The 143,588-nt window shown below is 46.1% G+C and overlaps 2 protein-coding genes and 1 non-coding gene across 4 annotated transcripts in view; all 3 read right to left on the bottom strand.

Moving 5' to 3' along the window:
• The window catches only part of Grhl1 (grainyhead like transcription factor 1), a 58,743-nt gene extending 3,604 nt beyond the window's left edge, over nt 1–55,139 (bottom strand). The window contains exons 1-14 of one of the 2 annotated variants that reach the window (XM_070015250.1): nt 54,989–55,139; nt 50,994–51,180; nt 46,912–46,982; nt 43,768–44,161; nt 42,080–42,156; nt 39,763–39,919; nt 39,514–39,625; nt 37,775–37,869; nt 18,148–18,306; nt 7,892–7,979; nt 6,124–6,263; nt 4,750–4,787; nt 2,232–2,323; nt 1,942–2,027 (exon numbers count right to left, since the gene is read on the bottom strand). In XM_070015250.1, the coding sequence (XP_069871351.1) occupies nt 1,942–2,027; nt 2,232–2,323; nt 4,750–4,787; nt 6,124–6,263; nt 7,892–7,979; nt 18,148–18,306; nt 37,775–37,869; nt 39,514–39,625; nt 39,763–39,919; nt 42,080–42,156; nt 43,768–44,161; nt 46,912–46,982; nt 50,994–51,180; nt 54,989–55,008 (1,716 nt within the window). In that variant the 5' untranslated portion in view covers nt 55,009–55,139. The remainder of the gene's footprint in view (nt 1–1,941; nt 2,028–2,231; nt 2,324–4,749; nt 4,788–6,123; nt 6,264–7,891; nt 7,980–18,147; nt 18,307–37,774; nt 37,870–39,513; nt 39,626–39,762; nt 39,920–42,079; nt 42,157–43,767; nt 44,162–46,911; nt 46,983–50,993; nt 51,181–54,988) is intronic. The other variant, XM_070015251.1, reaches the window with a different exon arrangement.
• LOC138822484 (U6 spliceosomal RNA) lies at nt 14,659–14,765 on the bottom strand. The gene has a single exon (XR_011370472.1). It is a non-coding gene; the product is annotated as a U6 spliceosomal RNA (small nuclear RNA).
• An 18,157-nt stretch (nt 55,140–73,296) lies between the features above and the next one.
• Taf1b (TATA-box binding protein associated factor, RNA polymerase I subunit B) lies at nt 73,297–137,478 on the bottom strand. The gene is made up of 15 exons (XM_070015249.1): nt 137,414–137,478; nt 135,679–135,777; nt 131,063–131,150; nt 128,550–128,647; nt 128,018–128,113; nt 121,650–121,797; nt 114,419–114,575; nt 106,520–106,619; nt 94,879–95,026; nt 89,154–89,331; nt 88,559–88,605; nt 84,593–84,683; nt 78,849–78,919; nt 76,666–76,879; nt 73,297–73,974 (listed from the first exon to the last, which is right to left on the bottom strand). Exons 1-15 carry the CDS (start codon nt 137,429–137,431, stop codon nt 73,773–73,775), a joined length of 1,755 nt encoding a protein of 584 aa, XP_069871350.1. The 5' UTR covers nt 137,432–137,478; the 3' UTR covers nt 73,297–73,772.
• Nucleotides 137,479–143,588: the final 6,110 nt, after the last annotated feature.

Raw genomic sequence — 143,588 nt, 5'->3', positions numbered from 1 at the left:
CACAACACATAAGCACATATACAATGTCTAGAACTAGGACAAGGTGAGTAGATTACCTGGTAATAATTTTGTTATTTTTTAATTAATAGGCTCTGTCAACGGAGCTGTGGCTCAAGTGGAAGAGTGCTAGCCTTGAGTGAAAAACCTCAGGGATAATGTGCAGGCCCTGAGTTTAATCCCCAGGAGGGACACAGGGACACACACACACACACACACACACACACACACACACACACACACAGCTCTACCTTTCTAGTGAGGTTTTAGGTGTGTGGGAAGATGGGCAGATGAGACTTCTCGCACACCGCCCTCCTCCCGCACACGCCCCCCTCCCTCCAGCATTGCTGCCTCAATGAATGTGTATTGCTGCACTTACTCAAGCCCAGTTCACTCCCTGCGGTCTGACAAATGCATGGTGACGCGTGCCACGCAATCACCAGCACCCGGGCCAAATGCGGAAAGGCCTCGCTCTAGAGGCAGGTGTGTGTACATAAAATCAGCCTACAAAATCAGCAGGGGGCTTTCAGACCCTGCCTGCCCTGATCAGGCAACAGAGCTCGCCTGGCGGGCTCAGGGCTGGCTGAGATGAAGCAGTGTCCACCACAAAGCAGGAGTCATGTATTCTTTTTTTTGAGCCAGTACTGGGGCTTGAACTCAGGGCCTGGGCGCTGGTCCCTTAACTAGTTTGCTGAAGGAGGGTGCTCTGCGACCTGAGCTACAGCTCTGCTTCCAGCATTGTGGTGGTTAGTTAACACGGGGAAGTCATGAACTTTCCTGCCCAGGCTGCCTTTGAACTGCAGTCTTCACACCTCAGCCTCCTGAGCACAGAGGTTTATAGGCCACCAGTGCTAGCTGACGTACGGATTTCCCTGCTTATTTTATTGTGTGTCTCGGCCCCGTGCCGCTCACTGGTGTCCCTCCAGTGCCTGCCATGGCACCTGACACGAGGCAGGCCCTGATCATGACTGTCTGGTAAGCTGGACACACAGCAGCCGTCAGGAGAGCGGGGGACACGCCACCGTGATCCCAAAGATTTCTATGGTCTGCAGGGGCCTGATGCTGGCAGATGTGACAAGGGCTGATGTCAGATTTTGGCAGGGCAAAGCCAGCACAGGAACTGGCGTGGCTCTGTGCGCATCGCCTGACACTGCCCGGGGGCACGAGGCTCCGCTGACTGCAGCCTCTGCCAGCCTCTGTGAGAAACTCGCACCAACACTGATGACACGCTGCTTCTCAAATCTGCCCGGGCAAGGCCTCCACAGTGCCGCGAAGATCCGGCACAAAAGGCAGACTCATGGCCACCGCTGTTTATTTTTTCTTTCTGTGTTTTTAGACAGGGTCTCGCTACGTGCTGCCGGCTGCCTGAACCGGACGCCTTCCTGCCTCAGTCTCCTTGTGACCACCAGCATCACCACCACACCACGGGAGACCCTCCCTTCCCTCCCCTCCCCTTCCCCTTCCTTCCTTCCTTCTCTTTCTTTCTTTCTCTTTGTCGCTTGTGATGCCTGAACTCTGGGCCTGGGCCCTGTCCCTGAGTTCTTTAGCTCAAGGTTAGCGCTCTACCACTTGAGCCATGGTGCCACTTTGGGCTTTTTATGCTTATGTGGTGCTGAGAAATGGAACCCAGGGCCTCATGCATGCGAGGCAAGCGCTCTACCACTGAGCCACCTGCCCAGCCTCCATCTTTATTTTTTTTTTTTTTTGCTGGTTGTGGAGCTTGAACTCTGGGCTTGGGCACTGTTCTGAGCTCTTCAGCTCAAGGCTAGCACTTTACCACTTGAGCCATAGCACCCACTTCCAGCTTTTTCTGTGTATGTGGTGCTGAGGAATTGAACCCAGGGCCTCATGCATGCAAGGCAAGCACTCTACCACTGAGCCACCTTCCCAGCCCCCATCTTTTTTTTTTTTTTGAAAGGGAATGGCTGCATGTATCCTACTTACAGCCTCCATCAAACCCTTCAAGGACGGGGTCTTGAGCATGAGGGCATCAAAGACTTCTTCTGACTCCTTCCGCACGTACAGCAACACTGGTTTCCGTCCAGAGCAAGAGGGTAGCCGGAGAACAAGACTACGTTAATTCACACAAGCACGGAGAAGCAGGCCGCGCCCCCGACCTCCGCCCCTCCGTGCTGGCTCAGGGCAGGATTCAGTGCGAGGTGCCATCTGTGCTGTGGGTGGTTCCCGCTCACTGTGGACTGAGAAGTCCCACTCAGTAATGGGGCCCAACACACCTCTCTTAGGTTCTTCTGCCCGGCCCAGCTTTGCGGGAGGGGGGACCGTGAAGTCATCTTCCGTTCCATACGGCCCCCTTTTCAAGGCAGACCTGCAGGTGACCGGATACAGTGTGTGACTTTCCAACGAAGAGTTGGAAATGTATCAGCGCCGACTTTTAAACTCAAAACGACTCTTGTTCTTTATCTGGCCCAGCTTCCTTATTGTTTTGCACAAACTCTGAGGTCTGGAGTAAGATGCTGACAGCACCAGGGCGCGTGACGCTCCGTGGCAGACCGGGGACCACTGACTGACGACCTGCTCGCTTCCTCCATCCCGGCTTCACTAGACCCAGCTACCTGCTCAGGATGGGGCCTGCTCCCCAAGAGGAGAAGGGACTGGACAAACTCACACGGCCTACCAAAGGAGGGTACAAGCGTTTGTTCTGTTTCATTTATTCAGAGAGGGTCCTGTTACAGGAGCCTCTGTGGGTCTGGGACTTACTACACAGCTGAGGTTGGCCTCAAACTGACAAGCCTCCTGCCACAGCCTCTAAGCAAGCACTACCATGCCCAGCTTGAGACAGTGTGAGTAGGCTAGCAGAACAGAATGAGAAAAGGAGAATTGGCAGTACTGTTTAGCTTTAAGGAATCACAGATTTTTATGCCTCGGGTAAGAAGGCATCTTTTTTTCTTTCCCTTTTTCTGTGCCAGTACTAGGGCTCGATCTCAGAGCCTGGTTCTGAGCCTCTGTTACTCAAGGCTGGTTCTCTACCACTTGTGCCACCGCTCCATTTCTGGCTTTTTTGGGGTAGTTTATTGAAGATGAGCATCTCATGACTTTCCTGTCAGGGCTAGCTTTGAACCATGACCCTCTCAGCCTCCTGAATGGGTGGGATTACAGGCATGAGCCACTGAGGCCCAAGAGGGAATCTGTGCAACTTATGTGAGACGGAACACTATGGTCAAAGCATGTTGGTTGGGGCTGGAAATGTGGCTCAGTGGCAGAGTGTGTGCCTAGTGGTGTGAAGCCCTGGGTTCCATTCTTCAGTATCACATCAACAGAAAAAGCTGGAAGTGGCGCTGTGGCTCAAGTGGTAGAGCGCGAGCCTTGAGCTGAAGAGCTGAGGGACAGCACCCAGGCCCTGAGTTCAAGCCCTAGGACTGGGGAAAAAAAAAAAGTGTTGATTCACAGTTCAGGTTTCTGCAGGCTGGCGGGATGATCGTGAGAGGACTGAGATGAGCATCCGAGCGTAGCTTCAGAGGGTTTAGCATACTTGCGAGTCCATGGAAAGAAAAGGGTGGTGCACACAGAGTGTGAGGAAGGGAGCCCAGATCTGCGTGACTCCATGGGCCTGTGCTCACCGAGGTGTGCAAGAAAAGAGTCAAATAACTGAAAATGGAGAAAGGCATTTGAGACCATCTCAGCAATAGAGTTTAAGGCCTTCAAATACCTGTGCAGCTCAGCTCCTAATATACAACAGGTCTTCTATTCAGTGAAGGTGCCGGAGGCCCCAAAGCTAAACCACTGAGGGTGGAGGAGGTGGTGAAGGACAGTGGGACTAAGCTGAGGAATGAACATGGAATCAACACCTAGGCTCTCTTTCCCATCATGCACTGGCTTTTGTTTTTCTCTCATCACGCGTTGTTCTAGATCAAGAGAAAGGGAGATTTCAGCCCCAAAGCAGAACTTCCCACTTCTTGAAAATTTTAGTCCTAAAGCTGTCAGAAGGGACAAGCAAGGCTGGAGGGTCGCCTGGCAGAGAGGGGTCGAGCAGCCCCTCAGTGTGGCAGGCATCTGCAAAGCGGCTGCCAGGTACGGGGATGGGAAAGTGGGCCCAGGACCAGGGGCACACCAGAGGCCTATCCTGGACCCCAGACTCCACAGAGGGAACCAGGCTATCTTGCACAAAAGGCTGGGTCTGAGCTAGAGAGGGAAACACCAGTGTCTGGCAGGGCACAGGACAGCGGTCCAGGAAGGAGGGCCAGGCCGGAAAGAGCCTGGGACAGCTGCAAAGGCTCCCCCTGGCCAGCTCTGGGGCAATGTGTCCAAGGGGCAGCAGTGGCTCACGCCTTCACAAACCAACCAGTGAACAAATGGAAAGTTTAATGGAGAATGAGACTGAGCTGAGAACCAAGGGAGGAAGGACAGTCCTGCCAGAGTGTGCAGGCCGATGCTGACTGTGAGGCCAAAACGGAAGATGGCCACCATCGGCAAAGGCAGGGAAGGCCAGGACTGCTCCAGACCAAAGGCGAGTAAAGAACCATGACAACAAGTACACTATGTGGTTCTGGGCTGGAACAAAGCTGTGCTCTGCGTGGACACTGCATGGTAGCAATGGCGCCCCCTGGTGGCCTGCTGTGGATGGCCCTGCTGATGGGGGGAGTGGGGTACGCCAGGCATGCTCAGGAAGGATGGCACTGAAATCCCTTAGGAGAAAAGGGACTTTCTTGTACTGTATCTGCAATTTTTTTTGCTACGTTTGAGATTACTTCAAAATAAAAATGTTCATAAAAGACAAACAACATAAAATCTTACCCTTCGCCCTCCAATTCCTCTGAAGCAATAGAAAGAACCTAAGGGAAAAAATAAAACCACAGATTGCTTTTCACATAGGCTCAAAATAAATCAGAATGTAATTAGGAATCATTTTCAATTTGATGCATCTAATATCAACTGCTTTTTAAAAAAAATGCAAATTCCTGTAGTCTTATTTTTTAATGTCTAGAATTTTATACTAGCTTGAACTTCTCTAAAATAGCCAAATCTAGTTGAAGCCTGCTCTGTAAATAAAGCATTTAGAGGAACAGGGCCAGATGCGTTCACTTAGGTATTGTGTGCAGCCGCTTTGGCACCAGAATGGTACAACAGAGATTCCATGGTCCAAAGCCCGACGTGTTTACTACTACTCGGTCCTTTCCCAAAAGTCCACTGAGGCTTGCTTGCCTTCCACAAGCTCTTCCCTGACCACCGTGCCTTGGCTAAGTACTCCTTCCACATCTGTCTGCTGGGTCCCTGGCCCGAGCCCTTCTGTTTATCTGGCTCAGCAAGTCCCACTTGACTGAGCGTCTGTCTCTGGTAAGCTTTTACCACAAAGCAGACTGTGACTTAAAAACAAACCAACAAAATTAGCATTAGTAACTAAGATGCTGATGATAATTCAGCACTGGAACCATGAGAAAAAGCCTTGGGATGTTATTTTTTTAAATTCATATAATTTACTTTTCTTAAAAAAACACATGTTCCAGCTTCCTGGTATTAATTTTGTCAGACCATAAGTTAGTTGTTTACAGGAACACAACACTGGAGATTTTTTTTTTTTTGTCGGTCGTGGGACTTGAACTCTGGGCCTGGGCCGCTGTCCCTCAGCTCTTCAGCTCAAGTCAAGCGCTCTACCACTTGAGCTACAGCGCCACTTCCGGTTTTCTAGTGGTTTATTGGCGATAGGAGTCTCACGGTCTCTCCTGCCCGGGCTGGCTTTGAACCGCGATCCTCAGATCTCAGCCTCCTGAGTAGCTAGGATTACAGGCGTGAGCCACCAGCGCCCGGCTAACACTGGAGATTCTTTATGGGGCTATCCGACACAGGTTATCACTCAAGTTAAACTCCCAAGAGCACAGACTCAAATTCCAAACTGCAGTGCTATTCTAGAAGCCTTTAACTGAGCTAAGACATGATTGAATCAATGAGTGGATGAATGAATGAATGAAAGAAAACTGATAGAATTATGCTGACGGTCTGCATTTTCAAGTCAATGCCTAATATGTATGGCATGGGAATCATGTCACCATAACTGAATGTTCCAGAGATCCAGCCAACTGGTCAACCTCACTGAAGGTGGCTCCTAGGTGCCATGGATAATGCTAGAGAACGTCTGCGCTGGGCCCTGCAGCCCCCATGCCGGCTACCTACATGGGCGCCCCGCTGCAGGCTGGCGAAGTGCACGTCAGGAATGAAGAGCACAGGCTGCGTGTCGAGGTCAAGGAAGGGCTTGAACACCGTGATGTCCATTCGTTTGTGTGAGGGAAGCAGCGGCACTTTGACATCAGAAACTGGAAAAAAATAAAGATGCCAACATCAGCAGATTCTATCTATAAGGCTGGAAACAGGCACAACATTTCCTTCAAAGTTGAAGAAATTGAGGATGGCACTCTAAGGCTCAGGTTATGGGGCTGCACCAAAAGAAAAAGCAGAATTCACGTTGAGGGATTTGCTACGTGCACTCAGAATAAAATCAAATGAACACCTGTCAAGACCAATAGTCAGAGGTATTTAAACACACACACACACACAGATACAGAACATTTAGTTTTCATGTAAAAGGCTAAAACTTGTCATGATATGAATATAATCTGGAAGCAATCCCACCTTATCCTCCATTTGTCTTCAGAATGAATCAAGAGCCTCCACGCTGGGCTTAAGAGTACAAGTCTAAATCCAAACTACTGAAGTTCAAGAAAGCCGGGACAGGAGGCGTTAGGGAGACTCTATCTCAAAAGATAAAGTGGGATGTGACAGAGCGTGCCTGTCATCCCAGCCACGCAGGAGGCGTAGGTAGGAGAACTGTGGAATGGAGACTGGAAAAAAGAGATACTACTGCTGGGTGCTGGTAGCTCATGCCTGTAAGGAAGCCAAGATCTGAGGATCACAGTTTGAAGCCAGCCAGGGCAAGAAAGTCCTTGAGACTCTCATCTCCAATTAACCACAAAAAGGTCAGAAGTGGAAGCGCCCACAGTTCAAGCCCCAAGACTGGCACCTTCTCCCCTCCCCCCAAAATGAGACACTATTAAAATAAAGCAAACAGTGTCTGGAGTGCTACTGTCTTTTCCTAGCAAGTGCAAAGCCCTGAGTTCAAACCTCAGATGACCAAAAATGAGAAGAAAGAGTAAGCATACTAGTGTTTAATTTATTAAATTTGGGGTCCCTCTCCCCATCATCTGGCCCTGATGCACTCAGCAGGGGGTTTAGCAGGCAGCATTCTGATGCCAAGGGGAGAATCTCGACCCATGTGCTATGGACCCAACAGTTCACAGAACGTGCCAGAAGCACCGGACCACAGACGAGACACTACAACACAACACTTTTCTCCCTGGTAGACCTTCAGATACAGAGTTTTGTGAATATGAATACTGGTCACATTTTCTTAAAAAAGACAATACTGGGTGTAGTGGTGGATACCTGTAATACCTGCAAGATACAGGAGTATCACAAGTTCAAGACCAGCCTGGGTTGTGTAGCAAGACAAGATGGGGAGGGGGGAGAGGGAGAGTAAGAGACAGAGACAGAGACAGACAGATACCCTCACATACTCTTGGAGAAATGCCAAAGCAGAAGCCTCAAGGATTCTGGGAACGACCCTCATCTACAATGAAGACATCCTGAATTTTCAGGGCATTGTCATTAGTTCTATAAATTGAGCCAGACCAGACTGGGAAGCTCAGGGAGCGTGCATCTGTTTTTCAGGACTGGAAGCAGCTACCTGAACTGACCATCCACAATGCCTGCACATGGGAAAACCCAAGACCAGTCTGCAGTTCGGCAGGCAACCCTTGAGACTCAGCCCCGCCCCCTTCTGTCACAGCCCCGCCCTCACCCCACCCCACCCCACCCCCAGCCTCTGCTGGGCACAGAGGCACACAGCACCCTGGCTTGGCTGAGGCTGGCTGGACATGCTACTTACAGGCATTCACCCGGGAGCTGGGGTCAGGACACTTGCCTTTTCTTTTACTTTGCTTTCGTTCTTCATCCCTGATTTTCCGTTCGGCTCCCTGCGGGAATAGGAGACAAGACAGGAGTCTAGTGGGTCTGACCTTCTTTCCAACAGTCAACTCTTGTCCACTTCTTCTCTGGAAGTGAACTTCTTACTAAATTAGTTGTCTATCCTAGTGCTTTGCTCTTAAAAGCCTATTATACAGGGGCTGGGAAGGTGGCTCAGTGGTAGAGTGCTTGCCTCACATGCATGAGGCCCTGGGTTCGATTCCTCAGCACCACATAAACAGAAAAAGCCAGAAGTGGTGCTGTGGCTCAAGTGGTAGAGCACTCGCCTTGAGCTGAAGAACTGAGGAACAGCGTCTAGGCCTAGAGTTCAAGCCCTACCACCGACAAAAAAAACGCCTATTATGCAAATATTACTATTATTATTTTGTCCGAGACTGGGACTCAGACAGTATCTGAGGCTTTCACTCATTAGTTGGTGCTTTATCAGCTGAGCCATGCCTCCAATTATTATTATTATTTTTTGCCAGGCCTGGGGCTTGGACTCAGGGCCTGGGCACTGTCCTTAAGCTTCTTTTGCTCAAGGCTAGCACTCTACCACCTGAGCCACAGCACCATGTCTGGCCTTTTCTGTGTATGTGGTACTGTGGAATCAAACCCAGGGCTTCATGCATGCAAGGCAAGTATTCTACCACTGAGCTATGTTTCCAGCCCCACAAATTATTTTTTTTAATTAATTTACTTCGTTGTTATTGTTATTATAGAGATGTTGTACAGAGGAAGTACAATTGTATGAATCAGGTAATGAGTACATTTCCTTCCATACAGTGTCTTTTGTTCCTTCATTTTTTTTTCCTGGTTGTGGCCCTTGAACTCGGCCTGGGTGCTGTCCCTCAGCTCTTCGGCTCAAGGCAAGTGCTCTACCACTTGAGCCACAATGCCACTTCTGGTTTTCCAGTGTTCTACTAGAGATAAGAGTCTCACGGGCTTTCCTGCCCGGGATGGCTTTGAACCTCGATCCTCAGATTTAGCTTCCTGAGTAGCTAGGATTACAGGCGTGAGCCACCGCGCCCAGTTTGTTCTTTTATTCTCACTCCATGAATTATTATTATTATTATTATTATTATTAATTTTTTTTGTTGGCCATGGGGCTTGAACTCTGGGCCTGGCACTGTCCCTGAACTCTTCAGCTCAAGGCTAGCGCTCTACCACTTGAACCACAGTGCCACTTCCAGTTTTCTAGTGGTTAACTGGAGATGAGTGTCATGGACTTTCCTGCCCAGGATGGCTTTGAACTGTAATCCTCAGATCTCAGCCTCCTGAGTAGCTAGGATTACAGGCATGAGTCACTGGTACCCGGCTCACCACAAATTATTTTTAACTGTATGGAATAAATCACAGATACATTTATTTATTTATCTGTCGGTCATGGGGCTTGAACTCAGAGCTTGGACACTGCCCTAAGCTCTTTTGCTCAAGGCTAGTACTTTACCACTTTGAGCTATAACACCACTTCTGATTTTTCTGGTGGTTAATTGGAGATAGAGAGTCTTATGGATTTTTCCTGCCCAGGCTGGCTGTGAACCATGATCTTCAAATCTGAGCCCCCTGAGTAGCTAGGATGACAGGCGTGAGCCTCCAATGCCTGGCTTAAGGATCACTTTTAAAAATTAGAATACCTAGCTGGATACTGGTGGCTCACCCCATAATCCTAGCAACTTAGGAGGCTGAGATCTGAGGATCATGGTTGGAAACCAGCCTAGGCAGGAAAGTCTGTGAGACGCTTATCTCCAATAAACCACCAAATAAAGGCTGGAAGTGGGGCCGTGGCTCCAGTGGTAGAGCACTGGCCTTGAGCAGAAGCAGCTCAGGAATAGTGCTTAAGATCCAGAGTTCAAACCCTAGAACCGGCAAAACAAAACAAACAAAACAAAAAATCCGAATAGCTGCCTGCTCTAGGTGCTAACCCACTAGCTTGTCTGTGAAAACCGCCACGCAGGACTGCCGCACGCTGACCCAGGAAGACCGGGAGGGTCGCCATTCCCCGACTACTGAACACCTTTATCTCTTAGTCCTTTCTCATTGGCTACCAGTTACTTCATTTTGATGACAAACTGTACCCCTCAAATAGGCAGTGTGACAAAATAAGACATTCCTTCCTTATTGAAAAAGCATGCCTGCAGTCCTAGTTACTCAGGAGGCCGAGATCTGAGGATTGTGGTTCAAAGCCAGCCCAGACAGGAAAGTCTGGAGACTCTCATGTCCACTAAATTACCAAAAAAGCTGAAAGTTAGAGCTGTGGCTTAAGTGGAAGAAGCCTTGGGCAAAGGAAGCTTAGGGACAGAGACCGGGCCCTGAGTTCAAGCCCCAGGACCAGCAAACACAAACACAGACAGACAGTCAGACAGACAGACAGACAGACACACACACAAAATAAAAGGAACTTCTGTTTCTACTCAAGATGGAGCTTTTGACTCTATCCTGAAAACAACCCAAACTGGAAAAAAATGCTTAAATGAAGTACTTTTTTTTTTTTTTGGTCAGTCGCGGGGCTTGAACTCTGGGCCTGGGCACTGTCCCTTAGCTCTTCAGCTCAAGGCAAGCACTGGACTACTTGAGCCACAGTACCACTTCCGGTTTTCTGGTGGTTTATTGGAGATAAGAGTTTCATGGACTTTCCTGCCGGGGCTGGCTTTGAACCATGATCCTCAGATCTCAGCCTTCTGAGTAGCTAGGATTACAGGCGTGAGCCACCAGTGCTGGGCTTTAAATATGGTATTCTGAAGGCCTGAAGGGCCCAGCTCTGGGTAAGCTGGTTCAGCTGCACTGCCCACTGCTCCCAGAGCAGTCCAGGCTGTGGTTGGGAGGGGAGCAGGTGCTCACTTCAGGGAGGAGGGAAAGTGGATCCGCCATGGGGCCCGTCTCTAGACATCTTCAAAGGATTCTCGACTGCTCCCCAAGTGGACAATTCACGGGAAATTACCCATGGCTGGGGAAAAACCATTTGCAACGATGAGAGACACAGTGGCTGAGTCTCAGATGGGGAGAAAATGGTGCGATCACACCGGAAGCTCCCAAGGCTCACTGAGGACAGACGTGAGCACCCAGGAAAGTCTCGCTCACAATGCTCGCAATGCTCACAAGTCATGAAACCAGATGCCCAAGGATGCTGCTTGTCCCGACGCTTACTTTGGTCTCAGGACAAGGCTGAAGACAAGAAACACCCAGTCCCAAAGAGGTAAACTGACAAGGTCACATGCCCAGTGAGATGGCCAGGTGGGCCTGAGGGAGAGGGGACAATCAAGCCCCTGTTGCCAACCCAGAACTGACACAGAGATGTCAGGCAAGGACATTAAGCCAGTCAGTGGGGCTGTACCACACATGTTCAAAAACTGCCGGAAACCCCCACCAACCTGGGCTGCGAGGGTGACTCAGTGGTAGAGATTGTCTAGTGTGTACCAGGCCCCGAGTTCACTCCCCAGCACTACAAAAAAGTAAACAGAGACACGAACAATATAAAACAGACCCTGCTTGAACTTCCACAGATGAAAACTACAATGTCTGAGATTAAAGTTACACTGCACAGGAATAGCAGTTTAGATCGGGCAAAGGATCAGTGAAGTATCTAGATGTTGGTGGCTCATGCCTGTAATCCTAACTATACAGGAGGCTCAGATCTGAGAATCACAGTACAAAGCTAGTCCTGGTAGACAAACTCCATAGACTCTTTTTTTTTTGGTTGGTCGTGGGGCTTGAACTCTGGGCTTAGGTGCTGTCCCTGCGCTCTTCAGTTCAAGGCTAGCACTCTACTGCTTGAGCCACAGCACCACTTCCGGTTTTCCAGTGGTTTATTGGAGATAAGTCTCACAGACTTTCCTGCCTGGGCTGGCTTTGAACAGTGATCCTCAGATCTCAGCCTCCTGAGTAGCTAGGATTACAGGCGTGAGCCACCAGCACCCGGCTTCCATAGACTCTTATATCCCATTAACCACTAAAAAGCTGGAAGAGGAGCTGTGGCTCAAGTGGTAGAGTGCTAGCCTTGGGCGAAAAAGCCAAGTAAGAACATTAGGCACTGAGTTCAAGACCTACTACTTTTCTCTCTTACATACACACACTCACACTCACTCAAAGAACTCTAGGATATAGCAGTAGAAACTACCCCTAATTAAACCTAAGTAACATTAAAAAAAAAGAGAGAGAAAAAAAACCAGTGGGCTCTGGATAACTTCAAGTACCTTAGAGATGTATAACTGGAAAGCCAAAAGAAGAAGAAGAAAACATACCAGAAATGAGTGGGTAAAAACATTTCCAAATACAGCAAAACCCAAAAACCCATAGATGCTCAAGCAATTCAACAAGCTCAGCAAACCCCAGGAACAAGAAACACGAGTAGATGTATCAAAGTGCTCAAAACAAGTGTGAAGAGAAAATCTTAAACACAATTATGGAAAGGAGGAACTAACTATGTACAGAATAGAGCCACACGACTTTGTTTGGTAATCACACTCTCAGCAGAAGCGGGGCTCTGAAGTTTGCTGCCAACTATTGTAAAATAATCCCCGTGGAATTTTATACCCAGCAGTAGGATCTTTTAAAACAGAAAAGTGAAATAAGCACCCTTCACACACACACAAAAGTGGAACAAATTTAGCCCCAGTAGGCACAAGAATTGTTAAAGGAGCCAGGCACTGGTGGCTCATGCCTGTAATCCTAGCTACTCAGGAGGCTGAGATCTGAGGACCATGGTTCAAAGCCAGCCTGGGCAAGAAAGTCCATGAGACTCTTATCTCCAATAAACCACCAGAAAACCAGAAGTGGCACTGTGGCTCAAGTGGTAGAGCACTAGCCTTGAGCTGAAGAGCTGAGGGACAGCGCCCAGGCCCAGAGTTCAAGCCCCATGACCAAAAAAAAAAAAAATTGTTAAAGGAAGTCCCAAGACATTACAAAGAGCCATTTAGCTGTTTGGACTCTTAAGTCATCAACTAACGGGACTGACATTGGGCCCTAAAGCAGGCGTTGAACTCAAGAGTTAAGTCAGCTAGAGACATGATCACTTGTTACTGTGTCTGTACCAACACTTGAACTCAGAGCCTGAGTGCTTGCTCAAGGCTGGTGCTCTACTTCTTGAGCCACACCCCTATCACTGTGATGAGGAACAAAAGGACTGCTGCAGGAAGCAAATGTCAGCGTAATTTTCCTCTATTCAACGGGCTGGGAATATATATGAACTTGGAGAAAGAGTTGTTGCCAGGTGGGCGCTGGTGGCTCCTCCTGTATTTCTAGCTACTCAGGAGGCCCCACAACGACAAAAAAATAAAAAGAGTTCCTGTCTCTTGGATAGACCGACTTTTCCTGAAAAGTGCAATATCACTACTGCTTCGGAAATTAGGAAGGAAAAAGAATGCCAAATAATGTCTGAAGTGATGCCAAAAAGATGTCTTGCTTCTTGTTTCTTCTTCAGCTGTGGGGCAGACTCATAAAAAGAGAATTTTAAGAGCTGGCAGCTGACATGAATTGACAGGTGCCAAATAAGAAGAGGTCAGACATCAGAAAAGACAGGCCCAGACAGAGCTGTCCCGGGGCAGCCGGGCAATCCAGAAACCTCCATCACCGGCATAGTGGGGACAGAGAGCTTCCAGCCACACCACCGGGTCACGTGGGGCTTCACGTGGCGGGATGTTCACCTTTGAAAACCAGCACATACATGATGTTTTCTGCTCATATGGAATGTGTTGGCCCAGAGCAGCTCTGAGATTAAAAACCGGGAGAAAAGCACAGGGCATAAGTTCACTGTCTAGAAGTATGTCAACGGCAGCCCACCAGAAGCTCCTGTGCCCCAGGATGCACACACCTGATCCTGGGGGGTTGAGGGCAGGGCAGGTCATATGGCAAAAGGGTGGTGAGCAGAAGAGATGCTAGGTCTTTTGAGGAAGCCCAAGCTAGCCGCAGGGCCCACAAACAAGCAGAAGGTAGAAGAGTGAGAGGCAGTATGTGGATGGACAGGGGCATGAACTAAGAAGCATCAACTACAACTAGCCACTGCAGATGGAAGGGCCCATGAGCCAAGGCATACGGGCAGCCTCCAGCAGGTGGAAAAGGCACAGAAACAGCGTCTCTCATAGACACTTCAAAAGCGATAGGCCCTGCCCACATCTGGATCTTAGCTGTGAAATCGGTGTCTGATTTCAGAACTATTGACTAGGATAAACAAATTTTTATGAAGTTACTAAGTTTGTGTTTATTTTCGTGTGTGCAGGCCCTGAAGCTTAAGCTCAGGGCCTGGGCATGCTCCGTGAGCTTTTTTACTCAAGGCTACCACTTGAGCCACAGTTCCATTTCTGGCCTTTTTTTTTTTTTTTTTTAAGGGTGTGTGTGGTTATTTGGAAATAAAGAATCTCACAGACTTTCCTGTCAAGGATGGCTTTGAACCACAATCCTCAGACCTCATCCTCCTGAGTAGCTAGGATTATAGGTGTGAACCACTGGTGCCTGGCCATTTGTAGTTACTTTTTTTTTTTTAATTTAATTTAATTTGTGAACATACTGTACAGAGGAGTTACAATTACATGGGCAGGATAATGCGTACATTTCTTACCAAGCATTGCAGCCTCCTCCTTTGTTTACCCTTCACATCCCTTCCCAGCCTCCCCCCTCCCCCCCAATCCCAATCCTTCTCCTTCCCCCCCTCCCCCCCACCGACGTTGTAAAGCTCGTTTTGGACATGACAACTTAAAAAATATGGAACACTTCACAAATTTGCGTGTCATCCTTGCGCAGGGGCCATGCTAATCTACTCTGTATCGTTCCAATTTTAGTATATGTGTTGCCGAAGCAAACACTGTAGTTATTCTTTTAACAACAATAAAAACAAAGAACAGTAGGGAGGCTGAGATCTGAGGAATGTGGTTTGAAGCCAGCCTGGGCAGGAAAGTATGTGAGACACTTATCTTGAGTAAACGACTCAGAAAAAGCTGGAAGTGGTGCTGGGGCTCAAGTGGTAGAGCATTAGCCTTAAGGATAAAGTGGTGCAGAGACTATACCCAGGCCCGGAGTTCAAGTCCCAGGACTGGCAAAAAAAAAAAAAAAAAGCAAGAAGCAAGGAGCACATCCTGGCACATTAGCAGGTGCATACACAGGACCTTGACAGAGGCAGATCTGTGAGACGGAGGAAGTGCTCTGAATGTGAAGGTTCCAGGCGCCCTCCTGTGGCCAGAGGCTGTGTTTTCTGCAGCCAGTCAAACATCAGCTAGTGTAATTGCAGTGAACTAGCATCACCTAAAGTTCTTAATACGGGAGTGGCAGAGAGAATGAAATGGATTGGATATACTGCAAACATGTGGAAATGTAACAATGAAATCACCTTCTGTATCACTAATGTAAGCCAATAAAAAGATTAATACAAGAAAAGTTTAACAGGATGAATAAAAGAGGAAATAGAATAAAGCACAATTCGTGTGTGTGTGGGGGGGCGGGGGTCGGTCATGGGGCTTGAACTCCGGGCCTGGGCGCTGTCCCTCAGCTCTTCAGCTCAAGGCTAGCTCTCTACCACTTGAGCCACAGCACCACTTCCGGTTTTCTGGTGACTTATTGGAGATGAGTCTCATGGACTTTCCTGCCCAGGCTGGCTTTGAACTGTGATCCTGTCAGATCTCAGCCTCCTGAGTAGCTAGGATGACAGGTGTGAGCCACCGGCGCCCGGCTTTCACATCTTAATATTTTTAAGCAGGGAAAGTCAAAGCCTTGCTCCATCTGAGATCAAGGGACCACTGTACATTCCTCCGCCTCCTCCTGCACTGCTATCCCCTCCACACTGGCCCGGCCAGTCTGACTTGGAGCAGCTCAGGGGCTGAGCTCTGGCCAGAGAGGCCGGAACAAGGACAAGTGGATGGTTCTGTTTTTCAGGAAAAAGCAGCTGCTCTGGAGAGATGAGAGGGCGCCGCACTCTCTTTGGGCCCTGTCCTTTCTCCCCCTCTGCCCCATCACCCCCTGCCACTGTCAGTGGCTGACGTGTCAAAGGGTCTGGAGGTGGTGGTGAAGGAAATGCAAATAAAGACAACCCTGAGATACCACCTTACCCCAGTCAGAATGTCCCACATCCACAAATCAGCCAACGACAAATGCTGGAGGGGATGTGGAGAACGAGGAACTCTATTACACTGCTGGTGGGAATGTACACTTACACAACCACTTTGGAAAGCAGTCTGGAGGGTCCTTAGAAAGCTAAAGATTGACCTCCCTTACGACCCAGTCATACCACTTCTAGGCATCTACCCTGAACAACAGGAACCAATATACAAGGACATGTGCATCTCCATGTTTATTGCAGCACTGTTCGCAATAGCTAGGATATGGAAACAACCTAGATGCCCCACCACAGATGAATGGATCCAAAAATTGTGGTATCTATACACAATGGAATATTATGCAGCCATTAGAAATGACAAAATAATGGCATTTGCAGGGAAATGGATGGAGCTAGAAGGAATCATGTTGAGCGAGGTAAGCCAAGAACGAAGAGACAAACAGTACATGGTCTCCCTGATAAGTGGATGATGAATCCAAAATGTTAGGTGATATGACAAAACTAACAGGACTTAAGAAACAAAGAACTCCCACTCATCTGGTTGAACCACTACTAAATATCCCCATGCTGCTGATCACATATATGGTATATAACATATGAGCACCGTTATATATTACAGACTGTGATAGACAATTTGCTCCAGGAAAGTTAGAATGAACTTGTGACTTTAAATGAGCATCATTATTCCACAATACTGTGAATTTCCGGAAATTAAGTAATCACTTAATCACGATCAAAAAAAAAAAGAACCTTGGGGAAGGGAGGGAGGGAGGGGATGGTAGGCGGAAAACAATGGAGGGGGTAACAATGTTCAAGAGAAAGTGGAAGTGTACTCATTACCTCACTCATGTAACTGTAACCCTCTGTATAGTATCTCTACAATAAAAAAAAATTAAAAAAAAAAAAAAAAAGCTTTGAAATATTAAAAAAAAAAAAAAAAAAAAAAGGGTCTGGAGGGTGGAGAGCCAGGTCAAGGGCGGCTCATCTGTAGTCACCTGGCTGAGCTGTCACCACCTGCGCTAAGCATGCACACCAAAGTCCGCAGTGGATTTTCCTAAATGTGTGGTTCAAATGAGATCTTTTCCCTTCCCTCTCCCTCTCCGCCCCCCCCCCCCCCCGTCTCTGTCTCTCTCTCCTCTTCTTGTCAGTTGTGGGGCTTGAACTCTGGGCCTGGGCGCTGTCCCTCAGCTCCTCAGCTCAAGGCTAGCACTCTACCACTTGAGCCATAGCGCCACTTCTGGCTTTTTCTGCTTATGTGGTGCTGAGGAATTGAACCCAGGGTCTCATGCATGCAAGGCAAGCACTCTACCACTGAGCCACCTTCCCAGCCCTTTTCCCTTCTCTTTTTAAAGTTTATTTGAATGCAAGGCTAAAACAATAAATGCCCATTTAAGACAGTCTGTGTGTATGTGTGCACATGTGTGTGCACATGCATGTCTCTGTGTGCACGTACATGTGTATGTGCGCATGCACGTGTGTATGCAGCACATGAGTGTGGACATGAGTGTGCGCACATGTATGCACGTGCATATATGAGCATGTATATGTATGCACATATGTGTGCGCACATGAATGGGTGTGCACATTTATGTATGTGTGTGCATATGTGCATGCACATGTGTGTGCACTGTGTGTGCATGCACATGCATGTGTGCGTGTGTGTGTGTGTTCATGCTCCAATACTGGGATTTGACCTCAGGACCTTCAGTTCTTGCTTAGCTTTTACACTCAAGGCTGATGTTCTACCACTTGAGCAACACCACTTCTGGCTTTTTGCTGGTTAACTGGAGATAAGCATCTGTGATTTGTCGGGCTGGCTTTGAATTGAGATCCTCAGATCTCAGCCTCCTGAGGAGCTGGCAGGTGTGAACCACCTAGACCAGCTATGATAAGCTCTTCTCTACGCGCATAGGACTCACCATGTGGTTGAGTATAAAAATCCCCTGGATTCCTCAGTACCACATAAACAAGAGAAGCCTGAAGCGGCGTGAGGGCTCTAGTGGTACTGCTAGACTTGAGCAGAAAAAAAAAAAAAAGGAAGCTCAGGGACAGTCCCAGGCCCTGAGTTCAAGCCCCAGTTCTGGGGTGAGGGGGAAGGAGAGCATCTCGGATGCCCCGCCCTGAGCCCCGGCTCTCACCTTGTCACAGAAGACTTTGATCTGGCAGTACGCCCGGTGCACTGGCTTATTGCTGCGGTTGTTGTAACTGTAGGTGTCAATCTGGATGTTGAGAGGCAAGCCCTTCACACCCTTCTGAGAAGAGAAATCTGTGCTCAAGCAGTTCACAGAGATGAACACCTGCAGAGGGAGAAGAAGGCTTCAGAAGCAGCGGTTGCGCCGTGAGCTGAGCACGCACCATCTGAAAATACCCGCAGTGAATGACAGCGCAGCTGCTTCCGCGCCCTTTGGGGAGGCAGTTGCCTGCTTTTTTTGGTTTTGTTTTTGGTGCTGATACTGGGCCTTGAACTCAGGGCCTGGGCCTGATGGCTATCCTACCACTCTACCACTTGAGCCACAGTGCCATTTCCAGTTTTTTTCTCCCTTTTTTTAGGGGCTGGGTAGGCTAGTTAATTGGAGATAAGAGTTTCATGACCATTCCTGCCCACGCTGGCTTCCAATAGTGATCCTCAGATCTCAGCCTCCTGACTGACTGGGATTATAGATGTGAGCCACAGATGCCTGGCTCTAATTTGGATTCTTATCTTTACACATCTGAGGGGAAAGTAGCAAAGTTTATTCACAGGCTGAGGATGGAAAGATCACATCTTAATGATCATGAAACACTAAACAAAGAATTCCTTTGAGGAGGCTCCACAGAGGTGTGGTGAAGGCCGTGTGAAGAATCACTGAGGAAGACATTCCACTGTGGGTCTGTATTTGGGAGAAAGAAAAGACTCAATTATCCAAGCAAGGAGATGGCTCCTGAGTCACGCTTTCTCTGGAGAAACTGCAAAGGGCCTGCGGTGATGGCGGATGGTGGTGATATGATAACCCAAGTCCACGAGTCCAGACTCTCCCACCAGTCCCCGCCACCACAGACCCGCGTTTCTAAAGACCATGAGTCCAAGTTCAATGGCTTCACAGAGCGGCTGGCCTGCTCCTAGCCCTGAACTACTAACTAGGGAGAACTCTCCGGCAGAGACTTTTTTCAAGACTGAAGTTGGAGAATGGGCAGGAAAGTTCATGAAACTCTAATCTCCAATTAACTAGCTTACCTCTCCCCCCACAAAAAAACCAAAACCAAACCAAAACAAAACAAAACAAAAAACACCAGAAATGGCACTGTGGCTCAATCGAGACACATTATTGTGGTTCTGGAGGCTGCTACTCACTGAAGCCTGGTAGCGTTCTGCAGAACTGGTGAAATCCTCAATTTTCCCATTTTGTGGTTCTGCTCTCTCCTTTCTTCCTTCCTTCCTTCCTTCCTTCCTTCCTTCCTTCCTTCCTTCCTTCCTTCCTTCTGCCAGTCTTGGGGCCTGAACTCAGGGCCTGGACACTGTCTCTGAGCTTTTTTTGCTCAAGACTAGTGCTCTACCACTTGAGCCACAGTACCACTTCTGGCTTTTGCCATTTAGATGCTGAGGAATCAAAACCAGGGCTTCATGCATGCTAGGCAAGCACTCTACCACTGAGCCACCTTCCCAGCCCTGTGGTTCTGCTTTTAACTGTCATGGGTTGCAATGCTTTTGATGGCCCACCTGGCTTTAGAACTTATTTCTGACACAAGAGCACCACATAGTGGATAGTATTGGAATCACAGTTTTCGGTACAGACTTCATTTCAAAGATGCAAGACATTAAGCAGGACAATTAGGATAGAGGGTGCCACAGCTGAACTAAGACAGACAGGGATGCGTTTAAGCCGTGGGAGGGGAGAAGCTATAAGACTAGTAAGTGAAAGAGAAAGGAAACAGAACCATGGGGACAAAGCCCACTTGCTAGACAGTATGTGAAGTAAGAAAGGAGGAGTTTTTACCCTTACTCTATTTACTGCTTCTAAGGAAAAGACGGAAACATCCTAAAAAGGTCGAGAACATGTCAGAGTCAGCAGATCAGCAGGTCAGTGACCGTCCATCACGCCCACCTTCCCCAGACCATTCTCCCTGCGGGCGCCAGGCTTCTGACCTTGACAGCTTTCCTACTGGTGTGCTGGGGGCCAGGTGCCTGGTACCAGCAGGAAGAGGAGGGGGAGGAAAAGAGGGGAGGAGAAGGAGGATGGGGAGGAGGGGGGGAAGGGGGAGGAGGGCGAGGAGGACAACAGCTGCTGGGAAGGCTGTCTCAGCATGGGCAGAGCACACCCTCATCCTCTGACAGATGCAGTCCAGGGAGACGTTAAGGCCGCCTCAAATGGAGAGTAAAGGAACTGGGGTGCATTTTGTGGATACCCCGACCCACATGCCCTGCTACCTCTCTCTAATTGACCTTTCCCCCAGCCAATCCCTGGCTTTGGTTAGAGATCAGGAATGGAAGGCAAACTGCTCTGACATATGTGGTTCACTTCCTGGCTCGTCTTAAATGCTAGTAAGCAGATCCACAGCCTGGGTGCCATCTCCTCGCACTGAGCAGGTGCGGGGCCAGCTCTGCGGTGCCTTGCCTGCTACAGTCCCCCATTTACTGCCAGGAAATACGAAAAACTGCTCAGTTTTTTAAAAGACTAGGTCTAGCCAGATGCTAGTGGGTGTGATCCAGCTACTTAGGAGGCTGATAGCTAAGGACTGTGGGTCAAAGCCGGGAAAGACTTTCGTGCCCAGGCTGGCTTTGAACAGAGACTCTCAGATCTCAGCTTCCTGAGTAGCTAGGATTACAGGCCGTGAGCCACTGGTGCCCAGCCCGTGAAACTCTTATCTTCGATAAACTACTCAGAAAAAACCAAAAGTGGCACCGTGGCTCAAGTGGTAGAACATAAGCCTCGAGTACAAAGAGGCTCAGGGACAGCGCCTCAGGCCCTGAGTTCAAGCCCCAGGGCCAGAAAAAAAAAAAAAAAGATTAGGTCTAGATATATAGCAAAAGAGAGCACAAGGATTACATGACAGAAGACACATGTGCTTTGACTTGGTATGTTCTCACATATTTAAAAAAATGCCTCATATACAATCCATCAGCTCAGAAGTCAGAGGTGGGAGACAATCTATAGAATATACTAGTTGAAAGGAGAGAGGGAGGAAGAGATGGAAGGAAAAAGATGGAGGACAGACAGAAAGAAAGGAATCTATTGACTGGGTATATGAAGTGACCAAATGACCGTCAACTTCACTTTGCAGTCCATCGATGAGTCTGGACTTCTCTGTGGAGGTCAGGGCGGACCTGACTCAGAGCCAGCTGCTTGTGAGTGACACTCAGCCCACAATTCCAGGAAGCCTCGGCCTCACGTGCCATTCCTTGACAAGAGGATCGCATGGGAATCCAACCCAGACCTGCCCTCCCCTTGCTGCCCAGTTTCAGGTTGCAAATCCCAGACCCAGGACAAGCACCAGTGCCTTCAAGAAGGCTTTTCCCTCGTGGGTAGCCATGGATACTTCTAGTCTTATTCAAATACAGTCTATTTATTTAAAAACTTTCTAAACCAACAGATCTCAGCACAGGAAGGAAGGAAGGAAGGAAAGAGGGAAGGAAGGAAGGAAGGAAGGAAGGAAGGAAGGAAGGAAGGAAGGAAAGAAGGAAGGAAGTTGCCATGTCTACGTAAGTATACAAACACACCAGAACAGCGGTCATGCTGGGCAAAAGGGACATGCGTGCCATGCTTAGGCCTCAGTCAAAGGCTAGCAAAGAAGCAAGAAGCCACTATGTTTTTGTTGTTGTTGTTGTTGTTTTTCGGTGTCAGTCCTAGGGCTTGAACTCGGGTCCTGGGCACTGTCTCTGAGCTTCTTTTGCTCATCGTTAGCGCTCTACCACTTGAGCCTACAGCCGCACTGCTGCACTTATGGCATTTTTAGTGGTTAATTGGAAATAAGAATCTCATGCACTTTCCTGCTTTGAACCAAGACACCAGAGCTTAGCCATTATGGTGGTATTTTTGCTTGTTTTTTGGGGGGAGAATTTACTCAAGAGAAACAACTTAGGTCCGAAAATCAAAGCAACCAGGTTTGGCCTTAGACCGTAGCTAGGTGCTGCTGCACTGAGCAAAGTCCTTTCCTGTCAAGTGTCCACCCTGTCTGATGAGGACAGATTCAGACCCCAACTTAGTATCTACGGGAGACGAAGCTGCGGGTAATACACTTAGCAATAACTTTCTATAAACCCTATGCACAGTAAAGCCAGTGACTCACGCCTGCAGTCATCACTACTCAGGAGGCTGAGAGCTCAGGATCACAGTTCAAAGCCAGCTGGGAAAGGAAAGTCTGAGAGACTCTTATATCTAATTTGGTAGCAAAAAGCTGAAAGTGAAGTTGTGGCTCAAGTGGTAGAGCACCAACCTTGAGCAGACAGTACCCAGGCCTTGAAGCCCCAATATGGGCACACATACACAAAGTAATCATAATAAATGCATCAAAGAATCCCATACAACACAGACTTGAAACTTGTCAGAAGTGTTCATTTCCTGCCCACCCAGACTCCATGAACCAGAGCCCTTGGGGAAAAGGCTCTCAACTGCTGCAGCGGACCCAGGGGGAATCTGGGGCTCATGAAAAGCCCAGCAGCTCATCCCTCAAAACTGTGGTTCAGAGGGAAAAACTGGGAGAAAGTGAGGGAAGGGAAGACACTGTCCAGAAAGAAACCTGCTCTTTACCTGACGTACGTAACCGTAACCCATCTGTACCTCACCTTTATAAGAACAGTAAAACAACAACAACAAGACTGGGTCACATTCTGGATGGTGCTGGTCCCTGGTGTCACTGAGATGGAGCATCACAGGTAAGGCGGGTTCTCCCGTGATAACCGGAGCGAGACCACCGGCCACGGACCCACGTCTGCATAACACAAATGTTTTCACCATACTTACCACACACACACACACACACACACACACACACACACACACACACACACACACGAATAACTCTTATTGATATGATCACAGGAAAACAACAACAAAAACATGCTGCAATATCCAAAGAGAACGGGAAAGGGCAAAAAGACTGGGCCAAAACAGCACCCAGCTCCTCCCTTTACCAAACACACGTGAGCACGCGTGTGTGCAAATGCACACAACATGCACATCTGCCTCTGAAGTCCGAGAATAGGCTGAATAATTCGCAATGTTCTTTCGGTAAAATGCTAGGAAGAGCTCTAAAATGGAACTTTCAAAGTGCCCTTTCTCTGTTACACACTTCCTTCCCTGCTATTCATTTTGATGTTAGTCACATAACATTCATCTCAAAAGATGGACAAGTGACGTTCCTGCCCCAAGTCAAATTATGAGAAGAGAAAATAAAAACTAGCCACAAAAAACAAACAAGTGAACAGGCTAAAGATGTCCTGCGAGATTCTTTTTAAGTACCCAGCCCACTTTCTAAGGAAAGTTCCTCATTCTTGGTCAAGAATTCATGTTCTCAGAATATTTCAGAAGCCAGGCACTGGTGGTTCATGCCTGTAATCCTACTCAGAAGGCTGAGGTTTGAGGATTGCGGTTCAAAACCAGCCTGGGCAGGAAAGTCCATGAGACTCTGATCTTCAATTAACCACCAGAAAACTGGAAGTGGTGCTGTGGCTCAAGTGGTAGAGTGCTAGCCTTGAGCTGAAGAGCTGAGGGACAGTGCCCAGGCCCAGAGTTCTAAGCCCCATGACCGACCAAAACACCAAAAACAAAACAGAAGTATTTCAGAAGATTTGATTTTCGTAGATCTGTTTGAAAACGAGAGGAAAGCAAGAGAACACAGGGATGAACACTATCAGAGTCCTAACTTACACAACCTTTTTTTTTTTTTTTTATTCCCAAGCTCAGAAATCAGATCCTGTACTAACAGCTTATGATTTTTGCCCACATGCCTCATCTAGGCTGCTTCTCCTACATGAGTCCTTAAGGAAAAATGGAGGAAGAGGAGGAGGAACGAGGGAACAATGTGCTCAAGTGAGAGACCACTGAAGGTGAGTAGAGCAATGGAGAATCACGTTTACAGACATACAACTCTCCTAGTCTTGGGGCTATATTATCACTGCAAACCAAAGCACAGTGCTAGGGAAACTTGCTGACTGTCTGAAGAGAGCAGTTGGACACATTACCATGTGAATTTCATCTATGGTAGTGAGGTACTGTAGAAATGTACTTTTTACCCATATAATTGGAAGAAAAGAAAGCATTAGCTGGGCTGGGAAGGTGGCTCAGTGGTAGAGCGCTTGCCTTGCATGCATGAGGCCCTGGGTTCGATTCCTCAGCACCACATAAGCAAAAAGAAAAAAAAGCCGGAAGTGGTGTGGCTCAAGTAGTAGAGCGCTAGCCTTGAGCTGAAGAGTTGAGAGACAGCGCCCAGGCCCAGAGTTCAGGCCCCATGACTGGACCCCCCCCCAAAAAAAAAAAAAAAAAAAAGAAAGAAAAAGAAAAGAAAGAAAGCATTAGCAAAACACCTGGAAATCTCCAGGTGTTACAAAAATGTGTAAGTAGCTGAGGTAGGAGCTCAATGAGGACCTTAAAATTCAGTCTCTCAGGATAGTTGCCGTGAATTAGTAAAAAGGCTGTTCTTTAAAAAAAAAAAAAAGTACCACAATGGCAGTAATACTCATTCTATGTTATTATTCATGTACAAGAAAGAACTTGACACCCAAATAATACAGCCCCCTGCTGGTCCAGGGGCTTGAACTCTGGACCCAGGTGCTACCCCTGAGCGTCTTTACCACTTGAGTACTTTACCACTTGAGCTGCAGCGCCACTTCCTGCCTTTTTGAGTGTCTTATTGGTAATAAGAGTCTCATGGACTTTCCTGCTCAGGCTGGCTTTGAACAGCGATCCTCAGACCTCAGCCTCTTGAAGCTGACAGGTGTGGCTGCGGCTTTATTTTTAACAGAGAGATTCCAGGAGAATATTGCAGGCCTGTGTAAATTACTGCTGCAACTGGAATTTCTATACGGCTTTTCTTTTTGCTAGTCCTGGAGTCTATTTCTCCTTCCCTGTGAACTGCAGTGTCCGGGCCCTGGGACATGAAGTCCTCCCTCAGAACAGCTCATTTCCATGGCTTTTTTTTTTTTTTTCTTTTGGTCAGTCATGGGGCTTGAACTCTGGGCCTGGGCGCTGTCCCTCAGCTCTTCAGTTCCAGGCTAGAGTTCTACCACTTGAGCCACAGTGCCACTTCTGGTTTTTCTGCTTATGTAGGGCCTCATGCATGCGAGGCAAGCACTCTACCGCCGAGCCACCTTCCCAGCCCTTCCATGGCTTCTTCCCCAGATGAATTTCCAATAGCCAAGTTGGCAAGAAAAGCAAGAGGTCCAGGCAAACATCCTCTGCAACAGTGTTCAGTCCCAGCGTAGCCATCTTGGACTCCTTCCGTGAAAGCACTTCCTCCTTGGAAATGCTCCCAGTGTTTTTAGCCTCACTGAGGAAGAGGAGCATATCCCGCTGGCGGAGCGCTCGAACCTGAGGGCAGGTTTCACACCAGCCCCTTTTCCTCCTTCCCAGGCTTGCACAGAGGATGGACCACGCACGCATAGTTAGGGAAGGTGGCTCTCAGCGCCAGCCCCAGCCAGTTATTTCCCGCTGAGTATCTGCACACAGTTATGTGGAAAGGGGCTGAGCACAGAGCCCCATGGTACAGCACCAGCCTCGCATGTTTGGGGCCCTGAGCTAAATCCTCAGCACTTAAAAAAAAATAGTTCCTTGGAAGGATGTTAGATATGAGTCCATCTAGCCAGTGAAACTTTAAGGGAAGGTGGTATTGTTCTTGCATTTCAGACTGAATACAGTCTCAGAGCCGAGAGCATGCCTACTGACTTGCCTTGATACCATTTGTGTGTTGTGATGTACACTTAGAAAGCTCGACAGAGCTCTGTCTGGTTAAAAATAATAAACTATGGTGGAGAGAGAGAAAAAGGAAAAAGCAAAGTAGGTGGGCTTAGCTTTGGAAAGTACAAAGAAAAAGAGCTTGACATTTGGAAAATGTACAAATCTTGTGCCTCCGCCCTTTCCTGAGCGGCACAGCCGAGGTGCCTGGCCCTCGCCAGCTGAAGGGAGGCTCAGGCTCCAAACAGAGATGGAAAAAGACACGCAGTGAACAGTTAGCCAACCCCAACCATGATGACTTTCTGGGAAACTGCACAGGCAGGTGGAAAGCAGAGAGCTGGCAAGGCATCTATGGAAAAAATGTTTTTCAAAGAAGGAAAACTAGAGGAAAAGTGACCCCAGCTGTCTGCGTAGCAGGTCGTTTTGATCACGAGGTTTCTGTCTTTCAAACCAAATGGCCAGTCCACGCCAAACTTCCTACTTAGTTTGAATAAGTCATACAACTTAGCTGATTATCACGAGGCTCTGGGAGGGAGACACAGCTGCAGCCATCTTGGAACCTATCCCACCGGCCTCTGAGAGTCTTTATCACTTTAACTCATTCTTGTATTAAAATACAGATAGACCATTCATAAGGTCTTTCTAGAATGTAATCCATCTACTAAGTCCAAAGGAAGAAACCCTAGAATGTTTTCATTTAGTTCTCCAAATCAGTCAAAAAGATTTCTACAACAGTTCTAAATAGCCGTTACCTAAAATCTGACAATTCAATTGTGAGGTTGATGAGTAGCTTAAAAAAAAAAATTCATCCCCAAGTGTCCCAGCGCCAGTTTAAACAGAATAAAATCACCACTTTTCCCAGTAGATGTATATGCAGTTAAGAATGTGAGCTGAAACTCGGGGAGTGGGAAACAGTTTGAATTTAAAAAATCAAGATCTGATTCTTGACTAAAGTCTAATTAACCAAGAGCATTTCTGGGCATCAGCCAGTGGACACCTAATCATAATTCACAGCCCTCCTCCCACCGCCCAGCCAAAACAAATAAACAAACCCCAGCTCAGCTCCACGCAGCCTGCCCACCCCACAAGCGCCTGCTTAATTAATGCCTGGAGCCCAGGCAGGCCTCCGAGAGACTGAGTCACGCACTGCTCCTGATTGGTCAGATAATCCTCCCACGTCACCCTGCCTCTCGCTGCCCTGATACCAGGAGGTGGCCAAGAGATCCTGCTAGTGACTGCGATCACCAGAAGGCTTCGAGTGTGCAAGCTAGCATTTCTGTGATTTCTCAGCGGATCAAATGACCTGACCGTAAGGAACCGACAGGAAGGGGTGGGGACGACAGGGACGTGGGAGGGGAAACGCACTCTTCCCACGGCCCAGGTCGGCTTGGTGGGGCGTCTCCCCAGAAGGAAAAAAAAACAAGCAGTCAGCAAGCAGCCTGGCTGTGGCCCCAGCGCCGCTTCCCACACCGCCCACACGGCGTCTCGGTTTCTGCAGAGCACAGAGCCAGGGAAAAAGTCACCGAGATAAAGACAGTCTTGGGGAAGACAACCTTCAGAGGAAACTGCGTGTTCCTCTGCCCGCCTCATCTGCTACACACCAGCCCACAGAACTTAAGGACACTTGGCAGTTGCAGTGATTTGGCACCTGTTGTCCCGAATAAATAGAATGTGTGCTCTGAAATATGCAGCCCTGGATGCAGGTGTGACACCAGGCAAACACAGACCACATTCCAGCATCGCTGGGTACATAACAGGACAGAGAAGTAAGTGGGTCACCAAGGAGCAGCACTGGGCGGGCAAGCTGCCAATCAAAAGCTGTGGTTACGAGTCAGGGTTTCTCCACTAAAATCTAAAGCCGGCATCTGTGAATACATGCGCAGAGCTCACTGCACGCAGGGCATGCTGGGAAGTCCTGCATGGGGGGGGAGAGCTACCTGTGCCCCAAGGCTCCACATTGCCTTGATATTTCTAATCTGGGTAGCTTCGGTCACCACAGTAATGTCAGGCCAGGTGGCTTCTGCTCATTTATACCTCCACTTCTGTTTTTTTTTTTTTTTTTTTGCTGGTTTACTGAAAATAAGTCTGTTGGACTTTTCTGCCTGGGCTGGCTTCAAATGGTGATCCTCAGATCTCAGCCTCTTGAGTAGTTAGGGAGTTACAGGAGTAAACCCACAGCACCTGACTAGCTTCTAAGTAGTTAAACTGATTGGAAATGGCAGTTAGCAAGTCACTACAGATGGAATTTCCAGGAAGGACCTAGGAGAAAGAGGGTTAAGATGACAAGCTGTCACACAAGAACATTTCACAGAGCAGCTCATTGTTTCCTGAGGATGGCAGGGTGGAGGAAGGGAGTAAAAAACCACCCCTACCCCCCAAAAAAGAATGCAAACATAATTGAAGTGTCAGGATAAATGGTAGCTAAGCAGACACAAGTGCTGGAAACCTGTTTCACATGGTGCAAGTTTCACTACCAAACCAAGGCTTTCTTGAGCTGCCAAGAATCCTCCCTACCAAATCAGAAGCACCTTCTGCCAGGCCCACGGGCTCTGCTATAATAAATGCATGCTACGGGTACCGGTGGATTTCTCAAGCTCTGCGTGAGTCATTGTGCTTTATTTTACCTCTGAATGGACCTACTGCCCACTCTCCACAGGCGCACATTGTGAAATGCTATTTAGAAAAGAAGACATTTCACAGAGAAATTATCCCCATGATTGTACCCACCACAGCAGCTGCAAAACAACATTTCCAACCACCAGCTATTGATTTTCTATCCGCTAATTAAAGGTATTACCCACAAACTTCCAACCAAGACAGTTTTCTTGTTATTTCCAATACTGATCACGATACAACTTCTCAAAGCCTCCTCATTCTCTATAAAGGAATATAGTTAGTTATCTCTTTGGAATATGTATGTTGTATATATATGTGTGTAACTTTAATAACCATAGTTTTTCATCAAACTGCATAGAAGAACACCCCTGAAGTTGAATGACTCACAGGCAGATGTGCAGTTGTCTTGAGTTTTGCTGTGGGATCTAAGGTTAGGAATATCTAGTTCACTGCGGCCAGCCCTGGGATCTGCCAGGCCTGAGTCTCTTACCCTGATTTAAGGTAAGAGTGCTTCCTGACTTCATTCTCTATTTAGGCCAGGCAGTATTGCCTTGGGCTTTAATCTCCAGCCTTCATTTCATTGCAATTCCAAGCACCTGGGTACCACATTTTAACTCTCTTCTCTCCTGCCTCCGCCCTTCCATTCACACTGGAAACCTGGTAGTTGTGAAACAAACCAAACCTGTCTCTGCTTAATGCAACCGGCCGACCCAACGTGGCAACACCTTATTTTAATGGCACCCTGGGCCGATGCTTCACGAGAATGGAATTCCTATAAATGCAAGCAATATGTTCAGCCCAAACAAATTAAAAAATTACTCTCCCAATGAATTCCAAATATTATGCTTAGACAAAACAACAAACTGTTATTAAACTCATAAACCTGCATCCCACAAGCACACACAAGATGTCTCAGGTTCAAGTTACCAGCGTGGTTACACCCCTCTTTCTAAAATGCTCAGCAAGTATCAGTAATCCCTGAGAACCAAATTCATATACTTCTTTCTACTTTGACAAGACAGAGGAAAAGATGGGGTGTTTCATGTCTTCGCAAACCTTGTACACACTCAAGCAGGGTTCCAAACTCTGCATTGACCCTCTTTCCTGTGTAACACGGACTCTTTCCGGACATAAAACCTTTGGCTCTCAGGACAACCGTTCAGAATGCCTCAGAGTGCCTTAGCAGGGCAGAAGATTCTAGCTAACAGTGTATGCTTCAAGAGTATTTGATGGGGAACAGAATGCTGTGATGTCTGTCCTGCCCCTGACTAACCCTTTCCTTCTGGCCAAAGCCCTGCAAGGAGAGGAGAGCATGGAAGGAATGGGCCAGGAAGATTTCAGAGTGCACTGCAACTGCTTCTCTCACCCTGAGACAGAATCATGCCACCAAAGACGCAGTTCCATCGCTCCGTGACAATCTGACCCATGCTGAGATCCAGAGCCTCCTTCTGAAGCTCTGCCGGAGACTCACGCCCAGGTCCATGACCACACTGTGGGAGAAAGGCCCAGACCTTGGAGTATCACGAGCTAGGCTATGTACAACGCAGCAGAACAAAACCCAGCACTCAGCTAATACTTCTCTGACATCCTTATTCCAGGAGCCCAGCACACATCTGACTGTAACTGTTGGTACTACGGGTACTGTGTGGTACGTGTGTGCATGCCAGTACTGGGGCTTGAACTCAGGGCCTAGGTGCTGTCCTTTGGCTTTTTTGTTCAAGGCTGGTATTGTACCACTTGATCCACAGCTCCACTTCTGGCTTCTTGCTGGTTAATAGGAGATAAGAGTCTCACAGACTTTTCTGCCAGTGCTGGTTTCAAACCACAATCCTTAGATCTCAGTCTCCTTGAGTAGTTAGGATTATAGGTGCAGGCCATTGTGAACTGGCTACTGTTGGTATTTTTCAAATAAAACCTATAAATGGTAGCCACAACATAATCTTCCTTCTAAGGTAAAGACTTCAATGTCTCTACTAGAAAAAAAATACATTGGTTAGGTATTTTGTATCCCTGGGGTTCGTAATATTCTTTAAAAGGTGGTTGAATATTCATGACGATCGTATCTATGCAGAGACAACGAAGAAATCGTGAGCTGTGCTGTGAACCACTTCTATCTTGCTCTGCCACAGCACCTCTCTGCCTGTGACCAGAGCTGCTCCCGCCGGAGGACGGCACTGGCACTGCCCAGCACCACAGACTCAGCTGGCTGGAGACGGTGCCCAGGTGCAGTGGGCTCCAATGAGGCTGCGTTTTGATTTGTAGCTCCTGCTCCTCTGTAGCTAGCATCGCTCATCCAGTGCAAACTGGTTTCCAGGCAGCCAGAGCACTCTTCTGCTGTGGGGGATTCTCCTAGCGAGTCCACAAAGATTCTCTGTTCGTCAGAACTCTTATGCTTTCATCAAGAACAGTTCCTCTCCATATCCTAGAGTCTGGCCTCCTCAAAGGCCTCCTCTCACCAGCAAGCTGCAAACGTATCATCATGAGAGGGCCAGGGGCTGTTGTACAGGCTCTGAGCAGACTGAGAACACAGGCGAGGCACTGAGTCCAGCCCAGCCTCTGGGAACTCGGCTCTCTCCCGTACTGCTCTTTCTATTTACTTTAGATCTTCAGGCTCCAAGACTTCCTACCACCAACAAATCTCATGCTGTTGTAAACTCAAGGTTTACAAAACCCAAGCAAGAAACCAGCTTCTAGGCCAAGCCCTGCAGCCCATCGACAATGACTCACTGGGGCTAGGAAATACTGAAGCAACTGCACAGCAGAGCCCTGACCTATCAATTATTTATGTCTCCAAAGTTCATCTGTAAAGTGGTATACACATTTTTTTTGGGGGGGGGCTTAGGAATGTTCCACTTAGGTAGGGTCTCAGGTTACCCCACAAAAGCCCGCATAACCCACAGTCTACCTGATCAACTACAACAGCAGTGTTAGCGAGAACCACAGGCCTGGGGTGAGGAGTCTGCCACTAGCACAGGCTGCTCCCTGCTGTAGTAACAGCAGCAGCAAGCCTGGCTGGCTGCGGGCCTGCTTCCTACAGTGGGGAAGGCAGCCATTGGCTCCTTCCTTACCTCCTGTCCTCTCCTCAAGTCTTGCCCTACAAGCTCTCTGCCCAGCACCATGCCAGAGCTCCATTCCCCCCCACCCCCCGCCACGGGTACTGGGGCTTTAACTAGGGGCTGGGCACTGTCCCTTAATTTTTCCACTTAGGGCGGGCACTCTAGCACTTGAGCCACAGTTTCACTTCTGGCTTTTTTGCTGGTTAGTTGGAGATATGAGTCTCTCAAGACTTTCCTGCCAGGCTAGCTTCTAACCACGATCCTTGGATCTCAGCCTCCTGCATAGCTAAGACTATAACTTGAGCCACCAGCGCCCAGCCAGAGCTCTATCTTCTACTGTTTCCAAGACAGCGGCGGCCTTCGCCCTGTGCCTCTTACCTTCAGCAGCCGATCTCAGCTGAGCATCAGGAGGAAAGAAACCTGAGTTATTTCCCGGAGATATGGCAATGTCTGAACCATAACCTGTCCAGGACTTGTCAGTCTTTAGAAGGTGATGAGGAGAGAGGATAATTAAAATGAAGACAATCAGATCAAAATGCCCGCCCTCCCCCACAACTGGTCCTAAGACATGCTGCTTTTCAAGGCAGCTCCTTCCTCCCTCACTACTTTGACAGCGAGTCCGTGTGCATCTCCATGGCGGCGGCAGGCACATGCTTGCACAGATGAGCGGAGCGTGCACAGGCACGGTATGAGGTGAGCCCTGGCTGGGACAGTAGTTCCCCAAGTGAACACGAGCCAAACACTCATGATTCACCCTCATTCATCCTCCAAGCACAGCACCTCAAAGACAGAGGCAGAAACCGTAAGTAAGACTCAGAGGTTGACCCTGGGTCAGAATTCTGGTTTTACTCATTCTGGCAGGGTTAATAGTGTATATGAGATATCATTAAAAAAGGGAAGGAAGCTGGGTGCTGGCGGCCCATGCCTGACATCCTAGCTACGAAGGAGGCTGTGACTGGGAGGATCCTCTGTTGAAGGACAGCCTGTGCAGATTAGTCTTCAGGATTCCAGCTCAACAGGAGAAGTCAGGCATAATGGTGTGCACCTGCTATCCCCGCCATGGCAGAGTTAAAAAAACAGGAGGCCTGCAGTCCAGGTGGGACCTTATTTCAAGATAACCAGTATTAAAAAAAAAAAAAAAAGCTGGAGGCTAGTTTCATGATAAAGTATATGCCTAGTAAGACCTTGAGTTCAAAATACCAATACTATTCCAAAAAATGGGGATGGGAGAAAGGGATATCACATAACTTCCCAAAACCTTATGTCTGTAGAAAGAACTGAATCAAGAATCAATACTCCCTGGCTAGAGTATAACTTAGAGGGAGGCAGAGCACCTGCCTGGCATGGAGACCTGTTTGTTTTACCCAGAACCATCCCTCCACACACACCCAACCAACAAATCCTAAATGAGAACAAGAGCGAGTATCTCATGCCTGTCATCCTAGCAACTCAGAAGGCTGAGACCCAGAGGATGCAGGTTCAAAGCCAGTCTGGCAGAAAAGTCCCTAAGACTTCATCTGCAAAAGAATTTGCAAAAAAACTGGGCTAACAGTAGACCAGTAGGTCCAAAAATGTGGTACATATACACAATGGAATTTTGCTCATCCATTAGAAAGAATAAGATCATGTCAATTACAGGGAACTGGATGGACCTAGAACAAATCATGTTAGGTGAGGTAAGCCAAGCTCAGAGACACACGACACATGTATTCTGTTATATGCAGAAGCTAGATCTAAAATATAATTGGACAGGAGGCCTCTAGGCATTCACACACAAATAGACCAAAGGAACATTCCAGCAGCCGAGGAGCCCAAAGCTGTAACTCCCCTGAACTTGTAAAATATTATTTATTGAAACAAATTCCAGGAAATGGAAACATGGGTTATTTATGTTGTTGGTGGCAGTGGTGTTTTTTCTTTTTCTGCTTTTTTGGGGGGTTGGAGGGGAAGGGAGTGAAGAAAGGGAGGAGGATAAACAAATCCGGGCGTGGTCCTCAGTAGACACTATGAGGAAAATGAACTACACAACTTGTGGGCAGGAATGGGAGGGGAAACAGAGAAAATGAAGGAAGGGTGACACTTCCCAAGAAGAAAGGCACTCAGGGCTGGGTGCTTGCCCAGCATGAATGAGGCCTGGGTTCGAGTTCCTTGATATCACAGAAACTAAAAATAAATAATTAAAAAAAAAGATATGCACTCATTATTTGAATTGTGAAATGGTAACCCCTTTGTATTACACCTTAATAATAACAATAATTTTTTTTTTTTTGGTCAGTCATGGGGCTTGAACTCTGGGCCTGGGCGCTGTCCCTGTGCTCTTCAGCTCAAGGTGAGCGCTCTACTACTTGAGCCACAGCGCCACTTCCGGTTTTCTAGTGGTTTATTGGAGATAAGAGTCTCACAGACTTTCCTGCCCGGGCTGGCTTTGAACCTCAATCCTCAGATCTCAGCCTCCTGAGTAGCTAGGATTACAGGCGTGAGCCACCAGCGCCCAGCTTAACAATAAAATTATATTAAAAAAAAAAACTGGGCTAGAGGCATGGCCCAAGTAGTAGAGCATTAGATGAGCCAACAAATAAAACCCAGGTAGCAGCAAAAAAAAAAAAAAAAAAAAAAAAAAAAAGAAAGAAAAAGAAAAGAACAAGAACAAGAACAAGATGGGCATTTAACGACACAGACATTCGTTCCCCCAACTATATAAAGATTCTGCACACACATCCACTTATCATGGCTACACCTTGAGGCATTAATTAAGTATAAAAAGAAAAACATCAACTAAGCCAGGGAAAGCAAAAATGGTGGATAGTAAACTCCAATACTCAGTGACGCTAATGCCTGATTATCAGCTTCAGAAGGGAGCTCCCTCAGCAAGGACCAGCACACCACCCTGCTGGGCCGGCAAGAGCTAAAAACTGGCAAGAGTGAAGGGACTGGAGCAAAGGAGCCCACGCTGCCATTGGTTAGCAGGACTCACAGGCCGGGAGACCCGCCTCCGGGGGCGGCACTTCTTGGTAGGAGTAAGCCAAGTAAACAAGCCACTGTCCCTACCTGTCACCTCAGCTTTCATTCCTCCCACCCCACAGAGTGACACATCAAGCAAACAAAGCGCCCTGCCCGGTGACAGCCCTCCCAGCCTCCCAGCACGGAGCTCCAGCGCTCACAAGTGCTTATTAATCGTGGCCACACCCAACAGAGAGAAAAGCTGGCCGCCTCAGCCTGTTCATTTTCTTATTTTCTTTCTTTCCTTCTTTCTTTCTTTCTTTCTTTCTTTCTTTCTTTCTTTCTTTCTTTCTTTCTTTCTTTCTTTCCTCCCTTCCTTCCTTCCTTTTTTTTGTGCTGGCCCTGGGGCTTGAACTCAGGACCTGGCTGCTATCCCTGAGCTTTACTTAAGGCTAGCAGCACTCTACCACTCTGAGCCACAGCTCCACTTGTGGCTTTTCGGTGGTTTAAGGGGATAAAGAATTTCACGGACTTACCTGCCCTAGCTGGCTTCAAACCTCCATCCTCAGATCTCAGCCTTGTGAATAGACAGGATTACAGGCATGAGCTACCAATGTCTGGCAGCCTTTTGATTTTCTGGGGCTGCAAGGGGTCAAAAACGGAGCCAGGGAATCAAGGGGCTGACCAAAGTCACAAATAGGGACAGAAAAGTGAACTCAGAACCTAATACGTTCTTCTTCCAGCTACACAATTTCCTATGAGGCATTGGTGGTTGGTAAGTACCCAGAGTGCGCAGCCCCTCTTCATAGTCATGCTCTGAGTCTTGTCACAACATAATTTCAAAATAACTGACAGCAACTTTAAGAATTGGCAAGCTGCCGGGCACCGGCGGCTCATACCTGTAATCCTAGCTACTCAGGAGGCTGAGATCTGAGGATCATGGTTCAAAGCCAGCCGGGGCAGGAAAGTCCATGAGACTGTTATCCCCAATAAACCACTTGAAAACTGGAAGTGGCGCTGTAGCTCAAGTGGTAGAGTGCTTGCCTTGAGCTGAAGAGCTGAGGGACAGCGCCTGGGCCCAGAGTTCAAGCCCCACGACTGACAAAAAAAAAGGGGGGGAGGAGAAATGGCAAGCTTACTTGTCTCCCTCATAGCCCCGCCTGCAGTGAACTGAGTATTGAATCAAGCTCAATCTCTAGGAGCAGCAGCGGTCTGCCAGTTGTTCACAAGTGGGTGAGTAGGAAAAACTCCATGTATTGAATGCCCTAAGCTCCTTGCAACTAGTTGTTGCTCCTACAGCTAGACACCCTCTTCCTCAGAGACAACTACCACAGCAAGACAGGAAAGCAATTAGGATACAAAATTAATTAATATGTCTCTCAAGACCCCTGGCTTTTGACATTTAAAAGCAATCTTGGGGCGGAGGCACTGGTGGCTCAAGCCTCTAATCCTAGCTTCAGGAGGCTGAGAACTGAAGATCTAGGTTTGAAGCCAGCCTGGGCCAGAAAGTCTATGAGACTCTTACCTCCAATTACCCACCAAAAAGTCAGAAGTGGACATGTGGCTCAAGTGAATAGCACAGTAGTCTTGAACACAAAAGCTCAGGGACAGCACCCAAGCGCTGAGTTAAAGCCCCAGGACTGGCACACAAAGAGCAATCTTAGGCCAACATACATTAAAACCTTTATGGAACAGCTTATCCCATAAATTACTGAAATTCTTGAATAAATAAATAGAAGAAAGAATTGAAAGGCTGAAAAAGAGCAGAAAGATGATCAGAATTTCTAGCAGGTGCTTGAGAGAAAGGTATTTAACCAAAACCAGGGATTAATCTTATTTTAACTAGTGTCTAAAAATAACATGTTTAGGCTAGATGCAGTTACCCAGGAGGCAGAGATAAGAGGATTGCAGTTTGAGGCTAGCCTGGGCAGAAAGATAGCAAGATCTCATCTTAACAAACAAGTCAGACATGGTAGTGCAAACCTGTGTTCCCAGTTATACAGGAGATGAAGATAAGAGTGCTGCAGTCTGAGACTGGTCCTAGAAAAAAGCTTAAAGACACTATCTGAAAAATAGCTGAAGCAAAACAGGCCAGGGGGGAAGGGCATAGCTCAAGTGGTAAAACACCTGTATAGCAAATACAAGGCCATGAGTTAAAACTCCAGTACCATCAAATAAACTAACATGCTTCTACCCTATTTCTTGAGCTCCCAATTTTAAAGCAATCTACACAGAGAAATACTAGAACTCTAATAATTTAGCAGAGGATTGTTCTAAAAGAGGAAGAACGCAGTGGGAAGGGTAGAAATGACTTAAGAAGTCCTCATTTCTCTTCAAGGATACCAAAAATTCCCATTAGGGTGACCCAAACAAGGGCTGGAAACATGGAGGAAAGCATCTGTCTAGCAAGCATGAAAACCTGAGTTCAAATCCCAGCCCAGTACTCTAAAAGGAAAAGAATTATCCTAATAAGCTATAATCCCAGCACATATGTTAACCCTAGCAACGGAGGCTGAGGCGAGAGGATTGTGAGCTCAAGGCCAGCCCAGGCAAGCCCTTTTCTCACAAGCTGGGCAGCAGTGGCTCACATCTGTAATCCTTAAAAGAATCAGACCCGTCATTTCAGGAAGCTGGGATCTGAGAATGGAAGTCTGAAGCCAGCTCAGGAAGACAAACCCAAGAGACTAAACCAGCAAAAAGATAAGGTAGAGGTATGACTCAAGTGATAGTGCATTACTGGCTGTGAGCAAAACAAACAAAAATGACAAACAAAAAATAAATAAGAACTTAAAACCCAGAGGTCAAGCCCCAGTACCAGCACAACAACCAAAAAGGAAGGAAGGAATGGATTATCCCACAGATATGTGAATCAGAGGCAATTTTCAATTATAAAAGCCCAAGACAGAAGAATCTTAACAGTGGGTCACATTTACATGGCAACCCTATGAGAGAGAACTGTATCACTCATCGCTTGTATTTCCAAGCCCTTCTCCATGGAACTCTGTCAGCTTGAGGAGCACTGACCCTCATGTCCCCCAGAGCAGGGTCCGGGCACAGGAAGTGAGGGAACAGACTGAGGGCTGGACTTGGGCCAGAAAGGAGCAGCGGCTGCACATGTGCACACTGCTTGGAGGAGGTCAAATAAACGCCTTTTTTTTTTTTTTTTTGAGGAAAGATCAAAAGGAAGATCGTTTCATAATATCTACGAATAAAGCTGCAACAGATCAGCCGAAAGACCATTGAACCCCTCTCATTTCTCAAACGAACCCCCAGACCTTATGACATACCTTTGCTTCATCGTTAATATCCCAGGTGAAGGAAATGGCATTGTAAGCAATCTCCTCGATATTACTGATGGTATTGAAGCTTTCTTTATAGTCAGCTGTGTGAAGTAATGGGCAAGAGAAATAGTCATCATTCTTCAACATGAGATCACAGCAGCTCAAGCATCAAGCTTTCTACATTATCACCTCTAGATAATCTAAATTAATATTTCATTGGGTTGAGAGAGGAAAAAAACGAAGAACGTTGGGTGTGACGGAGCATGTGTGGAAGGCTAAGGCTGGAGAACACGAGCTGGAGGCCAGTCTGTAGGCCACCTTGGGCTACAGAGTGAGCCCTTGTCAAAAAGAAAAGAAAAAAGATGAACGAAAGACCCACAATAGAGACAATCTTAGATATATGCGATCCAGTTTTATTATGTAAAAATTAGGAAATGTAGATCCATAACCTTTGAGTAATGATCTCAAGGTCACAAAATTAGGCAAGGATTAGAATCCAGTTCTTCAAGTCTTCTGAAAAGACATGAAGGAAAAGGGAAAGCAATGCTAGGATCAATGGCCACTAGTGATGGAGACAACAGCTTTGTGTGGACATGGTACCCAGGCAAGACCAGCTTTAGGAAGCGTGGATGTGCTTTGTGCAGCTGCCCACTGGTTATTTACACAAGATGAGCAGGCAGCACGGCTGGACGTGGAATGAGGAAGACAGGCACTGCAGGGCAGCAGAATTTCCTTTTACTTATTTGGGTTTTTCTCCTCCTTATCACTATCTCCAAATGATGATCAGCCATCTCCTAATGAAGACATTGCCCCCCAAAATGCACACGCCAGGCTGAGAGTAGGCTCAGAGGCAGAGTGTTCGCCTGCAGGTGCGAAGTGCTAGGTTCCACCATTAACACCCCAAAGAGGGAAAAACAAAGCAAGCAAAAAACAAATGCACAGAAACGGAGGGACAAGGGGTGAGCAAATGCAGCAGTGGCACTCACTAGACAGTATGTGGAAAATGAACTAGACAACTTGTGGGGGAGACGGGAGGGAAAAATTGGGAGAGAGTGAGGGAAGGGAAAACATTGTCCAAAAAGAAATGTACTCTTTACCTGATTTATAAACTGTAACCCCTGTGTATATCACCTTAATGATAACAATGATTTAAAAAAAAAATGCTGATTGAAAGCAGGTGCTTCTTTGCTGAGTTCTGGGGGACTCACGCCTGTAATTCTGGCTTTCCAGGAGGCTGAAATCTGAGGATCTCAGTTCAAAGCCAGCCTGGGCAGGAAAGTTGGTGAGACTCTTTACCTCAAGTAACCACTAAAAGGCCGAAGTGGCTCAAAAGGTAGAGCACCAACCCTGAGCAAAAAACAGCGCTCAGGCCCTGATTTCAAGCCATCATGCAGGGGCACACTTGTGCACGTGCATGCGCGCACGCGCGCACACACACACGCACGCACGCACACACACACACCCCAAAAAAACAACCAAACGAGGTGCTTCTATGCTGGCTGGCTAAGGCTCCAGCCCTGGTGCCACATGGAAAGCTAGTGCTGGGGCAAGGCCTCGGGGAGGAAGCAAGGGCACAGCACGGATTCCAGGAGGCCCAGGGCAGTTTCTGGAAGAGATCAGTGGCTGGCATAAAAATTCAACTGCTTTCGGCAGGAAGCTGACCGCTGCCAAAAATAACTGGACTGCAAAGGCTGGGGCACGGGCTCCTCTGAGAATGAGAGTGGGTGCGGGCATGGGCACCTTACCTATGTCAATGCACCTTTGTTTAGCAGTGTGCTGGCGAGAGTGCCAGTACTTCCAGTGCCGTAGCTGATCCTCTCTGCTCTTGTCTTCCGCAAAAACCACCATGATCACGCTCTGCGAACAAGAAGCACCGCTGCGTTCAGATCTTACACTTGAAGGTTTTCCATTGGAGCTGCTTCAGGCCTGGAGAGATTAGGACCTGGAGACAGCAGAAGCGGGACCTGGAGAACAGGAGATGGGGCAGAACTTACTCGAACTTTGCTGATGGGGTGGTGGATCCCTTCGTTGCTGCTCACCTCCTTCAAGGTGACGGGGTAGAACTGGCCTTTGTTGAGGTACGTCATCGTGCTGTCTCCCGGCTTCTGCCGCAGCGACTTGGATGCTTCTAAGGTATACTCAAAATTGTTCCTGCAGGACAAAATGCCACACAGCTCCAATCCAGTCTTTTGGAAGCTTCTGGTATTTTAGTACAGTGGTGAAATGCTTCAGTGTGGGATGTACTGAGAGAACAGACCAGCAGCAAGCACAGAACTGACCATACCATAGAATGAGAACCCGCTACCTTTTTATAGGTTAAATAGAATCTTAGAACACCAGCACCAGCAATTCTCCAATCCTTCAGATGGGGTATAATGGAACGCTGACAAGAAATCTTAGGATGTGACATTACAATGAGATGTTGGGAGACTCGGGCTGTCTGGAAATGAAGAGGGCAGGGTCTCCTAAGACACACTGCCAATCTGCTCCTTATTGACAAAGGTTGCAGGAAGAGGCAGGAAGCCACGCACTAAATCCAATTTGGCATGCCCATTACTCTTTTGCCCTTTCTGCTTGAGATTTCAACACCTCTAACGTTCCTATTACCTGACATCCTCACTCACACATGTCCCTGAAGAACCTCCCAGGCAAGAAGTCAGCAAATGACACTGATCTTTTTTTTTTTTTTTTTCCCTCCAGTCCTGAGGCTTAAATTCAAGGCTCGGGCACTGTCCCTGGGCTTCTTCTACCACTTGAGCCATAGGGCCACTTCCAGACTTTTCTGTTTATATGGTACTGAGGAATCAAACCCTAGGCTTCATGCATGCTAGGCAAGCACTCTACCACTAAGCTACATTCCAAACCCAACATTGATCTTTATAAATAAAGTTTTATTAGAATACAGCCATACCATCTACTTATGCATTACTCGTGGCTTCTACTACATTATGACAGCAGAGACGGGTAATCACAGAGTTGATGAAAGGCCATAAAGACCACAAAACCTAAACTATGTACTAGAGAACCTGTCATGTGAAAAGGTTGCCAACCCCACCCCAGACTCTACAAGTATCTGAGGTTGTGACCTATGCAGCCTGGGGCAGATATGTAGAGGAAATCCTAAACCTCACAATCCTTTTTTTTTGGTTGGTCATGGGGTTTGAACTCTGAGCTTGGGCACTGTCCCTCAGCTCTTTAGCTCAAGGTGAGCACTCTACCACTTGAGCCACAGCACCTCTTCCAGTCTTCAGTGGTTAATTGGAGATAAGAGTCTCACAGTCTCTCCTGCCTGGGCTGGCTTTGAACCTCGATCCTCAGATCTCAGCCTCTTGAGTAGCTAGGATTACAGGTGCAAGGCTCACAACACTTTTTAAAAATTATAATATAGAACATGTTTAAAAAAACACATCTAAAATGAGATTCTCGATTAAAAACAGACACACAAAAAAAAACTCCGAAGGTCTTTGTAAGTATTCCTAAAGAATTTGGAAAATACACTCCCTCCCAGAATGGGCTACAGTTTTATGAAGCTAATGAGCTGTCAGGGCTATTTATTTTAACACTAACAGGGCCAATTTTTAAAAGCCACTTAAGGCCGGCACTAGTGACTCACGCCTGTAATCTTAGTTGCTCAGGAGTCTGAGATCTGAGGATCATAGTCAAAGTCAGCCCGGGCAGACAAAGCTGAGACTCACATCTCCATATAACCAGCAGAAAACTAGAAGTGAAGATGAGTTCAAGTAGTAGAGATGTCAGCTGTGAGTAACAAAACTGAATGAGCGTATAAGGCCCCGAGTTCAAGCCAAAGTTCAGCACCAAATATAAAAATGCCACTTTCACCCTAGCAGTGAGCCACTGTTGGGACTGACAGTGTATTCTTTCCCTAATGAACCTTCCCATTGCTCTCACTACATCTGGATCTCGCTTCAGCTGTACTGCAGGACCCAAGTGGGCAGGGTTGGCTCACTTGGTGTTTCTCCTGCATTCTCACCTAATGCTATGCTTTGAAAGCAGAGGGGGCCCCTTTGATCTAGTGGAGTCTGCAGCTCTCCTTATGTGTTCTGTCCCACTGTATCCCAGAAAGAAGCCAAGGAAGGGAAAGCACCAACACCAGGAGCTGAGGAAGCTGGGAAAAATCAGGGTCCAAAATCAAGTGCGCTGAAGCAAGTGTCCTCTCCCCAAGACCAGGCCAAAGTCAGAGACAGAGGAAGGAGAAGCCCGCCAAAGCCACCTCGGATTCGATAGTGTCGGGTGCAAAAGGGGAAGAGCTCATAAGTGCTGAAAACTGAAAAGTCAAAAGACAACGATTACCCAGAAACACTGTCAAACACATAGTCCTCTGAATTCATGCCCGGCATCCGCAGACTGAGGTCCGAGGGGAAGAAAACCTGAAATATTAATGTAATAAGCCACAACCATTTAACCATCATCAGTTACCAGCAGCTGAGGTCCTCAAAGCACATGATATGTGGCTTCCGGCACACGTTATCATTCCGATGTTTGTTTCAAAATAAAAATTCTAATGGAGCTGGGCACCGGTGGCTCACGCCTGAAATCCTAGCTACTCAGGAGGCTGAGATCTGAGGATCACCGTTCAAAGCCAACCCGGGCAGGAAAGTCTGTGAGACTCTTATCTCCAATAAACCACTAGAAAACCAGAAGTAGTGCTGTGGCTCAAGGGGTAGAGTGCTCGCCTTGAGCTGAAGAGCACAGGGACAGCGCCCAGGCCCAGAGTTCAAGCCCCACGACCAACCAAAAAAAAAACAAAAAACAAAAAAAAAACAAACTTCTAATGGCTGGGCACTGGTGGCTCCCAGCAGTTATCCTAGCTACGTAGGAGACAGATCTGAGGATCATGGTTCAAAGTTAGCGCAGGCAGGAAAGTCCTACTCTTATCGCCCATTAACCACCAGAAAACCGGAAATGGAGCTGTGGCTCAAAGTGGTAGTGCTAGCTTTGAACAAAAAAGCTCAGAGACAGCGCCCAGGCCTAGAGTTCAAGCCCCATGATCAACCAAAAAAATTTTTTTAAATTAAAAAATGAAAATTCTAAATCAGAAGTTTACATTTTAAAAATTATCTCTATATATCACTTTGGTAAATTAAACTCTCCCTGTGGCCAGGCATGGTGGCACATGCCTGAATCCCCAACTCTCAGGAGACTGAAACAGGAATAGATCAAGTTTAAGGCCAGCCTGGGCTAGATAGATTCTGTTTCTAAACAAACAAACAAACAAGATGATCCATGTATACACCCACAAAATGCCTGTGATCCACTGTCTCCTTTCCTACTCCCACACAGCCCAAGTGTTCAGACTCTAGAATCCGCAACCCCAACAGCATGAGGTCTGGTAGCTGAGTTCGCACCGAGTCTCAATGGGTCTGGCACCAGAGGAGCTGCCTCCACCTCAGAGGCCATTTCCCCCACCAGGGCTCTAAGATTGGTTTCCAATGCCCTAAATCCCGAACTTTCCCTGAGTGTGCTGTGCCTACTCATGAGGCCTCAGAACTCCTTGGAACTAATTTGTAAATTTCATGCCATGCGCTATGAAGTACTTCCCTCCCTCCCCAACTGCTCCACCAAGCAAGAAGCACCCAGCCAACACATGAGCCATGCTTCGTGTGAACACGAGCTGCCGGGAGCTTGCCTGGGTCCAAGAATACCAGCTGCAAGCAGACTGTGCGAATCTGTCTGTGGTCAATGCAAGATGAGGCCTGGGGTTCCCTCTGGCTCTCTCGCCAGCAAAGCACCTCAATGAAATCATAATTGTTAACTCAGCTGCCGGGAAGATTAGCCCTGTGGCCTGGATGATAATTTCTGGATTTATAGGTTTAGCTTACAAATTATACCCATGGGCCTTTTCTCTTCAAAACAAATCTTCTATTCCTAATCCACTCGCTGCAGGCTGAGTTTCAAGCTTACATAACAAGGAAAAGGTGGAACCCAATACTTAGACAAACACAGCACAGTCTTAAGGAAGATTTTTTTGTTTCCTGTACCTCCTGAACGCCCTCCTTGAAGGTCTCAGAGAAGGTGGAGTCTGGAGTCCGCCGCTGAGCATTGGGAGGCTGAGCGCCTGAGCTGAACTGGTCTGCGGTCAGATTCCTGTCGAACACCACCACGCGCTCCGTGGGCTCGGGGTGATACCCTGCGGGGGGGATTCCCACAGCAAAGCCATGTGGCTGGATTTCCGTCTTGATGGAGTGTGTAGGCATGGTTGCTATGGAGACCGTGACTGTAGTATCCGGTGCAGTCAGATGGCCCCTCTTCTCGATGCCCAGCTGGTTGCCGCCGTGGGGAAGGACGATGTTAAAGGGCACGTTTTTCAGGACCTGCACTCTGTTTTCTCCGGCAGCAATGAGGGGCTGTTCAGTCGCATTTGGGATGCTGTTTCTTTAAGAAAAAAAAAAAAAAAAGGAAACTGCCTTTTCAAATCCCATGCTAGTGACAGTTTTTTGAGAACTCTTTTGGGGTGCTGGGGATCAGACCCAGGGCTCGGGAATGCCACAGAAGCTTCCACCAGAGCCACCCCTTCCCTGCCCCTGACAATTTGAGTTCCTTACTGAAGCAATGTAGTTGGAGGAGATCAACTTAACAGTCAAAAGCCCAAAAGCACAAAGTGACATCTCCTTGAAATACTGAGGACTCAAACCACACCTTTCCTTTCCATAAACCTAATACAAATGCCCATATTTTACTGTAAGCCTGAAGGCACACACGTAAACTGATGAGTTGGGGCTACAGTGCCGACTCTGGAGTCAGATTGCCTGGGTTCAGGTTCTGTGTCAGCCTGGAGCTGCTCCGTCTCTCAGGGCACACCCTCACCTGTGAAATGGGGTAACTTGTCTGTCCTCTCAGGGAGCTGAGGGAGGAAGGCAGGGCCCATGCCAAGCGCAGGGAGTGACGCCAGCACACAGTGGCTCAACGAGAGGCTGACTTTACCCTTTTCTTTTCCTAACACTCATGCTCTTTGGTTTTCTACAGAAAGCCTAGTATTGCTGGGCGCTAGTGGCTCATGCCTGTAGTCCTAGCTACTCAGGAGGCTGAGATCTGAGGATCAAGGTTCAAAGCCAGCCTGGGCAGGAGCGTCTGAGACTTATCTCCAATTAACCACCAGAACACTGGAAGTGGTGCTGTGGCTTAAGCAGTAGAGCGCTTTCCTTTAGCTGAAGAGCTGAGGGATAGCCCTCAAGCCCAGAATTCAAGCCCCACAACAGACGAAAGAAAGAAAGAAAGAAAGAAAGAAAGAAAGAAAGAAAGAAAGAAAGAAAGAAAGAAAGAAAGAAAGAAAGAAAGAAAGAAAGAAAGCCAGCCAGCCTACTAGCCTACTATCACCAGGTGCTGGTGGTTCTAGCTACTCAGGAGGCTGATATCTGAGAGTTGAGGTTCAAAGCCAGCCTGGGCAGAAAAAACCCTGGAGACTCTTATCTCTAATTAACCAGCAAAAAGGCTGGAAGTGGAGCTATGGTTTAGGAGGTAAAGCACTAGCCTTGAGTGAAAAAGCAAAGGGACAGCATCCAGGCCCTGAGTTTAAGTCCCAGGACTGGCACCAAAAAAATAAAAAAAAAAAGGCTAATTATCATCTTGTACCAGTATAATTTTTCATGAAATTTTAGCTTAACTGTTGTGCAATATTCTATGACTTCTAATGGGTAATATGAATGTGTTTTTAAAGCCCCCTAAATCTTACAGGCTGAAAAAGCAAGGAAAGAAGCAGCTGTGAAGTTTGTATATTTCAAGAACAATAACCTGTTCATAACATATGGTATAACCTGACAAGTGTCTTCAAAAAAAGTTTTCTGCCAGGTGTGGGGGCACACACCTGTAATCCCAGCACTCAGGAGGCTGAGGTAGGAGGCACACATCTATAATCTGAAATAGGAAGGCCAGACTAGGGTACATAGTGAGACTGTCTCAAAAACATTTTTTAAAAAGTTTTCATGAGGCTGGGAATGTGGCGTAGTGGTAGAGTGCTTGCCTAGCAGGCATGAAGCCCTGGGTTCGATTCCTTAGTACCACATCAACAGAAAAAGCCGGAAGTGGTGCTGTGGCTCAAGTGGTAGAGTGCTAGCCTTGAGCAAAAGCAGCTCAGGGTCAGTGCTCATTTACTGAGTACAAGCCCCCAGGACTGGCAAAAACAGAACAAAACAAAACAAAACAAAAAAAGAGCCGGGCGCTGGTGGCTCACGCCTGTAATCCTAGCTACTCAGGAGGCTGAGATCTGAGGATCGCGGTTCAAAGCCAGCCCGGGCAGGAGAGACCGTGAGACTCCTATCTCCAATAAACCACCAGAAAACCGGAAGTGGCGCTGTAGCTCAAGTGGTAGAGCGCTCGCCTTGAGCTGAAGAGCTGAGGGACAGTGCCCAGGCCCAGAGTTCAAGCCCCACGACCGACAAAAAAAAAAAAAAAAAGTTTTCATGACTTGTAGCCATAAAGTTAAGACAATATCCTGAAAGTTGTTGGGGTTTTTTTTTTTCCGGTTCCAAACTGGAATTTAGACTGGATACCTGACACTTTCACTCACTGGCTAGCGCTTGACCAAGTGAACACTGCCTCCAAACCCTATTTCCTGACCTATTTAAAAAGTACCGAGAGGAGTCTGAACAGCATTTAATTTACCTGCTGAGTTTTACTCAGGCAGCTATTCAAGCATCAGTGGCGTTTACCGTGCGTGCGCTTTCCTCGGGCTTTGCCCACGCTTGGCAAGCAGGGCAGCAGCCCCTGATCTTTCTGAGCCAGAATGACCATGGAACCCAGGCTGACTGCAACCTCCGCTGTCTCCTGCTTCTACTTCCTGAGCGCAGGGATGTTAGGCATGTGATGCCATACCTTTTTATTTTTTCTGTCTGCCACATCCTCCTTATTAAGTGGGTCTTGAAGCAAACAGGTTATCACTAGAACCATCCTTTGGAGGAGCAGAAATTTAATTTGATCACTTTCCAGAAAAGGCAACTTTGCTTAACAAACTGAGCTCTACTCAGAACCAGAGACCAATGAGAAATGAAACCTGAACTTCCGACATTAGGAGTCCATTTACCCATCTCTCCCACTACTGTTTGTTCACTTAGACAAAGTTCCCGCTTTATTTCCAGAACAGCCGCGTTCTTCAGAGGCGCTGTTTCCAGCGGTGTGGTCCACATTACCTTTTGCTGTGCTCTGGCTCTGGGTGTTCAACCTCCGGCTTTGCCGTGGATGACCGTCTCTCCCTCGGGACCTAGAACATTGACACATGATAAGAATTCAGCTCTTCCCAGGTGAAGAGAATTCACCCGAAGATTCCTGTGTTTCTCAGAGAATTTAACTGTTCGATTACCAGGCTCTGGTGATACTCACTGAGGCACAGACTGCTCGCAAGGAGCTCGCGGACTGTCACAGTGGTCGGTAAAAAGCAGCCACATCAACTTAAGACATCACAAATTAACTTTATCTTTGGAGAATAGGTCTCTTCTTTTTTGGGGGGTGCCAGTACTAGAGTTTGAACTCAGGGCCTGGATAAAAAAGTGAGCCGCAGCAGCTCACTTTGGGCTTTTTGGTAGATAATTGGAAGTAAGCATCTCACAGACTTTCCTGCCGGAAGCTGATTCTGAACCACATCCTCACTCAACCCCCTGAGAAGCTAGGATTTCAGGTGTGAGCACTTGGATCTCATCTGTTAAAAGAAAACCCTCGGGAGAGAAGAAGCTATGAAGCCACACCAAGCAATCCAACTTCCTTTCTGCCCCTCCCCTCAGACCTATGCGAAATGACAAGGAAGCGCCACAGGGCACCCCCTTCCTTCCCGAAACTCCCCAGACACTTTGCGTGAGAAGTGTCCTTACATGCTTTGCAGTCATATGTCCATTACCCAAAGGGCAAATCTACGACTCTGATGACTCCTCATCCCTTTGTCAGGGAGGTAAAGAACAGGCAGATGTTAGTGGATTCACTGTGACCCCAATCCAGCCAGATACAGACAATATGCACCAGACAGTCCTGAGATGTGTGACAGTGGTCACCATTACAGACAAAACAAACTTCTGTCTTGTGTAATAACAAGGTGCTTTTAAAGCTTTATTGGTTATCAAGTAGTAGTAACTGATTCTGACAACTAAAGAATGAAAGCAAGTAATTCATCCAAAAAGAACACTTTATCACAAGAATCCTGGCAAGTCCCACTACAAAACTGTTACTGTTAATGGACAGACATGAGGAGAATCTCTATCTCCTGAGATATAAAGTACTTTCATACTTTCAAGACACTTCATTTAGAACACACACATGCATGCGCGCGCACACACACACACACACACACACACACACACACACGAGTGGCTAATGTTTCTGGCAACAAACTTGTTGATCTTCTCTCATTCTCAAAAGTGTCCGTAAAAATCTGTCACCGGGGCTGGGAAGGTGGCTCAGTGGTAGAGTGCTTGCCTTGCATGCATGAGGCCTTCGGTTCAATTCCTCAGCACCACATAAGCAGAAAAAACCAGAAGTGGCGCTGTGGCTCCAGTGGTAGAGCGCTAGCCTTGAGCTGAAGAGCTGAGGGACAGCGCCCAGGCTCAGAGTTCAGGCCCCACAACCGACAAAAAAAAAAAAAAATCTATCACCTCTTAATCCTGAGTTTTTACACTGATTTGAGATCAATGAAACAAGCCAGAAGAACAGATAGACAATCATTTCCATTTCAAAGGAACTCTTCATGGCTACACTTTCCAGGCAAGGGTTTTCTAGCCCATCATTAGGTTTACGCAAATTTTCTGTTCATATTAGAAGAAAAAAAAGGCTACTGAAACCCCTCAAACACCACAAAGTGGACACATGGCCTCATGCCAGGAAATAGCTCAAACTGAATTTTGTTCAGGGTTGGGTTTTTTTGTTTTTTGGTTTTTTTTTTTTGTCGGTCGTGGGCTTGCACTCTGGGCCTGGGCGCTGTCCCTCAGCTCTTCAGCTCAAGGCGAGCACTCTACCACTTGAGCTACAGCGCCACTTCCGGTTTTCTGGTGGTTTATTGGAGATAGGAGTCTCACGGTCTTTCCTGCCCGGGCTGGCTTTGAACCACGATCCTCAGATCTCAGCCTCCTGAGTAGCTAGGATTACAGGCGTGAGCCACCAGCACCCGGCTCCTTTTTTTTAATGTGGTCAAAGGGCTTGATCTCAGGACCTGGGACTTATCCCTGAGTTCTTTTTTGCTCAAGATTAGCACTTTACTACTTTGAGCCATAGGATCAATTCTGGCTTTCTGGTGGTTATTGGAGATAGGAATCTCATAGACTTTCCTTCCTGGGCTGGCTGTGAACCATGATCCTCAAATCTCAGCCTCCTGAGTAGCTAGGATTATAGGTGTGAGCCACCAGCACCTGGCCATTTTCCTTTCTTTCTTCTCTCTTTCTTTCTCCCCCTCCTTCCTTCTTTCTCCCCCTACCTCTCTTCTACCTTCCCTTTCTCCCTTCCTCCCCTCCTTTCCTTCCTTCTTTCAAGACTGGGTCTCACTATATGGCCTAGACTGGTCTCAAACACTCACTATCTTCTTGACTTTGGCTTCCCCTAGCGCTGAGATTACAAGCATGTGGCACCAGGCTCAGTTTCTATTTTTCAGATATTCAGGAAAGAATACAGGGTCAGAATGTAATAAAAGGCAAACAACTGGCAAATGTAGGTAAAAATAGTCATTATTCATTCCATTTTTAAAATTTTCTGTAATGGTAATACATGTACATAAACAGTAATAAATGTACACACACACACACATACACACACACACACACACTGTAATTAAGAAGTCACACACACACACACACACACACACACACACACACACACACTGTAATTAAGAAGTTCCCGTCTCTGAAGGCAGAGGTGATGGCATGGTGATCGGATCTACGTCACGCACAGCAACAGTGAGACAAAGGCCATGTGGCCCAGCTGGGCTTCTCTTCCACTGTGTTAAATTGTATTCTAAACTGAATAGCCTTCCTCAAATATCTGCTGTTGGTCAGAAGAAAGGACAGCGAGGGAAAGCAGAAGCAGGCACGCCCCAGAGCAGAAAGCAGGATGGAGAAAGAGGCCAGCCTCCAGAGCTGGGTGTGGGTGGTTCACGCCTGAAATCCTAATTACTCACGAGGCTGAGATCTAAAGGTACAGGTTAGAAGCCAGCCTAGGCAAGAGAATCTGAGACTCTAATCTCCCATTAACCGCCCCCCCCCAAAAGGCAAAGCAGGGCTGTGGCTCAAGTGGTTGAGCAGTGGCCTTGAGCATAACAACTCAGGGACAGGCTCAGGCCTACCAGCATGAGCCAGGCCAGAGCTGAACCCTGAGAGGTACTTTTGCAAGACCTGAGTGTCCAGCATAGCACAGGTCATGAAGAGAAGATGACTGTGTTCTCAGGACTGCAAAGAGGATGCTGACAAAGACCAGTGCCCCTCCAGGGAATGAAAGCCACGCACAGATCCATGCAGATTATAGATTATATTTAATTAAGCCTAGTTTAAGTGCCTAGATCTTATACCAGAAAGCCCTAGATAAAAATGTGGTATTTTGGATATTTTCCCCCATGATTCCTACAATCAAATAAAATCTAAGACTCTGCAATAACATTCACAGAAAATGTAATCAGCTGCTGGGCTCACACCCAGAATCCTGGCTACTCAGGAGGCTGAGATCTGAAGATCACAGTTCAAAGCCAGCCTGGACAGGAAAGCCCGTGAGACTCTTATCTCCAATTAACTACTCAAAAGCTGGAAGTAGAGCTGTGGCTCAAGTGGTAGAATGTTAGCCTTGAGCAAAGCTCAGAGACAGGTCCTAGGACCTGAGATCAAGCCCCAGGACTGGAACAAGGAAGAAAAAGACAAAGAAAAAGACAAAGACAGAAAAAGAAGATGCAACAAGCTGACTCACAGGAATAAAGGGGGCGCCATGCGTGCACGGCTGCCGGCCCTCAAGGAGTAGGAACTACCTTTGGGCAGACATTGGCACCTGGTAAGACACATCTACCATCTTCTTTTATGGTGCCTTGTCCTTTCCAATATAGCCAGACAGCTCCTACTTCATATGTTCCCAAACAACCCTTTGATTCCATGATGGAAGATTTTCAGCTTTGAAGCACAGTAAGTCAAAGTACTCATTAAACTATTTACAGTCACTACAGAAGCAACTAGCATTACAATCTAGCAGCAAATGACTGTTTTATATGCGCTGAGCCAAGGGCATGAGAGCCGGCTGGGGGGGAGGGGGCGGAGTATACCTTGTAGTAGTCGTAGAGCAGGCCGAGCGCAGCCGCGCTGTCCTCGTCCCCGTTGATGCTCATCATCGCTTTGGTGGCCGCAGTGAGAGGGTTCTCCAGGAAAGACTTCCAAGCTTCATCCTCGCTAGTATAGGAGCGTCTCTGAGGATAAAGTGCTTCATTCTGAAGAACTAACACTGGCCGTTTGCTTCAGAGAGAGAGAGAAAGAAGTCACACTTGCAACTGCAAAGGCATCGTGAGCTAATTTCCAAAGAACCAAACAAGCAATTCTTTGGTATTCCAATAAAAATATTCTATTGTTTCATCAGTGGTCCATTATGTCCAATGAAGAGTAGAAGGTCTGAATAAAAATACAGTCCAAGCCAGGGTGCTGATGGCTCATACTTGTAAACCTAGTTACTCAGGAGGCTGAGATCTGAGGATCACAGTTCAAAGCCAGCCCTGGCAGAAAGTCCATGATCTTCAATTAATCATCAAAAAACTGCAATAGAGCTGTGGCTCAAGTGGTAAAGTGTTAGCTCTGAGCAAAAAAGCTAAGGGACAGCTGGGCGCCGGTGGCTCACGCCTGTAATCCTAGCTACTCTGGAGGCTGAGATCTGAGCATCGCGGTTCAAAGCCAGCCCAGGCAGGAAAGACTGTGAGACTCCTATCTCCAATAAATCACTAGAAAACCGGAAGTGGCGCTGTGGCTCAAGCGGTAGAGTGCTCGCCTTGAGCTGAAGAGCAGAGGGACAGTGCCCAGGCCCAGAGTTCAAGCCCCCCGACCAACAACAACAACAACAACAACAAAAAAGCTAAGGGACAGCACCCAAGCCCTGAATTCAAGCTCCAGGCAGGCAGGTAGGTGCATGCATGTGTGCATATACATGCACGCATGCGCCTGCGCATACACACATGTGCACACATACAGATCAATGGGTCACCCCAAGATGCAGTCGGGTAACCTACAGCTAAGTTACATATGGGACCTACATCCAGGGTATGCTACTTAGCAAAACTCCAAAAACACCACCAAGAAAATGCCAAACTGTTCAAATATTCTGCATAAAGACAAGGGCAGAGAGTAGGTTTCTTCTCTCCAAACACAATCAGGCTCTTCCCCAATATGCACAGGGCCCAGCACGCTCGCTGTTCTTCCCTAATATGCACAGGGCTCAGCACGCTCGCTGCTCCGTCATATTTCCCTCTTTCTCCCACTGATGCCTCACCTTCAAACAACTTCTTCCCGAAAACAGGGGGAGGAGCAGAAAGAGAAAGGTTTCCTTCAGTTACCCTGGGGGTAGACTAGAAAGTGAGGGTATTCTACCTTACCAGCACATTGAGCCTGGAATGTAGCCAAAGGGGGCTGTAAATCAATAAAGAGGCTTAATTTTCTAGCATGGGAGTTAACTGTTTAGCTTACTGATAAAACTCTTAAGAATCTACAATAAATGAAGCCACCAAATGAAAGCAGATTTAAAAAAAGAAAAAATAGGCAAAGAGATCTAGTTTTATTTTATGTATTTATTTTGCCAATCTTGGGGCTTGAACTCAGGGCCTCGACCCTGTCCCTGAACTTGTTTTGCTCAAGGCTATCACCAAAGAGATCTACTTTAAACAATCTTTACTTTCAGGGACCAAACTCAATAGTGTTGGGCCACCTTGCTTGGGGCTCTGGGTTCAAACCCCAGGACATAGCCATCCCCTCCTGAGCCCTCCCCCAATAAAATCTTTACTAGTTTTTCACACTGGGCAAGAACTACTTCACTCTGGCTCTGCGGTTTGCTGGGGAAAATCCAGAAAAATCAATGGTGAACTTAATGAAACTTTCTAGAAGATTTAAAGGATTAAAGCAAACATTGCCAGTTCCAAAATTCTGAAATGTAAACCACCTCAACAACTGTACAGTCATTACTATTTAATAAGTCAATAAAGAGAAAAATAAAACATTGACTCTAGCAAAATGAAGCAGGTTATTGGGGGTTGGGGGGGGGGAGAAGGAAAAACACGGTTCACGTTTTGAACTGCTCTAAATTATCACTATTGTAGCAAGCAAAATTAGGGATCTATTCTCATTGCAACACCCAAATGAAATATGTAAATGGCGCAAAGGTGACCTACCTTTTCCAAAAGTGAATGTAGAAAGACTGATTATCTTTTTAAGTAATCAGCAAAGGTTAGTGTTTGGCAGTCACCCAGGCGCTTGAAAACCAGATATAGATTTAGAAAAAAGGAGAACATCTTTGAAAAGGAGAGGAAAAAAAAAAAAAAAAAAAAAAAGAAGCCCAGCAACTTGGATTACCCTGGGCAGGAAGGTGGAGTGCTCTACTTCAGAGCCTAGGTCTTGACTCAGATGCCTGCGAACAGATCCGGGAGCTGGCACTTGACAAAGGCCGTGTGGAGATGGTTTGCGATTTTAACACAAAACCAACGCTGAAGGATTGTTCTAAGTAGATGGCTTGTTTAGAAATGATGTTATATGTGTAAGATTCAACTTCTAACGAAATAAATATACCAAGTGGCCTTCTCCACGCCATCCCTTTCAGAGCTCAGAGCTACAGAGGTGGTGCGGTACCTGGAACCCAGCCTGCAGAGATTTCCTGGTGCACTGCCCAGCTATTATTAATGCCTAATAACTACTTCAGAACACCACCACAGCTTTGGTGCCCGCACTGCCAGTTTTTTCCAGCTTTCCCGTCTTCCATCCCCCACCTCCAATGTGCATAAGCATCAGAAAATAAACGTTTTCAGATGGCTTTACGTCTGTGATCACCCCGGGGGTGTTTCACCTTTCCAAAGTGTGCCTAAGGCCAACACGTTATAGCTTTGGAACTTCTGCCTTATCTTAACTGCAAGTCCCGAAGCCAACAGCACGGCAGCTGCCTCTCAGGGCTGACGGCTCTCATCCCTTCTGCTTAGAACCCTAACTGGTCCCCAGCTCCCCGCTCCCGTCTGCGGAGCTGCTGGAACCCGGGGCCTTCCAAACGTGCTAGGCCAGCGGTGGCCCAGACCTCCAAACACGGAGCCTGCAAGCAATCTTGTAACTAACTTTGCATGGCTACCTTCCTTCAACCCCAACGCGGGCACCCTTCCACCGATCCTCGACGAAGAGCGGTCCAACGCTCTGCCTCGGATCCATACAGGACCGGCTGGGTGCCATTTCCTTTTACTATTATTATGACTTTAATGACTTTCTTTGGGAACAGGTTTAGATTTTCAGAAGAGTCGCAAACAAAATACGGAACTCGTCCCCCACTCTGGCTCCCCAGTGTCTCCCACGACCACCGGACCCCTGCCTAGGCATGTTAAAAAAAACAATTAAGAAAACCCCACAAACCCCCCAGGCCTGGCCTCCCCGTCCCGGGGGCCTCGCAGGCCCGGCCTCCCCGTCCTGGGGGCCTCGCAGTCCCGGCCTCCCCGTCCCGGGGGCCTCGCAGGCCCGGCCTCCCCGTCCCGGGGGCCTCGCAGGCCCGGCCTCCCCGTCCCGGGGGCCTCGCAGGCCCGGCCTCCCCGTCCGGCCTCCCCGTCCCGGCGCCCTGCAGTTCCGTCCCCCCACCCCCACCCGTCCCAAGTCGAACGCGGCGATCAGTAATTACCCTCGACGGACCCGGGCCAGGGAACACCCACGGCCGCGCGCGCTCTCTCCGGCCGGGGCGCGTCGCCCTTCGCCCGGATTCCTCCGGGAGTCCCGGCAAGTCGGCGGGCGTCGGCGGGTGACAGCGCCGAGGCTACGGACGTCCGCCCGGGAGCGCGTCCCCGCGCGGCCCGCGGGCCCCCGGCCTCCCGGAGGAGGGGGACCCCTCGGCCGCCGGGCCCCCCACCCGTCCCCGTCCCACAAGGGGCGCGGGCAGTCCCGCCGCCCCCAGCGCCGGCCGGCGCCCGCCCCCCGCGCCCCGCAGGCCCCGCGGCGCGGACGCCCCGCTCGCTGGCGGGCGGGCGCAGGCAGGTGCCGGCGGCGGGAGGCCGAGGGCCGGCGGGGCCGCGGCGGCCGGACTCGGCGCCCGCGCCGCACTCACTTGTCGTACTCCTGTGTCATCGCGCTCGCTCGCTCGCTCGCTCGCCGCTGCCGGGCCGCAGAACTGGACTTTCGGGTTGGGACAGTACACCCGATCCGGGGGGGAGGAGGCGGCGGCGGGCGGCGGGCGGCGGGCGGCGCGCGGCGGCGGCTGGCGGGTCCGGAGCAGCGGCCCCGACGGGTTGGGTTCGCTTTTCTCGCTCTGAGCCGGCTCCGCGCGGGCTGCACGCACTGGGCGCCGGGCTCGGCCTCCCATTGGCTGGCGGGGCGCCGACCCGGGGCGGGGCCTCGGGGGCCGGGAGGCCGGACGCGCCTCCTGATTGGTCGGCTCCCGGGACGCCAGGGCGGGGTCCCCAGGCCCAGAACGCGAGGGCGGGAGAAGGGGGAGTCGGCCCGCGGCGCGCTCCGCGTGGCGGCGCTCGGGGTGGTGGGCCCGGCCCGGCCGCCCCGGCCCGTCCGGTCCCGTCTCGCCCCGTCCGCTCGGCCCCGGCCCGGCCCGCTCGCCCAGTCCCGACAGCTGGCGCTGAGGCCCGACAGCCCCGGCGCGCACCTGCCTTTCTTCCACTCACCCAGAGCGCCCTCTGTGCCTGCCTCTTCTCCACCTCGGCCCGACGGCCCCGCCGTCCCCGGGGTCCCGCGTTCTTGCGTCCGCTCACGTCTTGAGCTCCCCGGCTTTGGCCGGTTTCCCTTCGCCTCCAGCAGCGGCCCGGCTCACGTCGACCGCGCACAGCCCCGGGGGCCCGAGCCTCGGATCCCAGCGGCAGCCGGGAAGGGATCCGAGGGGAGGCGAGGCCGCGCCGGCTGCCCCGGCGCCGCCCCCCCCGGGGTCCCCCCCAGGGTCCCCCACCGTGTCCCCAGCTCCTCTGCGCTTCCCCCAGTCCTCTGAGGCCGCCGTCGAGGCTTCGACGCCCCCCCTCCCCGCCGGCGGCCCTGCGCTTAGCACCAGCTCCATTTCCACCCCTCCCAGGGTCGGCCAGCCGCGGGCCGGGCCGGGTCCGGATGCGAACGCAGGACAGGACCGCGGGTCCTGGGCCGCCCCGCGCGGGGCACGCACATCACCAGACCGCCCAGCGCTGGCGGCTCAGCCTGTAATCCCAGCTGCTCAGGGGGTTGCCATCTGAGCACAGCCGTCGGAAGCCAGCCTGGACAGACCAAACGTGACACTCTTGCCTCAAACTAGCCAGCAAAAAGCCTTTTTTAAAGGATCTTATTTGTCAATTTGAAGGGAGGATTGATTATTTTAAATAGCTCTCTTAAGTGAAAATCTATATGAGCTTTGGAAATATCTTGATACTTTTTACTTTAGAAAATAATGCATGCTCATAGTTTAAAAGAGGCAAAAGAATGGATGAAGAAAGGAAGAAGACATTTTAAAACAATACGGAAGGATAAATAGCATACAAACTAGCTCTTCCATCCACGATTCCGTCCCAACCTCTGAGATAACTACTAAGAACTCTTTTTGTGTACGTTTCCAGACTTTTCTATGCATAAGCATCGAAATGGGGTCCTGCTATGCACAAATCCTCCACAGCTTGCTTGTTTTCACTTCCTCTCCTTTCCTGATTTCCATAGCAGCACCTAGAAACCCAAGCTTCATTAGTAACTGTAACCCCTTTGTACATCACTTTATAATAACAATAAAAAGTAAAAAAAATCTGTACTTAAGGCAAATGGCTACATGTGATTGCTTTGTGGTGATTCTATTGGTAAGCACTTATCCCTTCCTCCAGTTTTTGACAATTATTCACAATAAACAGCCTCGGAAGTTGTTTACATCCTTGATCAAGCACAGCCACAGAATCATTTCCTAGACTTGTAGTTGCTGGGGAAGAAAAGTTATGCACTGCTGCAACTTTTCTAGATTCTTTTCTTTTTTTCTCTTTTTCAGGTCCATGATCTGGATTCAAATTCAGTACCTGATGCTTTCGTTTATTGGCTAGCACTCTACCACCGAGCCACACCTCCAGCCCCACTTTCTAGACTGTTTTCTAAAGGACTGCTCTATGTTGACCAGCAGCTTTTACTTGGCTCCTCTATTCGATGAAAAACAGTATCTTATTTTGGTTTGCATTTTTGAAGGGTGAGGTTTGGCATCTTTTGTGTGGCAACCACCTTTTAAAGCTTATGGGTTTCCGCTGCTACAGTCTGTAATCCCTTCTCTCTGGGGCTCAGGAAAAGGAACGAGCTGGAGGGTCCTGGGACCCGCCATTCCCACACCCCATGCTTCTAGTCAGAACCATTAGAGTTTACAGGCTGAACTCTGAGCTCCTTTGTGAGCACCCCAATCCCTCTCCCTTTGGTCAACACCCACGTGATTTTCCATGTGGATGTCTCAGTGAAAGTCCGAGGTACCCTGGGCCGCTGTCCAGTGTTCCCTGAACATGTCCTGGATTCCAGGCCCTTCTTCCTTGGCTGTTTCACTCTTCCTTAAAGTGTAAGGTACCTCCATTTTCCCTTTGCCAAACCACACCTCTCTGCTTTCTTCTTAATTTACTTCTTCATGGTTTTTTTGAGAGAGGAACTTTAAGTCAAACAGTTCTGGATTCAAATTCCAGGCCAGCTTATTTTAACCTTGAACGTTTATTCCACCGCCAGCCCTCGCGGTCCCATCTGGACAACGGCAGGTGTTGTGGACTAACTAGAATGATGTACTTCAAGGACGCCCCCTGGGGCCTGGCGCACACAGACTCACAGCTCACTTCCACTGTCTCTGAAGACTAGAAGCGGGCATCAGGCGGAGCTCAGTACAAGCCAAAGAGCCACACTCGGGAGAGCGGGGTTGGGAGAGATGAGGGAAAGGACAGAAGGGGCGACATTGTCCAGGATGCAATGTGCTCATAAATGACACGTTGGATGGAAAATGAAGAAGTCACTTCTTCATGTGCTTCTGCACTGAGTGGATCACCTCACAGGCCCGACGCCCATGTGGAGGGCTCATCATGCCAGCTGGGATGGCTGGCAGGCTGCAGGATGGAGAGACGCGGCTGAGCCTCCCTGCCCTGGCGGCCGGGAGAGCCGCCCCGCCCGCCGCATCAGCGCCGTGGAGCGTGTCGCCTGCTTTGGCTCAGCGAGATGAAGTCTTTCCACTTCGGAGAATAGGGCGTGAGAAGCAAGGTAGGAACTCCACCCTACTCCAGCCTGGCACTTAACACGTTGTTTAACCCTGTGACTCAGTTTCCTCAACGGCGAACTCTTGGACAATCATTTTTTCCTCCCTCCTTTTCTCTCTTTCTTCTTCCTTTCTTTCTAGGGATGAGGGTTTGAACTCAGAGCTTCCTGTTTGCTATGCAGGTGGTCTACCTCTGAGCCATGTCCCCAGCCCTTTTTGTGCCAATCCTGGGGCTTGAACTCAGGGCCTGGGCATTGTCCCTGAGCTTCTTTTGCTCAAGGCTAGGACTTGAGCTGCAACTCCATTTTTGTGTATGTAGTACTGAGAAATTGAACCCAGGGCTTCATGTGTGCTAGGCAAGTACTCTACCACTAAGCCACATTCCCAGTCCCTTTTTTTTTTTGGTCAGTCTTGGGGCTTGAACTCTGAGCCTGAGCGCTGTCCCTCAGCTCTTCAGCTCAAGGCTAATGCTCTACCACTTGAGCAACAGCACCACTTCCGGATTTGTGGCGGTTTATTGGAGATAAGAGTTTCATAGACTTTCCTGCCTGGTCTGGCTTTGAACCTTGATCCTCAGATCTCAGCCTCCTGAGTAGCTAGGATGACAGGCGTGAGCCACTGGCACCCGGCTTGGGCCTCACTTCTTAAGTAGGTGTGCGCTTGGATCATGATGTGCGTGTTTTAGGCTTTCCCCGGATGCTGGAAGGACAGGCCCTCCGCCGCACCCCGAGACTGTTTGAGAGGGAGTTTCAAGGACATGCTTGGGCTGGCCTCAAACAGCGATCCTCTTCACCTCAGCTTCTCAGACACCTAACAGTACAGGTGTTTTTGAGTCATGGGAGGCATCTGGCCTACCACTGCTAGTTTTTAAGAAAAATGTCTCAAGCTGGAGAGGGTGACACACACTTGTAATTCTAGCACTTAGGAATTGAGGCAAGAGGATGTTGAGTGTGAGGCTGGCCTGGGCTATGTAGCAAGACCCTGGAATAGAAGAAAATAAAGGAGGGAAGAAAAGAAAAGAGAGAGAGAGGGGGGGGAGGGAAGGAAAGGAGGGAGGGAAGGGAGGGAGGGAAGAAAGGAGGAAGGAAGGAGAAAAAGTTAAAAATGCTATAAACAAGACCAGGCACATAGCAGGAACTCAGTAAACAACTTTTCACTTTTCCACTTTTCCTCATGTTATCATTAGTGAATTAAAGGACAAAAACATCATTTCACATTAAAAAAGCATTTCCTCATTTTGTAGCACAGACATAGCTTATTGTAGAGTTCAATAGTTGTCGTTATTCAGTATGGTAATGACTTGAAACTTCTTTTGTCTGTATTCAGTGTTCAATATGATTGTGTATATACTCTGGCTCATTTAATTTCTTTCTTTTTTTTTGGGGGGGGGGGGTCCGGTTGTGGGGCCTGAACTCTGGGCCTGGGCACTGTCCCTCAGCTCTTCAGCTCAAGGCTAGCGCTCTACCACTTGAGCCACAGTGCCACTTCCGGCTTTTTTCTTCTTGCTTATGTGGTGCTGAGGAATTGAACCCAGGGCCTTAGGTATGCAAAGCAAGCGCTCTACCACTGAGCCACCTTCCCAGCCCCAGCTCATTTAATTTCTATTTGTGTGTGTGTGTGTGGGGGGGCTGTCCTGGGGCTTGAACTCAGGGCCCAGGGCACTGTCCCTGAGCTTTTTTTTTTTTCTCAAGACTACCACTTGAGCCACAGCTCCACATTTGGCTTGTTCATGGTTAATTGGAGATAAGAATCTCAGGAACTTGGAAGTGGTGCTGTAGCTCAAGTGGTAGAGCGCTCGCCTTGAGTTGAAGAGCTGAGGGACAATGCCCAGGCCCAGAGTTCAAGCCCCACGACCGACAAAAAAAAAAAAAAAGAATCTCAGGAACTTTCTGCCCAGGCTGGAATCAAACTGAGATACTAAGATCTCAGCCTCCTGACTAGCTAGGATTATAGGCATCAGACCCATTTGATTCTTAAAACACCGTTGGGGGTGGGTGGGTGGATAGCATTCCACCTTTTAGAGAAATAAGTTCCAGAGAGCAAATGACATAATTCAGAGCCTCATAGCCAAAAACTGTGGGATTTGAAACTCAGCATCGTGTTTCCAGATCCCTCTAGTGTGAAGCTGCCAGTGGGGTGTGTCTGACAGGAAATTCTGGGGTTTGCCTGTGGCCCCTAAAATAGAGCACTTGGATGTGTTCAGTGTGGCGGTTTGGAGGTGCCCTGGACTGTCTGGGAGTGATTCTCCACATAGACAACACACCACTCAGGATTATGGCCGTTGCTTGAAACCAGAATGCTCTGTTTTCAAATGTCTTCGCTGCCATTGCTACAAGTAGGCCTGCTGAAGAAAGTTCCTCTCCTCCCCCGTACCCCCCCCCCCCATCTGCACCACTGCCGCCAGGTGAGTGTTGTTAGATACCTGGGACTTGATCCAGTCTCTGTCACCAAGAAGCCAGCAGCCCACCTGTGTGAGTGGACGCCCACACAGCCCAGTAGAGCTGGGTGTCCCCTTTGCTGGTGACTGGAAGATCATGGATATTTCACATTCTTTTCCCCTGGCTTCACTGTCAATCGATCATTCCAGCAAAGACTCCACAGTTGCAACACAGCTACCTGAAAGCTCTAGGCTCAACCTCCACTCAATCCCTGTAGTCAGTGACTCACGGTGACTGGGACGTGGCTGCCAGGCTCAGTCCTACAGCGATTGATTGGGGTGTGGCCACCAGGCTCCCAGTCATTAAGAAACACCCAGTCCTGGGCGTCTGGAGGCCAGGGGAGGGTGGCTGGCTGGCTCACACTGGCTCATCTCACAAGAAGAAAAAGTTGCTGCTGGTCAGACATCTTTGTTCCAAAATAATGGATTGTTGGAGCATTTCCACACATTTTGGTACAAGGAGATGTCTTGTTTTCTAGGTAGGGAACAGAAAGCAGGATTAAATCATTTGCCCAAAGCTCACATTTCATAAACATGTTTTTTGTTTTTTTTTTCCTTCTCTTTTCTGTGCGGGTACTAGGGTTGAAACTCAGGGCCTGTACATTTTCTGGTGGTTTATTGGAGACTAGAGTCTCACAGACTTTGCTGCCCCGGCTGGCTTTGAAACTCGATCCTCAGATCTCAGCCTCCTGAGTAGCTAGGATTATAGGTGTGAGCCACTGGTGCCAGCAAGATCTATAAATTTTTGATAATAAGCATGAAGGGAGGGCTGGGAAGGTGGCTTAGTGGTAGAGCGCTTGCCTTGCATGCATGAGGCCCTGGGTTCGATTCCTCAGCCCCACATAAGCAGGGGAAAAAAAAGCCGGAAGTGGTGCCGTGGCTCAAGTGGTAGAACGCTAGCCTTGAGCTGAAGAGCTGAGGGACAGCGCCCAGGCCCAGAGTTCAGGCCAGAGTTTGGACCCCCCCCCAAAAAAAAGTATCAAGGGAGGAGAAGAGGAGGGAGCGTGTCTTGGGGCTCGGGGGGGGCCTGTGTGGCTGCCAGTCCAGCAGAGGCTGTCACTTGGGAGCTGGGGAGGCATCGCTTTGGCGTCCTTGAATCCCTTCAAAGCATCAGCCAGCTTACTGTGTGCTCTGGGCTGGGGCGAGGTCAGCAAAGGGAGGAGGCACTAAGTCCAAGGCGTGAAATCAGTGGAGGATCAGGTAAAAAGCATTTGCTTCTGCATAAAGCTAAGCCGGTTTATAGGTGGCTCACTGGAAATGTATAGAAGCTGGGTTCCGAGGCTCAAGCCTGAAATCCTGGCAACGTGGGTGGCTCAGAGAGCAGGGGACTGAGGTCTGAGACCAGCTCTGAGCCTCCATCTCCACCAAAGCCTGTCCCAGTGGCACTTGCCTGTTGTCCTAGTGACAGAGGAAGCACAATGGCTGGGTGTCCTGCCTGTCACCATCTCCAGGGGCCGGAGACTAGGGGAAGCATAAGGAGGAATGACAGGCTAGGCTGGCTGGGCACAAGGCAAACTTACCCTAACAATAGCAAAGATGACGCTGGGCGCTGGTGGCTCATGCTTGTAATCTTAGCTTCTCCGGAGATGGAGATCTGAGGAGCCTGATTCAAAGCCAGCCTGGGCAGCAAAGTCCTGGTGATAAGACTCTTATCTCCAATGAACCACCAGAAAACCAGAAGTGATGCTGTGGCTCAAAGTGGTAGAGCTCTAGCCTTGAGGAGCTAGAGCTCAGGGACAGCGCCCAGACCTGGTGTTCAAGCCCCATGACTGACAAAAAAAAAACCAACAAAACAAAACAAAAAGAAAATAGCAAAGATGAAACGGGTTGGAGCCAGGTGCTGGTGGCTCACACCTGTAATCTTGGCCACTCAGGAGGATGAGATCTGAGGATCACAGTTCAAAGCCAGCCCAGGCAGGAAAGTGCACGAGACTCTGATCTCCAGTTAACCACTAGGAAACCGGAAATGGTGCTGTGGCTCAAAGTTGTAGAGTGCTATCTTGAGTGAAAAAGTTCAAGGACAGCGTCCAGACCCTGAGTTCAAGCCACATGACCGAATGAAATAAAACAGGCTGGATGCCCGAGTTCAATCCCCAGTGGTGCAAAAATAAACAAATAGTAATGCCTAGAAGAGCGACCTGCCAGTTTGTTTGTGGTGAATGGAAATGAACCACATCAAACTTGTTTGATCTCATCCAATCACATGAGTGAACTGGCCGGGCTGCACTTACTCAGCCTCTATGACTGTAGCTATGTTTTCTTTACTAGATCTTAAGTTTCTTTTCTTTTTTTTTTTGGGTGAGGTCGTGGGGCCTGAACTCTGGGCCTGGGCGCTGTCCCTCAGCTCTTCAGCTCAAGGCTAGTGCTCTACCACTTGAGCCACAGCGCCACTTCCGGCTTTTTTTTTTCTGCTTATGTGGTGCTGAGGAATCGAACCCAGGGCCTCCAGCATGCAAGGCAAGCGCTCTACCACTGAGCCACCCACCTTCCCAGCCCAGATCTTAAGTTTCTTAACCTCAGACCTCCACGTCCTTGGAGCCGTGTGCACCGCTGCCCCCGGCCAGTGCTGACGTCGCACGGGGCACACATGTTCCACATGCCGTGACTGACACAGGTGTGTGCTCCGGACACAGGTGTGTACTCCGGCTCTGCGCATGAGGAATTCTGCCTGAGGGAGCTGAGGTGGAGGCAGGGCAGCTCCCCTCCCCCACCAAGAGCTGACATCTGAGCAGGGTCCTAAGGGAAGAGTGTTCTTCTAAGAAGAGGGAAGGTCATTCCTGCTAGCGACTCCAGCCCCAGGGTGTGAGGTGCCATGGCTTGCCTGAGCCCCCCGGAGCCCTGTGGGGCCCGGCAGGAAGAGTGGTGCAAGCACCCACGATCTGATGACCTTCCAGTACAGCCATTAGGCATGGAGACAAGCAGGAGCCATCTAGACTTTCCAACCCCAGAGTGTTATTAAATCTATTTTTGGAAAATTACTGGCTGGGAATGATAAATGCCTGGACAGAAGAGAGAGGTTTTGCAATCCCCTCAGAAGAAAGGTGAGAAGGTCTGAGCTGGGCAGCCACTTTGTGGGCGTGAGGCTCCGGCCTAAGTGTCAGAGCCGAGACTGGTGGAGGCTGGGGTGATGGCCAGGGAGGGGTTGGTTTATAGCTGGGGCTATTGGGAGGATGGTGCTGCAATGGACAGACAGGCAGGGAACACAGAGGAAGAACAGGTTTGGGGTGGAGTGGGGTGGTGAGGATTTCCTCGAGTCACGAACCCTACTCAGGACAGCCCTGGGATCCCCACCATCCCTGGCAGGAGAAGGCAGGCCCCAGTGTGAGTGCGCAGGCCCCGGGCTCTGGAGCCTGGGCCTGTCCTTGAACTGCTCAGTGTCTCACCATCTCAGAACTGTGGCGAGGATGAGACCCAGGGATGGGCAGTCTGGTCCTGCGAGCACAAGGCAGCCGCGGGGTGGGTCACACCCCGGGCAGACTTGGGCCCAGTTTTGCTCCTCTGCCTTGGAAATGCCTCAGCTTAATTGGAAGCCCGACGTTGGGAAGGCAGCAGCTGAGCTGTTCAGTGCGTAGTGAAGATGGCCTCGTAGCTGCGTGGAAGCCAGCACGAAGCTGGTGCTGGCCTTCCTTTTTGATGGTCCTGAAATCGAAGACACTCTCCACTGGGTGCCAGGGGCCCTGAGACGAGGCTTCACCCAAAGGCTCACTGTCCAGCTCAGCAACAGGGCAGACACAAAACCAGTCAACGATGCTCCTCAAACCTAGGACGCGCTACAGGGGCCTGGGATCCAGCAGCCCCGGGAACGTGGACTCTGCGCCTGGGCACTGCCTCTGAGCTGCTTTTGCTCAGGAAGTCAGCTTGGAGGTTCCAGGCCGGGAGGAAGCAGCAGCCTCAGGCCCTGCCCTCCCTGCCTCCAGGCGGCCAGGGACCCGCTTGGGCAGGGGGGGGGGGAGGGAGGGCGGTGTGATAAGAGCAGGTGTGGGGACCAGGAATCCATCGCACTAGGCTGTTGAAGGAATTGGGGGAGAGGTACTGGAGCGGTCCCCCCGCCCCCCCCCCCCCGTGGCCATTTGTGACCAGGGCGTCTCTATCGCCTCTGTGAGAAACACTGCTGAGGAATAAGAAACAAGTGAAACTCCATCACTTACGCCAACAAAGCCAGAGGCTGAGGAGGAAGGAGAAAACCCCGGGTCCTCTCTGGGTCCCAAAGCAGGCGGTAAGGTGGCACTGGCGACTCCTTGAGCTTGGCTTTTTCACTCAGGGCAGGTGCTCTACCACCTGAGGCACACCTCCACTTGCAGCTTTTTGCTGGTTAATTGGAGATAAGAGTCTCAAAGACTTTTTCGTCTGGCATGGCTTCCAATTTCCTTCCTCAGAGATCAACTTCCTGAGTAGTTAGGATTGCAGGCCTGAGCCATCTTTGCCCTGCACAAGTGTCGTGTGTGTGTGTGTGTGTGTGTGTGTGTGTGTGTGTGTGTGTGTGTGTGTGTGTGTATGTGTGTGTGTGTGTGTCGGTGCCTGTGCTTGAGGCTTGAACTCAGGGCTTGGAAGCTGGCCCTGAGCTTTGTATGCTCAAGGCTTCTGCTCTACCATTTGAACCACCGCTTCACTTCTGGCTCGTTTTCTTTTGGTGGTTTATTGGAGATAAGAGTCCCACAGACTTTCCTGCCCAGGCTGGCTTCTAACCTCAATCCCACAACTCAACTTTCTGAGTGGCTAGGATTATGGGCATGAGCCACTTGGCTACAACTGTCTTTTGAAGTAGAGAAAAAAAGATAATGAAGCGTGTACCATTCTGGGAGTTTTGAAATTCAGAGGCCACCTTTTAAATTTTAGGTGACATTTTTTTAGGATAATCACTTAATGCAATGTAATGTGAACAACAGTGAAGACTCACGCTAATTATATCTAAGAGGTATTAGACTCAGAAATTCTTCTGAGAGTATCTGTGAGTCACCTGCTTCAATGCAAATATCCATAAAACGTGTGCTCATTGTTCCAGAAGGAATGAATTGTTCCAGAAGGGCAAAAGGCCAAGTGAGCTGAAATACTGGGTTCTTCATTTATAAAGTCAATAAAAGCACTCTTTTGTAAGCTCTTCTCAGGTCCTAGCATATTATCAGCTGAATCTGGCACCAAAAGCACTTTATGCTTTAAATACTTCACAAGGGCACCAAACAAGAGAACATAACTCTAAGAGGTACTCGAGTGCCTTTTGGGAGAGGCAAAATATTGTGTGAATTTACTCAGCTTTTAAGAACACAGAGACATTTAAAGTTTTTAAAAAGCCATCAGCTACATACTTGTGATGAAAAAATACGCACCATTAAAAAACACACACATCTGCAGTATTCACAATCATTCACAAAATTTGTATAGCAGCCACACTTGAGCCGACTGAAGGTGCATTTGAAGATCGGGGGATATTGTTCCTTCTCTCCTTGCAGGCAATAATTGTCTCTGGGTAAATATAAGGTTGAATGAATATCGCTTTCCCCCCCCCCCCTGGGTGGCTTTGTACCAGTGGGGGGAAAGCCCACAAAGAATTATAGGCAACTGTGATGGATGAACTCACTCTCCATCTGCTGCTGCCAGGAGCCTAGCATTGGTGGTCGGGTCTTCCTCCACAAGTTGGGATTTTATTTTTAATTTTTGCCATTCCTGGGTCTTGAACTCAGGGCCTGGGCGCTGTCCCTGAGAGTGCTAGCCTTGAGCCATAGCGCCTCTTCTGGCTTTTTCTGTGTGTGTGGTGCTGAGGAATGGAACCCAGGGCTTCATGCAGGTGAGGCAAGCGCGCTACCACGAAGCCATGCTCCCAGCCCACGATTTGGGCTTTGGGCGTGGCAGTGACTGGAGGCCTGCTGTGAGCTGCAGAATGCTCTCCTTCAGGGACTTGGGCCTCGTTTGATCCCTCCCTCTGTAACCATCACTTCATCTCCATGGTAACGCACACTCCTGCTCAGGGGCAGCCTCCTTCTTTTAGGTCCAGCCCTGTAAATTTTACACGTTTTAAATACCGCCTCCCCCCCACCAAAAGAAAATAAAACCCACCTATTTAAAGCATAGGAAATACTCCTGAATATGATCATCATACTTGAGGCTTCCTATTAGTTGCAGCCTGCAAGCATTTGTTAATTCATACTCCATCTTGTTGATTTCTGGGTCAGTGCCTCTCACACTAGGGTGTATTAGAAGACTCAAACACATTACTGGGTCCCACACTGAGTTTCTGCATTAGAGGTCAGGCATAAGGTCTGAGAATTTGCTAGCTTGCTTGCTTCCTTCTTTCTTCACTCTTTCCTTCTATCTCTCTTCCTGTCTATCTATCTATCTATCTATCTATCTATCTATCTATCTATCATCTATCTATCTATCATCTATCTATCTATCTATCTATCTATCTATCTATCTATCTATCTATCTATCTATCTATCTATCTATCTATCTATCTATCACCAGAACTTAACTTAGGGCCTGGTGCTATTCCTTAGCTTTTTTGCTCAAAGTTGGCACTCTACCACATGAACCACAACTCTACTTCTGACTTTTGTAAGGGGGTTAATTGGAGGTAAGAGTCTTACAGACTTTCCTGTCCAGGCTAACTTCACACTTCGATCCTCAGATCTCAGTCTCCTCAGTGCCCAGCTGGATTTGCATTTCTGACAAGTTCCCAGATGTTATAAAGCTGTTTGGAAGCATACTTGGAGGACCACTGGAATCAAGACATTTTTCTTTTTCTTTTCAAATTTCTCATTATGGAAGACTTTATTTAGTTTTTTTTTTTTTTTTTTTTACAGGTGTGAGCCACCAGCATCCAGCTTTTTTTTTGTTGGGGGGGGGCGTCAATCACGGGGTTTGAACTCCAGGTCCCTGAGCTCTTTTTACTCAAGGCTAGTGCTCAATCAGTTTAAGCCACAGCTCCACTCAGGTTTTCTGGTGGTTAATTGGAGTTAAGAGTCTCACAGATTTCCTGCGAGGCTGTCTTTGAGCTGCTCACTGAGAACTTCAGAGCTCAGCCTCTTGAGTTCCTAGGATTACAGGCGTGAGCCATCAGCGCCTGGCAGAAGATATATATATATATATATATATATATATATATATATATATATATATATATATATATATTACTTAAAGCAATAACCACAAACCTTCCTCTATCCCAAAGATGTGAATGAAAAGTTGATATTCAGACTGCTAAAGCAATGGGAAATGGAAGTTGATGACTGTATACTTTGGAATCTGGAGTCTGAGACCTGGGTTCAAATCACAGCTCAGCTTTGTGTCAGCTGTCCATCTGAGCCTTTAGTTTCTCATTTGCATATAAAGTTGAATACATGGCCTACAAGCAGCTGCTGAGAAGACTGAATTTAGTGTAGTCACAGGCATGTGCACAAGCACAAAAAGTGTAAGTTTTTGTTTTGTTTTGCCCGGTCCTGGGGCTTGAACTCTGAGCCTGGGTGTTGTCTCTTAGCCTCTTTTTGCTCAAGGCTAGAGCTATACCACTTGGCTTTTTCTGAGTAGTTTTTAGAAGATAAAAGTTTCACAGACTTCCTTGCCTGGGCTGGCTTCAAACCACCATCCTGGGATTTCAGTCTCCTGAGTAGCTAGGATTACAGTGAACCACCGTCACCCAGCTAGGTGGGTTTTAGAGGCAGCCTCTATAACTCAGGCTGGCCTCATTATTCCTATTTTTTCACTACACAATGTTCTGTTTCTCCAATGGTGACATACTGTGTTAAGATGCAAAAACACTGACACCCAGAGAGAAACATTTCTTCATTAATCTTACCTGTTACTTCATAGGACTTGAGATGCATACATACAAAGCCTCTTCTTCCACTTCCCTTTTTCCCTTGTTGATCTTTCTCATAGTTATGAGCTGTTCAAATATTATTAAAGCAAACACACCCTGGTAATGACATCAATTTGTCACTCAACTGAAGTGTCACAGCATCTTAATATTAAAATCTTCCAAAAAGCTGGGTGCTGGTGGCTCAAAACTGTAATCCTAGCTACTCAGAAGGCTGAGATCTGAGGATTGTGGTTCAAAGCCAGCCTAGGCAGGAAAATCTGTGAGACTCTTATCTCCAATTAACCACCAAAAAGCCGGAAGTGGTGCTGAGGCTCAAGTGGTAGAGTGCTCACTTTGAGCTGAGTAGCTCAGGGACAGTGCCCAGGCTCGAAGTTCAAGTGCCACAACCAACAACAACAACAAAACAGAAAAGAAAATCTTCCAAAAAAGATTTTTTCAGTTCAAATCTTTAAAAGCCATTTTTCATTTGTAAGAGACATAAATCGAATGTAGTTGTGGAGGTGAGAGGGAAGGGATGGAAGGGGAAAAACAGAGGAGGAGGCAACAATGCTTGATAAGAAATGTACTCATTACCTTGCTCATGTGAACCCCTCTGTACAGTATTTTCACAATAAAAACTTATTAAATCTTATATTCTTCCCCAGATGCTATTCTTGATCAGGGATATTTTTGTCTGAACAGATGCAATCTCATAATCTCATAGATCTAAAAAAAGCAGATGGAAAACAACAAACCTGACAATATTGATTTCTGATATATAAAACTCCCCACTCAGCAAAGTAGAAGAGAATTTCCCCAGTCTTTTTGTAGGAAAGTGGCATTTCATTATAAGATATGCTGCTACAATTTATTACTTTACCTGTGAATGGTCACTTGAGTTATTTTTGCTATTCCAAGTAAAGTTAGGAATATGTCTTTTTTTTGAGGGGGGGGGGTCATTCATGGGCTTGGGCACTGTCCCTAAGCTCCTCAGTTCAAGGTTAGAGCTCTACCACTTGAGACACAGCACCACTTCCGGCTTTCTCTGCTTGTGGGGTGCTGAGGAATCGAACCCAGGGTCTCATGTATGCAAGGCAAGTACTCTACCACTGAGCCACCTTCCCAGCCCCCAGGAATATGTCTTGATATGGAAAAATGCTTAATTTACCTGAGCAAATACCTCATAGTAGGAGTGGCGACATATGATGGTGAGTATAATTTTCACTAAGCAAGTGCCAGGCTGATTTCTGACATGGCTGACTCCATCATGCCAGCACCAGCAGTGGGAGCCCCATTTGTTCCAAATCTTTAGCTTACTATGGTCAGTCTTTGAAAACACTGGTGTGCAGTGGCATCTGTCTGGTTGTGATTCGCGTCTTCCTAACTGGTACATGCTTATTGTATGTCTTCTTTGGTGAAGTATCTGGCCACATCTTACACCTATTTTTCACTGGATTGTTTGCTTTCTTGTTGTGGGACTTTTTTTTTTTTTGGTCGGCCGTGGGGCTTGAACTCTGGGCCTGGGTGCTGTCCCTCAGCTCTTCAGCTCAAGGCGAGTGCTCTACCACTTGAGCTACAGCGCCACTTCCGGTTTTCTGGTGGTTTATTGGAGATAGGAGTCTCACAGTCTCTCCTGCCCGGGCTGGCTTTGAACCGCGATCCTCAGATCTCAGCCTCCTGAGTAGTTAGGATTACAGGCGTGAGCCACCAGCACCCGGCTGTGGGGACTTTTTATATAGATATAAGACCATTGTCAGGTATGTCTTGCAATTTTATTTTTGCAGCCTGTGGCCCAGCTTCCTGTTTCTAACAGAATCTTTTTTTTTTTTTTTAAATGTGTGTTGGTTTTGAGGCTTGAACTCAGGGCCTGGGCACAGTTCCTTAGCTTTTTCTGCTTAGGGCTAGCCCTCTACCACTTGAGTCTCAGCTCCTTTTTCAGCTTTGTAGTAGTTATTGGACATAAAGTGTCTCATAGACTTTCCTGCTTGTGTTGGCTTTTAACCAGTCCTCAGGCTTCCTGAGTAGCTAGGATTATAGGTGTGATTCACCAGTGCCCACCTCTAACAGAATCTTCTGAAGAGAAATATTTTCTCAAGAAGTAATAGAAAACAGTCTTAAAGACATTTCAGCTGGTGCCGGTGGCTCACGCCTGTAATCCTAGCTATTCAAGAGGCTGAGATCTGAGAATTGCAGTTCAAAACCAGCGGGGACAGGAAAGTCCATGAGATTCTTATCTCTAACCACCTACCAGAACACCCTTAGTGGAGCTGTGGCTCAAAGTGGTAGAGCGCTAGCCTTGAGCAGAGGAAAGCTCAGGGACAGGGCCCAGGCTCTGAGTTCAAGCTCCATGACTGACCAAAAAAAAAAACAAAAACATTTCAATCTGTAGTTAAAGAAAGCTTGTGATAAGGAGAGCTTTCCTAATCCAGCATAGACTTCACTACTACAGCCCGTACAAATGCCTCTGGGAAATACAAATGGAAGGGAATGTTTCCCAACTCATTCTGTGATGGCAGTGCTTCCTAGATACCAAAACAGAAACCACACAGAAAGCCACAGAACATGCTCTATGAACACAGACACAACAATTCTTCATAAAATTTCACCGAATCATCTGGGTAAGGTGGCTCACGAATGTAATCCTAGTACTTATGAGGCTGAGGCAGGATTAAGGGTTCCTGAGCTACACAGGAAGACCCTGCCTCAAAAATACACACACACAGCTGGGCGCCAGTGGCTCATGCCTGTAATCCTAGCTACTCAGGAGGCTGAGATCTGAGGATCATGGTTCAAAGCCAGGCTGGCCAGGAAAGGCTGTGAATCTTATCTGCAATAAACCACCAGAAAACCGGAAGTGGCGCTGTGGCTTAAGTGGTAGAGGGTTCGCCTTGAGCTGAAGAGCTGAGGGACAGCGCCCAGGCCCAGAGTTCAAACCCATGACTGTCAAAATAAATAAATAAATAAAATATACACATCCCAGAAAATTCAATCAAAATGAAGAATATATAAAATAGATAACAGATGAGGACAAAGTGATATTTATCTTAGGAATGCAAGGTTGGTTTAACATCTGAAACTCAACGTAATTTACCTTACTGACAAAAAAGAAAACCATATGATTATGTCATAGATAGCAGAAGAGAACTTCCTCAAACTTTTGCTTAAAATTTCCCAACAGCTTCTCATGACACACTTGGGATAAAAGCCCAATTCCTTGCAGTAGCCTTGACTCACAGAGCAACTTCTTTTAGCCATCTGTACCATTCACCCTTTAATACCACACCTGACACTTTCAACAACTCGATACTCTTTCAATCTATCAAGCATGTTCGCTACAGGGCCTTTGCATTTAATCCTTTTGCATAGAATGACCTTCCCTGAGTGGCCACATGACTTTATCTTTGTACTGGACTTCATGCAAGTTGATCCCCTACAAATCCACGCCCCCCTTTTCTTTTTCGTCGGTTATAGGGCTTGAACTCTGGGCCTTGGTGATGTCCCTGAGCTCTTCAGCACAAGGCGAGCCCTCTACTACTTCAGCCACAGTGCCTCTTGCAGTTTTTTGGTGGTTAATTGGAGATAAGAGTTTCAGACTTTCCTGCCTGGGCTGGCTTTGAACCGTGATCCTAAGATCTCAGCCTCCTGAGAGGCCAGATTACAGGTGTGAGCCGCTGGCCCCTGGCTCCAGATTCCCTTTATAGGACACCCTCCTGTCCCTTTTTTCTTCTTTGTATTTTTTTCCAATACTGGAGTTTAAACTCGGGGTCTTGTGCTAGCCTGGCTGGTGCTCCACCACTTGAACCATACCTTTAGCCTGGATTTTTTTCTGGTTACTTTGGATGGAATTTTGTTCTGCCTGGGCTGGCTTCAAACCATGATCCTCCAGATCTCAGCCTCCTGAGCAGATAGGATTACAGATATAATATATATGATCCTTAGAGAAGGGACATTGTTTAATTCTGTCCCTGGTACCCAGGGCATGACCAGAACACAGCAGCTACCCAGAAAAGTATTTGTTGCATAAACATATGAAATCTGAACAGAAAGGCCTAATTTTCCAATATCCTTACCAGGTATTACACAAATCTGCAAAAATCTTTTCCAATCTAAGATGTGGAAAATAGTATCTCTTTGTATTTCTTGGATGAGATTTTTTTTTTTTGGGGGTCCGGTTGTGGGGCCTGAACTCTGGGCCTGGGCGCTGTCCCTCAGCTCTTCAGCTCAAGGCTAGTGCTCTACCACTTGAGCCACAGCGCCACTTCCGGCTTTTTTCTTTTTGCTTATGTGGTGCTGAGGAATCGAACCCAGGGCCTCATGCATGCAAGGCGAGCACTCTACTACTGAGCCACCTTCCCAGCCGAGATTTTTTTTTTTGCAAACCTGGCCTCTCCCTCTGAAAATAACTTCTTATATTCTTTGTTTTGCAAATGACTTCTCATATTCTTTGTTTTGCAAGAACTACTGATAGACTAAAGAAACTCTTTTTTTGCCAGGCGCTGGTGTCTCACGCCTGTAATCCTAGCTACTCAGGAGGCTGAGATATGAGGATCACGTTTCAAAGCCAGCCTGGGCAGACAAGTCTGTGAGACTCTTACCTCCAATAAACCACCAGAAAAGCTGAAGAGTTACTGTGGCTCAAGTGGTACAGTGACAGCTTTGAGCTGAGGGACAGCGCCCAGGCCCCACAACTGACATATATAACTTAAAACTGCACATAGTGGTCCACACCTATAATCCCAGTACTCAGGAGCTAGAATCAGGAGGATCTCAATCAAGATCAGAAACAGCCTGGGTTATAGAGAAAGAGCCTGCCTAAAAAAAAAAATACACACACATGTACATATATGTGTATACACACAGATATGCATAACTATTTATAGACATACTTTATTCACATGTATATATACATGTAAGCAAAACACATTTAACTTTAGAATGAATACAAATTTCTAGATACCATTTGTACAATTTAATTTTTTCAAAAAATACCCACTTAAACTCAAAGATCACTTGTTTTACAATGTATATTTTCTTTTTTAACGTGTATTTTCATAAGTACATCTGACACACTCACATATACGTGTGTGTGCATGTATACGTATAAATATATGTGCAATAATTATATTTTCCACACTTTCCTGGAGTGTTATGTAACAATTGGTCATCATCATCACCATTATTTTTCCAAGAAGGTTCTACTTCATTTTTTCCATTTTTTTTTGTTGTTGTTGTTTGTTTTTGGGTCCGGTCTTGGGGCCTGAACTCTGGGCCTGGGCGCTGTCCCTCAGCTCTTCAGCTCAAGGCTAGCGCTCTACCACTTGAGCCACAGCGCCACTTCCGGCTTTTTTCTTTTTGCGTATGTGGTGCTGAGGAATCGAACCCAGGGCCTCTGGCATGCAAGGCAAGCGCTCTACCACTGAGCCACCTTCCCAGCCCTTTTTCCATTATTTTTTCTCTCTTTTGGATCTTGAAGAGCTCTGTTTTGCTTCACTGTATTTTTTTTTAAAAAGTTTTTTTTCTACTAAGCTTACTTCTTCATGGAGTAAGGAAGTCTTTATTCTCAGCAAGAAGGAGAATGCACTTATTATAAACTGGTAACTCAGTGAAAAATTTGACTCTTCATAGGTTGTCACATGTTTGCAGTAACTGGGAGAGGAAGAGAAAGGAACAAGTTATCTGTAGATGGTAATAGAGAGATACATGCATCTTTGCCTTTGAGCAGCCTCCAAGCAACTTCAAGTATAGAGGGCTAGTCTTAAATAGTACTGTGAGTTAGCGGGGACTTAGAACAATTAAAGTCCTTGATTATCCAAAGGGAAAAGTCTCCACGGCGTCCACACCCCTGCAGGAGACACAGCTGCAGGGGCAGCCAGGTCCTGCGAGTCCCCACGAGGAGAGACTCTCACATGGCCAATGCCCTTTTTCTCACCAGGGCCAACGCAAATAAGGGTGCACAGGGAGAGAACCAAGAATCCCTTGGTTCTTTTGGTGCTAGGGATGGAACCTGGGTTCTTGTTTCTGTGCACGGAGCCAGTCTGGACTTATTTTTAAAATAAACCAAGAAATCAAATAATCTGCAACCTTCCACCCAAAGTAAGACACTAGACTTATAATGCCATGTACACATTTGTATGCAATGTAGAAATAAGAGTTTGCTAAACAGTTTTATTTATTGTAAAACAGTAAACTGAATCTGAACAATTCTCTCAGTTCTCAACTGCTAATTCTCTTAACTAATAATGGTAACCCCAAAGTATGGTAGTCCAGTACTAGGGCTTGAACTCAGAGTCTGAATGCCATCCCGAGGCTGGTGCTCTACCACATGAACCACAGCTCTACTTCTGGCTTGTTAGTGGCTAACTAGAGAGATAAGAGTCTCATAGAATTTCCCGCCTGGGCTGGTCTTGAACCTTGATCCTTCGGATCCCAGTCTCCTGGGTAGCTAGGATTATACACATGAGCCACTGGTACCCAGTAGTAAATCTTTTTTAATTTTTTATTATAAAGATACTATACAGAGGGTTACAGTTACATGAGTGAGGTAATGAGTACACTTCCTGTTGAGCACTGTTACCCCTCCATTGTTTTCCCCCTACTATCCCTTCCCTCCCTACCTTTCCCAAGGTTCTTTTTTTTTTTTTTTAATTGTGATTAAGTGATTACATAATTTCCCAAATTTCACAGTATTGTGGAATAATGATGCTCATTTAAAGTCACAAGCTCATTCTAACTTTCCTGGAGCAAATTGTCTATCACGGTCTATAACATATAACAGTGTACACATATACACCATACATGTGATCAGCAGCATGGGGATATTTAGTAGTGGTTCGACCAGATGAGTGGAAGTTTTTTGTTTCTTAAGTCCTGTTAATTTTGTCGTATCACCTAACATTTAGGATTTAACATCCACTTATCAGGGAGACCATGTACCGTTTGTCTCTTTGCTCTTGGCTTACCTTGCTCAACATGATTTCTTCTAGCTCCATCCATTTCCCTGCAAATGCCATTATTTTGTCATTTCTAATGGCTGCATAATATTCCATTGTGTATAGATACCACAATTTTTGGCTCCATTCATCTGTGGTGGGGCATCTGGGTTGTTTCCATATCCTAGCTATTGTGAACAGTGCTGCAATAAACATGGAGGTGCACGTGTCCTTGTATATTGGTTCCTGTTGTTCAGGGTAGATGCCTAGAAGTGGTATGACTGGGTCGTAAGGGAGGTCAATCTTTAGCTTTCTAAGGATCCTCCAGACTGCTTTCCAAAGTGGTTGTATAAGTGTACATTCCCACCAGCAGCTAGTAGTAAATCTTAATGCAAACAACCTCATTGTACCATATCCTACTGTACTTTCTATATTTCATTTAGAAACTCTTTACACTTGGTGAGCATCAGCTCTGTGCTAGGTCCTCACAAGTAAGGAAAAACTTGAATTAGAACTAGGAGCAGATGAGGGCTGGGAAGGTGGCTCAGTTGTAGAGTGCTTGCCTTGCATGCATGAGGCCCTGGGTTCGATTCCTCAGCACCACATAAGCAGAAAAAGCCAGAAGTAGGGCTACGGCTCAAATGGTAGAGCACTAACCTTGAGCTGAAAAGCTGAGGGACAGCGCCCAGGCCCCAGAGTTCAGGCCCCAGGCCCGGCAAAAAAAAAAAAAAAAAAAAAGAACTAGGAGCAGATGAGAGTGACAGCTGCAATTCGCTCAGAAAAGGAATAGCAGTCTGTGGTAACAGCAGGCTCTCTGGTTGTACTGCTGCAGCTAGGGGAGCAGTTTGTGCTGTGTGAGGTCATCTTCCTTGATTCCCCAGCGGCCGCCCCCCCTCCCCCACAAGTTTTCTTACACAAGACTCAGTATAATTTGGACTCTCTGACTATGAGCTTCACATCTTCCAGGTGTTAGTAGAGGATCACTTAGCATGATCACGTAGCACGTGGCCCTGCTCAATACCCAGCACCAAAACAAAACAGAACATCCTCTTCTAATTCCAACTGATACACTAGTTGGCTCTTTTAAATATGTGGGTTTTCATTACTTACAAAATACATCTTCAGGCCATACTAGAGATTTTTTTTTTTGGGGGGGTCCAGTCCTGGAGCCTGAACTCTGGGCCTGGGTGCTGTCCCTCAGCTCTTCACCTCAAGGCTAGCGCTCTACCACTTGAGCCACAGTGCCACTTCTGGCTTTTTTCTTTTTGCTTATGTGGTGCTGAGGAATCGAACCCAGGGCCTCAGGCATGCAAGGCAAGCTCTCTACCACTGAGCCACCTTCCCAGCCCCCATACTAGAGCTTTTATCATGTTTTTATTTCTCCTCAAGTTCTGAAAGAACCACGTACCTTTTACAGAATTTCTGGGTACTGAGCCAATACAATGAGTTCTTGGTCACTAGGGCCTGGCCTTTCTTTAGCAGGACTCCCTGGAGGCGATGGCTGTGGAAACAGGTGTCCTCCGCAGTCCAGCTGAACTGGAAGCTGGAAGGGGACTTTTTTTCAATAGTTGGTGTTGAATCAGCCAGTGTACTAAACTGTCTTTGTAGATTCTCCACCATTTCTGGAAATGGAGGAAAAGAGGCAAAGAAATAAAACAAAAAGTGGGGTGTAGTTGTGGAGGTGGGAGGGAAGGGATGGTAGGGGAAAAACAAAGGAAGAGGCAACAATGCTCGATAGGAAATGTACTCATGACCTTGCTCATGTAATGGTAACCCCTCTGTACACTATTTTTACAATAAAAAACGTACAAAAAAAAAAAAGAAATAAAAAAAGTTAAACCACAAAGAAAACCTTGGGTTTACTTGATTGGAATGCACCAACCCAAGTTGTCCTCTTGGCTTTTTGTCAGTCGTGTGGCTTGAACTCTGGGCCTGGGCACTGTTCCTCAGCTCTTTAGCCCAATGAAAGCACTCTACCACTTGAACCACAGTGCCACTTCTGATTTTCCGGAGATAAGAGTCTCATGGATTTTCCTGCCCAGGCTGGCTTTGAACCGCAATCCTCAGATCTCAGCCTACTGAGTAGCTGGGATTTTAGGTGTGAGCCACTGGCACCCAGTGACCTCTCAGCCTTTTTGTTGTTGTTGGTTGTGGTGCCTGAACTCTGGGCCTGGGTGCTGTCCCTCAGCTCTTCAGCTCAAGGCTAGCGCTCTACCACTTGAGCCACAGTGCCACTTCTGGCTTTTTCTGCTTATGTGGTGCTGAGGAATCGAACCCGGGGCCTCATGCATGCAAGGCAAGCACTCTACCCCTGAACTACCTTCCCAGCCCCCTTTTTAGTTTCTTGAGATAGGGTCTTGCTGGCTTGGAACTTGAGATGCTCTCACTTCAGCGTTTTGAGTGCTGGGATTATAAGCATGCACAACCACTCTCAGGTGGTTTTTCTGAGTTTTGATAAGAATGTGTGAGGGAAACATGAGGCAAAACTGTCACTGGATGAGGGGCAGACAGAAGCTGCTTAAAATGGCTACAATGGATGGCTGTAGCTGAAGTGGTAGAGTACCTAGCAAGCACAAGGCCCAGAGTTCAAAACCCCACGAATGCCAAAGGTGGGGGGGGGGGGAGGGAGACTACAAAGCTAAATTTTGTATGTACTTATCACAATTTTAGGAAAAAAATGAAGAAGATAATCTAAGGGCAATTCTCCAGACCGTTCTAAAAGAGACACACAGGATTTTAGATTCTGATGGGAATTTTGTATTTTAAGTAAAGACAATTTCCTGAAATAAATCCACAGATTTCTGGCAGAAGATAATGTTCCTTTGGATACATACTGGTACATTTCAAGTTAAAAATTCTATACAACTGTGGGTGAGGACGGGAGGGAAAAACTGGGACACTGTCCAAAAAAGAAACATATTCTTGGGCTGGGAAGATGGCTCAGTGGTAGAGCGCTTGCCTTGCATGCCTGAGGCCCTGGGTTCGATTCCTCAGCACCACATAAGCAAAACAAAAAAAGCCGGAAGTGGAGCTGTGACTCAAGTGGTAGAGCTCTAGCCTTGAGCTGAAGAGCTGAGGGACAGCGCCCAGGCCCAGAGTTCAGGCCCCACAACCGGACCCAAAAAAAAACAAAAACAAAAACAAAAACAAAAAAAAAAACCATATTCTTTACTTGACTTAATGTAACTGTAATCCCTCCGTACATCACCTTTGTAATAAAAATAAACAATTTTTTCAAAAAAGTTAAAAACTGAGGTGGGTACTAGTGGTTCATGCCTGTAATCCTAGCTACTCAGGAGGCTAAGATCTGAGGATTGCAGTTCAAAGCCAGCCTGAGCATGAAAGTCCATGAGACTCTTATCTCCAGTAAACGACTCAAAAAAGCCAGAGGTGGTGCTGTGGCTCAAGTGGTAGAGTGCTACCTTGAGCAAAAGAAGCTCAGAGACAGTGCCCAGGCCCAAAGTTCAAGCCTCAGGATGAGAGAAAAAAAAAACCTAAGAACTTACTGATGTACCACTTTTCAGGTCAAGATCCTTAGCTATTTGCAACTGTTTTGCTACCTGGTATTGGCAAGAAAAGAATCCAACTCACCTCTTCTTTTATAAGCTACTGGTCTGTCAGTGTGTGAGTAGTACAGCGGCTTTTCGCTTTTCCACATGTACCTGTGCAAGACAGAAAAAGAGCTGGTGTGTGGGGGGGAACACAGGTTGGAGGCGTTTCTCCAAAGCGACATGTGAAATTCCCAACGTCTGGTGCAGTAGCTTGGTGTGGAATGGTCTACGGGTCCACAGAGCTGCCATCTGAAGAGGCTCTGGTGAGAGCCGGCCAATGGTGTGCTGTGCTCTTCCCACATCTCCTAGCAGAAGCTACGAATTACACAAAGCAGGAATGGTTTCCCTCACCATTCATTTCCCTTGCTGTTTACTTACTCCTGTAAAGGAAAAATCACTCAACACATAACTCCTGCTTCTGCCTTAATGCACTTGGCCCGGCACTAAGTGCCAGACACTTCTAACTGACACCTCACACAAAGCAGATCGTGACTGACAGTTTCTTGGCACTCAATGACTGGAACTCTCTTAATCCCGGTGGGAATAAGAGAGCACACCTTACAATATCTCTGCACAGACTTAACCCTTTGAAGGGGGAAAGAGCAGTCAGGATGTTCCTTGTACTGGCTGGTGGGTGGATATGGCCCTCAGGGTCTCTGCTTGAGGGCAAAGACTAAGTTCCATCTGGCATCCCCCAGTGTTAGCAGTGACCAATCCTAGAATCAGGCCAAAGGAAGCAATCTGTATTGTTTGTGCTGCCAGTGGCCACCACTGGGCATCACCAGGCAGATGCTGTTCATCCCCTCCGCCCTTTCTTTAGAACTGAATGCAGGGCCTCAGACATACTAGGCCAGTGCTCTTCCACTGAACACCCCTAGCCCAAAAATAGTTTTTGATCTTGTTTCCATTCTCAGGTCCCCAGTTAGAGGTCTTCTAGAACCTATCGTCAAGAATAAGTTAGATCCTAGGCTACTTTTTACTTTAGAGAAACACTGTGGCAATAGAAAACACTGGCATCAGAACTGCTTTGCCATTTCTAGTGACCTCAGATGACAACTTCTAAAAGTCCTTAAGGGCACAGACGCGCTCAGTGTTTTTATGTTTTCAGCGCTGGCAGGCAATAATACAGAGTGGGTGCTCATTTAAATATTTGTTGATAAATGAACAGATGAGTAAGTAAATGAAAAAATGAATTTGGCATCTCTAACCTGTCTTCTGCTTTCATAGGACTGTTGTGAGGAATGATTAAAATAATGTATCTATTTCTGTCTGTCTATATGTTCTTTAAACCTAATACAACTATTAGAAGTAATTATGACTTAGCATTTGGCTAGTAGACACTTAAGAAATACCTCTAGAAAAGGGCTTTCTAGAAAAGATAAAAAGAAATAGGTCAGAAATACAGTATTTTAATTTTATTGTAGAAGGCTACAATTGTTGATTTTTCATTATTATTATATTATTTTTGTCAGTCATGGGGCTTGAACTCTGGGCCTGGGCGCTGTCCCTGAGCTCTTCAGCTGAAAGCAAGTGCTCTACCACTGGAGCCACAGCACCACTTCTGGTTTTCTGGTGGTTAATTGGAGATAAGAGTCTCACAGGCTTTCCTGCCTGTGCTGGCTTTGAACGGCGATCCTCAGATCTCAGCCTCCTGAGTAGCTAGGATGACAGGCGGGAGCCACTGGCTCCCAGTGTCACTATTCTTTCTTAATGCTAGAAGAAAACTACACACACACACACACACACACACACACACACACACACACACACACACACACACACACACACACACAATACGTGTATGTGTACACAAATACACACATATCTTTTTTCACATACAAATGTTAGTAATCATATGATAGCAAACCATCACTTTAACTGATTTAATAATTGAGATTTGCAGGGTGCCAGTGGTTCTTGCTTGTAATCCAAGCTACCCAGGAGGTGGAGAACTGGAGGACTGAGGTTCAAATCCAGCCAAGCAGAAAAAGACTCCAGGACTCCATCTCCAAAATAACTAGAAAAGGCTGGGCTAAAGGACTAGCTCAAGTGGTGGAGTACTTGCGCGTCAAGTTTGAGGTCCAGAGTTCAAATCTTGGAACCACCACCACCACTGACAAAAACCAAACACACACTTGAAATTTTTTTCAAAGACTTAAAAAAATACAAAATCCAATCAGTGTAATCATGGTCATACATAAAAGGGAGATGCTGACATTTTACTTGGAATTGGTTTAAAATGTTAAAGCCAGGTGCTGGCAGCTCACACCGTAACTCTAGCTAGTCAGGAGGCTGCCAGCCCATGAGACTCTTATCTCCAATAAACTACCAAAAACTTGAAAGTGGAGCTGTGGTTCAAGTGGTAGAGCACTAGCCTTGAGCAAAAAGCTAAGCGACAGACCCAGGCCCTGAGTTCAAGCCCCAATACCGGCACAGAAACAAAATGTTAAGACCAGAAATGAGATTTCTCCAGGTGTCAGGAAGCAGTAGAGATAGCATCAGTATTATATAGAATTCAGTCTTCTTGAAAAATACGTGTAAAGTAGATTTTGGGAAGTCATACCACATTTAAAATGTATAAGACAGCTTACCATTTAACCTTATGTTTAATGAGTCTGTGGGTTTTTTTAAATACCTTTTTTGTTATTTATTTTCTTAAATATGAGTTTAACAAACTCTCAAACGAAGAAGACCCCAGGGCAGGCTCATCCAAGCGCTCAGGCCTGCTGCTGTCAGGCATCCCTTATGACAGCCTCACCTAGACTGGATAATAAGGGCAGACCCAGCAGCACCTGCGGAACAGGGGAGGCTCGGGACTGCCTCAGGCCCTGTGCAGAGAGGATGGGAAGGGCTTTAAGATAACGCACAAGTATTTCACACCTCTTCTGAAACTAAAGCTTCAGAACCTTGCTTTACTTTGCCTACCTCTTTCCACTATAGAAAGCTAAAGAAACAGAGGTGTCACGAAGGTCTTAGATTTTCTAGTAGGGGATACCTGACTGATTCCCTAGTCTTTACCATTTATTTCCCTATTGCTTATTTGTTGATTCATTTGGGTGACATTCCTGAGGCTTGAACACAGGGCCTGGCTGCTATCCCTGACCTTTTGCTCAAGGGTAGCACTCTTCTTCTGGCTTTTTTGGGATGGTTTTTAGTGGAGATAATGGTCTCACAGACTTTCCTGCTGTGGCTGGCTTCCAACTGCTATCATCAGATTTCAGACTCCTGAGTAGGTAGGATTACAGGCGTGAGCACCAGTGTTGGCCTCCCTCTTCATCTTTATCTTGGACAACTATGCTCTATTTTTCTGTCCCGGGAAGTTTAGCCATTTCAAAAAAATGGAACCATGCAGTGTCTTTCTCTTAGCAAAATGCTTTAGGGTAAGTGGCATTCATACTTTAGGAGCCTGTTCCTCGCACTGCTCAAGGTAACTGCACTGCCTGGCTGTAACACAGCTCATCAAGCCTCCAGCTGAGGAGCATGGGGGTTGCTGCCAGGTTTTGGTTAAGATTTTTGTGAGAACCCAAGTTTCATTTTACTCGGGTTAATATCTAGAAGTAGGAAGTACTAGGTATTTTTCTAGGTTATGTTTAGAGAATGAGAACTGTCAAACTTCCCAAGATGGTTATACCATTTTCTATTCCCATATCTGGTACATTGTTTTGTTATGAGCCATTCTGATTGGTATCTGATAATATTTAACTGTATTTTTAATTTGCATTTTTCTACTAAAGAGGTTAAATATCTTTTTATGTGCCATTTATCTTATTTGTTCATTTGAAAAACTGAGTCGTATTCTTACATTTGAAAATATTTTACATATCACAGATAAAAATCTTTAACCAGAAATGCAATTTGCGGGGCTGGGAAGGTGGCTCAGTGGTAGAGCACTTGCCTTGCATGCATGAGGCCCTGGGTTCGATTCCTCAGCACCACATAAACAAAAAGAAAAAAGCCGGAAGTGGTGCTGTGGCTCAAGTGGTAGAGTGCTAGCCTTGAGCTGAAGAGCTGAGGGACAGCGCCTAGGCCCAGAGTTCAGGCCCCACAACCAGACCCACCCCCCCATAAAAAAAAGAAAAAAATGCAATTTGCATAAAATTTCTGACTCTTGTTTTTTGTTTTTTTTGCTGGTCCTGGGGTTTGAAATCTGGGCCTGAGTGCTGTCCCTGGGCTTTTATGCTCAACGCTAGTTCTCTACAATTTTTTTTTTTTTTTTTTTTGGGTCCGGTCGTGGGGCCTGAACTCTGGGCCTGGGCGCTTGCTGTCCCTCAGCTCTTCAGTTCAAGGCTAGCGCTCTACCACTTGAGCCACAGCGCCACTTCCGGCTTTTTCCTTTTTGCTTATGTGGTGCTGAGGAATCGAACCCAGGGCCTTGAGCATGCAAGGCAAGCGCTCTACCACTGAGCCACCTTCCCAGCCCAGTTCTCTACAATTTGAGCCACAGCTCCATATTTTTTGTAGTTTACAGGAAACTTTCCTGCCCTTGCTGGCTTTGAACTTCAATCCTCAGATCTCAGCATCCCAAGTAGCTAGGATTACAGGCATGAGCCACTTGTGCCTGGCTCTTTTTCTTTTTTTTTTTTTTTTTGGGTCCGGTCGTGGGGCCTGAACTCTGGACCTGGGCGCTGTCCCTCAGCTCTTCAGCTCAAGGCTAGTGCTCTACCACCTGAGCCACAGCGCCACTTCCGGCTTTTTTCTTTTTGCTTATGTAGTGCTGAGGAATTGAACCCAGGGCCTCAGGCATGCAAGGCAAGCGCTCTACCACTGAGCCACCTTCCCAGCCATGGCTCTTTTTCTTGTAAGTATGCTTTGAAAAGTTCTTACTGATGATGCGGTGTTTTTTTGGTGGTTGTGGGGCCTGAACTCTGGGCCTGGGCACTGTCTTTAGCTAGCACTCTACCACTGAGCCACAGTACCACTTCTGGCTTTTTCTGCTTATGTGGTGCTGAGGAATTGAACCCAGGGCCTCATGCATGCAAGGCAAGCACTCTACCACTGAGCCACCTTCCCAGCCCCCAATTTCTAATTTTTTCTCTCATGGATCATGCTTTTGATGTGAGACCTCAAAAAATTTTGCCTCATCCAAACAGAAATTTTCTCCATGTGTTAGTTTTCTTCAGGTTCTTCTCCAGATCTTTAATTAACTGTCAGGCCTTCTATTTACTAATGTTGATCATCATGCTTAGCTATAGAAAATGCCTTAATAATTTTTATCTGACAACATGGAAAATGATGTTTACAAGAACAGGGAGAAAATGAGAAGCTGGGGATGATGTAGCTCAACTGTAGAGCAAGTGCTTAGCACGCATGGAACCCCTAGGTTGAATACTTACTTGTGTCAAAACAGGGTGGAGTCACACAGCTATCCTTAATGAACCCCAGCAATGGAGCTATCTTAGGATGATGGTTCAAAGAAGGTCAAACAGTGGGACTGACTGAATTAAACACACTTGCTGTCTGCTTAGTTTGGTCTTGGTTTTCACAGAGATTAGTATTCTAGGTGAGCATTCCATCTATACATGGCAGAGGGTAATAGTTGGTATCTTGGTAATGCTGGGCAGCATAGATGGGAGAGGTTAGAATACTAGAAATGCAAGCTGGACTCATACAAACTGTAAAAAGCTAAGTGCAATGTGGTACCCTGTAGAAGTGCGCCTGAATGTACAGTGCTAGAATTATAGAAAGCCCCTGTGTTGCTAAATGCATACGGATGAAGCTTCAGTTTCAAGCATGAAGTGGCTGACAGAGAAACAGTGCAGGTGGACCTGAGCAGAGGATACATACTTGGCCCTTGCTTCTTCCCAGTCTTGTTTCTTCTTGTCAAAACTTTTCTTCATAACTTGGTACCACTTTCTGAAGTTAAACCATGGCTTATCTGAAAAATACATAATCTGTACATAATTTGTGCATATGTGTGTGCATGCAGGTCCTGGGGCTTGGACTCAAGAGCCTGGGTGCTGTCCCTGAGATTTTGTGCTCAAGGCTAGTGCTCTACCACTTGAGGCTACTACACTTCCAGCATGTTGGTGGTTAAATGGAGGTAAGTGTTTCACAGACTTTCCTGCCTGGGCTGGCTTCAAACTGTGATCCTCAGATCTCAGCCTCCTAAGTATCTAGGACTATATGTATGAGCCACTGGTACTTGGTTGTACTTATTATTTTTTTCACCAGTCCTGAGGCTTGAATGCAGGGCCTGAGCACTGTCCCTGAGCTTATTTTTGCTCAAGGCTAGCACTCTACCACTTGAGCCACCATACCACTTTGGCTTTTTCTGTTTATGTGGTATTGAGGTATCAAATCCAGGGCTCCATACATGCTAGGCAAACACTCTATCACTAAGCCACTTTCCTAGCTCTGTACTTAACTTTTAAAAAGATTTTTGTTAGTATGTATTAAGTGTACAAGAGGGGAAGTTACTCTGAAGTTATTGCCACCCATGCATACTATTCATGATCAAACTCATTCCATCTCTCTCTCTCATCCCTTCTTCAAACAATTTCAGCAGGTTTCATTGTTCTATTTCATTTGAAATCCATACATATTAGAAGTCCCATAATAATAATTTTGTTCATATGGGTCTTCATTCATTGACGTATGTAACAGCTCTTGGAAATTGCAGCTGTGTCAGTGTCCCCACATTCTAATCTGAACAATTTGTTGCTCTTCCTTCTACGTTCCTAACCTGTACTGTGGCCCTGTCCAGCTTATCCTGAAACTTATCTCTACACACTCACTTCTAGACTTCATCAGTCATTATACAAATCTCCCTCAAATCTCACACTCAGCCTGGAAGCCGGCAGTGCTGGAAAATACATGAATTGAGACCAAATGACTGGTAAATGTGTAGCAGCACAACTGTGCAGCTCCCACTCTTCCTAGAGCTTGTGCAGACATGATACGGACGAGGAAGGAGGCGCTGCGCTGGGTCAGGATGGGAGGCTAGACAGGCGCAGTGTGCAGGAGAAGCTCTCTAGTGTGGGGTCAGCCTCACCTACGTAGTGAGACTGTCTCACAACCAAACACTGACAGGGGTTAGAGGCACAATGGCATTGAATGCGCCAGCATAAAAGGGACTGTTCTCCACTATTCTCTAAAAAAGTCAGTCTTCTGGGTGTTTAACTAAAATTTCTTTCAACTGGCTATGCCAATCATCACCTGCAACATAGTGTTGTGGGGTGCACAGCCAGAAGACAGGAAGTCACCCAAAGAACAGAACTTTGTGTTGACAATTAGCGCGATGAGTGAGGTGCAGCTTGAGGGGAGGAAGCAGATGGAGAGGAGCAGGATGGCAGAGCACAGAGCAACAGTGCTAGCCCTGTGACAGCACATCTACCTTCAGGTCTCTACGGGAGCGGTGGCACACATTCACAAAGTCTAAGCCACTTTCCCTTACTAGGGACGCTGGACAACCTTTCATTCTATGACCAGTGAATGTAACAATGCTGGAACAGAATTCAAACATTTACCAACTTCACGATGTTGCTCTTAGGCTAATTACTCTATTAGACACCAAAGATTAAAAAAAATAATAAAAGGTGAGACAGGGCTGCCCCTCCAGCAGCTTACAATGCTCCATTCTGCATGAGCTCAGGCTAGAGGGATTAGGATAGAGTGGTCACAGAGCTGTCACTAAGTTCAAAGTGTAGTTTGGTCACTCACTAGGTTTATGGCATAGTCTGGTCAGTGAGTGGCTGCTGGGAAAACAGCAAGTTTGTCTTTAAATACAGTAGGCCAGCAGTCACTGAAGTTGCTTAATGGCCCAAGGATATAAGAAGTCTATGCAAAACCAGCCCTGGTGCCGGGCGCTGGTGGCTCACGCCTGTAATCCTAGCTACTCAGGAGGCTGAGATCTGAGGATCGCGGTTCAAAGCCAGCCCGGGCAGGAGAGACCGTGAGACTCCTATCTCCAATAAACCACCAGAAAACCGGAAGTGGCGCTATAGCTCAAGTGGTAGAGCGCTCGCCTTGAGCTGAAGAGCTGAGGGACAGCGCCCAAGCCCAGAGTTCAAGCCCCACGACCGACAAAAAAAAAAAAAAAAAACCAGCCCTGGTACAAGGTATTACCCCCACGCCCACCCCACGGCTGCCAAATACATACTATTTAAGTTTTTCCACTACCTTTCTTTCTTTCTTTCTTTCTTTCTTTTTCTTTCTTTCTTTCTTTCTTCCTTCCCTTTTCTCTCTCTCTTTCGTTCTTTCCCTCTTTCTTTCTCTCTCTTCCTCCCTCCCTCCCCCCACCTTTCTTTTTTGCCAGTCCTGGGGCTTGACTAAGTGCTGTCCTTGAATTTTTTTTTTTGGTTGGTCGTGGGGCTTGAACTCCGCCTGGGGCTGTTCCTCAGCTCTTCATCTCAAGGCTAGCCCTCTACCACCTGAGCCGCAGCACTACTTTCAGCTTTTTTGGTGCATAATTGGCAATAAGAATCTCATGGAAGCCGGGCGCTGGTGACTCACGCCTGTAATCCTAGTTACTCAGGAGGCTGAGATCTGAGGATCGCAGTTCAAAGCCAGCCCGGGCAGGAGAGACCGTGAGACTCCTATCTCCAATAAACCACCAGAAAACCGGAAGTGGCGCTATAGCTCAAGTGGTAGAGCGCTCGCCTTGAGCTGAAGAGCTGAGGGACAGCGCCCAAGCCCAGAGTTCAAGCCCCACGACCGACAAAAAAAAAAAAAAAAAACCAGCCCTGGTACAAGGTATTACCCCCACGCCCACCCCACGGCTGCCAAATACATACTATTTAAGTTTTTCCACTACCTTTCTTTCTTTCTTTCTTTCTTTCTTTTTCTTTCTTTCTTTCTTTCTTCCTTCCCTTTTCTCTCTCTCTTTCGTTCTTTCCCTCTTTCTTTCTCTCTCTTCCTCCCTCCCTCCCCCCACCTTTCTTTTTTGCCAGTCCTGGGGCTTGACTAAGTGCTGTCCTTGAATTTTTTTTTTTGGTTGGTCGTGGGGCTTGAACTCCGCCTGGGGCTGTTCCTCAGCTCTTCATCTCAAGGCTAGCCCTCTACCACCTGAGCCGCAGCACTACTTTCAGCTTTTTTGGTGCATAATTGGCAATAAGAATCTCATGGAAGCCGGGCGCTGGTGACTCACGCCTGTAATCCTAGTTACTCAGGAGGCTGAGATCTGAGGATCGCAGTTCAAAGCCAGCCCGGGCAGGAGAGACCGTGAGACTCCTATCTCCAATAAACCACCAGAAAACCGGAAGTGGTGCTGTAGCTCAAGTGGTAGAGCGCTCGCCTTGAGCTGAAGAGCTGAGGGACAGCACCCAGGCCCAGAGTTCAAGCCCCACGGCCGACCAAAAAAAAAAAAAAAGAATCTCATGGAGCTGGGCACCAGTGGCTCAGTAATCCTAGCTACTCAGGAGGCTGAGATCTGAGGATTGCAGTTCAAAGCCAGCCCAGGCAGGAAAAGCTTTGAGATTCTTATCTCTGATAAACCACTAGGAAACCAGAAGTGGTGCTGTGGCTCAAGTGGTAAAGCACTCACCCTGAGCTGAAGAGCTGAGGGACAGTGCCTAGGCCCAGAGTTCAAGCCCCGTGACTGACACCCCCACCCCCCAAAAAAAAAAAAAAAGAATCTCATGGATTTTCCTGTACCGGGCTGGCTCTAAACCACCATTCTTAGATCTCAGATCTCAGTGTCCTAAGTAGCTAGGATTGATTACAGGTGTGAACTACTGGCGCCAGGCTGACTTAGTGTATCTTTTGATTCATTATTTATAGCCACTTTGAACTTGGCTAATAAAAATTAAGTACCTTCATCATTCATTCCATTATACTCTTCAGCATGATCAGACAAAGACCTGGAGATAACAATAAATAAATCAATTTATTTAAAAATCATATATTTGGAGAGTTAAGTTTTGAATTCTTCTGAGAGAAAGTATAGAACAGTGCTTGAAACTAATACAAAGTTTTAATGGGGAAGCAATTTCTGAAAGCTGGGAGACTATGAATTCAGTCATTCCTTGCTGAATTTGGGAGGGGCAACACTGTAAGACTCCACTGGACTCTAAAATAAACTGAAGGACAGTGCTAGGAGTCTAAGGCACACAAAGTGGTAAATAATTGTATTTTAAATGAGAAACCTGGAATAAGGAGAAACAGAGCTTTCTAAAGAGCACTAGTAATGAACCATGAGCAGACCATCTACACAAGCTGAGTCAGTGTTAAGTGAGAATCACTGTTCCACTCAGTGCTGTCCATGTTCCATTTTCTACTGAACTAACACATGTATTCCTTTACTCTGGACCACCATGCAAAAGCAGTGTATTTTCCCTATTGTCTTAAAAAAAACTATCAGTGCAATGCAGTATTATCTACCACAAAGTTTTATGTCAGTTATACTTACCACTCTAAATTGTCATCCAATAGAAAGAGTAGCTTTAATACTACAACAATGACAGCTACAGCTTGCACATCGTATTTAACAGCCCTTTTCATTTTAGCTATTGGATCAAATGTCAGAAAATCCACTTCTCCTATTCCAGTCATTTTTACAACTTGGGAGGTTAAACCATGCATTTCATCTGTTGAAGAAAAAAAACAGCTAAATGTAATTAAACTTTTTGGCAAACTAGATCTGTAAGGTAACACACACACACACACACACACACACACACACACACACACACACACACACACACACACACACACACACACACACACACACACACACACACACACACACACACACACACACACACACACTTTTTGAGACAGGGTCTCACTAGGTAGCCCAAGCTGGCTTTGAACTCATGATTTTTCTGCCTATGACCAGAGTGCTAGGATTACAGGCATGCTCAATAACCTTTACATATGTTTTGTAAATAAAATACACCAAAAATGTACAGAAAAAGTAATGGAAGAATCTTGGCAGGTCGTCTTTCCTGTTTTTAGTTCCTCAATGTGTGGGCCCCATTTTGGCATACTGCAGACAGCCACACATCCGTGCTATGCTGTTCCATGTGTGTCTCCTGATTCTCATCTGCGCCTCCGCAGAAAGGCACACTTACCCGAAACACACATTAGACCAAAAGCTTCGTGGCTGTCCAGGACCATGGTAAGCCCCAGAGGCCCCAATATGCATTTAAGTAGATGCTCTGTTTTCAAATATACCGTATGCTTCATATAGACTGTATTAGTCAAGGCTGAATAATGTAGGAATTGGGACCAGAAAACCTAGGGCCTATATTTATGCTTCTCAATCAGCATCCATGGGACTTTGGATTAGTCATTCAACCTCAATTTCCTTACTTGTTAAATGGGTTACCAAGAATTAAAAAGATTAAATAGGACAGGTAAATGCACTTTGAAAATTCTGTAACACAACAACTTTTTTTTTTTGGTCCGGTCGTGGGGCCTGAACTCTGGGCCTGGGCGCTGTCCCTCAGCTCTTCAGCTCAAGGCTAGCGCTCTTCCACTTGAGCCACAGCGTTACTTCCGGATTTTTCTTTTTGCTTATGTGGTGCTGAGGAATCAAACCCAGGGCCTCACGCATGCAAGGCAAGCGCTCTACCACTGAGCCACCTTCCCAGCCCCAACACAACAACTTTTTAACTAACCTAAGTATGCAAGACACACTGCATCCCACTCAAATTGAAGTATAACAAAAGCTTACAAAAACCTAAGGCACTGCATGGAACTGACCCAGGCCTGCGGTGTGCATTCAGTCAGCAGTGCTACTGGCTACTATTGCCTCCATGGACTGGAGTGTGCCACGCCAGCAGAACCGTGCTGCGTCGTCTGGAGGCCTGCTCATCCCTTATTAGCTCTGTGGTCTTGGGCATGATACATCATCTTCCCCCTCCACCGGCATAAAGCAAGAATGACAACAGTATGGATGATATCTATTAGGAAGACTACATGAGTTAACGTCCCTAAGGCACTCCAAGTTCTGCCAACCCTATCTCCTTTTCTCCTCTACTGCTGCTCCTCGGCTCACCCTATAACTAGACTCCTCTTTTCAGGTCTGACTCTGCTGTGGTCCAATCATCTCATTCTCCTTTTCTCATCAACCCATGAAAACTTGTAGCTACAGCCCCGTTACATCAAAGCCACTTACACACTTTCTGTTCTGCACAGACACTTTTGCCTCTTTGTCTAGAAAGTTTCTTTTCCCCATTCCTCATGTCAAGCTCTGCTGGTCTGATCGTTACGTACAGCACAGATCTTGGCTATACCAATTCCTTCTTCTAAGCACACCAGTGTGACACCAGCAGGCTCCTTGGATGAGCCACTTGTGAGCACGAACACACTCTCCCAGGCTCTCAGCACCTCAAGAGCATATTACTTGTCTCTGTCTTAAACCTGAGAATGAGCCAGTCTTGCTGTGTCTTCCCAAATGCATCAACATACACAAAACTGCTGTTCACTGCACATTTATGGTAAAGGACGAGTCAACTACGAAGCAAGTTTCCTCCTTAACATATTTGAGTAAAACTTCACTAATCAGATCTGGGAATGGAGCTCAGTGACAAAAGCACTGACCTAGCACGCTGAGACCTTGGTTTAATTCCCAGGAATGCAAAAACAAGTAAATAAAAATTAAAATCTAGCCAGGTGCCAGGGGCTTACGACTGTAATCCTAGCTACTCAGGAGACTGAGATCTGAGGATCATGGTTCAAAGCCATCCTGGGCAGGAAACTCTGTGAGATACTATCTCCAATAAACCACCAAAAAACCAGAAGTAGTGCTGTGGCTCAAGTGGTAGAGCGCTAGCCTTGAGCTGAAGAGCTGAGGGACAGTACCCAGGCCCAGAGTTCAAGCCCCATGACTGACAAAAATAAATAAATAAAAATGAATAAATAAAAAATTAAAATCTCCAAAGCATCCACTAATAATTAAAATGTGCTTTGCTCACACAGAAATGAAACACATATATAGTACATTTGAAAACATGGCATCAAATTATCTTATATGTCTACTACAGTCTAATAACTTAGCTAAAGTTCTTACCTAAGAGTTCTTCATTCTTCAACAAGTTAGTATGCTCTGGGTACTTGACCTAGAGACAGCCCTTTTCCTCGGGAGCTCGGGGTTTAGTTACACGTAAGTTTCTAGTTTCTTCTAGATCTTATATTTTATACTGCTCCTCTTGTACCAGAAGCACAAGTAGAATAAAGCAGAAGTGGCAGAAGCAGGAGGAACAGAGCTGGGTGTGGGGAGAGCCCACTGTGGGGCAGAAGATGTGGTGTCAGAACCTTCTCTGCTTCTGACCACCTGAGTTTCTGAGTCTCTCAAGTTCTCAAGTATTAATGAAGGCCCCTACCTGCCTTCCCTCCCTACCTTTGCAGAGGAGAGATGTGGGGGGCACTCTGGAAATCCCAAAGGCCTCTAGAAATGACATATATTTGTGAAAGTGCCCAGAAACTCTACTGTGCAGACCTGCTCACGTCCACATGAAGCACCACACCGGCTCATTCCCAGTTGTCAAAGGGCCTGCAAAACTGTGTGTGGCAGGCTTGCTGAGGCTTTCTGGTCACATTTAAAAATCACTGAAGAAGCTGGGTGCTGGTGGCTCACACCTGCAATCCTAGCTACTCAGAAGGTGGAGATCTGAGGATCGCAGTTCAAAACCAGCCCAGGCAGGAAAGTCCATTGGACTCTTTTCTCCAGAAAACTGGAAGTGGCCTGGTGGGTCACTGTGACTGAGCACTAGCCTTCCATGAAAAAGCTCAGAGACAGGGCCCAGGTCCTGAGTTCAAGCCCCAAGAGCAACCAAACAAAAAGCAAACAAAAAAAGCACTGAGGAGCCAGGTATGGTGGCAAATGTCCAAAATTCCAGTGCTTGGTAGACAGGAAGATGATGAGTTCATGGTCTGGGCTACTTAGTGAGAGCCTGTCTCAAATAAAAAATCAAAACAATGAAGGGCACTAAGGAAGGGTATCTGTTGCTCTCACATGCTTAAAACCACTTTTAGCTCTCTTGAAAAAATTCCAAATACACAACTCTCCCTCATTTTCTTTGTGTCAGTCATAGGCACTGTTATTGAGCTTTTTGCTCAAGGTTGGTACTCTATCACTAGAGCCATAGCTCCACTTCTAGCTTTTTGGTGGTTAATTGGAGGTAAGAGTCTCAGATCTCAGCCTTCTGAGCAGCTAGGATTACAAGTGTGAGACACAGGCAGCCGACTCTTCCCCTTTTGAAAATTCTTCTGTCTGCTGCTGGACTGCACCTGACTTCCATGCATCTTAGATAGGCGGAAGCACACACGAGGCACAAAGCTACTTTGGAGATAGAGGCAGGAGGCTCACGTGAGCCCACAAGTTCAAGACCAATCTGGGCAACAGAGAGAGACTCGTCTCAAAAACAAATACATGCACACGTGTGTGTGTGCACACACACCCATACATAATAAAAATACACTCAAGCATATTTTTGGTATTGCTTAGGCAATGATGCAGTCATAGCATGTTTACATTTTAGGAATGAAAGTCCTAGGTTGGGTGTGGTGGTGCACAACTGTAATCTTAGTTCTCAAACTAAGGCTGGATCAGATCCTAGTTCCAGCTGCCTGGACCACACAGTGAGGGGCTCTGTCTCAAAACAGAAACAAACAAACAAAGCTCCTCCCATTTCTGGTCTAGCAGAGCTGGGGTTCAGGGGGGCTTCCCGCAGTGGGCCCTGCCTGCAGCCCTCGTCTTGTTGCTCTGGAAGGAGGCAGTAAGGCTGTCCTTGCCGCTGTCCTGTGGTACGTAGGATCTGACCAGACTTTGCCCTCTGTTTCTTTTAAGAGTTGGAAACAGGGCTGGGAAGGTGGCTCAGTGGTAGAGCGCTTGCCTTGCATGCCTGAGGCCCTGGGTTCGATTCCTCAGAACCACATAAGCAAAAAGAAAAAAGCCGGAAGTGGTGCTGTGGCTCAAGTGGTAGAGCACTAGCCTTGAGCTGAAGAGCTGAAGGACAGCACCCAGGCCCAGAGTTCAGGCCCCACGAGCGGACCCGCCCCCACCCCCCCCCCCCAAAAAAAAAAAAAAAGAGTTGGAAACAGTAAATGTTACTAAACAACAAAACTACCATACATCACCTTCTGGAGTTTTGTTGTTGCTGTGGGGTTTTTTTTTTTGTTGTTGTTTTTTTGCCAGCCTTACTAAGACCTAAACTCTGGGCCTGGGCACTGTTCTTGAGCTTTTTGCTTGAGGTGAGCACTCTACCACTTGAGCCACTGAGCCACTTCTGGTTTTTTCTGTGATAAACTGGAACTGGAGAAAGCAACTCACAGACATTCCTGCCTGGGCTGGTTTTGAACTGTGATGCTCAGATCTCAGCCTCCTGAATAGATAGGATTACAGGCATGGGCTACTGTTGCCTGGTGTTGCTGTTGCTTTTGAGACAGGGTCTCACTCTGTAGCCCAAGCTGGCCCTGAACTGCCCATCTTCTGGTCTCAGTCTCTTAACCTGCTGGGATTACAAACATGGGCCACCATGCTTGACTGGGGTTTTTCTTTCTTTTTTTTTTTTTTAAACCTTCATTATATAGTAATAAAATTTCACGCAAATAAAGTGTTTTATTGAAAAAGAGAATAACTCATATTGAAATATTTGTGACTTTGCTTGCACTCAGCAGACTTTTTATATCTACTTTTTGTGCTAGTACTGAGGCTTGAATTCAAGGCCTGGGCACTGTCCCTTAGCTTTTTCCAATCAAAGCTGGTGCTCTACTACTAGAGCCATAGCTTTACTTCTGGCTTTTTGTAAAATGGTGGTTAACTGGAGAAAAGAGTCTCAGGGACTTTCTTGGACTGGCTTGGAGCCATGACCCTTGTATCTCAGCCTCCTGAGAAGCTAAGATTCCAGGAGCGAGCCCCAGGCACCTGGCTCAGACTTGCTATAAAGGCTACATATATTCTCAACACCAAAACAGAACTTTATTTCGGAACACTGCCCCTTTATGTATTTTAAGTAATTTGAATTAATTTTCAGACAGTATTATGAATTGAAGCTGGTTACTTCTAGACCCTTTCAGGCTATGGTAGACTGTGACTGGAAAGGAAGGTTTCTTATCTGCTTACCATAATCCCAAAGGTGAGGAATCCCCCACTGCCACCCCCTACCCCAAGGTCTACCACTCCTTACCAGGGAGATTGACTTCCATTAAGTATTTCATACACAAGACGTTGGGATGGAGGTAGCAGTCTTCAGTTATGTCTGGAAAACGTGGCAAGTCTAAAAATATGGCAATTTCAATCATGTTTTTATAGATCTCCTCATAGTCAGGCCAAGACTGAAATGAAAAATAGGTAATCAAGAGTGTGTGTGTGTGTGTGTTGGTCTCAGAGCATGAACTCAGGCCTTAAGCTCTTACTAGGCTCCCCGATCTCCCTGGCTCTATCATTTCCCTTTTTGCTGGTTAACTGGAGTCTCAGATTTGTCTTCTAGGGCTGGCTTGGAACCACAGCCCTCAGATCTCGGCCTTCCGAAAAGACAGGATTACAGGTGTGAGCCACCAGTACCTCCAAGGTAACAATTCTTTTTTTTTGGTCTGGTTGTGGGGCCTGAACTCTGGGCCTGGGCACTGTCCCTCAGCTCCTCAGCTCAAGGCTAGCACTCTACCACTTGAGCCACAGTGCCACTTCCGGCTTTTTTCTTTTTGCTTATGTGGTGCTGAGGAATCGAACCCAGGGCCTCAGGCATGCAAGGAAAGCGCTCTACCACTGAGCCACCTTCCCAGCCCCTAATTCTTAAAGAGCTGAAAGTATGGCTTGAGTGGTTGAGCACCTGCCTAGCAAGCACGAGCCTCAAGTTCTAACTCTAATACTATAAAAAACAATGAGAGCAATGCCTATAACATAAATTATTTAAAGAATATTTTCTGATTAAAAATAACATGTATCTATTGAATACATATTTGGAATGCAGAGAAAAATAGGAAGGGGAAAATACCCACAGATTCTTACTATCCTAACAGTAATTCTAAGCAGTAATAGTACTAAATTGAAAAGCCGTTAAAATTCTGTTTGGCTCATGAAACTCTTCCTGGCCTCATGAAGGCCACACTTCTTGCCATAGGAGCATCTGGAGAAGAGATAAGGCTGAGATGACACTCAACTACAGTCACTGCTGCCGTAACTACAACCATGTACAACCCCCCATGCCCATTCATCTTTAACTTCACCATAAGTGCATAGTCCCCTTCCCCCAGCAGTGTCACATGCCTCATGCGGGAGATGACATTAGGTTATTAGGTTCTAAGCAGGTAAAATCTATAACTCCATGTTGCACGCTCCTCCCACCCTTCCTCTGTCATTGGTCTAACCCCCTTCCTTGATTCCTTCCTCGATACCACAAGCTCCAGCTTCTTGGTATTCATTTTGTTAAACTGTACCTTAGTTTTCACACCATTTCTGTCCCAGGGGACCTCACTGAAAGCATCCAAATGTGCAGGAAGTGGTGGTGCACACCTGTAATCCCCTCACTTGGGAGGCTGAGCCAGGAGGACTGTGCATTCAAGGACAGCCTGAACTGCACAGCAAGACCTTATGAGACACACACACACACACACACACACACACACACACGCACGCACGCACGCACGCATGCACGCACCAGAATGCCAGTCAGTTATGCCAATAGAGCTTGGCAGGGGCCCTTGGTCTCTCCTCACATTTGCTCCTAGTATAAATGAGCCAGCCCAGTCTAGTGCAGCAATATATCTAACCTTTGGCAGTGGCTTTGAGCGTTGCTGCTTAGTGTGTTTTTAGAGAGTAACAGGACCGTGCAACATTTTTGTCTCTGTCCCACTGTCCTTAGCCAAAGAGGATAAGATTATAAAACAGGAGCAACTACCACATAACAGCCATGGTACACAGTCAGTGACTTGTTAGACTGATTTGTAGAAGATACACTCACCTCTAGGACACACCTAAGGGAAGGACCTCTTAGAAGCTGTAGGCATTTGTACATATTTTCACTAGGTATTTAGAATTTCTGATGTATCAAATAGAATAAACAGAATTCTGTTTAAAACTGCAAGTTTTAAGCTGAGTGTGGTGATGCATGCTCCTAAACCTAGCTACTCAGGAGATAGAAGCAGGAGGATCATGAATTTGAGGCTAGACCAGGAAAAATCAGCAAGATACTATCTCAAAAACAAGCAAACAAAATATTCCCAAAAGACTGAGGGCAGAGCTCAAGTGTACCTCAGTACCACAAAAAGAAACCAACCAATACCAACACCCTAGCCTGACTAGTTAAGGCTTGTTGTTTATACTGACCCTTGGGTTATTTGCTAGTTCATCAAATACTATCTCAATTTTTGTGGAATGAAGTAGAACAAAGACAGGACAGGAAGAATGATAAGAATTATGTGCACTGCATAGAACAAATCGCTATGGGAATCACATGGAAGATGCTTATTCTGAGTGAAGGGTCTTCTTAGGTCCTACATTAGAACACTGGTCTGAGAAGATGCTGCTTAAATGACTTCTCTAGGAGTTTCCATTGTTTTTTTTTTTTTTTTTTCATTTTTAAAGACAGGGGCTCAGTTATGTGTAGAACTCACAACTCTTCTGCCCCAGCATTGATAGAATTATAGGTATGTGCCATCACACCTGTTTTTGTTGTTGTTGTTGTTGTCTTTTGAGAAAGTCTCCCTAAGTAACTCAGACTGGCTTTGAACACAGGCTCCTTCTGCCTCAGTCTCCCAATCTCTAGAGTATTTCTGTGTATGTATGCTGGACCTGGGGCTTGAACTCAGGACTTGGGTGCTGCCCCTGACCTTTTGTGCAGCAGTCTAGAGCACTTTGAGCCACAGTTCCACTTTTGGCTTTTTGGTAGTTAATTGGAGATGAGTCTCATGGACTGGCTTTGAACTATGACCCTCAGATCGAAGATTCCTGAATAGCTAGGTTTATGGCCACTGGTGCCTGGCTTCTTTTATTTTTATTCTTTTTGATCTGCGTTGCTTCCTTTCTCTCTCATTCCTCCCTCTTTCTCTTTTGTGCTGTTCCTGAGGCTTGAATTCAGAACTTTGGCACTGTCCCTGAGTTCTTGGGCTCAAGGCTAGTACTCTAACCACTTGAATCATCTCCAATTCTAGCCTTTTTTGGGGGGTGGGGAGTGGAGGGTGGGGTGGCAGTTAACTGGAGATAAGTCTCATGGACTTTCTTGCCCAGGCTGGTTCAAACTGTGATCCTCAGATCTCAGCCTCCTGAGTAGCTAGGATTGCCACTGGCCCCCAGCTTCCAGAATATTCTTTCTTATATACACAAAACTTCAGAACCCCTAAGAAGTAATAGAATTGCTGTGAATCCAGAGTTGAGGGGAACAGCAAACAACAAATAAAATGCAGTGCCTTCATTCTCCTTTTTCTTGTATATGGGCAGACACTCAGACCATTTTCTATGCCAGCTTGACAAGAGACATGTGCACACACAGTCCAGTGATGGCTAAAGCGTGGGAGGCCAGAACAAAAGACGCCATCCCCTGCCTCTCGCGGAGCTGTGAGGGGAGTGAGGGGATGTGAGAACACCTGTTGTCATTGCACTTACCTTCATTTCCCTGGGGGAGATCTGAAACTGTCAGATGTTATTCTAACAAAGATTGCACAAACACTCTCGAGGCCTGCCACAGTAAGATGGTGAGCACATCTGGAGTAAAGTTTGAAGACTGAGTGGACTAATATCTGACCCAAGGAGACCTTACTAGAGGTGCACCCGGAGGAGCTGACGGACAGTGCTGAAGAGTGTTTCTTCCTTCAGCCAAGAGACCCAGTTTCACAAGGGTGGAAGACCGCTCCAGGACGCGCGAGTCATCACGGCGAAGTGCCACCCGTGGGTTTGGCTGGACCTGTGCCACGTCTCCTCCTCTCGCTCATTCAAAAAGGAGAATGCTGTTGATCAACATTCAGAACACTGGAGGTGTGCTTCAGAATGAATTTCCAGTTTCATCTTTACCCCTTTCTCCTTGCTGCCTGCAGCAAGGCCTGACAAAATGACTGATTCTTGAGGATTTAGAAACATTGCCAAGGACAGTGGCAGGAGAATATGTACATCATATGTTATCTTTCTAGAACTGGTCTGCAGGTTCCCAATATAAAAGGAAAATCAAGGGCTGTAGGTATATTATGGCTAGCAAACCCCACGTCCCGAGTTCAAATCTCAGAAGAGAAGTGAGTGAGAGAAAGTGTGAGGGAGAAAGAAAGAGAGAGGGGATGTCCAAAAATAAGAAACTGACTTCCTGTCTAGCCCCTGAAAGAAATGGCGAGAATGAAGTGCAGGTGTATCTAGGTCTGACCGCTGGAGCCGCTGCCCTGAAGGAGACTCTCTTTCAGCTTATTCCCCCAGGTGAACAGGAAGATTTCTGGTGGAAGTAAATGATGTTTCAAGTCACCATTGTCCAGAAACTGGAGTCCAAACTGAAGAGGAAAAAGCAGGGGGAGATTATCTTCCAATTAAATAAGGAAATAAACTCCAGGCTGCTCATGCTGGGCTGGAAGTGACAACTCAGCAAAGACGACTGGAAGTACAAAGGCCTTGCATTGCTCAAGTCAGGGTAATGGCGGGCGGGCCCAAGGAAACTGGCGAGGCCTGCGTCGAAAGACATGAATCAATGAACCACAATTCTCTGTATAGTGCTCCATTCCCTCCATTCTCAGTGGGTCTTCTCTCATCTGTTGTTGATGGGGCAGAAGAACTTAATGGAAAGAAATAGCTCACCTAGGATAAAGGTTTTGTTTTTTTAAGCCTTTGGAAGGTCAGGAAGGGTATTTTTAAGGCGTGTTCCACTTTCTGCGTAACAAAAATAAAAATCCAGACACAGAAGAAAAACCGTCCCAGCAGCCCACACACAAGTCCACTGGCAGGCATTATCTTCACCGCCATCTCTGAGCACAATTGCACCTTTTGTCATTTCTGGTGGAGGCTCAGCTGCTCAAGAAGCCAAGACTTAGTGGAGAGAGCTAAAACATGGAAGGGGAAGAAAATGCTTCCTTTGTTAGCGAAAAGCCGTTTCCATTTAAAAGTTTCAACATACTACAGAAGAGTGAATGAACTTTTGTGAGCAAAAGCAAAGCATACAAAGAAGAAAAGCTGCCTGTCAATTAAGTACACAGTCAGGCGAAGGCATCCCAGGCCCTCCCAGTTCTTAAGAAAGGGGGCCGGGTGGAGCATGGCCTGTTTCTCCACTGGGCTGCCACCTGCCTGGAAAGTGTCATAAACAGAGAGGGCTTCTGGAGTGGCACAGACCCACTTAATCACAATAGCAAGAAATCACTACGTCCTTTAAAGATGATAGAACTATAGTAAAGTACGTCTAGATGAAATAAAAAATGGAACTCTGGGAAAGCATTTTAATTGAATTTCACAAATATTCCAGTGAGTTTATTTTCCTTCATGAAGCAATGATTTAAGACAGGCAAGGACAAGCTAGAGTTTCTGTTACACAACAGCAGGCTCCGGTGATAAAGCAGATTACAATACTCTGTCAGAGATGAACTTCCTGCTCAGCTGTTTAAGACAAAAAGACCAGTGCCCCACCCTACGTACTGTTATTGTTGTTCTGAAGCTAAGACTCAGCTGAGAAACTAATGCTACATGCACCTGTTAATCCAAACCTGTCACCAGATTCTCGGTTACAAAGTAAAATTAATAAGGGAAAAAAAGCCAATCAGAAGTAATAGCAAAGCACTGTAATGGACTACTTATGGGAAAATAAAATGAATCCCACATATACAATTCATAAAGTAGTTCACCTTCTATTGTCAGTCTGCCAGAATTCTCTAATTTTTGGGTTAGCAGACATTTTTAGGAGAGGTTTTGCCGTATGTACACACAGTGCTTGGACCAAATCTCCTCTACCATCTTCCCCATCCCTCTTGCCCCCTGCAAACCTCTACCAACAGGATTTGGAGTTTCATGTTGTCTTCTTCTATTTGTATGTATGTTCTTTCAGGTGTCTTACTGGGTGTGAATCTCCCAGGTAGCAACAAACAATGCCCTCTTATATTCCAAGTCTAGTTTTCTGGGAGTCTATAGCACAGACACACTCACACTCAGACACACACAGACACATGACTCTGTATGTCCCAAGAGAACATTGCAGAAACATACTATCAATTTGCATGAACCACTGAAACTTGCGAACAAATACAAGATGATAAACTGATGGCCAATAGGACATGCCAAGTAAACAAGGGACAACAATTTGTTCTGTCCAGAAGATCAGAGGTAGGAAACCTTCTGAAGATCACTTAAAGACTTTTCCAAACACTCTGCTGGTAGTTTTTAAGTTCTACTTTCTCAGCCCTGTCCTATTATCTTTAGCCCAGGATCCAACTAAATAACAAGAGAATCCACATGAAATTGCTGGCTTCCCTTAGCAAACACAAAGTATCATTCTCCTAAAAGAAATATAAATGCAGTCTCATACAGCCACTTTCTAACTTGAATGATGCATTGTGAGTTTCAATATATCAGTGAAGAGTACAGATTAACTGATAGAAGATTACTGGCCTCATACACTGATTTTCATAAGAGTGATACTGACACTCCTGCTTTTAAATGTCCTTGCTCATAAGCAGAAGTTATAATAACCCTTAGGGAATTCCCATTAAAATGTAATGGGATTCTTTTTGTGTGTATACCTGGTCCTGGGGCTTGAACTCAGGGGCCTGGCTGCACAGCACAATAACAAAACAACAGAAATACATGTTAGCAATAATAGAATCTAGGTAGAGGCTCCATGAATCTCTCTGCAGTGTGTATTATTATGGTTATTATCTGCGGTACTGGGACTTGAGCTCAGGGTACTACTTTCAGTATTATGACTTCTCTATATATCTCTAATTATTCCAAAATAAAAAGGTAAAGAAAATTCTTGGGGCTGGCAAGTTGGCTCAGTGGTAGTGTGCTTGCCTTGCATGCATGAGGCCCTGGGTTCGATTCCCCAGCACCACATAAACAGAAAAAAGTAGGAAGTAGCGCTGTGGCTCAAGTGGTAGAGCACTAGCCTTGAGCTGAAGAGCTGAGGTGCAGTGCCCAGGTCCAGAGTTCAGCCCCCATGACTGAAAAAAAAAATCTTGGGCTATAGGGGTGGATCAAGAGATAGAGCACTTACCTAACAAGTTATCAGGCCCTGAGCTGAGAACCTCAGTATGTGAGAAAAACAAACTCTCCAAGAAGTGAAAAAGCAAACTGCAACGGCTGTTACCAAGTCAAAAAATCTCATTACTTTTATTTCCACCAAAATCTTCAAGAAATCTATTTTACCCCATCCCTTAGCTCAAGGTTAATTTTAAAAGATTAAAGATACTAGGTACTGGTAAAGACACAGAACAAAAGGAACTAGTACATTATTGGTGGGAATATAAATTAGAATAGTCATTATCATTTTCAGTATGGAGGGTCCTGAGAACCAACAATGAGGCAAAGATAGTTAGGCCCCCCAAAAGGTAGTTAGGCAAGACCCTATCTCAAACACAAGCAGAGCATGGTGGCTTATTTATGTAATCTCAGCTACTCAGAAGGCAGGAACCTGGGCAAAAGGACAAGACCTGATCTGACAAACTAAAGCAAAAAGAGCAAGGGGGCATGGCTCAGGTAATAGACTGCTTGCGACTTGTGAGTTCAAACTGTAGTACAATGAAAGAAAAGGAGAAGAAACAAAGCTACACTATAATCAGAACAATCATGCCCCTCCTTATTGGGCATCTCTGAGCCACAGGAAAGGAACCAAGGTGTGTAACCAACAACCTGTGTGGACTAAGGCATGACTCAAGTAGTAGAGCACCTGCAGAGCCAGCATGAGGCCCAATTCAAACCCCAGAAAGTCCCATCCCCTCAAAACAATCCCACAAGGAATGGGTAAAGAAAATGTGCCATATATATATATATATATATATATATACACCTACACACATACACATACATATATATGTATACTTATACATATTCATATATACAAATATATACATATACATATATATGTACCATGCAAATGCAATGTTAAATAATTGTTACATTATATTGCTTAGGAAATAATGACAATTTCTGTCTATGGATTTAGGACCTGAAGATACAGAGATCCATAGGAAATCTATTTGAGCTTTAAATAACACTCTAATTCATAGCTTATGAATTATGAATAGTAATACTGAATGTTTAATTATAAAATGATTTGAACATGTGATTTCAAAGAGTTGTCGATGTGCTTGAGGCCCAGGGTCCAGCTACCAGTACCACAATCAATCACTCACTCCAATGGTGACACATGCTTCAATTCTCTACAGAAAAAGACCTGTTATGGAAAATTAGCTCCCATATATCCTACATATTTGGACATTCTATTCCTTCACGCACAAAAATATTACGTATAAACGAATGCTTTATTTACAGCAAACTTCATGAACCATCCAGATCAAATTAATTTAGAATTCGTGAAAAGTAAGAATGACTACTGCTGGGCATGGAGGTACATTCTTATCATCCTAGCCCTTGGCAGGTGAGTCTGGGGACCACATGTTGAAGGCCAGCCCAAGCTGTAGAGTAAGACCACTTAAAAAAAAAAAAAGAAAAACAAATAAACAATTTGTAGGAAACCAGTGACTAACACCAGGCACTGGTGGCTTACGCCTGTAAAACTAGCTACTCAGGAGGCTGAGATCTGAGGATAGAGGTTCAAAGCCAGCCCAAGCAGGAAAGTCTGCAAGACTCTTTTTTTTTTTTTGGATCTGGTCATGGGGCCTGAATTCTGGGCCTGGACGCTGTCCCTCAGCTCTTCAGCTCAAGGCTAGCACTCTACCACTTGAGCCACAGAGCCACTTCCGGCTTTTTTCTTTATGCTTATATGTGGTGCTGAGGAGTTGAACCCAGGGCCTCAGGCCTGCAAGGCAAGCGCTCTACCACTGAACCACCTTCCCAGCCCCACTGCAAGACTCTTATCTCTAATTAACCACCAGAAAACCAGAAGTGGCACTGTGGCTCAAGTGGCAGAGAGCTGCCCTTGAGTTGAAGAGTGGAGGGACAGCACCCAAGCCAAGTCCCACGACTGACAAAAATAAGTTAAAAAAAAAGTTAAAAAAAAAAAGCAAACAAAACAGTGGCTACAATGGAAGAAATGGAAATAATTTAGTAGATGATTTTTATTTAAATGTAGCACTTTTTTTTCCTCTTTTGGATCTGGTTGTGGGGCCTGAACTCTGGGCCTGGGCACTGTCCCTCAGCTCTTCAGCTCAAGGCTAGTACTCTACCACTTGAGCCACAGCGCCACTTCCGGCTTTTTTTCTTTTTGCTTATGTGGTGCTGAGGAATCAAACCTAGGGCCTAAGGCATGCAAGGCAAGCACTCTATCACTGAGCCACCTTCCCAGCCCCATTAATGTAGCATTCTATATTTCTTCCTCCCCTCTCCTTCCCCCTTCCCCTTTTCCTCCTCCTTATTTTGACTGTACTGGTGTAATCAGGCTCTCTGCTTGCTAGGCAGAAACTCTACCACTTGAGAGATGTCCCAGTCCTTGTCTGCCATTACTTTTCACACAGGATCTCACATTTTTTGCTCTAGCCCAACCTTGGATGATGATCTTCCAATGTATGCCTCCTATGCAGCTGGATGACAGATAAATGCCATCATGCCCAGATTATTTTTTATTTTTGTGCCAGTCCTGGGGCTTGAACACAGAGCCTGAGTGCTATACCTGAATTTTTTTAGTCTAAGTTAGCACTCTACCACTTGAGCCACAGCTCCACTTACAGCTTTTTGCTGGTTAATTGGAGCAAGAGTCAGTGGGATGGCAGGATGTCACACCACTCTCAAATGGTGTGTTATTTAAAACTTCAGGTTAATTGGAGACAAGAGTCTCACAGGCTTTCCTCCCGGGCCTGGCTTTGAACTGTGATCCTCAGCCTCCTAAGTATCTAGGATTTCAGGCATGAGCAACAGGTACCTGGCTCCAGATTACTTCTTGAAATGGGGTATCACTGATTTTTTTAAAGTTTTTGTCTAGGCTGGCTTCCAATTACAATCTTTCTGATTTCTATGTAGGAACCCAGACTGTCCTGAACCCCAGTATACATTAAGACACTAACAACTAATAACAAACAAGTAACTGTTTTCAATAAAGGTAATGGTCTGGCAGACGATTTTTTTTGGCAGTAGTGGGGACTGATCTACGATACAGATTCTTGTATATATGTATGCGTTTATATTTTTCAAGGTACTCTGCAGGATGTGTGTGTTGTGGTAGACACGGACCACTTGATCCATATCTCCCTTCTTTTTGTTTTCTTTTTTTTTTCCAGGGCTGAGGACCGAACCCAGGGCCTTGAGCGCGCTGGGCGGACGCTCTTCCGCTGGGCTAAACCTCCAGCCCCTTGTTTTTGTTTTCAACTGGCCTTAAACTCATGATCATCTTGATTTTACTTCCTGAGTAGCTGGGATTACATGTGTACCATCATACCAGGTTAAACTCTTTTCTTTTTGTTTCTTGAAGTACTAGGAACTAAACTCAGTGTGCTTGACACTTGAGCCACACTCTTAGACCACTCAGGATGCATTATACTGGGGCTGGGCAGGTGGCTCAGTGGTAGAGTACTTGCCTTGCATGCATGAGGCCCTGGGTTCGATTCCTCAGCACCACATAAACAGATAAAGCTGGAAGTGGCACTGTAGTGGCTCAAGTAGTAGAGTGCTTGTCTGGAGCTGAAGAGCTAAGGGACAGTGCCCAGGCCCAGAGTTTGAGCCCCATGACTGACCAAAAACAACAACAACAACAAGATAAGCTAACTCTAGAGGAGAACTCAAAACAGTGCCTCCGAAAACCAGGTGTTAACTTCCTCTAAGGCGACACAGTGTGGAAGTAACAATAAAAACACAACTCTTCTGAAGAATTTAAAAGATTAAATTCCATTCTTCATTAAATTATCACTACGGTTCCTTACTTGAATAAAACAAAATTCAGATTTTTTTTTAGAAAACAACAACAACAAATACTAAGGGAGAAAGTGAAGATAAATCAGTCTTATTAATGACTATGAAGTAATTTTTTTAAAAAAGGAGAAAAACAAGGACACGTGCACCTCCATGTTTATTGCAGCACTGTCCGCAATAGTTAGGATATGGAAACAACCTAGATGCCCCACCACAGATGAATGGATCCAAAAATTGTGGTATCTATACACAATGGAATATTATGCAGCCATTAGAAATGACAAAATAATGGCATTTGCAGGGAAATGGATGGAGCTAGAAGGAATCATGTTGAGCGAGGTAAGCCAAGAACGAAGAGACAAACAGTACATGGTCTCCCTGATAAGTGGATGATGAATCCAAAATGTTAGGTGATATGACAAAACTAACAGGACTTAAGAAACAAAGAACTCCCACTCATCTGGTTGAACCACTACTAAATATCCCCATGCTGCTGATCACCGTTATATATTACAGACTGTGATAGACAATTTGCTCCAGGAAAGTTAGAATGAACTTGTAACTTTAAATGAGCATCATTATTCCACAATACTGTGAATTTCCGGAAATTAAGTAATCACTTAATCACAATCAAAAAAAAAAAAAAAAAAAAAGAACCTTGGGGAAGGGAGGGAGGGAGGGGATGGTAGGGGGAAAACAATGGAGGGGGTAACAATGTTCAAGAGGAAGTGGAAGTGTACTCATTACCTCACTCATGTAACTGTAACCCTCTGTATAGTATCTTTACAATAAAAAAAAAAAAAAACAATAAGCAATAAAAAATTTAAAAAAAAAAAAAAAGGAGAAAAAAAACTTACCTCTATAGTAAAGATTCCTTTGTCTCGCCCATATAATTTCATCTCTTCTGGAAAATGCTGGTAAGCATTTATGTAGGGAATATGGTCCTCTTCAACAAATCTGTATTTCAAAAAGAGTCTCAATTAGAGTTATGTACTAACTAAGCAGAGTAAACTCTTCCTAATCTCTTTTCAAAGGGAAATTAAGAAATCAGTTAAGCAGCCAGGCATCGGTGGCTCATGCTTGTAATCCTAGCTACTCAGGAGGCTGAGATGTGAGGATTGTGGTTCAAAGCCAGCCTGCGTAGGACAGTCCAGGAGAATCTTATCTCCAATTGACCACTCCCCTCCAAAACAAACAAGAAACCAGAAGTGGAACTATGACTCAAACTCAGGCACTGAGTTAAAGCCCCAGACTGATGCAAAAAAGAAAAAGAAAAAAAGAAATCAGTTGAGCACATTCTATTTCCCATACATGTCCTCCCCCTTCCTCTCTTCATTCGTCTGCCCTCCCCCTTCACATCCCCTCCCCACACCTTCCAAGTGTCAGTTTCCTGGTATTCATTTTATTAGACTGTTAGTTTTCTTTGTTTTATTTTGGCTGTCGTGGAGCTTGACCTCTGGGCCTGGGCGTTGTCCCTCAGCTCTTCAACTCAAGGTGAGCGCTCTACCACTAGAGCTACAGCGCCACTTCCAGTTTGGTTTTTTTTTAAAGGAATTATAGCATTTGAATTCTCCCCTGTAAATACTACATTTCAGTTAATACATTTTCTAACATTTGCATACAACCCTGTATATGTTTACTTACACATTTATAAATTAACTCTACCTTCTATATTAAAGAAAACATATGTCCTTTGTCCCTCTGGGCCTGACTTATTCCACTTAACACAATGTTTTCCAGATCCAGCAGTTCACCTTTTTCTTCTTTTTTTGTTTCAGTGTGTGTGTGTGTGGGGGGGGGGGGGGGCCTTGAACTCTAGGCCTGAGCACTGTCCCTCAGCTCTTCAGCTCAAGGCTAGTGCTCTACCACTTGAGCCACAGCACTACTTCTGGTTTTCTGGTGGTTAACTGGAGATAAGAGTCTCATGGACTTTCCTGCCTAGGCTGGCTTTAAACCCTGACCTGAGATCTCAGCCTCCTGAGTACCTAGGATTACAGGCATGAGCCACCGATGCCTGGTTTAGCTCCCTCCATTTTTTTTTTTTTTTTTTGGGTCCGGTTATGGGGCCTGAACTCTGGGCCTGGGCGCTGTCCCTCAGCTCTTCAGCTCAAGGCTAGTGCTCTACCACTTGAGCCACAGCGCCACTTCCGGCTTTTTACTTATGTGGTGCTGAGGAATCGAACCCAGGGCCTTGAGCATGCAAGGCAAGTGCTCTACCACTGAGCCACCTTCCCAGCCAAGCTCCCTCCATTTTTAATGGATGAATAGGACCAATCATTATCATGTCTACACTTCTGTATGTGAGACCACTTAGCCAGTAAGTTAAAGCAGATCTAGGAAGTGTGTCTGCTGTTATTTCACCACTAGCCTTCCTAATCCAGCATTCACCCTGCCCCTAGCTCCTTCAGCTGACTGGCTCCCAGTCATCCTGTTCATCCTCTTCCCTTTGCTCTCTGGTTTTCCTTGATAGTATGCCTCCTTGTGCCCTTAGGACCCTGGCAGAGGCTGGAGGAACCATTAGGGAAGGAACCTGGGCTGAGTGCTTACTTTTCCATTCCCATCTCTTATACACAGTAGCTCAAACAGGTTGAGTCAGGTATTCAATCTGGAAAAAAAAAAAAATCACTCATACTTCCAGGTGGGTAAGTAGAGTTATTTACAACTCACACATTCATCCACAGAAATTCTTTAACGACTCTACGTGCAGCACCACTCAAGGTAGCAAGTGAGTAAAGCAGGTAAACAGTCCTGTTGCCATGAGTTAGCAGTCCAGGGAGAAAGAGCTGACCAACACAGCAAACCAGTGCGTCTGTATCATGTTAGGTAGGGAAAATAGGAGAAAAATTAAGCAGGGAAGGTGAGTAGAGGGGTCTTGTATGCTTATATACAATAAAATAAGAAGCAAAAAGGGAAATAAGACAGAACTAGCAGTAAGCACACAGAACAGAAAGCCTGTCTCTGCTGTCACCAGTCTCTGACATCCCGGATGTCAGTTTTCTAGAACTTAAAGAACAAGATCAACCCAAATTTAATTTTTTTTAACAAAGGAAATTGGAATTTTTATTCTGCATAAATCTTGTTACAAGACAAACAAAATAGTTTAAAAGCCAGAATTAGGAGAAAGGACTAGTTTTTAACGAGAATCTCATTGAACAGAACCCTGACTTAGAACTGAATCATAACTGAATGTGTAGTCTGTGAAGAAACAGAAAGCAGTAGATTTTTAAAGTGACATCATCATCAACATGAAAACGCTGTGTTCTATACCTCTCACGATAAGCTGTGACCCTGACACCTCCTCATCCTCGCCCCTGCTGAAGCCTGGTCCAGCAGTGCCTGGTGCTGCTTCTGACCTGTCCTTTCTAAAGCCACGCCAGTTGCATCTGAGGACTCCAAATACCCACCTTTGTTCATGCGAAGCTGTTTGGGCCACTGAGTTTCGTCCTTACATCTTTTAACTTTTTAAATTCTTTGTCATTGCCTTTCCTCCACTTCTCCCACATTTACTGTCATAACTTTGACTACCTTGTGCTTCACACATTTTGCCAAATTAACTGTCTCTTTCTCTCCACTCCTCTCCTCTTGCAATCCACAGAGCCCTCTGGAATCTGTTCTGAAATAAACATTCCTCATCTCTTTGTGAATGTGCTTCTCTGACTTATGATCACGAACAAGAATTCCTCTCTTCACCAGGTCATTACCTCTAGAGCAAGGACTCTCTCCTCCCATCTGTCAATCACTCCAGAGGCTAGCCAGGGAGTTGCCACTGTTCTCTACCTACTTGGAGTCTCTTGTCCGCTGAGTAACCACTTCAGTTCAGTGGGGATTTATTAACTTGATTCATGCTTTTCATCATATTGCTAGACAGAGACCTGGAGGCAGATGACCCATGGCAATATATTTCTGGACCTTCTCAGTGTAGCTTCCTTGAATCTCTTTGCTTCTATCACCACACATTTCCAGGACATGTTTAGTTTGTCCCATCCACATACTATCATCCACCATTTCCCCTCCTGTTAGGCCAAATTTAATTTCAGTTAACGATATGACTTCTTTGACTCTTAGTATACTGAAAGTTGAGAATTAAATATGTTAAATTAAAAAGTGTGAAATATTCCCCCAGCTGGGTTTTCATTAGCTTATATGAACGCAATTATGCACAGAAGTCACTATTTATATTATTTTAGAACTACAATTTTGGTTTAACATTACTGTGTATAGTCATGTTGTAATATATGGATTCCTATGCTAATATACTATTACTTTGTCCTCCATGTGAAAGCATGTGCTAGCATGGGCAGTGTGCTGGGAGTTCTGAGATGAATAGGAGATGGAAGAGTATACCCACCCCACCCCACCCCACCCCACCCACGACGGGTCAGCCAGACAGCCTGCAGATGAGCCAGAAGAGGCGCTAGCTATCACAAGTGCACCCAGTGCTGCAGCAGCAGGGAAAGCACAGGAAACCTGCCTGGGGGGAAGCAGACTGCCCCAGGGCCCCGGGGCAGGTGAAGGCTGGACAGTTATTCACCACTCTTAACTGCTTTTTAAAGCTTTTTTATTTGAAATTCACTTTTAGAAGGTAAAATTCTTTTCTGACATGATGGCTACTGAATCAACGTTCTGAACAATCTATTTCCATTGGTAGGTATTCATTACCAGCTGGTTTTCTGGATCAATCCAGGAAGCTGAGAAATGGGCACTGACCGAAAGCATCCCAAATGTTGCTTTTTCCCAGCAGAGTACTACTTCAGTGATGTCCCCAGAAATAGTCTCTACTTAAATTTTATTACACTGTTTTCAAAGCTGCAGATCATTTAAGCAGCAGCTTTACAGGAGTTATGTAGGTGAGTCACATATATGCAAAACAGGTCCTGACCTATTTTCTTCCCAGTTCCCTCACTACCACTCCATCCAAGCCACCATCTCTTGTCTAGAGGACAGCAAGATTCCATTCTTCCCTTTGAAGAACCCATCTGCTGTCTGGGTGATCTTTTAAAACCACAGATCAGATCATGCCTCCCTTGTTGCAGCCTTCCAATGGCTTACAATCACACTTTGGTACCCTGAGTTCTAATGGGCATAAAGTTTCCTGTTGGCACAAATGTACTGAAAAAAGAGCGAACTTTAGCTCATAAATTATATTTCCACTTGCTAGCCTTGAAGAAAAAAGAGCTCAGGGACAGCACCTAGGCCCCAAGCTCAAGCCCTAGAACCAAAGGGGTTGGGGGGAAATCCCTATCACTGACAGACATTCACCTGCCCTACTTTCATCTCTCTGCCATCTCTCTTCTCCTTCCTCATCTGAATTCTCTTCCTTGGGTCACATTACTCAATTTTCTGTTCCTTGATCATATGAGCCTGTTCTTGCTTTGGGGTCCTCTATTCCGAGTGTGGAATGTGACCTAGGGCCCCGCAGGCTGGCTGTTCTCTCACTCATAGTGCACCTCAATTTCCACCCTCCCTAACAGCCTGTCTAGAGCAGCTATCTAGTCATGCTCTATGCCTCATCCTGGTACAGTCTTACACACTGAACTTCCCTGTCAGATCCACTTCTCATTTATTTATGTGTTTGCTCACCTGTATCTTCCTCTAGTCTTGAAATTCAGGAGAACAGGGACTTGACCTACACACTTAGTTCAAGGTCTGAACTTTAGACCAATATCTGAATATAGTACAGTCAATTAAATAATTGTAAAGTGAAGGGTCCTTTACAGGTACGTGATGAGATATAAATTGATCCAAAGGACTATGGACACTGACTGATAAAAGCCTTAAAGGAGAATGATGTACAAACAATGGGAGATGCATAGGCACTCTGGTGAGGCTAATACTTCACTGTCTTCAGATCCATTTTCTTAAGTTGTTTTTTCAAAGCTTGGCAGTAGTTCTCAACATTTAGCATCCATGATCCTTGGGAAGATTTATTACAACAGAGACTACAGGCCCTACTCCCAGAGTTTCTGTTTGGAAAGGTCAAGGATTTGCATTTCTATCACGTTTTCAGGTAATTCTGAAGTGGCTGGTCAGAAAGCCCTATTTTGAGAACTTGACTTAGAATTCTTTCCGAGAGAAAAGCAGATCAAGAGCCCCTTCTCCTATTGCCCCAAGCAATGTTCAGTTCCCAACTTGTACACAGGGAGCAAAATAAAAGCAAAGCCCTCTGGCTAAGGAGATCCAATCGCCTCAAAGGTATTTTAGAATATCTCCTAAAAGGTATTCTAGGGGGAGGAGGTTAAGAGGAAAGGAGTGGAGAAGCAAGGGCGAGAGTGGATCTTAACACACTACCCCCCCTCCCCCACCCCCACCTTTGTTTGTACTGGTCCTGGGCATTGAACTCAGGAACAGCTCCACACATACTTTCCTGTCCAGGATGGCTATAAACTACTGTCCTCAGATCTCAGCCTCTATTATAGCTAGGATTACAGGTGTCCAGCTCTTAATCCCATTCTTCCTCCCACATAAAATATTCTCCCTTAGAAGAATTTCAGTAACTACTTTCTCCCACTTAAGATTTATAGACTTTGCTGTCCACTTACAGATCATCCCGAGCAGGATAGCTAGCTCCTTGATCTGGCTTGGAAGACATGATTAGATTTATGTTTTTAAAAGATCCTTCTGGTTATCAGGAGAAAATGGACAGGAATGACACAAGACTGTAGACACAAGAGCTCTCTTGGGAAATCATGAAGTAATTCAGGTGAGGACAGAGATGCAGGGCATGGAGAAGAGAATGGCTTTGAGTGTTACTTTGGAAGTATGATTGCTCAGACATAATGGCTGACAGCATGTTGTTCAGAGACTAGGATGATCACTAGGTTTCTGGACAAAAAACAGGCCAGGCTCTATGGCATGTGCTAAGAACAAGAACACTGAAGAAGGAGCTGAACTGCTGACTTCAATACACCACAAAGACATCCACGTAGCTGTGTGCAGCTGGCAGCTGTAACGTGAGCACATGGCTTTGACCCTCAGCAGACAAGTCTGGGCTAGAGATAAAAATACGGGAGTCATCAGCATACAGATGATAATTAAAGCCTTGAGAGAGGATGATATCATCACCCTGTGAGGACATACAAAGCATGATGAGGTTTTCAACTTACAAGTAAAATTCACTGAATCATGAGCTATCTGCATGCAGTTAATCACACTTGAGAAAAGCCTTGTTACTTGCTTGATGTGGGCAAATTCAAAGGCTCTACCATCATTACTAGAAGCACTTTATTTAATAAAAGGGCCTAGTGCCAATAATGATGCTGATGACAACGATGACAGCGATGATGAAAACAAAAACAATCATGACTAGTACTGAGTTCTTCATATGTTCCAGACACAGTGCTAAGTGGCTCTGTGTAGTACTAATTACTGAAAGTAGTTACAACCCTATGAGGTAGTTCTTATTATCAGCCCCATTTACCAGTGAGGAAACAGGCAGGGAGAAACTGAAATACTTCCTCAAGGTCATATAGTGAATATGCAGCAGAGCCTGGAATTTGTTTCCAAATCTGTGTTCTTATAAGCACTCTATACACTGATTAAACCTAACATCATTCAAAATATGTACAAAGGAGACCTTGACAGAGATTACATTTCAGAATTCTGAACCCAGGATAACCAACTTTTCTAGTACCTCCCTTATTCCAGGACTTCTTGCCAGGCACCAAGGGCTCATGCCTATAATCCTAGCTACTTAGGAGACTGAAATCTGAGAATCACAGCCAGTCCAGGCAGGAAAGTCCATGAGACTCTTATCGCCAATGAATCACAAAAAAGCCAGAAGTGTATGATTTATTGAAACAAATTTCAGGAAATGGAAACATTTTTGTTTTGTTTTTGTTTTTGAAGTTACTGTTGGTGGTGGTAGTGGCAGTATTTGTTTTTGCTTTTAGATTTCTTTTCTTTGGGGGGGACAAAGGAACAATTATGCTATTCAGTATATACTATGTGCACAATAAACTATGTAATTTGTGGGTAGGGACAGGAGGGGGAAACTGGGGGAAAAGAAAAGAAGGGGTGACATTGTCCAAAAAGAAATATACTTATTACCTGACTTATGAAATGGTAACACTCACTGTATAGTTCCTCAATAATAACAATAAAATTGTATTTTTAAAAAGTCAGCAGTGGGGCTGGGAAGGTGGCTCAGTGGTAGAGTGCTTGCTTTGCATGCATGAGGCCCTGGGTTCGATTCCTTAGCACCACATAAGCAAAAAGAAGAAAAGCCGGAAGTGGCGCTGTAGCTCAAGTGGTAGAGCGCTAGCCTTGAGCTGAAGAACTAAGGGACAGCGCCCAGGCCCAGAGTTCAGGCCCCACGACCGGACCCAAAAAAAAAAAAGTCAGCAGCATGCTGGTGGCTCACGCCTGTACTCTTAGCCACTCAGGAGGCTGAGAATACTCAGAAGTATTGCCATTCAAAGCCAGCCTGGGCAGGAAAGTCCATGAGGCTCTTATCTCCAATTAACCACCAGAAAACTGGAAGTGGCAGGCACTGTGGCTCAAGTGGTAGAGCATTAGCCTTGAGCTGGAAGAGCTGAAGGACAGTGCCCAGGCCCAGAGTTCAAGCCCCATGACTGACCAAAAAAAATAAAAGTCAGAAGAGGAGCTGTGGCTCAAGTGGTAGCATGCTAGACTTGAGCACAGCACTGAGGCCCTGAGTTCAAACCCTAGTACCAACATTAAAAAAAAAAGATCCAAAGGCCATTCCCTTAGTTCACATAGGTATCCAGCAGAAGCATCATGCAGTAAGTTCAGCTTACCTCAGAAGATCTGAAAGAGCAATCGCCTCTCTCTGCCACAGCAGAGCCAGACCACAGAGAGCCAGCGTCCGCGGCACAGTCATCTTCACGATGCCCTTCTCCTTCCGGTCTGAGTACTCGACTCCATCAAGAGAGCCCGAACAGATGAACACAGACTCTTAGGGGGAAAAGCAAGATTTTTAAAAAATCAATTAACTGTTCTAGATAACAAAAGAACAGGAACTGAAGACATCTCAAAGTAGGTTATAATTGACCACCTTTGCACACACGTTTTGGCACTAATGCACAATGAAGGTTTAGAAGGAAATGAAGCAAATAGGCAGTGGAGCCATCTGTGAGAGCAGGAGAGGATGGGGCTCCAGAGAGACTTGAATGGTTTGAATTTTTAAATGGAAACATGAACAATTTTTCATCAATAAAAGGATGAACAATTACAAAGCAAAGTGAAAAATGAGCAAGTCCTTTAACCCAGGCGTCATTTTATAATAATGACCTCTTCTCAGGGGGACCCTGAAGCTGTCAAGCTAAAGCAGCACCTTCTCCCTTCCCATCTGCCAGGCCCCTTACATGACATTACTGTAGTCACAGCTGCTCTGTCAACAAGTACATATTTATCTCATTCTCTGAGTTTTTTTTTTTTGTTGTTGTTGGTTGTGGGGCTTGAACTCTGGGCCTGGGCACTGTCCCTGAGCTCTTCAGCTCAAGGCAAGCGCTCTACCACTTGAACCACAGCACTACTTCTGGTTTTCTTATGGTTCATTGGAGATAAGAGTCTCACAGACTTTTCTGCCTGGGCTGGTTTTGAATGGCAATCCTCAGATCTCAGCCTCCTGAGTAGCTAGGATTACCGGCACCTGAGTTACTTTTTGAGGTCTGGGGAAATGATAGTGAGCAATATCTTGTCTCACTCAGAACTTTCTAGTAAACATAATGGACAGATGGTGCTGCATAGAAAAACAGCAATGGAAGGGATTCACTGATGGGGAGGGAGGCAAGGAGGAGAGAGGTGTTCTTTACATGGGTGGTCAGAGAGAGACCTCACTGGGAACATGACATCTAGGCAGAGGTCTAAAAGAACTCAGAATCAGTCCTGAGGGATCCAGGAAGGACACTAAGCACACCAGCAGAGATAAGACAGAGTGGGGTGTGGGGAGGAGCAAGAAGGCCAGCGTGGGGGGAGCTCCAAGAGTGAGTGAGGGAAAGTGTCAGAACACTATAGAAACTACAGTAAGAAACTACAATAAGAAACTACAGCAGATCCTTGGCGCCCCCAGCATATGGCTCCCAGCAGACCCCCACTAAGGAAAACTTGTGAATGCTCACAATGAATGACTCCAAAGTTCACTACTCTAAATGATATCCCTGTACTGTACAGGCAGAAGATGACAACCCCTAACTCGACAGTGTGTGGGGTAGGCTTCATCACTGTCACAGAAATTACTGTTGGTACACATTCACACTGCTCTTCATCTTTTGTGCAGATTTTTGGTTCATTTTTTCCTTAGGAAGACACTCGTAGCAGGTCACAAAAGTGACGAAGCCACAGCAGACAGTAATGAAGGAGAGCCTCGACTGAACCGTGTCACGTGTGCATAGGAACCTAACATTTTTGTTTGTGAAATTTGCTTTTTTTATTTCAAAAAACATTTTTACAATATGTTTGGTCAAAACCACACATCATAAACCCACACCTAAGGAAGGCCTTCCGTGTATTATGTAGTTTTGTGGAGCATTTTAGTTTGGATTTTATTCTAAGCATGGAAAGAACTGTCTGGAGAATTTTAATATGAGAACAGTACAATCTCTGTATGGAGAGACAGGAGGAGACAGGGGGCAGGTCGCTCTTCCACAGTGTTTGACAAGGAACGGCCCCAAGCACCTGCACTGTAGGTGGTGAGAAGTAGCTGAATTCTCACACATCTGAAAGCAGACCCTAAAGGATTTGGTGATTGTTTGGATGGAAAGTTTCAGAGAAAAAAAGAGACAAATTTAAGTAGAAGGCTTTCAAACTGAGAAATAACAAGAATGAAGAGACAAGGGAGATGACAAAAGAGCAGTGTGACAAGAGAAGTCACTGGCCAGGCATGTGACATAGCTTATAATACTAACACTTGGGACTCAGAATTGAGAGTTCAAGGCCAAACTGGATCACACAGTAAGACCCTGCTTTAAAAAAAAAGGATCAGGGAAGTGGCGCTGTAGCTCAAGTGGTAGAGCGCTCTACTTGAGCTGAAGAGCTGAGGGACAGCACCCAGGCCCAGAGTTCAAGCCCCATGACAGACCAAAAAAAAAAAAAAAAAAAAGAATCAGACTGCATGTTTTATCGGAGACAAGGTCTTGCTATATAGCCTAGCTAGGCTCAAACTTGTGATCTTTCTGTCTCTATCTCCAGAGAGCTAGAATTACAGTCATGTACTACCAATCTCAGCCAGAACAACAATGTTAAGTGTGAGCTCTTTTTAAATATGACAATGGAAATGGTGAACAGGTAACTGAATCTCAAAATCCTATTATTAGTAAGCCAAAACAAAAAGGATCTACACAATGAGACTCTATCTGAAAGAAAGAAAAAAAAAAGGAAGAGGAAAGAAAGAAAAAAGAAATGGGGCAGGGAATGAGAAAAAAAACAAACAAAAACCGAGCAGCAGGAAAGTATGTGAACAGGTGATTACTGCATTGACTGACAGAACTAGATCCAAGCCAGCAGTGGGAAGGCAAAACAAAAGCAACTTTTCACTAGGGAAACCCTTACAGAAGGTTCAGGCACTGGTCAAACCATAGCCAGGAAACTAGAAGGAAGGAGGACTAACACCAGGAAGAGAGCTTGAAAGTCTGATAGATTCTTACCCCACGTTTATGGTGACTGTGACTAACCTTTCCAACCACAGCAGAACACTAGAAGTGTTGTCTCAGGTTTAGAAAGTAAGACAGAGTCCCTAGAAGAGGGTGTGTCAGTCCATACACAGGGCAGAACTGAAAACTGGAGGATTAAGTTTACATACTGAGTACTTCAACAACTCCCCACTCCCCCTTCTTCCCACCCAGTTCCCAGAACACTGATAGCCAAGATTATGCGCTTGCAAAAGAGACTACTCAGAGAGATTTCTCTGGAGAATCTGATCAGCTCAGGGGGAAAAGATTTTAATATGATAATGATTGAGGATCACCAAAAAAATAACCCAGCTAGCTCATCCCTGGGTATGGAAAAGAGCTGACAAGACTCACCGTGGGTTCAGTTTTCTTCTCCTTTTTTTCCCAGGGCCAAAGTCATGTGTATACAAAACCCACATTCTACCAGAAAGTCCATTTCTAAACAAAAGCCATCTTAGGCTCACTACTTAAAGAAAGGCTCTAATATTAAAAGACCCATAAAAAACAAAGGGACAAATAATATCCTTTGTGAAATTAAAAACTAAAAGGTGTTCCATGCAAATGGGTGAATAAACCAGGAAAGATGATGAAAATAGGGCCCAGGAAAAATGTAATACATAGGGAGGTGACAGGATCTCAGGAGGGCAATAAGAAGAGATCATGAGGCCAGCTGGGTCACTGTGTCTAAAGACACTGCTCTAGAGCAGCGAGAACATTGGGATTCCTAAGAGGCTCCTTTCAAATACTGACAAGGTAGAGAAAGGAGATTCTAAGAACTGGTAGGAAAACCGAAGATATATTAGAAACAAATTACAATTAAGCAATAAATAGAAAGTGAAATAAATAACAAAACAAAAATGATCAGATCCCAGGCTGGATGCTGGTGGTTCACACCTGTAACTCTAGCTACTCAGGAGGTGGAGGTTGGGAGGTTATGTGCAGAGGCCAGCCCAGGTAAAAAGGTTACAAGACTTCATTTCAACTGATAGCTGGGAACAGTGGCACATACTGTCATCCCAGTTGTGTGAGAGACGGAGATCAGGACAATCACAACTTCCAAGTCAGCCTGGGCAAAAAAGTTCACAAGACCCTATCTCAACAATACAAGCTGACGTGGTGGTGTGTACGGCAGGAAGCATAAGTAGCAGGATCGTGGTCCAGGCCAGCCTGGGAAAAAATAAGACTCAATCTCAAAAATAACCAGAACAAAAGAGGACTGAAGTGTGATGCAAGTGGTAGAACACCTGCCTACAAGTGTGAAGCTTTGAGTTCAAACCCCACCAGCACCACAATTTGCTCCGGGAAAACCAAAGGATACACACAAAATAAGGTAACCTTAGTGAACTACATGTTTTAGTTAAGAATAACATTTATACATTTACAATCATTTGACACCAAATAATGTCATAGTAAAATATTGCACCAAGAAGAATGAAACATACAGTCATGCTTTGGTGCCTATGTGGGGAGAAGAGGCAGTGAGGAGTGCACCAAGGAGCTAACGCTTCATCATCCACAGTGGGAAGTCTTCCCCATCTAATGCATGTGATACAATGGTGGGCAAGTTACACAACTGTGGAAAGTAAATGCTTCTAAGAAACAGAACATTTTGGGGGTCAAAAGACTATACTTCTGTTATTAATATTGCTGTAATTTTTCATAACAAGATGGAAGACTATCTGAATTACATATGTAGAAAGTGTTGGTGAAATTATCTAAAGAAGAACGATGCCACACATGGTACCTCATGCCTGTAATCCTAGCATTGAGGAGACTGAGACAGAATGATTTCAAGGCCAGCCCCTGAGTTCAAGGCTAGACTGAGGGATATAGTGAGATGATCACTCAAAACAATACTATCAAGAGTAAAGAATGAAGGGATAGTTCACATTAGGAACAAGATAAAACAATAAAAACTGTTACTTTGCTCCATATGAAGAAGAAACTTTCTGGCTGATCTATTATAGCAGTAGTGGTTATTTTGGGGTGGTACGGTAATGATTTTATTGTCTTTGAAACGATCTTCATTTCATAGGATTATATTGAGTTGTTATACCCATAATTTAGTTATTTCATTCTAAGAACTAAAACAAAGCTTTACAGATTAAGAAAAAAAAAAAAAAGCAACAAGCAAGCAGTACTAGGGGCATGGGTCAAGTGGTTATAGCACCTGCCTAACAAGTACAAGTTTAAAAGCAAAACAAAGTAGGTTAGGAAAGCAATCAGGGTACATCAGAAAGAACTATCTTTTTTCCCCTGAAAGGACTGGATGATTTTAGAGTGGTAGTCTTCTAGTCTCCTGGGACCATGTTCAGGCTTGTCAGAAAACATGAAGGAGAAAACTCCAGAGATTCATTTCTGCTCAATAATTCTTTTCCTTTACTTTCTTTTCTTTTTCTTTTTAGCCATAGGGCTTGAACTCAGGTCCTGGGCACTGTCCCTGAGCTCTTTTGCGCAAGGATAGCACTCTATCACTTTAAGCCACAGCACCACTTCCTGTTTTCTGGTGTTTACTTGGAGATAAGAATGTCATGGTTAACTTTTCAGCCCAGGCTGCCTTTGAAATGCAATCCTCAAACTCAGTGCTAGTGGCTCCAGCAGGTAATCCTAGTTACTCAGGAGACTGAGATCTGAGGATTGCCATTCAAAGCCAGCCCAGGCAGAAAAGTCAGTAAGACCCTTATCTCCAATAAACCACAGAAAACTGGAAGTGATTCTGTAGCTCAAGCAGTAGAGCACTTGCCTTGAGCTGAAGAGTGCAGGGATGGCACCCAGGCCCAGAATTCAAGCCTCACGACCTATGACAACAACAAAAAAAAGTGCAATGCAATCCTCAGCCTCCTGAGTAGCCAGGATTGCAGGCATGAGCCACAGGCACTTGGCTACTCCTCAATTATTCTAAGATTCTAATACTACATTTCTTCAAGACAAAAAGTTACTCATCTGACACGTGTGTCCCTGTACAGTCCAGAAAGAATTGAGGAGGAGGCTTGCAAAACCAAAATAAAACAATGTCTAGATAAGGACTTTATCCTTATGTTTAAAACTCACATAAGCATATTTAACTCAATTTCAATAAAAATTCCCAACATCAAAGGAAGAACACTATCATCACACATCAAGATTCTTGTAACTGGGGTTGCAAGCGTGGCTCAGTTGGAAGAGCACCAGCCAATGAGCAAAAGTGGCAGGCACCAAGCTCAAGTCTTGGTCTTGGACCTACACAACAACAACAAAAAAAAGAAAGAAAGAAAGAAAAAAGAAAAAAAAAAGATTCCTGTAACTTAAAAACCTGGTAAGTCCACTGAGGTGCTTTCCACCATGATTATGTTTTTAAAATGTTGCAAGGGAATAACTAATGTGAATACACGCATTAGAGAAAAGGTCTATATTTATAAACTTAAATGCACATCTTGTCTATTTTAAGTTAGAGGATTAAACCAGAAAGTAGACATATAAAATTGTTTATGTGTAAACTGTACTTAGCTTGTTTTAGTCTATGCTTAGTAATTGAGCATATCATCTTTGGTTCTTGTCTATTTCATCATGTGATAAAGGTGTAACATTTTTCTGGGTCAACTTTATTTGAAAACTCTAAGCTTAGATGTATGTGTTGGTACTGGGACTTGAACTCAGGGCCTGGGCTCTGTCTTCCTATGTGTGCTCTTGTTTGGGCTGGTCTTTCTGAAACCACTTCATGTCCCTGAAAACCACACAAAAACACTTTCCTGGAAGCATGCCTTTTTAAAAATTGTGCTGAGAGTTTACTTAATTCACTTTCTTTTAGCCATAGGATCTGGCAAGTCATTTTTCCTTGCTAAACCAAGTTCTCTTCCTTAATCTTTATCAGAAACTAGGACTCAATTATTCTTTTTTTTTTTTTTTGGGTCCAGTCGTGGGCCTGTGCTCTGTCCCTCAGCTCTTCAGCTCAAGGCTAGCTCTCTACCACTTGAGCCACAGCGCCACTTCCGGCTTTTTTCTTTTTGCTTATGTGGTGCTGAGGAATCGAACCCAGGGCCTCATGCATGCAAGGCAAGTGCTCTACCACTGAGCCACCTTCCCAGCCCAGGACTCAATTCTTCTTTTTTTGGGGGGGGTGGGGGGGTCCGGTCGTGGGGCCTGAACTCTGGGCCTGGGCGCTGACCCTCAGCTCTTCAGCTCAAGGCTAGCGCTCTACCACTTGAGCCACAGCGCCACTTCCGGTTTTTTTCTTTTTGCTTATGTGGTGCTGAGGAATCGAACCCAGGGCCTCAGGCATGCAAGGCAAGTGCTCTACCACTGAGCCACCTTCCCAGCCCTCAATTCTTCTTAAGGTGCAAAATAGCTTTAAAATTCTCAACAGTCTGGTGGTCACGTTTACCTGGTTGTGTTGCTCTGGTGCTGGGGAAATGCTTTGAGGTCTGGGAGTCAGACAGAGACTCGGCTCCGCTTTCAGGAGCCCAGGTAGAGTCGCTGAGCAGCTCAGGCTCGCTAGCCCAGTCTGAATGTGGCAGATTATCTTCTAATACCTGTTCACAAGATAATGTAATTAAGTTCACTGCAAAAGTGTGTAGAACGGTTATTTCTGTGAATTTAAGCAATCCCTGGCCACTACAAATACTATATAAGAAACCACTTCAGAGAACTGCACTGTCAGCTGAGTCCTTGCCTCTGAAAGGCCTTGCTGGTGGAACACAGTCCCTGACAGCGGCCACCACCTGCCTCAGGTCCTCCCGGTCTTCTGGAAGACCCCTCTGCAGCACTAGTGAGAACAGGGTGAGAATGGTGAAGCACTGAGCATCCAGCCTGACTGCATACTGGCTTCTGTCTATTGAACCTAGCTGGGAATTTTTACTTTGTATCTTGCTAATTCCATTTCTCCTGTCCGAACTGTGTCTTCTCCTCCCTCTTTTCAACTCATTACTGCTGTCTTTCTACCTGATTCTTCTTCAATGATTTTCCGATAGCACTGTTAATAGCCTGTAACTGACAAGAACATACTCTCATACCTTTGATTATCAGACATGTACTACTGAAATGGTAGTGTCTCTACAAAAGCTCACGCCAGTGGCTCATGCCTGTAATCCTAGCTACTGAGGCTGCAATCTGAGGATTGTAGCTCAAAGCCAGCTTAGACAGAAAAGTCCAAAAGACTCTTATCTCCAATTAACCAGCAAAAAACAAAACAACAACAACAAAAAAAAAAAAAACCTGGAACTGTGGCTCAAGTGGCATAACACTAGCCTTGACAAAAAAAGAAAACTAAGGGACAGCACCCAGGACCTGAGTTCAAGCCACCCACCCAGCCCCAAACTGACTTGTTTAGAGGCTTTCAAGAGAATGAAGCAAAACCCATCAAAGGATGGGATAATGCAAGCATCCTCTGCCAAGCACGTCCCCTCCCGGTAGGCAGGCCACACGAGGGGAGAAGTATGTCACAAATCGGGCTGAGAATCATGGGCTCACTAAGAAAAGTGAAGCAACCAAAAGAAAATCTCATGGGTTCCTGCAGGAGACCAGCAGCAGCAGCAGCAGCAGCAGCAGCAGCAGCAGCAGCAGTGTCAGCATGTCCTCTGCTCTCTTCCCAATTCAGGATTATCTAATCTCCCATCCAAAGCCAGATTCTCTGTGTGCCCTCTCTGCCTCTTCTATTCACTTCTCTTCTTCTCCACCTTAATGACTGCTTCTCTCCTAAATCACACTAACAGTACATAAATATTACTTATCTTACTTAAAAAAAAAAAAAAAACAAAACCCACAGCTGGGCACTGGTGGCTCATGCCTGTAATCCTAGTTACTCAGGAGGCTGAGATCTGAGGTTCACAGTTCAAAGTCAGCCTGGTCAGGAAAGTCCTGAGACTCTTATCTCCAATAAACCACTAGAAAGCCAGTAGTGGCGCTGTGGCTCGAGCAGTGGAGTCCTCGACTTGAGCTGAAGAGCGCAGGGACAGCGCCCAAGCCCAGTGTAAAAGGGCCATGACCAATAAATAAATAAATAAATAAATAAATATCACAACTTGCCTTTCATCCCAGTACCACACAATTTGCAGAAAATGCCTCAAGAAAGTTCAGATTTGTGCTTACAATCTCTTCCTGACCATCTCACTCTCCATTCCAGCATCCATCCAACACTGCTACCCCAGTTTATGATCAGATTGTAGGGCTCTCTTTTGCTGACCATGTGACACACTTAATCACAACGGACCACAGCCTGTGCCTGAATACCATGTCCCTCTTAGCTGACCTCCGACTGCACAAACTGCTCCTGGCTTCTTTGCTGGTTCCTCTTTTATCCTAAGCCCTAGTGACCTGGAGCTCAGTGCTCAGTCTTCTCTGTTCATGCCTTGGTGAGTTCAAGCAGTCTTAGGGTTTTTCTTTTTTTCTTTTTTCAAGTTTCAGAGATTTATTAATCAGTGTAATAAATCCAACAAATCAACATAATTATGACATGCATTTACAGGAGATATTTCCTGGCGAAGTGGAAAATTGTGCGGATGGCTTCTGAAAGACCTTCATTTTAAGCAGCATTATTGTGACTTTTTTTTAATTTAGAAGTCTGGACCTTCTTTCTTCAGTTTGCTGTAGTCCACATTCACAGAGTAGAACTTGTACTGATCATTGGAACCCAGTTTGTTCCAGGGTTCTGGGTTATTCTTCCTGTCCCAACAAACATCGGATTGAACAGGGCCAGGTGTGCCACATACAGGGCTGCTCCAGTGCCTCCCGCTCCAATAAATACAAAGAGGGGGATCAAGCTCGGATGCTTCTTGGCCTGACTGATGATCTGACGGAGCATGTTTGCAGCAGAGGCTTGACGTTCAAAAAGGATAAACAAACGTTCCAGGCACGAGATTAAGCCGTCTGCAAACCCTACCCGGGGTGGACGTCCAATAGTCTTAGGGTTTTCAATCCCTTTTCAATCCCAGTCACTGTAGTTTAACTCTCAATGTACTCCCTTCCCCTTATTTCCACACCCTTGCATCAAGGTGTATGTTACAGTTTGTCTATACTTAACTATGCTACCTTGTGGCATGTCATAATTTAGTTTATGGCATTCTTTTCTTTCTTTCGGTACTTATATTTTTTTGTCTGCGTTATGAACTACAGCACTTTAGATTTGATGATTATGGTGTAAACTGACAGCTTTGAAACTGCTATCTCAGACTTTCCTGAACTGCAGACTTGTACTCGACATTTCCTCTTGGATGTCTATCTAACAGCTGTCTCAAACTTAACACGTCCGACACCGAACGCCTGATCTTCCTGTTCCACCTGCTGTTTCAGGTGATGACAATTCCTTCCAGCTGCCCAGGCCAAACCCCTGTCATCCCCGACTCCTCTCCCACACCTCACATCTAGTCCGCTGGCTCTATCTCCAGTTTATTTCAATCAATCCTAACACTTGTCACTTCCATTGCTCTCATCCTCTCCCAGGGCCCTCAGCACTCTCACCTGCAGCGGTGCTTTGGTGTAGGTAGGAGGCACCTAGGGACCTGTAAACATGCAGATTTGGGTTCAGCTGGCCCAAGTGAGGCCTGAAAGCCAGCTCCATGGTGACTTGCCAACTCCTCAGGCTCTCTTTCTACACCAATCCTCATTACACAGCACCTCTCTTTGCCCCCCTCTCTACCCTGCTTATCATCACTTCTTTTTTTTTGTTTTTTGGTGTTTTTCTTTTTTTAATTCCTGAAGATTCTAGAAACTCATCTCATCCAAAATCCCATAGCTCAGAACTAGGACCAGGATTCAAATGCAGGCCTCTAGAAGAGCTACATCCAAAGTTCTAAGGAAATAACTAGTAGCCAGGTATGGTGGCACAAAGGTATAATGCCAGCACTCAGAAGGCAGGTGCAGGAGGATTGAGTTTGAGGCCAGCCTGGGCTACAGTAGAGAGGCCCTATCTCTATAAACAAAACAAACAAACCCACCCAAATACACCGAGAAGACTAAGCTTCGATTTTTCTTTCCCTTGTAGTGTTAGGATCAAATCTAGGGCCTCAAGCTAATATGCAAGTATTCTACCTTTCAACTAAATTCACAACCCTTAAACTTTTAATTTAAAAGTAACTGTTTCCCTTTCTTTCAAGAGTGCTGATCCTAGAGCTTGAACTCGGCCTGGGCACTGCTGTCCCTTAGCTTTTTTACTCAAGGCTAGCACTATATCACTTGAGTCATGGCTCCACTTCTAGCTTCTTGCTAGTTAATTGGAGATAGGAGTCTCACAGGACTTTTCTGCCTGGTCCAGCTTTGAACCACAATCCTCAGATCCCACCTCTTGAGCCACCGGCTCAGTCTATACTTGTGCTCTTGCAACAAAATTTATGTAAGTTTATATAAAACTTCTACTTCTTTACTTCTTATCAAGATTTTTAGTGTGATACTAATACTGTTTTCTATTGAGGAAAATATATGCAAATGATTATGAAATTTTTTTCTTATTTCTATTTTACCCATATGTTCATTCATATACCAACAAAACTGTCACACAGAATCCCAGGTTCTGATTTTTCTTTTCTATATATGTTTCTTTTTCAGTTACAGTGCATAAAAAATGTAAATACAAGCTGGGTGCTAGTGGCTCATGCCTGAATCCTAGCTACTCAGAAGGCTGAGATCTGAGGATCATGGTTCAAAGCCAGCCTGGGCAGGAAAGTCCATGAAACTCTTATGTCCAATTAACCACCAGAAAACTAGAAGTGGCACTGTGGCTCAAAGTAGAGTGCTTAGCTTGAGCTGAAGAGCTCAGGGACCATGCCCAGGCCCAGAGTTCAAGCCCCAGACCAAAAACAAACAAACAAACAAAAAACCCTAAATACCTAAGCTACGAGATTTTAAGATCAAGTTATTATTAGCCTGGAAAATATTTTCCTTTTATAAAGTGTCACCTAAAAATCACATACAAGTATTTCTTGACAAATACATGTCAAGAAAATACCAAGAGGATAGTGTCATAACTATTATTATTACACGTTGTAATTTTCTAGTAAACTGAAGTAACTTTCCTTAAGCTTCTTTAAACTAATGGCTTCATATCTTAAAAAGGACATTTCCCGGGCTGGGAAGGTGGCTCAGTGGTAGAGCGCTTGCCTTGCATGCACGAGGCCCTGGGTTCGATTCCTCAGCACCACATAAGCAAAAAGAAAAAAGCCGGAAGTGGCGCTGTGGCTCAAGTGGTAGGGCGCTAGCCTTGAGCTGAAGAGCTGAGGGACAGTGCCCCAGCCCAGAGTTCAGGCCCCACAACCGGACCCAAAAAAAAAAAAAAAAAAGAAAAGAAAGAAAAAGAAAAACAAACAAACAATTTGTAGGACACCAGTGACTTACACCTGTAATATCTAAGAATCAGGATATGCACACAGCCCAGGCATGAGACCTTTACATCCAATTAACCAGCAAAAAGCCAGAAGTAAAGCTGTGGCTCAAGTGGCAGAATGCCAGTCTTGAGAAGGGACAGTGCCCAGACCCTGAGTTCAAGCACAGACCATTATAAAAAAATAAAGTAGCCAGGCACTGGTGGCTTACGCCTGTAAAACTAGCTACTCAGGAGGCTGAGATCTGAGGATAGAGTTTCAAAGCCAGCCCAAGCAAGGAAGTCTGCAAGACTCTTACCTCTAATTAACCACCAGAAAACCAGAAGTGGCACTGTGGCTCAAGTGGTAGAGAGCTAGCCTTGAGTTGAAGAGCTGAGGGACAGTGCTCAGGCCCAGAGTTCAAGCCCATGACTGACAAAAAGAAAAAAAAAATCTCTGGTATGTTTATGAAGTAGTTAAAAACAAACTCCTAAAAATATATATGCTCTGCTGGCAATGGGGGGGGGGGCACCCAGATTTGTTTTCCTTCACATCAAAGATTCTGAAAAGAGATAACTGAGCTCTATCTTAAAATGCCAGGTAAAGTAGATATCATGCGAAGGAGTAACACAGGCAAAAACACTTCTACTAGCACTGTGATGTAATTTTTTTCCGCTTCTAGGCTGGGGGTACAGTGTAGTGGTAGAGTGCTTGCTTAATACAAGGCCCTGGGTTCGAGTCTCAGCAGCTGAGAAAGGGCAAGGTTGAGGAAGGGAGGGAGGAGAAATCCCTTTAGCTCCCATCTGTAAAGTTAATTTAAAATTTTCTGGGGGAGGGGGAAGGAGATGGGAAGGGATAGGAAGGGGAAACAAAGAGGAGGCAACAATGCTTGATAAGAAATGTACTCATTATCTTGCCCATGTAATTGTAACTCCTCTGTACAGTATTTTCACAATTAAAAAACAAATTTCTTCATGTTAGCCGGGCGCCGGTGGCTCACGCCTGTAATCCTAGCTACTCAGGAGGCTGAGATCTGAGGATCACGGTTCAAAGCCAGCCTGGGCAGGAAAAGTCCAAGAAACTCTTATCTCCAATAAACCACCAGAAACTGGAAGTGGCACTGTAGCTCAAGTGGAAGAGTGCTAGCCTTGAGCTGAAGAGCTGAGGGACAGTGCTCAGGCCGAGTTCAAGCCCCACGACCGACAAAAAAAAAAAAAAAAAAAAAAAAATATATATATATATATATATATATATATATATTTACATTTCTTCATGTTTCACATAGTGTACACTGCATTCCAATGTCTCGATCAGGAAAGCTTCTTCTGGTCTATACCAGAAGTCTCTTCTGACAAGAAGTCTTTTGTCAGGTTAGTCCTGACAAGCATTACAATCACAGACACAAACGAAACACAAGCCCAACATCACTTCGTCTCACTCCCGGTTCAGACTCGTGGCCTACCTTCGCTTGCCTTCCACTGGTATATACTGGGTTTTTACAATATGCCTGCTTGCTCTTCTCAAGGTAGCGCTTCCAGAAATTATGTAAAACTTCATTCTAAAGAAAGAAGTGGTGGTTGAGAGTATGGTGACACATACAGGCACATCTGGACCAGAGAATCTCCTGTCCTTCACTACTGCCTTTGCCTGAATGCAGACACGTCTGCTTTTCCCTTAGAAGATCCTCATCACTATCACGTATATGGGAAACACTGGGTCCTTTCTTTTCCTAGTGCTGAGGGTTAAACTCCAGGCTTCAAAAGATCCCTCTTAATCTTAGATTTTAGAGAAGGAACACATTAAGATCACCTGACAGAAGCTCCTCCTTTTATTCATTTAGTAAATTAAGGATCAGAAAAGGAAACAATTTACACATGACTCCTTTCTGGTCAGGGCAAGCCACTGGTGTTAGGACTGGTCCCTCCTTAGTCTACTCTGAACCCTCCTCTTCAAGCAATGAAATGTAAAGCTAACATCTGGACAGACAGACTTACCTTTAACTCTGGGCCTACTCCGAGGGTCTTCAGGGCTTCTGCTTGGTGATAAAGTATGTACTGAAAACCTTCACACACATACCAATCACAGCCTTTCTCTAAATGACAAACAACGTATTTTACACATTTGTACCCTGATTTACTGTTATGTTCATGTACACTTACAATCTGTTAACCAGCTTGAAATTCTTTTCTACCCTTCTTTGAAAAGTGTTTCTATTCTATTCTTCCCTTCTCTTCCAATCTGGTAAATTTGTACAGGCATATTAAAACTAAGCATTTTATAATTTATGAGTTTATTTCCAATTATCTAAAGTTTAAAAAAATATTAACTTCAAAAAACAGAAAAAGTCTTGTGTTTAAAAACAAAACAAATAGGGCTGGGAAGGTGGCTCAGTGGTAGAGTGCTTGCCTTGCATTCATGAGGCCCTAGGTTTGATTCCTCAGCACCACATAAACAGAAAAAGCCAGAAGTGGGGCTGTGGCTCAAGTGGTAGAGCGCTGGTCTACAGCTGAAGAGCTGGAGGACAGCGCCCAGGCCCAGAGTTCAGGCCCCACAATTGGCATTAAAAAAAAAAACACAAACAAATAAAATCTAAGTTACAAAATATGAGCGAGAACTGGTGGCTCACACCTGTGATTGCAGCTACTCAGGAGGCTGCCATCTGAAGATCACGCTCAAAGGTATGCTTGTCAGGCAAGTCCGAGAGACTCTTATCTCCAACTTACCACCACACACACAAAAATGGTGAAGAGCTGTGGCTCAAGTGGTAGATGGTTAGCCTTGAGCAAAAAAGCTCAGGGTCAGCTCCTGGGCCCTGAGTTCAAGCACAAAAGAAAGAAAGGAAGAAAGGAAGAAAGAAAAAAAGAAGGAAAGAAAGAAGGAAGGAAGGAAGGAAGGAGGGAGGGAGGGAAGGAAGGAAGGAAGGAAGGAAGGGGGGGAGAGAAAGTGGGAGAGGAGCTTATTGGGTTTTTCTTTTTTGGTGATGGTGGTACTCAAGTTTGAATTCAGTGCCTTAGGTTTGCTAAGCAGGTACTCTACCACTTGAAGCACGCCTCCAATCCTTTTTGTTTTGGGTTATTTTTCAGATAGGCTTGGAACAATGATACTCCTATGTATGCCTCATGCACAGGTAGGACTATAAGCATGCACCAAACTAGGCTTGTTTGTTGAGTTGAGGACTCTCAACCTTTTACCTAGGCCACTCTCAAACTGAGATCCTTCTGATCTCTACCACTTGAGTAACTGGGATTACAGGTGTGAGTCTTCATGCCTGGCTTAAAAACGTATTTCTAAACAATACCTAGAAGAATTGTATATGAAAGTACTGTCATTGCGTCCAAAGATTTTCTTCCACTTTGGAATATTTGGTGAGTGAATAAGCAAATATCAAGAGCCAAGAGCTGATGGTACAGGACAGAGGAATAAGAACAGAAAATAAAAACAAAAACAAAATAACGGTTCAACGCCATTCTGTTCTTATGGAACTGGTCCTAAGTTACAGGGAAAAACTAAAATCCAGGGAAGGTCTGCCTAGGTGCCAACTGTGTGCTGGGCATTTTAAGCAGGCTATTTTTGTGAACCCTTAAAACAACCCTAAGAGATTATAAAGAAACCTGTCACCAAACAGAACACAGGTACTGTTTACTGTAAAGGCCCGTTAGACAAATGTTAAAATCTTTTATTCCTTATCGTCAAATACTGTAACTCTGAGAAGCGTATCAGCGAGGACTTTAACACACAGCTTGTGCAGTGGTGCTGACTCCCAGGTCCCTTCTCCCTGCACATGGCAGAGGACTACACCCTCTTCATTCCCCGAATGTCACCAGACAAAAAGACAAAAAAAAAAAAAAAAAAAAAAAGCAAAGCAAAAAACCTCCTAAAAGGTTTTGTTACTAGTAGAAGAATCTACTATTAACATTACCCTGGTTCCACACTTGAGAAGCTGGTCCTAGGCAGGCAGCCCAAGGACAGAAACCCTGCGCCTCAGACGCAGGGTTGGCTCATCACAGAGACATGGGACTAATGCAACAAGTGATCTTTCTATGCATACTCACGCTAAGGCTGTTGTAAGGGAAAACAAGCTTCCCTATTTGTTCAAAATTCAGTATGAAAAATGCGAGTTTCTGAAAGTTGAATATCATGTTTAAGTCACCCAACCTGATAATTCCATTGGCAAATCAATTTGGAAAATAAGCATTTTGCTTCAAAAACACAGAAAGTCATATTCAGAGGCAATAATAGAAGAATCTATGCCAGCAGAGAAAAAGAAGAAATGCCCCTTTGCTATTATTGTCTTTTGCATAATAGTTGCTCTACTGGAAATGCAACTCACCGACAGAAGCAGGGTTTTTGTACACACACACTGCTTCCGACTTTACCATAATTCTATACTGTATTATATGCTTTCAGATCTGGAATTTGCTCTGGAATCTACTTAAAATTCCACTCTATGTTAAAGATTCAACATTCATTTGAAATAAAGAACAGTAAGCACATATTAGGGTCTTACCAAGCTTTTTTTTGTTTTTCTGCCCCCTGCTGATGGCTTTTATCCTGGCATTTGGAATAGCCCCTGTGTCTGTAACTTCCTTAGATCTCTGTGGGAAACAAAAACAGGCAGTTTAGAAGAAAGTTTTACATCCCCCTAAGCACAAGTTTTCCAATATGTTTCTGGGAAGTATCAAGGATTCAAATTGTAAGTAATTAGACTACTTACCATAACATAAGGAAAATTATATAAATTGTAACATTCTGGTTAATCCTTAAGTTGCTTTTTAATTAAAAATGTATCCACTTCTAAAATAGGAATCCCAAACTGGAGCTAAAAGTAATTAAATTACTGGAACGATTATATGTGGAATATTTACATAGTCAATGAAAATATCTGCACATTTACAATAACAGGAAAAATTATTAATACAAATCTCCCTTTCCCCTCCTGTACACAGAAAGAGGGAGAGAAGGAGAGGGGAAGAGAGAGGGAGAAGCGAAAGGGGAGAGGGACAGAGACAGCTTAGAATAGGAAGCTGTTACTAAACTGTGTATTGAGATCACTGGTGGTAGGGGTTTTCATCTTCACAATTTCCAAATTTTCTCCAATAAGCCTGTGCATTGCTCTTATAATCATTACAAGAATCTATTAAGCTGGGCGCCAGTGGTTCATATCTGTAATCCTAACAATTTAGGATATCTGAAGGATTGAGTTCAAAGTCAACCCAAGTAGGAAAGTACATGAGACTCTGATCTTCAATGAACCACCAAAAGCCAAAAATGGAGTTGTGGCTCAAATGGTAGAACACTAGTCTAGAGGGGAAAAGCTCAGGAACAAGCCCAGGTGCCAGTGGCTCTCACCTATAATCTTAGCTACTCAGGAGGTTGAAATCTGAGGATCAGGGTTCAAAGCAGCTTGGACAGAAAAGTTCGTAAGACTCTCATCTCCAATTAACCACCAGAAAAATGGAAGTGAAGTAGTGGTACAAAGTGGTAGAGCACTAGCCTTGAGTGAAAAAGCTCAGGGACAGCGCCCCAGACTCTGACTTCAAGCCCCAGGACCAGCACAAAATTAATGAGTAAGTAAAATAAACATTTTATTAAATACCCACAAAATTCTTGAAAAAAGATCTACTTGTCTAAAACATAATTTAAGACCTCATTCTTTTTTTCCTGTGTAAAACACACTGGGATAAGCTGGTACTGGTGGCTCACAGCTGTAGTCCTAGTGACTCAGAAAGCTGAGAGCTGAGGATCATAGTTTGCCACCCCAGACAGGAAGGTCCATGAGACTTTATCTGCAATTAACCACCAAAAATCAAAGTGGAGTTGTGGCTCAAGTAGTAGAGTGCTAACCTTGAGCATGAAAGCTCAGGGAAAGTGTCTAGTCCCTGAGTTCCAGCCCTAGGACTGGCACAAACAAAAAACCCAGAGATAAATTTGTTCTTTTACCAACTCAGAATGCCTTTGCTCAGATTAGACAGAAGGCCTGGACCTGCAAGACATATAGAGTAAACTGGAGGACGATGACAGCAACAGAGCAATAGTTACAGCAAGCTGTACCACAACCTCCATGTTTCATAGTTGTAACCACTGTCTCACTGGCCCCTCCCCACCTGAGGATTTCAACACTACCTCACTCCAAGGAGCACCCTTCACATCACATTCTATGTTATGAGCATGCCTGCATGGCCATAAAGTAACCACTGAATTTGTGCAACAGATTTGCCCACTGTATGGAAGGGAGGCCCCGAGCTAGGATTATCTTCTCCATAAAAGATGGGTTGGGGCTGAGAATGTTCAGTGGTAGAGTGCTCCCCTAATTTGAAGCACTGGGTTCTCTCTATACTTATGTGCACACATACATATGTTCTACATATGCACATACATGTACACACACACATATATGTTTCCTACCTTCAAGAGCTATACACTCTTTGTTTTTGTTTTTGTTTTTTTTTTGTCGGTCATGGGGCTTGAACTCTGGGCCTGGGCGCTGTCCCTCAGCTCTTCAGCTCAAGGCGAGCGCTCTACCACTTGAGCTACAGCGCCACTTCCTAGAGCTATACATTCTTGACAACTTACTCCTTGTAGGCTGACAGTCTTTGATATGCAGAGCTAGGTAATGGTATTAGGATCTTTCAAATAGTTCCTTAAGACACAATCTTCCTTCTCATGTGCATTTTTTTTTTGTTTTTGCTTATGTGGTGCTGAGGAATCGAACCCAGGGCCTCATGCATGCAAGGCAAGCGCTCTACCACTGAGCCACCTTCCCAGCCCCCCATGTGCATTTTTTTTTTTTTTTGTCAGTTGTGGGGCTTGAACTCTGGGCCTGGGCGCTGTCCCTCAGCTCTTCAGCTCAAGGCGAGCGCTCTACCGCTTGAGCTACAGCGCCACTTCCCCATGTGCATTTTTGCAGTACAAAGGTAACAGTAAGTAATACTACTCAGTGTGCATTAACACTAATTAAAGGAGAGGACCACAGTGAGTACATATCAAGTGCACAATCTGAGCATTTGTGTATGTACACACACACACACACACACACACTCATATATATATACACACACACACATATATTTTGAGCTACATGGGTGTATATCCATAAAATCATTGCCATAATCAAGAAAATGCTTACCATCACCGGAACAATTTCTTTGGTAAGTATGTATCTTGTTAATACCCTATCTTAGTAAGGAGACCATGAGCATTCCCTACACTCTGCAGAAAGATTACTATGCTGCGGGAAACCGTCATGGGACAGAGTTGTAAGCTAAATAACCTACTTTTCTCAAGGGAAATTTGTTTCACTTGTTTCATAGACTTTGACCAGGTTTTTTATTTCTTTCTTTCTTTTTAGAGTAAACAGAGGTTTGGGAATGTAGCTCAGTAGTAGAGTGCTTGCCTAGCATGCATGAAGCCCTGAGTTTGATTCCTCAGCACTACACAAACAGAAAAAAGCCTGAAGTGGCACTGTGGCTCAAGTGGTAGAGCACTAGCCTTGAGCCAAAGAAGCTCAGAGACAGTGCCCAGGCCCTGAGTTCAAGCCCCATGACAGGCTAAATAAGTAAATAAGCAGAATAAGTTTATTTTAAGGAAAGAAGCAAAACTCTGGATTTGTAAAAGGCCCCCAAAGAGGAGTCGCCAGGTTTTAATTTCTTAAAGTAGGAAGGGAAGTTAGCCCCTTTCACAACATGCTAAAGCTCAGTCACATTTACTTGTCCCAACCTGACTTCCTTAACTTTATGGTGAAGGTGAATTTGTTCTACCTGGCTCAGTAGATTTTCAGCAAATCCTTCTCTACGGAGAAGCATCCTGACATGGTTAGCCTGTCTAGCAGCAAACTGTCCAAACCCTTGATTATTTTGGTTATACTGGCCTGAAGCTATGGCCACCAGAACAGGATGTAAACTCCCAGGTGAAGGTAGCCCATCTACCAAGGTCACACCAGACAGTATCTATTTGAAGAAACAGGTGTGATGAGGTAAAATGAAGCCTGGAGTTGGAAAACTCAGGTTCAAGTCTTGCCTCAACACTGTGTGACTTTGGCAAACCCAATTTGTGAGCCCCACTTGTTCTATCTATGAATATATATTTATAACACCATATCTCATAAGGAGGAAATGAGATAAGAAATCATTTTGTTGCTGGGTTTGGTGGTACACAACTATAAATCTAGCTATTCAGGAGGCATAGATTTAGGAGGCTTCTAGCTTAAGACTAGCCTAGGCAAAAAGTTCAAGAGATCTCATCTGAATCAATTTTTAAAAAGTTGGCTGGGTGCCAGTGGCTCAGACCTGTAATCCTGGCTACATGTGAAGCTGAGATCTGAAGACTGTACTTTGAAGTTAGCCTGGGCCGAAGAGTCTGTGAGATTTTTATCTTCAATTCACCACCCAGAAGCCAGAAGTGTGTATATGGCTCAAGAAGTAGAGCACCAGCTTTAAGTGAAAAAAACTAAGGGACAGCACCCAGACCCAGCACACAACCACACACAAAAAAATATGGGCATGACAGCATGTACCTGTTATTCCAGCTATATGGGAAGTATAAATAAAAGACTATGCTCCAGACTGGCCAAAACATAAACATAAGACTCTACTGGAAAAACAACTGAAGCAAAAAGACCTGGAAGCATGGCTCAAGTGGTAGAGCACCTGCCTAGCATGTGCAAGGCCCCAGAGTTTAACGTCTAGTACCACCAAACTAACAAAAACACTTATAAGGTACTACACAAAGACAAAATAATAATGAAGGACATTTCCAATACTCCTAATGTTTTTTTCACATTTCATCTTCTGAATCACTAAGCTAGTGCAACACATTTAAAACTCTTACATACCAATAAAAATGAATGCATCACTTTCTAACTACAATGCTAATTATTTCTCCTTATATCATACAGTATCAAAAATTTATAAATGTGGCTCACACATACTCCCAAAATATCATTCTTGATCTGTTTACAAATGCCTTAAATCAAGAGTGAGCACTTGAAAATGACTTATATTCTCGGAATTTGGAAATGGTGCAAGTGATTAAAACACATCAATATGGGACAAACTAGGTATATGTCATGTTAAAACTGCAATTTCAAAAACAAAAGTGAATTCATAAATGGTATCTGTGACTTACCTCTGTAACATTGTGGCAAGAAGTGCAGTAATATTTGCCTTCATCAGTGAGACCCCAGGAGACAGCAGCACACTGGGAACAGCGTTCTTTAAACTCTTTCTATGAGAGAACACAGAGATGTTACTATCAAACCACCTTCAACACATATATCTAAACCCTTTGGCTCTTACTTCTTAAAGGGTTCCTAGCAATTGTATCCTAATACATGAAAAAAATCATAAACATTTGAACAAATTGAACTTCCAAATAGAACCTAAAAGATGACAAAATTAGAAATACCATTTGGAACTTCTCTAGGACACTAAAAAGAGTGCAAAGGAACTTAGACTTTTTTTGGAGTTGTTTCAAATTCTGATTCATTCACTGAGCAGTACAAAGGATATTAACTACATGTGTACTAGACTGGGTGATGAGACTCAATAGGGAGCAAAAGTCATGGTGACTACTCAGAGCATACATGTATGGGTTGTTGCAAATTTTTATCCATTTAGCATCTAGATATCAATCCCTCATTATCCAATTAACATTTTTTTGTACTTGTACTGGGGATGAACAAAGTCTGGGTGCTGTCCTTTCTCTTTTTTGCTCAAGGCTGCTGCTCTAATACTTGAGTCAAACCTTCACTTCTGGGTTTTTGATGGTTAATTGGAGATAAAGAGTCTCATCAACTTTTTTCTTGCCTGGGCTGGCTTCAAACCTCAATCCTCAGATCTCAGCTTCCTGAGTACCTAGGATTACAAGTCTGAACCACCAGCGTGGAGCTGAACTAATATTTGTTACCTATTATAAGGCCTTCTACCATCATGCTGTGTCTGTGCACACTTTTTTTAATATATCTTTTTTTTGGGGGGGGGGGTTCAGTCGTGGGCCTGAAATCTGGGCCTGGACACTGTCCCTCAGCTCTTCAGCTCAAGGCTAGCGCTCTACCACTTGAGCCACAGTGCCACTTCCGGCTTTTTTCTTTTTGCTTATGTGGTGCTGAGGAATCGAACCCAGGGCCTTAAGCATGCAAGGCAAGCGCTCTACCACTGAGCCACCTTCCCAGCCTTGCACAAATACTTTGATTCCAAACTTATTGATGTTTATTATGATTGTTCTAACTATTGAATATTCGTGTAACAGCTCTAAAGTGAAGCACTTTATGTAGCAACTCAAAAATTCGTGACGACTCTGACAACTTGGGTCTATTGTTCAGTGATCCAGTATTGACTGACAACTACCGTAACACTTGTTATACAAAAACACATCTGGAGGAAGGAGCTGGTCCCCAAACCCGAACTGAACATCCCTGTAGCAGACATGGCCAAGACAGGTGTCTGCTCGCAGGCACTGGGGTTCCAGCCCCCCCCCCCCCACCTTAGCATGGAAGGGAACTGCAGGTCGCTCTGGATACACACCGAGCTGTGTGGGTGGCCACCCCACCAACCCAGAACTTCACCCTTCTCCTTAAACACGCCCCTAGCCACGTTCACTCCAGCCGTCTGGCCAGTGTCCCTGCCCAGAGCCTCCCTGGTCGGGCCTCCCCGCCAGGGCCTCCCCTCCCCAGAGCCACCTCCCCCCAAGTCCCCCGCGTACACGCGGCCCGCCAGGCCCACCCCGCGTCTCGCCCTCCTTTCGCAGAGATGCCCTCGAGCCGGCTGGCCTCTTCCTACCGCTGTGCCTCGACCTCCCTCCCCTCGCCCCCGCGGTCGGGGACAAGGCCCCGCCGCTTTCTCCCCCTCCCCCGCCTCCTCACCGCGTCCTCTCGGTCCATCACGGCGCCGCCCCCACAGCCGCGGAGTCCCGTTACCCCGGCAGCGAGGACACTTCCGGGAGCAGCGGGTGGAAACTTCCGGTTGGAAACTTCGCCCCTCACTTTAGGTTCTGCCGCACGGACGCCCTTGCGTAACGGAAGCCAGCCAATGACAGTCAAGGGGGCGGTGCCGGCGGGATTCGACCTCGCGGGATTCTCCGAGACCCGCGTGCGGGGCGGCGGCGCGGTGAGCGCGCTGCGCGAGCGCGGGGTCTCTGAGGGGAGCGCGCGGGGCTTTGCGGGTATCGCGCGACAGCCACCGTCCTGTTTGGGATTTTTAAATTTTCAGGGGCGCCTGTAACCCCAGCTGCTCGGGTGAGCGCTGAGGAGTGCGGTTCGAAGCCAGCCTGGGCAGGAACGTTCGAGAGGTTATCTCCAGTAACCACCACGGAGCCCGACGTGGAGGAGGGCCCCAGGGGGGAAGCCCAGCTCGGGGCGGGGGGGGGGGGACGGGAGGGGGGGGGCAAGCCGAGGAGCCGGCCCGGGCCCTCGGACCAGCCCCAAGCCAGAGCAGAGAGACAGGGAGGAGAGGAAGGAAACGTCCAGCAGACGGCTCCGCAGGCTGATGCTGGCTCTTTGAAAGGTGAAGAATTCGGTACACCTGAACGATGGAGACGAAGAGCAAAAATAACAGTATTCGGACAGGTAAAGGTGGTCTCACCGAAAGCCCTCGAGACGATAGGAAAGGTCAGAGAAAGATGCCAACAGCACATGTGGAAAAAGTTAATGGTCTCCCCGAGCCTGTGTGCTCCAGGCTGGCACTCTGCCACTTGGGTGTGAACCACTGCTGCACTTCTGGCTTTCTGGAAGTTAGTTGTAGATAAAAGTCTCAGGGGCTTTTGGGCCCAGGCTGGTATTGAACTGCAGTTCTCAGACCTCAGCCTCTTTACGTAACGAGGATCACAGGTGTGAGCCACCTGCACCCGGCTCATCTTGTTGTTTTTGTTTGTGTGTTGTGTGTTTGAGGCAGCCTCACAGGGTAGCCCTTGCTGACCTGGAACTCACAGTCTTCCTGCCTCTCTCCCCAGAGAGGGGAGATTGCATGTAATTTCCCCTAAGTAGTTGTGTTTTAAGACATTTTATGTTGAAGTAGCTGGTTGCATAGTCATAACGAAGCTAAAGAAGTTGGTCCTTGATGCAGAATAGTAATAGAACAAATCTAAAGCAGTGACGGAATAACAACCTCTATTTTGATGCCTCTTCTAGAACACATTAGGGAAAAAAGTGAAGGGGTGTCCCTATTCCATTAATATGTGGTTTTGTGTAAATTGTACACATGTAGGACTCTTCTGGTGATGCAGAAATATTCAGATGATGAGCCAAACATTTAAATGACTGAAGTAACTTTCACTGAAAATATTAGTACAATTTATGCCATGAAAGATTTCACTGAGTGTGTGTGTGTGCGCGCGCGCACGTGCACACACACGAGCTGGTATTAAGACTTGAACTAAAGAACTGGGTACCATCTCTACCACTTGAGCACAGCTCCAATTCCAGCTTTTTGCTGCTTAATTGGAGATAAGAGTCTTACGCACTTTTTCTGCCTAGGCTGGCTTTGAACTAAGAACCTTAGGTCTTAGTCTCCTGAGTAAGCTAGGATTACAAGCATGAGCCATGGGTGTCTGGCTACACAGTGACTTCTTCCCACATGAAACAAGGAGTGTTAGGTGTGTTCCTGGCTCTGTGTTAGCTCTTATAGGGAATAGAGCAATGAACAACAACAAAAACCTCTAACTTGTAAAGCCAACACTCTAGGTAGAGGATAAATATAACAAATATATCAGTAACTATAAACTATGTTGTATGAGAAAAAAAACGGTTATGAACAAAAATAATGCAAGACACAAAGAGCCCAGCAAGTTGAGGTGTGGGAGTTGCTATTTTAGACGGGTTCTGGAAGACTTCTGACACCAGTGACATTTTTTTTTTTTTTTTTTTTTTGGTCAGTCGTGGGGCCTGAACTCTGGGCCTGGGCGCTGTCCCTCAGCTCTTCAGCTCAAGGCTAGCGCTCTACCACTTGAGCCACAGCGCCACTTCTGGCTTTTTCTGCTTATGTTGTGCTGCATGCAAGGCAAGCACTCTACCTACCACTGAGCCACCTTCCCAGCCCAGCAGTGACATTTGAAAGGAGATTTGGGAGCAGTGCAGGGCTCAGTCATAGCATGACTTGGGGAGAAGCACTCCAGTATACAGAGTGCGATGAAGTACTTGGGCTCATACAGGCTGCCAGGACCAGATCAGGAAGAAAGGCCTTGTGTGCTAGAGTAAGGGGCTGAGGTGTGGCTCAGAGGTGGAAAGCTCACTTAGCATGTGCAAGGGCTGGATTCAATCCCCAGGACCACAAAACAAAAAAATAATGAGAGCTGACATCTTCTCTTGTGCTTCATCTTAAAAGATTCTCTTGGGGCTGGGAAGGTGGCTCAGTGGTAGAGCGCTTGCCTTGCATGCCTGAGGCCCTGGGTTTGATTCCTCAGCACCACATAAGAAAAAAGCCGGAAGTGGCACTGTGGCTCAAGTGGTAGAGCGCTGGCCTTGAGCTGAAGAGCTGAGGGACAGCGCCCAGGCCCGGAGTTCAGGCCCCACAACTGGACCCCCCAAAATAAAAAGATTCTCTCACCATGGTGTTGGTCATTTCCATTTTTCTCTCTGCATTTTTTTATTCCCAGTGAGATGGGAGGCAGAAGATCTGACTCACAGTGCACAAGAGCATGTGTGGGTATGTGGAGAACAGATTGTAAAGAATCAGTGTTTTGAAATCATCCTGGAGAGGAAGTGCAGCATGGGAGTGCAACTATGGCTTTAGGCAGGAGGGTGGGTTGTGAGTTCTAGGCCAGCCTGGGATACATAATCTCAAAAACAAAAATCTAGGTGTGGGATGCCACTGGGTGACAGCAGTGATGCTGAAGAGAAAGGGTGAACTTCTAGATATATCTACGGTCCAAGCATGAAGTCTTTCCAGATTGATTGTATGTGGGAAGTGGAAGAGCAGAATTAGGAATGACTGCAGACTTCTGGGTCTGACCAGTGGTAAGAGGGCAGTTAGCATTAGCCTGGGCAGCAAGAGTTATGGGTGGATATGTTGCAGAGTCTGGAGTTAAAAAGCAGAATTCAGGGCTGGGAAGGTGGCTCAGTGGTAGAGCGCTTGCCTTGCATGCCTGAGGCCCTGGGTTCGATTCCTCAGCACCACATAAGAAAAAAGCCGGAAGTGGCACTGTGGCTCAAGTGGTAGAGCACTATCCTTGAGCTGAAGAGCTGAGGGACAGCGCCCAGGCCCCACAACCGGACCCAAAAAAAAAAAGAATTCACCTTGGGATGTGTTCGAGTGGATTAGATGGCGCAGATATCCAGAAGAAATGGCACCACCGGAAGTACACATTTGGGAAAACTTGGACAGATCACTAAGACTGGGATCAACCACACAGTAAAAGGGCTGAGACAGACCAGCAGAGCCCCAGGAGGTACAGCCATGGTGGAAGGAAAACCTAGCACCTGATTCCTAGAAGCCAGATGTGTCCACTCTAAGAGCCGCAGTGGCAGGAAAGTGGCGTCACCTTCCCATCTCCTAGACTGACCACTGGATACGGACATGGGGTCACCAGGGACCTGTACAAGAGCCATGTTACACTTCATTTTGATTGTCAAGATGAACAGTCGAACACTGTGGGTGTGTCTGTGAGGTTGTTTTCTGAGACCGCGAGTTGACATGAGTGTCATCACCCAGGAGATTGGGGGCTCAGAGGGAGCAAAGGTAGAAGAAAGAGGAAGCCAGCCAGTGTGCAAGCTCTGCTCTTCCCGAGCGAGTATCTCTCTTTAGGAAAGGGAAAAGAAAAGAAAAAGAAAAAGAGTGGAGGGAAGCAAGGCAAGAGGCAGAATAAAAGGAAGGAGAGAAAGGGAGGGGAGGGAAGGGAAAGAAAGGCCAGTAAGGAAGGGAAGGAAAGGGAATAGATCCCGAGGAGATGAAAAGGCCCTGAGGGAGAATGTTTGAGAAACCAAAGGCAGCCAGTGAGACGTTCGGGGTAATGGGTGAGAGGCAATTGTGGGACCAGAGGGTTGAGAAAGACCTGAATGTCTTCTGGGCCTGCAGGGCTGCTAGCCAGTGTACCTAGACAGCTTGAGCCCTTTGCTTGGGGAAAAAAGCACCAGCCAGCTGCTGGTGGTTCACACCTGTAATCCTAGCTATTCAGGAGGCTGATACCTGAGGATTGCAGTTCAAAGCCAGCCTGGACAGGACAGTCCATGAGACTCATCTCCAGTTCACCACAAAAAGCTGAAGTGGAGCTGTGGCTCAAGTGGCAGAGGACTATCCTTGAGCAAAAAAGCTCAGGAACAGTGCCCAGTCCATGAACACCGGTGTCCAGAGTTTCTTAAAATGCATCACATTCTTTGAATGTGGGGTACTAATGACATTAATTTTTATTAATGAGGTAAGAATGTTACTAGAATAATGCTCATGTTGCTCATCTCAGAGAGGCCAATATTTAGGCTACAATAATGATACTGAAAAACTGACATCTCAGTCGGGTCCTTTTTCCTCTATGACTCTCAACGAGTCCACAGACACAGAGGGAGAAGTAACCTGGCAAAGGGTTTATTGGAGGAAAAGATAAGTAGAGCTTCTGTTGGGGGGGAATGGGGGAGAGGGGCATTCCAGGGGAGGGCACCGCCTGGGAGACCTTGTATAGGGGTTAATAAGGCGTCTCTAGGAGGGAGCTACATGACTCAAGATCACTGGTCAGCCTGCGGGCCATATCAGTGCCCAAACCCAATCAGAGCTTTCCATGTGTCCTTAAGCCCCCTCTGATTGGATGCCCAATCCTGTGCACACCTCTGGAGTCCACTTGATTTGCTGTTCACATGCAAGTCTTCCAGGGTCAATGGGACACATGTGACCTGACCCGGGGCCTGCCTGTGTGACTCTTAACGGCCATGGTGATGTGCCGTCTAGGAATCCGCGCCTAGGACAGCTCAAGGCTATGGTCAGGGATGAGAACCTTCATGGAGGGACCTTCGTCCTGATGGTCTAGCAGGCTCCTTTTCTCTCTCACTGGCAGGAAGGAGTCAGGTTGCCAAGGACTAGCTCTGAAGATGGGGCTCTTGTCCTCAGGGCTCCATTTTGGGGGCTCAGGGACAAGGGCTTTTATAGGGAGGGAAAGAAGGAGTGAGGCAGGAAGGCTACGTGCTGAGTGGGTCTGTGTTATCTAGGGTCTGTGTCTTCATCACATGAACATTCCATAGTCCCTAGACATCTCGCCTCCTGGGGCTGGCTCCTGTTGGTTTTTGGGGGTTTTTTTTAGACAAATACATTAGCTTTCTGGAAGTGAAAGCTCACATCAGTTTGTGTGTTTTGTCCTAATTGACTGATTGGAACTGAGGACTAACAAGGGCCTTGCAATCATCCCTTGAAGCCAGCCCAGCCTGCAAAGTCCCTTGGTCTTTTCAGATTCATTTTTTAAAAAAATGACGAAATTAAAGTGTGTGCCCTTCTTCCTAGCTGCTGGGTAGACTCTCTCTAGCCCACTAATGTGGGCTATTTTGAGATCATACCTATCCAAGCACAGATCCGCCAGACGGCATATTTCCGCGGGAAGACTTACGTGTCAGGTGGCAATGGCAGCTGTTGCAGATTCACACCCACAGCAGCAGGGAGTGAGCATAGTTTCTCAAGACTGACTGGCTCTCCAGCTCCTTGACTTCCTTCTAGGCAATGTGATTATACTACCATCTTCCTTTGGCCCAAGAGATGCTTGCCCTGACCCCTGACCTCTCAGCAAGCATGAGCATGGATAGTAGGGCTTCTCTTCAGTATTTAGAATACCGGGCAAAAGCAAGGGGATGTTATTGCAAAAGGGTCAAGGAAGGATAATGACTTTGAAGAGGGCCAAAGGGAGAGAAAAGCAAAAGTAATTCTGCCAGAGGTCAGTTCCAAAGCAACAATCCTATTTCAAGAGGTGATGTGAATCTAGCATATATTTTTTTCAGTAAGGTACCATGTCAAGTGGATTAACTCACTTCACAGAGGCTGAGCTAGTAAAAAACTAGCTAGTGCCTTAGACAAGTATGATGGCTCATGCCTGTAATCCCAGCTACTGAGCAGAGGTGGGAGGATTGTGGAGTG

This window comes from Dipodomys merriami, unplaced genomic scaffold, assembly GCF_024711535.1.
Source record: "Dipodomys merriami isolate MVZ:Mamm:240054 unplaced genomic scaffold, mDipMer1.0.p SCAF_110, whole genome shotgun sequence".
NCBI lineage: Eukaryota > Metazoa > Chordata > Mammalia > Rodentia > Heteromyidae > Dipodomys > Dipodomys merriami.
Note: the sequence above shows the minus strand (reverse complement) of the source record. Positions and strands in the feature narration are given on the sequence as shown.

Excerpts from the sequence above, each read along its gene's own strand:
- Taf1b (XM_070015249.1), bottom strand. Across the intron at positions 114,576-121,649 it reads CACCAGAGCAACACAACCAG|AGTCTGTGTTCATCTGTTCG; the intron begins GTAAACGTGACC and ends TTTCCCCCTAAG. Across the intron at positions 73,975-76,665 it reads ACCCAGAAATTCTGTAAAAG|TTACTGCAAACATGTGACAA; the intron begins GTACGTGGTTCT and ends TTCCTCTCCCAG.